A 121,811-nucleotide genomic window follows, 5' to 3' on the forward strand; every position below is an offset into this window, starting at 1 on the left:
TCAAAAACCTTTGGTGACCTTTGATGACGTCACATGACCTCACAGCTGCCCAACAGCAAAACAGACCTCAATGTAGTGAAGGTTGATCGTATATGAAGTCATTTTTGGTATATGGGGCCATTCCGACCCGTTTTAGTGGCAAAAAACAGGGAGTTGATTTTTCCCCCATTGACTTATAATGGGGAGGTCGCGAAATTGAGCTGACCTTAGGTCACCGATATCAAAATTCCGAGATATACAAATTGTAGCTACTAATGACCTTATAATATACTGCGACTTTCAAAGGCCTCCGACATCTACTGTAGCTCTGGCACGGTGACAAATTTGCAAAAAAGTGACTTGAGGTTGGGTCATTCAAAGTGACCTGGTGACCTGACCTTTAAAAGTAAGAGGTTCAAACTTGCACACCATGTGTAAAATTGATGAGGTTATAGTCATACCAAATTTCGCGGCGCTACGCGCCGCGGTTTTCCCGCTATTCGCGAAAAACCTCAGGGGGGGGCGGATATCCGCCCCCCGTCGGTGCGCGGGATAAGAGATATCGGCAAAACTTAAACCTATGGATTTTGGCCACTTTGCCCCACACTCTGGGGCAAAGCGGACACCAGCGACTTCTTAGCCTCGATATGAGAAATAGGATAGGTGCCTGAAGTAGGGGAGGGTGGGGCAAAGCGGCCACCCTAACGCTTATCACGATGCCAACCCTTCATTTTTAAACTTGGAAAGATTCTTTCTATACCAATGTGATCCCTATTAAGTTGCCTTTTATTTCAACTGCGTTTTATTTCCAAAGGCGTTCACATATGAAAGATATTGACAAAACTTTAAACCTATGCATATTGGCCACTTTGCCCCATACCCTGGGGCAAAGCGGCCACCGGCGTTTTCTCAAGTCCCGATATGAGAAACAAAATAGTTGCCTCGTGTACGACTAGGGTATTTGATGGTGACAAGGTTAAACGAGGATGGATGTTTACTTTATCATCTTCCATCTGTAGGTAAACAAAGAAAGGATTTTCGTGAAAAAAAGCATTTAATTGCATTATTTGGTAACTCATTTAGCTGAAAAGTGGCCAAGATGAATGCATGACGACACATTTGAATATAAATAATGCTTTTTATCCAGATGGAAGCAACTTATGGCCAATTGGGGGTGGCCACTTTGCCCCGGCCACTTTGCCCCGCGCATACCGTCCGAGACAAAAAATATTCCAGCTTAGCTATTAGTGGGGTAAAAAACATTAACATTGGTAGAATAGGTACATGTACGAAAGCCATGCAATGCATGGACAAGAACGCTTATAAAAATTCCAAACGGTTATGGAATAACATAACATTTAAAAATTGTAAACATAGTTGGTAACCTGGCAAAAAAATGCTTTTCCGTGTTTCACAGAACCATGGTGATGGCCTGAAACCCCGGTCTGACTCATTCGAACGACCGTGAAGAGAAGTATAATTGGAAACCATAAATTGGAACTGACGCCAGCTATGAAGGGCTGAAACGATGGGTAGACGCTTTGCCCCGGGTGGCCGCTTTGCCCCACTCTCCCCTACGACTAGTGACAATACTGCGCTCGAAATTAGATTTTGTCGAAAAAAGCCATTTTGCTGTTTTAGACGAACGTTTTCAGCGAGAGAAGCAGAAGACGGTGAATTGCCAAGAACCTGCTTTTTAATTCTGCATGTTATTTTTAATGCATATTTGCAACGCAAAGCCTTGGAACGCACAAGGCATCGTTTCAGGCAAGATAAAAACGTCTCCATTATGAATTTCAATATCATTATATGGATTTCAATAGAACCGTCCGGAGTCGGAGTCGGAGTCCATTTTTGAAGCTGGAGTCGGAGTCGGAGTCGGAGTCGCCCTAAAATCCATCGACTCCACAGCCCTGCTGCCCTGCATTTGATAGGGACAAGGTTCAAATGAGGATGGATGTTTGTTCTGTGATCTTCCCACCTATCAGTAAACAATGAGAAGATATTAATGGAAAAACATTCAATTGAATTTGTTAGTAACTCATGTAACCGAAAAGTGGCCGCGATAAACGCAATACGATACATTTTAATGCTCAAAACCTTTGGTGTTCAATTGGAAACAACTTGTGGAATTTGGAACTGTCCTTTGCCCCGTGCATACCTACCGTTGGAGGTAGAAATCTTTCAGCTCTGTAATTAGTGGGGCAAAAACGCATTAAAGTGGCAGAGAACGTGTACGATAACCCCTCAATGCAAGAATGAGAACGATTAGATAAGCCTGTAAACGTTGATGGAATTAATTATCACATTTAAAAAGCGTAAGATCATTGGGATAATAAAAATAACCTGAGAAAGATGCCTTTCTTCTGTCTGTCTGTCACGGAACAATGGTGACGGCAGGGTATCCCGGTGTGGCTCATTCGAACGACCGGGAAGAGAGCTATAATTGGCAACCATAAGCTGTAGGTGACATCAGTTGTGAAGGGTTAAAACGCGGGATGACCACTTTACCCCGGGTGGCAACTTTACCCCGGGTGGCCCCGGTCTCCCCTACAGATCTATGAGCCGCTTGGCATGGAAAGTTTTGCCATTACACCTTTAAGTTAATGCATGCGTTGTTGATTTGGTTAAATCTTATCTATAGAGGCAAGGTGAAAATAAAATGTAGCGACCAATGACCATTGCCAGCAAGCAACTCATGTGGTTCAACAAAATAACCGTTTTCATGATTCTGTTTCTTGTATCAGTTGCAGATTCATAATCATTCGTTTTCTACCAAGACTGTTGAAAATGCTGATCAGGGACAAGGCTTTACAGCTTCGAAGATCTCTTACGTGTTACATGCGCTATATAAATGCATGTGAGGTACACTATTTGGCAAAAGTTCGGGTTTGGCAGGTTCGGGTAGGCTTTAGCGACAGCAAGTGCATTAGAAACAAACCAGCACTGATTACCACGTAATCACACAACACTCACAATCAATGACCACACGGACGACCAGAAATCCTCACAGTCCCCTCAGTTCTCAAAAAAGTTTCTTCCAGTAGTCAGCGTCGGCCCTTCACCTATGTCGGCCGGCTGCCATCTAGATTTTCCCGCAGTCAAGTTCCCTGCGGCGTTAGTCTGTGCCGCAGCGCCTTCGCGTCGTGCGGCACAGTCTACCCAGCCAGTCAAGTCAAGAAGTCGGCTCGGCGGCGGGTGTGCGGCGGCGCAGTCTACCCAGCCAGTTACCACGGCCGGCGTCCGCGACAGGCGAACGCCGAGCTGTGTCTGGTCTGGTCCGCGTGGCCTGGTCTGGTCTGGTCTAGCCTGGTCTGCGTGGTCTGGTCAGCGTGGTCTGCTATGCTTTGAGAGCTTTCAGTTTATATGTGCCTGGGAATACCAATAGTGCCTTCAAAACTTTCAAACATAATTATTTTAAATACCTTGCAAAAGTTCCGTTAAATTAAATTGAAATATAGCAAGTCATAAAATAAGCATATAATGTTAAATGTCTCAACGAGCTGAGTCCCCATACCTTACATTTCATTTGCTCAAATTCTGGCCTGTGTCTGGCTGTGTCGCGGCCGGCGGCGGTGCGTCGCGTCGTTGCGGTCCGGCGGCGGTTTGCGGCGTCGCCGCCGACTGCACGGGGGTCGGTGAATGGGACGGCGGGTGGTCTCCGGTCGACGGCGCGCCCTCCCGGCCCGACCACTGTGCCGACAGCCGCCCCATGCGGGCGGGCACGGCGAGCGCACGGTGAATTTCACCGCTAAATTGGGAGCGGCGCGATCTCGACAGCCGTCGTATCACCATTATCTGAGAGGGGCTCAATGGAGTGACTCGCGACGGAGCCAGTCCGGGCGGCCTGATCCGCGCCAGCCAGCAGATGATGACGGGATAACTAGCAGCCAATGGTCCGCGATAGATGATCGAGCAGTCGAGAATAAATGATTGGCTGCGGTAAGCAATCTTCTTCTCTTTCTTGGCTCTAATTTTAGAGGAAAGGGCAAAACTCTTATCTCTCCACACAAAGGCAGCAGGCAAAGCTGCAACAATGCAGTCGGAGTCGTTGGACTGAACTGACATCGCCGGGTCCCATCAGCGGTCCGCATTGTCTGCCTAACGAACGGCGCCGGCGGCCGGCGCGCAGGGCGGCCGCCGTGAAGTGGCGCCGTCGGCAGCCGCCGCCGGGCCTGCCATCATCACATCAAAGACCCCCAGAGCGGCGCGACGTGCCACGCCGGCGAAAAAGTCGCGCCCGGCCGCCGGCGCCCGGTAATGAGGGCGGCCGCGCCGCCGTGCCGGCCCGGCCGCCCACAAAGGGTTGGCGGCGGCCCGATACGGCCATTACGGCACGGCGCGCCGCCGGCCGCGCTCGCGGATGACAGTTGGCGACGATTACGCGCCGATCAGCGCCGGCCGCGGCGACACCGCGCCGCTGATTGCCCGGCCGACGCGCGACATATGGCCCGCATTATGTCCTGCGGTCGATCTGGGCTGCGGTCACGTCACGTCGCGCCGCTCGGGCGCCGTTTTTGTCGACACTGCGATTGGTCCGGGTGCGTGGCCGATCCGGCGGGCTTGAGCGCCGTCCGTGCAGCAGCGCGGCGACTGGTGCCGCCCGGGCGCCCCGCCGCCGGCTGGTCGCATTGTCAGTCAGCCGAGCGGCCAGCGGCGGCGCTCAGCAGCCCGCCTCTGCTCCAGCGGCTAATAGCCAGATCGGAGCGCGGCCCGAGAGGCGGTTATTTGACATTTTGCGGCGAGGTGCGCCGGCCGCCCCGCCGCTCACGGCATTCATACGGTGCGCCAGACTGGAAGACTAGGCTGCCGCTGAAAGAAACCAGAAAAGGAGGAAAAAGAATAATAAGTGGATTTGAAGAGTCATCCAGTGCGCCGCCGGCATGGATTGGGACCAGCTGGTCGCACTAAGTGAACACTGGAGCGACGGCATTTCGGGTCGGGCCGACAACAAAGTGGCCTCGTTTTCCCATGGCGGCGCGCGGGCCGACGAGGCCCTGCTGGGCGGTACAAGGCCGCCGCGCCGCCGAGACGGCCGCCGGCGCGCGCGATTGTCGGCGGACGGGGGACACGGTCACCGACGCAATCCGCTTAGTTCACAGCGCCAGCCGAGCGGCTGTGTCGGCGCCGATCCTGCGCCATTGGCGGACTTTTCGATGTGTTCACAACGATCAGCTTTGGGGATAGATATATAAGGGGAACAGTGGATTACTAAGTGGGCTCACATGCTTTGTTGAAGAGCTTATTGCTGCCATGCTGTCAACATTTTGTTCAATAGCACAAAGAAACAGTCAAATGCAATGCTCAAAACCATACGTTGTCGAAAAGTGCATTTTTAAACCTACAATCAAAATAAAATTTCACCTTTTTTAGCACGTGGTTATAGAAGTGTTGAATATCAAGAAAAGTTTTTTCTTGCCCCTTCCTCTGCAATCTGCATATGATTGTCTTTCTTCGATCTATTGACATGTAGTGATAAATCAATGAATAGCATCAGTCATAACCCTATATCCTGCAATTGCAATGTGCAGTTCTTGCGCCTATGCTGCAATATCGCTTAAATTGTTCAGGCTGACCCTGGAAACGGTCCCATTGATTATACCGCCCAATTACATTTACAAAAGCACCTCTAGCTAACACGTGCACATCGGGCGCTGTTTCGGGACCAGCGTCCACCTGTAAACCGCAGCACAGCCGCGTCCGTCTCGGCCGACCGCCGCTGTCGTCGCCTGATGACTGGAATTACACAAGTGCTGCTCACCTGTGGTGTTCCCTCCCTTGCCCTCCTCAGGGAGGCCGGGTGGGGGGAGGGGGAAGGTACCGCGCTGAGCTCATTAACAGACGGGCACCCCGCGGCCGCAGTGCGCCCGGCCGCGGCCGCGGCGCCTCTTTGATCTATCCGAGGACGGGTGAACAGACCTCGGCAGGGGCGAGACGATGACCCGTCACCCCTGGCGCGCGATCTACTGAGATATCAGTGTCTCACGCTCTGGCTGGAAGTTAGAACATCTTTGTCTCTGTCTCTGCGCAAAGGGTAATAAAAGAGACTGCGTAACATTAAACGCATCAAATTCTCTTAGAAAGGTGAAATTCAAAGCGAAAACATGCTAAATAGTCGAGAGATCGCGTTGCTTATTCAACAAATCAGATATAAAATCCACCGTCCCCACTCCAAAAAGAAGATATTAAAGCTTTAACTATGCATGTAGCATCGATGAATATTGAATACCCATGCAAAATACAGATCTAGAGCAGAGCATACAGATAAAATGGATGTGAATGGCTTCACGCACATATCCAGCATTTAGGCATGTAAGGTAACGACTCATTCTATTCTATCGGTATTCGGATCAATTACCAAATTCCACCGTAGCTGGAAACAGGATACCTAATGCCATCCTATTGTGTAGGTAGGTGCACTGACTAGTGACTGTTCATTTTTAAACACAAGAGGAAACCGAACAAATATCGATGTCAACGTGGCCGTGACAAATATCAATCCATCGCGCTTTAAATCAAAAGAGACCAATGAACACATCTTCCGTGCAAGGTATAGTTTGTGTTACCGTCGGTTTCCGATGGTGCCGATAACCCGAAACCACCATTTATGTCGTAATTAAAGCACATAGGGGAGAGTGGGGTGGGTTGTATCAGTTTTTACTCCGAGACCCATAACCTCGTAACTATCCGTGATAAACTCATTATTTCCATACCATCCCCTTCCTTGATTCTTCTGCTTTTTTGTGCAAAGTAACTTTTCCGCTACCTCTACCAGTTTTTCTTCTACGGTCTCCCGAATAGAACAATGTTTTTGATACAACTTGCCCCATGGCTTGGGTGAGTTGTATCACATGGTGGGGTAATTTGTATCACTATTTCACGTTTCAGGGAGTGTGCTTGCTACTGGTTTTGAACATAACAACAACATTAAATGGGGTTAATACAATGTATAGGTATGCTCAAAGGCTTCACTTTATTAGACCAAACTTAGGTCAATGCAATCCGAACGATACATCAACAGACTAGACGCCAAAGTGGCCCGTTAAGAGCAAAGAAGCCAACACATTGTGCCGAAATGGAACGAGCATTGACTAGCTACCTACAAACGCGAGCCAGGGCTTAGCTTTCGCGATCAAAAGCAACATACCCATACATACATACATACATACATGTTACAACATACCCCACCCGGCTCTGATACAACATGTACCTAGCCGCCATCTTGGAAAAAACATCCTCGTGCTAAAAAACAGCGGACAGCTGGAGAAATCCGTTTTCACTCACGCAGCCTTAGAACCTACCCTCACCACCGCTACGGAGATCTTTCAAATTCGTGCACATCTAAATACCCAGAACACATATTTTCTTGCAACTTATTTTTTTAGAATGACATTAAAAAAACATAAAATCGGCTCTCACCTCGAGACGCGTCCACTCAGCCACAAGACAGAACAGGGAAAGATGGCGCCCGGAAAACCTCGTCGGCTGGTCGTGTCGCGAGCGCCATCCATTGGATAAGTTTGGCACAATTCGCCCTGATACAACTTGGACATGATACAACTCTCCCCGCTCTCCCCTAGGTACAAACCATGCTCATCAGTTCGGTACTGATTGATCTAAACCGCCTATATGAGTAATGCTCTACTAATAACTTGGCATCGGCGAGTTTTCGGTTTTGATGGCTGGTTTTATGTTATAGGTTGTACGTCTTCACACGGAGAAGACAGGTGATATTTCTTGCGAATGAAATGTGATATAGATATATAATGTAATATTTGACCTTGGTTCAAGGATCTTTGTCTATAGAGACCATTACGGGACCAAAATGTCTAATTCTCTGGCAAAGCATTTGATACCAATTGATACCTTATTTCACATCAACAGTAGCGTTCAATTATATCTATGACGTCAGGTGTCGGTGGGATCATTCATAGCAATCTGTTGGTGGCCCATAAATAGGCAAATGATCTAGATGTATACTATGTGTGATGAACGGTAGCGGCGAAACACCTTCAAATAAGGGGGGGGGGGGCACTGCCGACTTTTGGTCCCATTCTTTCCATGCAACGCCCATAGGGATAATGTTAAAATGCCAAAATCAAAGGGGGGCACGGTGCCCCGGTGCCCTCCCCGTTTCGCCGCCTATGGTGATGAAAAAACTCCCATTGTTAGGTGTTTATTGTGTTATATGTAGATAACATGAAGGTTTAATTGTAATATCTTAAAGACGTCTAAATAATTGTAAACACAACACTTCCTGAATAATTTTGACATGGCTGACTCACTTGACGTTATGCACCATACTTTACCTACATATTCACCACGTCTCTACCTGTCAGCCGTCCGCCGCTCCGCCCGCCTCCCCGGCCATCAGTGCTTACACTCGGTCATCAGCGCTTGTAATCGTGTGTCGCGTCACGCCGCTCCTCCCGCTGTGGGCCCAATTGTCCATGTTTGCAGCACTCAGCAGTCGGCAGCACGGCCGCTCGTCACTGTTCAAACAGTTTTGAGTCGGGCGCGGGCGGTCGACACCGGCTGTCGTCCCGCAGTCGCAGTTAGCGGCGACTGGGAGCCATTGTCCTCCCTGTCCAAACACGCTGATAGGCGCGGCTGACAGCCGAGTTCGCGCCCGCGCCTAATGACAGCACGCGCCGCCGTCACGGACCGAGTGCCACCCCTCCCCCTCCCACCGGTGGGTGTCGGCGGGTGTCACTATCGGTGCACATTTCCCCGTCACGGGGCCCAGCCCAGCACAGACAGACGGACAGACAGACGGCGGCGGGCTAACCGGCGTCTGTCTGGGGAGCAGAGATCGGCGGCCCGGCTGCGGCACCACGCCGCCGAGTGGCCGGTACACGGGTGACCCCTGCTCGAGCACCACATCAGCCGCGGCCGCCGTCGTTCCCGGCTCGCACCGGAGCGTCGGTCCAGCTTTGCAGCGCCGGTCCCACGGCTCGCCCCGGAGCGTCGGTTCATCTTCAGCGCCGGTCCCGGACCCCTGCTCGCCGCAGAGCGGTCCAGCTCTGGCCGCGCGCCTCGCGCCGGAAGCCGACCAGCACCGATTTGTTCCATTTATTCAGCGCACTCACAATGCGCCGATGATAATCTGAGCGTCCGCCCACGAAAACAAGCGGTGACAAATCCGGAAATGGGCTTATGATAGCCGGCCGCCGCTCAGTCTGTGGCCAAATAAGTGTGTAAGGACCAGCGGATGATCGGCCGACGCGCAGTCTGTCCGACCGGCGGATGATGACGTCACCCCCACGAAGCCCGTCAACGGGCGATGTCGTCCGGGGATCGCGACGGTGATGGACTAGGGCCGGCGCCAAGTGGCAGGCAGGCAGCCAGACAGACAGATTTACAAACGGACGATGTCCTTTCGCTCGGCGGAACTGCCCGGAACGTGAGGACCGATTACCGTCCGTCCGAGACGGTACAGTCCCGACCAGTACAGCGCAGCCATCCTCACGGGTAATGGCGCGGAAGCGGAGCAACAGGACACCGCTACTGGGACAGGGAGGCGCGTCCCTCGTCCGTCCGCCGGCCGGCTCTGAATACCGCGCTCTGTCAATGGCAGGAATGTGTCGTCCCGCACGAGACCGGCGCGCTCGTGGACCGTCCGGCGGAAATATGCCAATCGAGGAGATGTCCGCCGGCTGGCCGACGACCGATGAATCTTGTTAGATCGATCCTAGACGAACCAAGAATGTGGTGTTGTGTTTCGCCACAAGACGCTGGAATCGCTCAATTAGCACAATGGTCCAAGGCACCATTCAATCAAAAGAGCTCAAGCAAATACATCTGGATGGTGCCTGACGTTGTATTGATTAGGTACTTAGTGATCACTGATCAATTATTATCTCCAGTCTTCACCGGTACCTACTGTTCTTTAGACTTGAGCCTGACCTACTTCTTCAGCCATGGCCGATGTGTCCATTGCTTTGAAGACTCGGTCGCCCTCCGTATTTTTCTCATATATAAAACTTCTCTCATCTTATGTAGCTGCTCGGCACTTCTTCTTTTCTGTGACCAGTGCGAGGGCTGGATAACACCATTGATAAGAACGATTGCACCTTCTCTGGCTAATCCGATCGAGTCTGCTCGGGTTGGCTTTTACCGTTTCGGTCGGAGTGCCGTTGCACTGCCAACATCTCCCGAAAGCTATCCGACTGGAGCGACGTCAGCCACCCGACACCGCCGCAAATAACACCGATGTCGATCCGACGTGTTGTCCTTTTCAGACCTGGTTTTCCATTTCGCACCACAAATGCTTCAATTTGCCGCGAGTCAACAGAGTGCGACGCGCCAGAAAGCCGGGCAATTTGGCGTCCTACAATGGCGGCGCCCCCCGGGGCCAGCGCGCAGCGGACCCTAACGAGGCACGCCGCCGCCGCGCGCCTTTGACTGAGAGCTGCGTCGGATTAAGCGCGACGCGTCCACTTGAGCCGCGGCAGAAGAGCTGTGTAATTTCGCTGTTGACGCTCGCTCGGTGCGTCGAGCGCAGACGGCGGTGGCCGCCGTGCCGCTCCCCGCCGGCGAGGGGAGGGGAGGGAGGCGGGTCGGTGAGCAAACCGTGTCCGATGAGCGACATCGCACCGTGACAAACGTGTATTATCTCACCGTGACGAATGTGTATTTTCACACCCAGGACGGCGCGGCGGAGTGAATAGACAGGCTACACCAGCATAACGGGAGTCGCTGCCCGCTGGCGCTATTTGCTAGGCCCAATCCCCATGCTAGGATTCCCCAATCTCCAATGCTATTTGCTAGGATTGAGGAGGTCGTAGATTAGCATCACGGCGCGTAACAAATTGCTTTTACTGTAAAATATAACATTTATTCGAGGCTGAACAATGAACATGCCAATCACCGACAAGTTAATGTCGTGAGCACAGCGAGCACGGCATCTCATAACTTTGTCTTGTATAAGATGATAAACAAACACTACCAATGTCATCAGATGGTTGCAACTTGCAATCGGGCTTCCCTATCCTACATCCTTAAATCGATACTTTGTGAGGGCAACAGTTTTGAAATAATGTCTGACATTGCCGGAAGGTCATGCTGCGGGATTCTGGCAGTGCAGTTCACGTGCAGGGTTGCAGTGCCACTGTCACGGGGATGGGGGAGGCGGCGGCAGCACACTTTGGCCACGTGTCGCACCGACCATCGGCCGTCCAATGAAGTCGTCATCGGCGCGCCGCTCGCGACACGGGCCGACCATTAGCCCGATCGACACGACAGGTATCTGTGGGACGATCAGCGGCCGCCGCGGCCCGGCCGGTCCCGGAGGGCCCATGTCGAACCGCCCCGGCCACACGGCTCGCCGCCTCCGCCTGACCAGCCCAGCGGCGACGCCGCGCAGCGCCACTGCGTGACCCGCCGGCGTGACCTGGAGCAGGCCCTCCGGCCGTCCGCGTCGTGGGCCGTTCCTAAGGACAGCGGGGCGGCGGGGCTGCCGGCCGGCCCTGTCTGCCGTCCACCGCTGTCCGTCAGCGGCGGACCGCTGCCACCGACAGCCGCCGCACGATCAACAACAAATTAGTTCGTCATTAGAGCGGTCCGGCCGCAACTGGCCGGTGATCGGTGCCCGGCTAATGGGGCCCCGCGGAGCCGCCGCCACCACCTGTGTAGCGGGCTGTGAGCGTGGGGAGGCAAGGTGCCGGTGTTTTCGGCAGGTTTTTGCCAGCTCTCGTCGCTTAATTTCTCTATAGGGACCCCCTTCACTGAAGTGACCAGCCGTGTTTGTGTTAAACGGTCAGCTCATCAGAGAAAAGAGGTCCATACGAGTTGACTTTTGGAAAACTACTGGCAGAGCTAAAAAGGCGGCGTTCGGGGTCACATAAGGTTATCGTGACAGCAGTGTATTCGATCGAAATGACCTGCGATCCAGCACTGGTCGTGGCGGCGCGGTGGCGTGTCTCGCTGGATAGAGTCATTACTCATACTGTCCGCGATAAGTGGCCGAGCTGGAGCGGCGCGTCCGACCCCGCCGCGGCCGGTGACCGTGACTCGGTCACACCGTGCAGGGGTACCGGCAGCGGCCGGTGACCGTGACTCGGTCACACCGTGCAGGGTACTGGCAGCGGCCGGTGACGGTGACTCTATCACACCGTGGGGGTACCGGCAGCGGCCGGGGAGGACCGGCGAGCGCCTGGTCACGCCGACCGGTCACACCGTGGGGGTAGCGTCCGGGGAGGACCGGCGAGCGCCGCCAATGATACCGGATGGCGACAGGCGTCGAAAGGATGGCCAACTGCGTCTGCACTAATGCCGTGGTCCTTTAAGGAATTGGAGATGTAGAAGTAAGTTTTTTTTTACTACGACCTTAGTCTTAGAGGGTCGTGGTCATCACGTTTTTTTTGTCTCGGTTCAATCTCTTACTTACAAATTATTTTGTTAGCCGTTTAGTAGGTAGGTAATAGACCTACTTTGGTACACTTATAAAAAAAACTACCTTTAGCTAGGCTGGTAGTGACAGAAATCCACATAACATAACATGACGACTCCAATTTTATGGTTCCTGAAGGTCAATCCGTCTACCTGACAGCATTGCTAATATTAACATCTCATAGGTGATGATCCGAGGATAAAAGCTAGCTTTTTAACCGTGCCTAGTGCTCGGGTACCTGAATGTTTTCTGCAGTTCAAGGCATCGGCTTATCATAAATAAATATCATCGTATATACAATACGTGGATGACTTCTAAGAAACATATTGTAGGAATGATGAATAATGATGGAATACGCTTTGCCGTTTATGCGGTTAGAATTAAGAATGGTTAGATATCTGTTCAGTGCGCGTCTCCGGCTAGATCATTTCTCAGTTCTGCGGAAATGCATACATTGTCATTCAGCAGCTGGCGATATGAGAAGGCAATTGATATAATAGCACATAAATAAATGACCCTCAGATGTTTCCTTTTACTGGCCTTTAGCCAGCACCGTCTGTCTATGCTATTTTCATGGTGAGGCTATAGGACCGATTTCGTACAATTATACCTGAACAGCGAACAGTCTTTTTGATAGCAGATATTTAAGTATTCTAGTAGTGGTAGGTAAACGATCCACCCAAAAACGCAATTGCTTTCATTGTTATGACCGGGAAACAAAATAAAAGCAGCTACCAGGCCTAGGGTCACAAAGTGCCCACAAAAAGAGATCACATTGGATTAACAGGTAATTGCATTATACCGTTTTAATAGTTCTCCTTAAGCATTAATTGCCATCGGCACGATCACGATGAAAGGCTATATGCCGGCTAGATGCAATTCCGTTTTTTACAATGTAGTCTGTCTGATGACAGCCAGCCTGGACGTTTAGCCAAGCAGTCGCAATACAATTATTAAATGACAGCGCTCACAAAACACTGGCAACTGATGGATCGTCCGTATTACGGACGCGGCCCATTTTAATGAGCTGCGATCCCGCGGGGCCGGCTGGGGTCACCGTGTGGCGCCGGCGGCCACGGCGGACCGGTGTCGGGCCGGACCGGCCTGTCTGATCCTGGATCGACCTCACGGCGGACACCCGGCCAGCGCGGCGGGGCACGCGAGCGGCCATTTGGTGCGGGCCGCTGCCGCCGAACGGTGTCGCGTCTCGAACGGCCAATTACGGTATACCATACTGTCGATCTAGACACTTCGGTACTTCCGAGAACCTGTGGCGGATTGAACCAGAACACGTTCTGTCCCTTCCGGAGCCGGGACGGGCTCTGTACACTCTGCACCCTGCAGTGCTCTGCCGGAAAGGGCCCAGGACACTGGTGTCCTCCACTGAGCCACCATGCTCGGCAAAGGCTAGGTACTGACGTATCAGCCGGTCACTTAATGTTGTGTTGGTACCGCCACCCTCCCTGTATCAGTCTCAGTCCCGCTGTTCACCAACCACACCTGCACACAGCCGGGCCGTAATGCTCCCCGCTGTTGACCTAACCAGCACCCGACATTCGGCGCCCTCTCAAAGTAAACAGACTAGCCCGTCCACTAAAACTGAGCCGACACGCACGAGCCCGGCCCGCCCATTGAGTCCGGCTCGCGCCTAATGCGCCGGGCGGTCGTGGTGCGTGCCGTCACCACTTTGTCGGCGCTAGCGGGCTGCCTGTTGACCGAGGCCGCTGCCGACTGAGCACCACTTCATTAGACGCCGGCAGCCACTAATGACCGGCCCTAAATCAGCCGGCCACTGTCCACCATTGTGGCGCACTTGACGGTAATCACACGGCCGGCTGCCCTGTTTACTCGGCCGCAGTTAATAGCCGCAGCGCGTCCGAGCCGGGTGATTTAGCGCTAGATACGTCGGTGGCGGCAAACACGGCCACACGGCGACAAAAGCGCCACGCGCGCGCCACTGAATGCCGCGCCGCGCCATCGACCTGCAGTGGTGGCGCGGCGGAGACGGCGGCGCGCGACCTCCGGTAATCGCGCTAATGTCGGTCGGCGTCACCGCGCGGCGATTAGCGCGTACGGACGGCAACTGGACGGCGGCGCCGGCAAATACCGTAAATTGGCCGAGTCAGTCGGCCACAGCGGAGCGCGCCGGCTTCAATGGCTCCGGGGCGTCTGCAGTGACCCGCCCGCGGTCTGGGGCAGGGTGCGGCGCGGGACAGACAGCGGCGGCAGGTGCAGCGGGCGGCCCGGCCAGCCGTGTGACCTACGAGCACAGGACACGGCAGCCGGCGCCGCCCGCCGCCCCCGACAAACCCATGGGCCAGCGCATAATTTTCCCATAATTTGGGACGGCGATATGATAACGACCGAACATGGGCATTGACAGACGAGACATTATTCAAATGAAAGCAGAACGGCGCCCGGGGGCATCAAAACAGCTTGCGGTTTACCAATATAGCTGATTACTAGAAAATTGTTTCAAAAATGAGAACGTTGATGATAATATATGGCACGTAATACTACCTTGTACACCCACATCACGAAGCAAGGAAGTTTCCATTACCTACTAATGCGCCATGAGCGCGATCTATCTGATTACTTTTGCAGCATGCCCTTATATTCTTTCGCAATAGCGATGCTAATTGCCACCTTTGCACGCAACCACAAACACTTTAAATTAATTATTTAATCGTCAGCAGTTTATGAATCTTGCTAGCCTCGTAAAATCAACTCAAAGATGCATGAGATACGAAATTGACTTAGACGGAACTTTGCAGCAAAATCGTGTTCTCTCATTTAGGGCCTAAAGACATGCTTTGTCGTGATTCAAACCAAATTGAAATAAAATGCGGAACTCAATGCGAATAGGTGGCTACATATGTTGCAGTGATCTGGAATGATTGACCAATTAAATCTGAGGCATCCCACAACGTAGACAGTGCTTCACGTGCAAAGAAAGAAAATCATCGGATGTCGTGTAACCGATTTGCTATTTGTTGAACGTCCAGACGTTTAAAGGGACTATAATATCCCACCTTATAAAATGTTGTTTAAACTAGTTAAATTGTGCCCGACTTTATAGATTGGATGACCAGGAACACGGTTCTGGCATTTATTTTTCATTAAACATCTTAGGCTTCCCATATTCCAAACACAAACTTTCAAATATGTGACGTCACAGCCCAAAATTACCTCCTTCCCCAGGCCACATTACTGTCATAAAGCTGATTCTTTTTACTCTGTAGGCACCACAACAAAGTTCAGACAAAGTTTTAAGCGATTTTTCAACGAACAAACCCATTTAAATCAGAATGACTAAACGAGGTGACGTCACACTAACGGTCGCCCCATGTTGAAGATAGGGCCTTGTACAAGGCCCATTTTCAAATGAAGGGAACGAATTTCTTCAACACCAAGAGGCCGCGGGGGTTGCAACCTAGATAGATAGTGGTTTCTGAACCTCGCCGCAAACTTGGCTATCTCAACTCAAACCCCATGTTAAAGGTGGGATAGTCCCTTTAATGCCGGGTTCACACCGGATTCCGGACCGGCAAAATTCCGTCTGCCGGGCCGGAAAAATGGCCAATTCCGTGCCGGAAAATTGAAAACTGGTGTGAACCGGCAAATCTGGCAACTTCTTTTGACCAGTCCGGCAGGCCGGAGAGCCAGATTTTCCGGTCCGGCAAAAAGTTGAAATCATCTCAACTTTTGCCTTGCCGGATAGCCACCGTTTGTGATATGAAATTAAGGCACGAGGGAAATAATGCTATGTTTCAGCGCTACAGGACCAATTTAACCAACGGCGCCCTAATAGTCTCGCGATTTTTCACGAGAATATAAAATTCAAGCGTAAATTTGACGGCGTTTCATTTTTATTTCAAAATATTTGCATCTCAAACGGAGTGATAGCTACATTTCTGTTTTTGCATTTCACATGACTCATGGCCTTTTCAAATTATAAATTAATTTCATTGGTTGGAAAATATCCATGACTTTATAATAAAAAAGATAAATATTATAAGGAAGCGGTGAAAAGGGCGAATTTGTGGAACAACATTGCGGACGCGCTGGTTGTAGAAGGAGCGGAGCCAGTATCTGCATCTATATAGGGCCTTGGTATCTGCAGAAGAGATTATCAAGCGCTGGAGCCGGCCGCAGGACAGGTAGCACAATGTACGTATACTTCCGTCGTCTACGAAGTGGAGCCAGCCGAGCAGATTCTGAAATCTACATTCTACAAGACGCGCTGACAACACTTCTCTGCCCTCGATGCCCTCCTACACAAGCACATAGCAGCTCGGGAGGGTGGAGGCAGTTTTGCCATTCAGTCGCAAGTAGAAGATTCAGGAAACACGATGTTACTGAATGCCAAGGATATTATCCCGCGCCCTGCTGGGGGTGGGGGTGGGGGGGATATTTGAACCCTCCCTGTGGTTTTTCGCGAACATCTCAAAAACGGCGGCTGTTTTTGGCACACCTTATCATGCATCTTTTCTGCACAAGTTTCAACGTCTTCCATATGCTACATCGAGCGACCGACCTCTTTGAAACTCTCAGCGATTGATAAGGGCAACAATATGTACACAATTTAAATAAATAACTATCTCGGAATTTTGATATCGGTGACCTAAGGTCAGGTCAATTTTGTGACCCCCCCCCCATTATAAGTCAATGGGAGAAAATTGATGCCAAGTTATGCGTTGGCTTGTTGTAAATCGTCGACATTCGACCTGAAAATCGGTGAAATTCGGCTTTCCATTACCTCTGGTGACCTGACCTTTGATTTGACCAAAAAAAGTGACCGAATTTATTTCCTCATTAATTTTGACACTCTTTCGAACGCCGCCTTCCCCGTATCGCTACGTGGCCCAGGAGCCGAGTTAAAAGGGGGGATGTTAAACACCCCCACCAGCAAGGCGTGGAAATTTAGGACCCCCAGCGGGGCGCGGGTTATGGCAGTAGAGTTCAGTGACAGTCAGATGACCGATTTTGAGACCCAGCCATCTACATCAGCAAGCGTAATATCAAGCTCGCCGTCTCTAATGCGCCCTGCCCATGGCTCTCAATTCCTCTTTGTTCGCAAGTGTTTTTAAACCAACAACAGCCAAAGCGCGATTGAAATTTATTAGTGTCTTTTTGTCGATACCCAGCCCGCATGCTGTAAATGTTAAATTGTATTAATCTTGCTAATATACCTACCAGTGAAGTATGGATGATTTTCGGTTGGGTGGAACTGCATCAGGGACTTGTAAAGCCGTCACAAAAGTATGTTCGCAAGTAGGTAGAACAAACTGTTTAAACGTCGAGCTGATAGGCGAGACGTTTAAAAACATTTCTAACTACGATCGGTTAAATAATTCTATCCCGTACCGCCGATATGTTTCAGGTGCTTAAACGTAAAAAATACATTTTGTATAAAAAATACGACATAATTCAGACTAGACAAAATGTCTACTAGACGTTAAACAGTTTGTTAATCTTCTAGACGTTTAACAAATCAGTTAAATATCTGACAATTTTCTCTCTCATCACGTGAAGCAATCGTAAACACTGTCTTCGGTGCAGGATAATATATCTTAAACCGCGAGTTTCTATCTACGAACGGTTTAATAATTTTATCCCGTACCGCCGACATGTTTCGGGCGCTTAATGGTAAAAAATACATTTATATAAAATATACGACATCACTCACGACTATATGAAATGTCTACTAGACGTTTAACAGTTTGTTAATTGTCTAGACGTTTAACAAAGCAGTTAAACCACATCTGATAATTTTCTTTCTTTGCACGTGAAGCAATTGTAAACACTGTCTACGGTGCGGGATAATTAATATTTATATTGCCCGTCCGTCGGCCAGGACGCCAGTTATAATCACCTAAGCAGCATAGCGGCTCCACATAGCAGATGCCCAGCACACTAATGAACAAGTAACAACCTTCAATTAACTTAGCATCACCCTACGCCTGATACATGGGCTGCAAAGCCCGTTTCCCGGTTCACATTCGCTCCACAATCCACGTAGAAGGGGGCCCCTTCTGTGTGGATTGTGGAGCGAGTGCAGAGACGGTTGAGACGGTTTGTAATCCTTTAGCGAAAAGGGCTAATACATATTGCACGTTTAAATAGCCGGGTCTGCCTTCTGGTTTGATTGCTGAATTACTGAAGGTCCATCGGTCTATGTAGACGGTCAGACCATTTAAGGGCCGGTGGATATTACTCTAGTAAATACTGCCAGAAAATAGGAAATGTTCCACAATCCTAAAAATGAATATTCAATAAGCATCGAGGTACTGAAAACAATAAAATTCGTTGGACATTTGTACTTGTAGCTATATCATACACTCTAAGACACGGATACGAACAAATGTTTCCCCTTCCCGGGATGAGGGGACGATGTATCCTCAAGCATTACCTTGCCCCATAACTGGCCCATTGAAACACTAAAAATTGGTTTAAATCTCGCTCATTTATTTTAACTTGTACTAATACTGTCAGTAAATACAAACAGTAGGCATATACGACCAACAAGAACAATCCGAGTTCACAGTCTTCGCACTACATCGCATGCATCTTCGTAATATAACTGTGTCGTAGTCTGAACAATTTAAATCGTAAGGCACATCCAGTGATAGCGACACCAACGATGCGGATGAAAACATCAGCCATATTGTCTGTCATCACAACGCACAACAATTTGATCATTTCAAATGTTTCGCAATTCAACTGAATGCTATGAAAATAGATTACCAGTAAAACGCCTTTTGGGCGAAGAACGAGCGAGCGAGATAGTGAGCCCTGCACGTGCGGAAGGGCGAGAGGGTGCTTCCAACGGGCTTGCGCAAAGCACTCTTCTAACTGGTCGCTAGCGGTGTGCCAAATTTGAACGCAATCGGCCCAGCCGTTCCTGAGATCTGGAAGCGGCATTCTGCACGTGCGCACGTGCAAACGGGGTCCAAAATGACTTTTGCTTGGCACCCTACTAACTGGTCCCCAACCGTGTACCAAATTTGAGCGCAGTCGGCCCAGCCGTTCTCGAGATCTGGAAACGCCCCTTGCACGTGCGCACGTGCAGTAGCACCCTAACCGCAACACATGGGAATGCATTGCCTGGTGGGTGCCTATCTGTATGCCAAGTTTCAGCGAAATCGCCCCAGTAATTACCGAGTTACTGAAATGGGAACAAATTTGGCCCCTCTTATTGTTGTATTTTGCACGTGCAGTGGGGGTGACCCACATGCATCGAGAGTATCCTATTTTGGGTAGAAGGGATGCTGCTACCCTATAAAGATTACCGCAAGTCAATCGCCCAAGCGGCTGCTGAGATATGAGCCTCTCAAAATCACTACTTTTGCAAAACAGCTTGAACACCCTTGACTTTTCACGTGGCACGTGCCACGACGGTCACTGAGATGCATCAAAAGTAGTCAATTACGGGGTAGAAGGGATAGGGCTACCCAACAAAAAAGACCGCAGGCCAATCGGTCCAGCGGTTGCTGAGATATAAGCCTCTCAAAAGCGTTACAGGCCGGGCCGGGCCGGGCCGGGCCGGGCCGGGCCGGGCCGGGCCGCCCATACTGAGATTTTTCCGTTATATTGAAAAGACTCACTTCGCTCGCTGCGCTCGCTCGCTCGTAATCAACGTCGTTAACAAGGCATATCTATCTGAACAACAATAAGCACGCTCACTCTGAGTATTTTGATCTTACGGTAATAAGCTGAGATACAGAACGTACGAACTATTATCACCCGTTATAAGCGGAAGCTAGGCAAACCGTCAAACGGCAGAACGTCGGCAGCCGACCGTCTTCGGCCGCATACCGGCGTTCCAAACAGCCAACACTCCGAGCAGACACGAAAGCACTGATAACTTCACAGCAGTTAGGCGAACCACGAATACTATGATGGCATCGGCCCCAACTGGGGACCTGGCCACAGAAGGACCGTGCTGAGCATTACACTCTCCTGAACAGCACCTTCCTCTCTGCGCGGCGGACTGGCACCGAGCCCTGACTCACCGGCCGTTCCCACGGCCACAATACGCCGGCTCGCTCACGCTGTAGCACGACGTGGGCCAGAGCTCAGGACGGGTTTCTCAGTCGTCACCGTCCGAGTCGGGATCCCCGAAGGTCTCCTCGTCGGGGCGCTGCTGGCGGCGGCGCAGCGCCAGCGCGGCCGCCTGCGCAGCCATGTCGGCCGGGAAGCCCTGGCGAGGCGGCAGGCCGAGCGCCGCCGCCCGGTACCGGGCAGAGCCGGCCGGCGGAGGGGCGGCGGCGACCTCCGCACTCGCCGCCGGAGAGCCAGCGCCGCTGGGATCCGACGCCGAGGCGTCCGAGTCGGCCCGGAGCGGCGAGAAGCCCTCGGAGCCGGCCGAGTCGCCCGTCTGGTTGGCCGGGGCGCCGGGCTCCCCGCGCGGAGTGCTGGCCATGGAGCCGGGCCGAGAGGGCGGCCGGCGGGACGGCGGCCGGGCGCGCCGCTGCACGGGCAGCAGGTGCGTCAGGTCACCGGCAGGCGGCAGCACCAGCGCCGTGCCCGGCTCGGCCTCACCGTCCGAGTCGCTGAACCTGTACAGGTCACGGCGGTCCACGCGGTACCCGTCGGGAACGTCCGGTGGCGGCGCGCGACTTCCGACCTTTCCCGGCCGCTGCCACGGCTCCACCGCGTCCCCTTCTTCCTCCGAGCCGCTGAAGTCGTACAGGTCGGTCGGGTCCACTTTATACGGGTCCCCCTCTGGTGCCGTCGCGGAGGGCTGTCCTGTAGCTGGTGGAGGCGGGGGTGGGGGCACCGGCTCGCCCTTTGCCAGTGCCTCGCGGACGCGCCACTCCTGCCGTTTGCCGGTGAGCGCCACGTTCAGTTCGCTGAGCAGCTCGCGGGCCCTGTCACGTTCCAGCCGGCGCCTCAGCCGCTCCTCGCGGGACAGCAGCACGTCCTCGCTGTCCGCACCCTCCCGCGGGCCGCCCTCCACCACGGCCTCAAAGAACTGATCCACCAGCTCAGGCTCGGGCAGGTCACTGAGCAGCGGCACCGGTGCGGCGGCGGGCGCCGGGACGGTCGGCGGGGCGTCGGCCGGCGCCGGCTGCTCGGAATCCCCGACCTCCAGTCGGCTCAGCTGCAACAGCGTCTGTTCACAGAACAGCTGGCCCGAGTCCAATCGGCGCTGGATCTCCGTCAGCTCGCGGCGCAGTCTGGCGTACAGCTCGGCTCGCGGCTCAGCACTCTGCTCGTCGTCGTCCTGCGCCTCGGAGAGTGCCTCCTCGAGGGCGCGGGCCCGCAGCGCCACCACCTGAGCCTGCAGACAGATGCTGTGGACGCCCACGTAGAGCCGCTGGGGGCCGGCGGCCGGCCGGGCGGCGGACGGCGCCGGCTCCGGCTCGGCGGCCCACAGCGCCGCGTGCGCGCGGTATGCGGCGCTCAGGCGGCGCTGCAGCTCGGCCAGGCAGGCGGTCAGCTCGTCCAGCAGCGTCAGTGGCACCGGCGCCGGCCGGTCGGCGTCCGGCGGCAGCAGCTCGCCGCTCAGACCCAGGCAGCAGCGGCGCACAAACTCAGACTGACTCTCGGCGAGCAGCTGGTGCAGGCTCTGTCCAGGAGTACAGCAGCAGCATCAGCACAGTCTGCAGCACTACCACCGCTAAACATCATACGCTAGATCGCTGTTGCCAGTAAAAACAACGAAAACATTTACCGTGTGAGTGCGCCCAAATACCACTTGAAATAAATGCCTATCCCGTACCTTGACATCTTTGACGGTGAAGCTCGTCTCGTCGAAGCCTGCCAGGGCCGACTGGTCACAGGCGATGTAGTGCCGGTCCGGGTCGACTCCGTCCAGCAGCGGCTGCTGCAGGCGCAGGCGGCGGGTAGCCCGGCCGTAGGCGGCGCAGGCGGCGTGCAGGCACGCGCCGGCCGCCTGCACCAGGTCGCCGTACTGCGCCGCGAACGCCGCCTCTGCGCCGGCGTCGCCGCTGGACCTGTGGCGTCCGAGGGGGTGAGAATGCCGCCGGCTGCCGGGGCGCGGCATTCAAATGGTAACCGGCCGGCTGCGGCGGCCGCCGGCCCTGTGTAATCCGCCGCGCCGAACATGGCCGCGCACAAAGCGGGCGCGCCGCGGCCGTGGCGCCGGCGGCACTTGAGCGTCAGTCCGGGGCGACTCACAATGCCGGGAGGCCGGGCGCTGTTCAAACAGGGCGGGTACCGCACGGCCGCGGCGGACAGACGGAGCCGCCGCAGTCGATACAGCAGCGGCACTAATGAGCGCCCCGGAGACCGGCGGTGACTGTCCCATACACCACACCACCCGTGCGGGGTACTGATGACAGCTCCTGCAGTGCGCTCACACTGTGAGCATCATGTCTCCCATAGCCGCCCTGTCCACACCGCTCCCATTCAAGGCCCAAAGGTTTCACCGACAGCCGACCGATCAAGGCTGAGGTCTGGCCGACGACTCCGACAGCGAAGAAAGCCATGGCCTTGCGGCTCGCCCGATTGAGACGCCTGGGCCGATGGCGGTGATAGGATAGAGCGCGAGCCGTCAGACACATTACGGGGCGCGGTAAAATGAGCCGCTCCCAGCCACCGATGCGCCTTTTATGCGCCATTCCAGGGCAGTCAGTCGGAAAATGTTCATGGAGTCGAATGGAGCACGCAAGATAGAAATAATGTTCTATATAGTCGTGGGACGATGATCAGTAACAAAAGGACAGAAAACGCGCATATTGAGAAAAAATCAATCAAATAATAGATAACGGTGGCCTAAGTTACAACATTATGTTAATAAAACTATAAAACAGGTAACAGGGCCAAAGACAACGTAAAAAATCTAGAAATGGAAACGTGCAGACCAAGCTGCGTTGGCATACGGAGAAAGAAACTTCCCTGCCGGACAGGTAGGTAACATTAACATAGACGTCAGTTTTGTCGACTTGCTTACTTAATCAAATCACCAACATTATAATGTAGATTGCGAGCAGTTGTGACCAAAATGTCACTGCCATTGAAGTAGTTCTACATTATACTTAGGAAAAAAGAGGAGAAAGAGCGATAATTGCACTGCTGTTCAAACGCCGTTGTGAAGGAAGGAAGCCGACATAACGGGACTGCCAACGGAACCCGGACGGCGGACTAACACCAATATATCTCGCCGGGGCGATGAGCGACCGACTGCCGACTGCCGAGGCCGCTCCTCCCCTGCTCCACCACCTCGGCTCCCATCTGACGGCAGCCGGCGTCCCGCGGCGCCCGCGGCGGCCCAGCCTGCGCCGCCAGCGGCCGCACCACTCAGCCGACACCGGCCCGGCCCAGTGCATCCTTTACGGGCCCCGACCGCCGCCAAAAGCCGAACAATGCCGGCGGCCCGTCGCCGGCGGCGGCAGCGTGCCGCCACAATGGCGCTGCACTGATCAATGATGAGCTCCGAGCCGGTCGGCCGGCCGGCCCGGATCGCCGCCCGGCAGCCACACTGCCGCCGCCGAGCGCATCGACGGACGGCCGTCGACAGGTACACACGCGGTAAAAGGTCGATAGAAGCCGCCCGAACGGGGCAACCGCCGACAAATGAGAGCGATCGCCAGTGACGGACGGCCGTCACACACGGCGCTGTCAATTACCGATACCGGGTGCACGGGTGACGCATATCTGTCGGCGCCGGCGGCCGGCGTACCGTCAGGGTCGCCGGGCGACGCGGAAGGTCAGCGCCGTGAGTCACCGACCTGCCGCAGCCCGCAACCCTACCTCGTACCCTGGCCGCCAAACTCCGGGAGCGCAACTACCAGCACCAGTGCCGAACCGCCGCGACAAATGCGTGCGGGACTCGGGACAGCGCCGGGCGGCGACGGGTGCCATGTCGGCGCCGGCGGGCGGCTATCGCAGCTCCGAGCCACCGACCACACACAGACAGACACAAAGAAGTCGGCTCGGACCCGTGACAGTCAGGCGAGAGTGGGTTCTCCGACCATGTCACGTCGTCATGGTCACGAACCGCCATAGCGGCCGTATTGTTATTTTGATTCTGCTTGAAAATAGGGGGAATATTTTGATTCTTTTGATAAATAGGTACAATTGCATCTAATTTTCGACCGCTGTAAGATTCATTTTATCGAGAAATGATCCTATATGTAAACTACCCAATATTTTTCTTCTTTTGGTTCACATGTCACTTGACGACGGCATTACGGAAGTATCACATCAGCCGCTTACTTCAAAACAAAAGGTAATAATAGCCGGCATCTTCACCATATTTTCTTTGGGTTGCAATTTTAATTGTTCATCACGAATGAGCAACGTGGGCGTAACAGAAATATGAAGCTACGTTGTTGAGCAAATTCGAGCGATCCAGTAGGGTCCAAAACCCAGAGCCGAATCCTTCCATTATAGTCCCTCGACATTTAACTGTTTGATACATTAACCCGCGCCCTGCTCACATTGCCCCAAACAGACGGTAAATAACTTTTGAAAATACCAATTTCCAATTTTGATGTTTTCTGGACCAAAATTATGCGATGAATCCGATGGTGTGGTCCCCGAAATCTGAAAAATTTCCATTTTGGAGATAGCACCTATTTTTTGAAAAATAAATATTCGTCAGGCTTAATAGTCAAATAAATTGGAAATATAATGAGTTAATTTTTGTAACAACACTAGAATCTGTCGAGCATGAATTAGAGATATATTTTAGCTGAGATGATACTATATCTGCGCATACATGTACATGAACTAGTACATTAACCCTCGTCGGCCGAGAAGGGGTGGGGCGGGTGCCGCCTAATAGGGCTTTTCGCGATAGCTTAAAACTCGCTTAGGGTAGACAGCTGAAACTTGGCATACCTAATCTTTTATTCAAGCTGGATCTTTTGACCTCAACTGCGTTTTCAGGTCAGGTCAGGTCACTGACCTATGACGTCATAAATGAGCCTTTGCGAGGCCCTCAGATGTTGCAACTTTGCAACGCCCTCAGTGCCAGAGGAACTTTCACAGGAAGATAAAACTTACAGGACGTAGTATCCTTCAGAGGTCTTACAACTTGTATATCTCGGATTTAACCTAAATGTCACATGAGGTCAGGTCGGTCATGTGACCTCACCACTATAAGTCAATGGGGGAACTATGAAAACTGTTATTTTGGCGCCGGAAATGATCTAAAACTATCCCAAGCACATGAAATCGTGGTTTCATGATCGGACCTTACAAAGAGTACATGAAACCACGATTTCATGTGCTTGGGACAGTTTTAGATCATTTCCGGCGCCAAAATAACAGTTTTCATAGTTCCCCCATTGACTCATAATGGTGAGGTCACGTGACCGACCTGACCTCATGTGACATTTAGGTTAAATCCGAGATATACAAGTTGTGAGACCTCTGAAGGATACTACGTCCTGTAAGTTTCATCTTCCTGTGAAAGTTCCTCTGGCACTGAGGGCGTTGCAAAGTTGCAACATCTGAGGACCTCGCAGAGGCTCATTTATGACGTCATAGGTCAGTGACCTGACCTGACCTGAAAACGCAGTTGAGGTCAAAAGATCCAGCTTGAATAAAAGATTAGGTATGCCAAGTTTCAGCTGTCTACCCCAAGCGAGTTTTAAGCTATCGCGAAAAGCCCTATTAGGCGGCACCCGCCCCACCCCTTCTCGGCCGGCGAGGGTTAACCCGCGCCCCGTAGGGGGGGGGCCGAAACGGCCCCCCCCTGTCCTTTTCGGTCGATATCTCCTAAACGGCTGGAGATATCGCCACCAAACTTTCAGGACCCCTCCGGGCATCAATTTTACACATTGTGACCAAAAATTTTTCCAGAGGCTATGATAGGTTGGCCACAAATGACGTCAGAGTGACGTCATGTTCTGTCATTTTCGACCGAAAAAAGACCTTCGCGAGAAGACCTGTCAGGACTACAGCTTTGAAGATACAGAAAAATGATCAAGACATAAAAGGTGTAGAATTGACAGGGCTACAAAACTGCTATCTCGAATTTTTGAAATTTTTGAGTTTTGACCCCCAAAAATCAAAAAAGCATTTTTTTGGATATATTCGCCAAAAAATCCAAAAAGTTTTTTGAGTTTCGAAAAAACCGGAATATATGTGATAGTGCCTACCGTCTTCTATCTACATACCAAATTTCAGATCGATACCTCGTTTTTTGGCCAAGTTATAGCGAAAAAAACTGTTCAAAAATGATGACGTCAAATTTTCAAACTCAATTTTTGGCAATTCTAGAACTCGTAGAGCAAAACGAAGACCACCATTAGACTCCCCGTGACGAGCTGCATCGAATCGATACCCATTTTATGCAAAAATATCAACTTTGAAATTTGACCTAATTTGACCTGACCTTGACCTGACCTTCACAAAAACGTGACCTAGGCTGGCCCCAAAGGCTGCCTAACCCACATAATCGCATTTGTCATGTAAAATGGACCATAAAACATGTATCACACGACACATTCATATTGTGACCCCCGGTGACCTGACCTCGCTGTGACCTGACCTGGTATCAGTGACCTCAGATAGCAAAGTATGTGTTTGACGAACAATGTACCATCGATGGTTTTCAATAAATTACCAATTTACTCGCTTTCACAGCACATTTCTTGAATTGCCTGTGAACGGTGAAAATCTGACCTTTGACCTGACCTGTGACGTCATCGGTTTGACCTAGGTCAATGAAATTTGGTCACAGGGTAGTTCCCGGGTGGGGCTATCGAACGCCGTTTGAATTTTGAAAATCGGCCGGTAACTTTCCGAGATCTTAGGGGGGGGGGCCGATACGGCCCCCCCCCCTACGGGTGGTAGGGTCCGCCGGTAGCCCTACGGGGCGCGGGTTAATGTACTAGTTCATGTACATGTATGCGCAGATATAGTATCATCTCAGCTAAAATATATCTCTAATTCATGTTCGACACATTCCAGTGTTGTTACAAAAATTAACTCATTATATTTCCAATTTATTTGACTATTAAGCCTGACGAATATTTATTTTTCAAAAAATAGGTGCTATCTCCAAAATGGAAATTTTTCATATTTCGGGGACCACACCATCGGATTCCTCGCAAAATTTTGGTCCAGAAAACACTAAAATTGGAAATTGGTATTTTCAAAAGTTATTTACCGTCTGTTGGGGCAATGTGTGCTGGGGGGGGGGGGGGGTGTTTGAACACCCCCCCCCCTTGTGGTTTTTCGCGAATATCTCAAAAACGGCGCGCCGTTTTTGGTACACCTTATCATACATCAATTCTACACATGTTGTGAAAATTTCAGACCAAGGTCATTCAAGGTCAGGTCACCAGGTCACTTGAAGTGACCTCACCTCATAAAAAGTTTCAATGTCTTTCATAGCTACACCGAGTGACCGATCGCTTTGAAACTTTCAGCGATTACTAAGAGCAACAGCATGTACAAAATGTATATCTCAGAATTTTGATATCGATGACCTAAGGTCAGGTCAATTTTGCGACCCCCCCCCCCCCCAATCCCCATTATAAGTCAATGGGAGAAAATTGAAATGCGCCTCTTTTGGAAGAAAGACATTATAAACACTCCCAAACACTGCATTACAAGTGGTTTAGACACACTGAACATGAAAATGGTGTCCGTGACCCCTGTTTATGCCCTGAGGTCATCTTAGGTCACGAATGGTATCTAACAGTTTTTCGCAAATAACTTTTGATAGTGGCATGCTAGAGCGATGAAAACGCCTTAGATGTGTTCAGCTCGACGATACGGATCGACTGATATGCAACATGACCCTTTCCGGTCAGGTCATGACCTTGACCTGAGGTCAAATTTTCAAGTTGACCTTTCAAGGTCAAGTTATAGTTCATTCGATGCGTCTTGACGAGAGGAACACGATGCCGGTAAAAGTAAGCTCGTACAAGGCTTGGGTCAAAAGTTATTGCAGAAAAACTGTTTCCGAAAAAATCGGCTATTTTTGCAGTTTTTGCCCCCTGCAGGCAAAACCGTTGACGTTAGGTCAAATCTGAGGAAATTACTCAGAAAGGGCGTTAATAGGGCTATCGAATGCGCTTTTCCGCGGCGCCGTAGCTCTATTGGTTCCCGAGTTATGCGTTGGCTTCTTGGAATTTGTCGACATTCGACCTGGAAATCGGCGAAATTTTGCCTTCAATGACCTCTGGTGACCTGACCTTTGACCTGACCAAAAAATTGACCGAAGTGATTTCCTCATTATTTTTAACGCTCTTTCGAACGCCGCCTTCCGCGTATCGCTACGTGGCCCAGGAGCCGAGTTAGAAGGGGGGGGGGTGTTCAAACACCCCCCCCCCCAGCAGGGCGTGGAAATCCAGGACCCCCAGCCGGGCGCGGGTTAAGGACATTGATGCGCTATTAGAAGCTAAGCATGTGAAGTGTGACTTATGAAGGGATCCTGTCGTTACAATTTCGATATACCTATTCATACTGTAATACTGTGAATGAGGCCCACGACGACTTCCGCCTACAGAGACGCTAATAAGGTAAATGAAAAGTGCGGCCCGAGCCGAACCTTACAGGATAGCAACATCAATTTCGGTTTGATATAGCGCTCATACAGCAAATTAAGAATTTCATTCCGATTAAAAAAAAAAAACCGGAATCGATGCAGATACTCGTGTGGAGTGTAGTCATGGCAGGTCAGGAATCTTACATTAAAACTGGATCAGAACCACTGTTAGCGACACACTATGACATACGTTAAACTATAAGGCTCAGCAGTATACCTAATATCAACGGCATGCGTCAAACCTGCCTCAGCACAGAGCCAGTTGATATGCCAAGCACCACCTCCGCCAACCCCCAACAGCGCGTTTCGAATTGGCACCGCCAGCAGCAGTCATCCCAATGACATACGGACAGCCAAACGCTGCTGACGGCTCCCATGACATTCTTGATGACAGGTAGGTTCGTGGTACGGTCCGTTAATGCAAAGCCGCAAGTGACAACCGACAGGCCTGCATAGTGTATACTGTATAGGTGAGCCCTTTTCTATAAAACCGAACCGTTGTAAATATGTCGAAGCATTGTGAATTGAGACCATTTATTGACAATGGCCTCAGATCAGACCATACCAGTAGCTTGTTCTATTCTTTTATCAGTACTTTTTATTCTACCGTAAAGTGGGGCTATTTGAGACAGTGGGGCTATTTGAGACAGTTTTTGAAATCGCTATAAAATGAAGAGCCTTTGATTTTTATGTGATATTTTTGCTCAGGAAGGTTTGGAATCGAGCAGTAAATCGCCTTAGCAAAGATTAAGCATAAATTTCAAACGGTTTTTATATTTTATAACAATTTTAAATACTGTCTCAAATAGCCCCACTGTCTCAAATAGCCCCACCTTACGGTACTTATTTTTGAAATGTGGAAAACCCAGAGCACATTTAAAGGACGCGTCGCGGTTGGTTTCTATTGTGAAGTGATGAAAACAATATTCAATAGTGATGAAAAGTACTTGTGCCTCTCGTATCACCAGGTCTGATAAAGCGCACCGGCGTCGGCAACCACAAGACGCTAGCGGACGCTCCTCAATTTACCTACTTCCCAACGTGGCTAAGACACTCTAGCGCCAGGGATTCGCTAAATATGCAGTCTTGAGTCTGCACGAGGTACCATGCAGTCTAAATTTTAGTTGCACAATACACAGCCCTAGTCGATACCACCCATTCGGCAGTACTGAGGCAATCAGAAAACATCCGACGGGGAAACCGTGATCCCCTGTGACAATGATGTCGCATCAGAAGTGGCTCTGCCAGTGAAATAGAAGATAAGCAGACTATGTTTGACTGAAGGGCTGTGCGGAAAATACGGTCTGAAAAAGCTGGCGATGTTAGCGCACCAGCAGGTGAAGTGCGCAGATTCATGGGCGGTTCGGAGTGCCATTTGCAGGAGAGTCCCTACTTCTTTTCAGTTTAGGTATTTCCCGAGTTGGTGGTTTGTATTGTCTACGGGAGATGCCTAATGATGGGAGTTGTCAAAAAACGAATAAATTCTGTAACAGCCGACGACAGACGAGCAGCCGCTCAGCGTGCCCTTCGATAGAAAATGCCGGAGTCTGGATAGCATAAGTCATCATTCCATAATAAAAAAGCACGAAATGTCTTGGCCACCTGGCAGAGAGTCATCATCCATCTGCCACTCCCACCAGCTGCCGCGCGGCAGTGCGGGTACTCACAGTGTCACGCCGCGCGCCATCAGGTGCGACTCCTGCAGCAGCCGGCAGCAGCGCAGGCCGGCCCGTTTCAGCTCGCCGGCCGCGCGACAGAACTCGTCGACTCGGCGCTGGCCGTCCGCCACCCGGAGCCGGGCGACCGCAGCGCCACCTACACAGAGCAGCAGCGCCGCCGCCAGGGGGAGCCACCAGGCCGGCAGCCAGACGTCGACCGCCAGAACGGCCAGGAAGACAGACAGCAGAAACGAGCTGGAACAGCGAGAAACGCCACTGATAAACAAGTACTACATCCTTAAACATCCATTGAATATGGACAAAGGATTCGATATACTCATGCTCATGATACAACATCATGGCATATTACGTTTAGCATAAAATTTACCGCCTATTTTCAGCTGTTTGGCAGGCTACACATATAGGTTGGTTTCCAACTTTCCACCCCATCCCGCGCTGCTGCCTGACTCCTTACTCTGTCATGGTGGCGGTGCCCGGCTGGCGGCTCTGGTCGGAGCACAGGTCGGCGGCCATGGCTCGGTCCCGATCGGCCATCAGACCGCTGTCCAGCAGGGCGGAGAGTGCGGCGGGCACCAGCCGCGGGCCGGGCCGCACACCGAGCCAGTCGGCCACGGCGGTCAGCTGCTCCCTCACACCGGCCACCTGCCGACACACCGCACAGTACCGACAGCACACCTTAGGCTGGGATACAATTACTGGCGGTAACACCCAAGCGAAATTTTTCAAACTCTGGATTTACAAGAGGTGGGACACATCACTTGTGTTACGTTCTGATCCTAAGGGTGCCTTCGATCTGAGATAGATTTATCATCTCTAAATGGAAGCTGGATTGCTCGTTATTTCATTGAATTAGCATAGAGACATACGTTAAATATTTGGAAGTAGTCTAGATAGGCCTCCAATTCAAAAGACAAGCTGCCCGAATTTCTGCTGTTTGTGCAAACAGCTCAGAGACTGGGTGACTTACCTTCTGTTGTGTCTGCACAGACACCTCGGTTGATTGAATGACAGCCTGCTGCAGGCAGGAGGCTGACTCAAAGTCACTGAACCCACTGGATACAAGATGCTCATACAGAGCCGTGTTCTGAAACATGCCATGGGAGGCACCATTGAATTCGTCAATCAGATGTTTGGGTTTGATGCCTATTGTCTTCAGCTCAATGCCTAGCTTAGACATTGGGGCACCAGGAATTTGAACTGCACAAAACATTAGCAACCTTCATTTTTTTCTTCTTTGTCCTAGCTCACTCTTTTCCCCTAGCTCACTCTTTTCCCTTTTAGTCTCTTTCTGGATTAAAACTGCATCATCATAGGTGTAGATTTCGTGACTGAGCTGGGGGTGCCCGAGCTCAGTAAATTGCCACCGCCCTAGTGGTGACCTTGACTCCCGCCGTCTGTTGCGGCTCCAAAGCAAAGCAGGAGTGGAATTGGGAGAGCTCGGGCACCCACAACTTTACATAAATCAGTGCCCAATGCGTAGCATTATGATGACCATTTGCAGTTGGAGTTTACTTTCATTGCAACCTGAACTGCAAGGCATTAGCTCTCAACTCTCAAGTGAGACTGCTAAACAAAAGTTAAAAATACCTTGACCTACCTTCAAATATCTGGTTAGTTGTCATAAACTGTCATACTAAAACTTACACTGAAAACCACCTCATCATCTTCTAGTTCATCCATGGCCCCTGATTCTGCTCGTTTGGTCTGCAAGAAAAGAAAAGACCAATGTTGACGTGATCATATGATCAACATGAAAAATGTCACTTGATGATGTTGTTGAAGAGCTAGGGTGTGCAGCAGCTTGGCTCAAGCGTCCAACAAGATGAGTAGTCACGTATGGGAACATATACAAAACCCAATTAAACCAAATGTGGCAAATTAAGCCTTAACTATGGCCTTGCCTAAACCTATTACCATTGCACAACAAGTATATGTAGAACCATTACACTATACTACCCAAGGGCCAAGGCTATATTGATATAGATACTGAATCAAAATAAATACTACCACAGTGTATATAAATATAGATAATTTCTTACCTTCAATGCCTTCAATCTTTTGAATGTCACTTATGCGCAGTATATGAAGAAAACAACATTCCTTTCATTTTTTGTTCGCAAATTTAAATGCTGCTAGCACGAACAAGAGCTCAAGGAAGGAAACGTTATTCATTGGCTTAAAATGCAGTTGCCATGGAAATTCTGAAGAGCGCTAGCAGAGCGGCCCGATGTGAATAAGCTTTTGTGAAGATATCAATCTCATCTGATAGATCATATCAATCAGATATGATCTACGTTGCTACGTGCGATACACGCGAGAGCGAGAGACGAGAGAGAAAGGTAATGTATTTGCTTTTACTAGGTATTTTATTTGATACAGCCCAAATACAGGCTATGGATGCCGCGGTTGTACTTATGTTTTTGTTGATGCGTTGTAGAGCATTTATCACCGTCGACCACACAATATCCTGATTCCTGTATTGGTATTGGTGTTACAGGGAGTATGCGATTTCAGTTAGTTTGCAACGACCCTAGGGTGGTTGTAACCTCCCTGAACGATCAGTTTGTTTGCAACGACCCTAGGGACGTTACAAAATAACTGCTCGTTCCGGGACGTTGTAACGAAACTAGGGTCGTTGCAATCTCCCTAGTTAGTATGCAACGAACCTAGGGTTGTTACAAAATAACTAGGGAGTTTAAGAATTCATCGAGTCTCGTTTCACAGGAGGGCCGTCAACAATCTTAACCAATGAAAATCTTGTTCAATCTAATCTAGTTCAGTTTAAAAGAAAAGGAGAACAAAATTTGAACATTCAGCTCAGGAGTATTTCACGACGGCCGTCTAGTGCACATTTTAGGCAGATTAGGTGCACATTTGGTGCAGTTTTGTGCAAATTAGATGGACATTTGCCAGGAAGCCCTTCGTAAAAACGGCCATTATCCGCTCCTTTCCAGACTTTTTGTGATTATAAACGTTCAAACATGTGAAATGATGGTGGTCCCATGCATTATGGTGGGTGTCAAGGTCACGTGAAGGTCAGGTCAATGTCATTGACCTTTGATGACCTTAGCTAACTTTTTCTGGGTTCATATATTTTTAGGCTAGTTTTTGGAGCTGATTTTGAATTTAGCACCCATTTGAACATTAACGAAGTAATTTTGGCGCCTTCGTACCATGTCACGAAGCTGCCAGTGATGGTTGACACCTACTATGGACAGCTAGCAAGACGCCTACTGGTTGACCTGACTTGACCTGACCCAACCTGGCCTAAAAATATCTAGACATCATCGGTGATCAAAGCTAATATGAAATTCGTGATCAGCGCCCCGAAAAAAGAAACTCGTAACAACCTAACTCTCCAAAGTTTTAACAGGCCCCGATTTTCCCGACTTTTGAGTCACTGACCTGACCTGGAAGGTCAACCCATAACCTATCCCCGCTCTGGGCGTTTGCGGCTAGCAAAACACCAATAAGGGCGAGAGTTAACACCGCAGGACCTGTTGGTTTTCTACATACGCGCCGGCCGAGGGGAGGGTTGGTACGACCCTCTCGTCGTTTTTAACCCCTGATGGAGTTAGAGCGTCGCGGAAAAAACGAGCGTGTGTGCCGTTAGGAGACACAGCAACAAGTACCCGAGTTTAAGGTCTCAGGTCAACCGGTGACCTCTGAGGTCAGGTCAGGTGACCCAAGACACGGGTTCGGTTTTTGATTAATAACTTCTTAAAAAACAGTCGCTGAGCGCGATTTTAGCATCAACGTGCTCGCCTTGCTTACGCACATCGAATGGTATGCTTTTTGTTCGGGTGAGGTCAACTTGAGGCGTTGACCTCGGGTCAAGGTCAGGTCAAAGACCCCTAGGTCGCGAAATTGGTCAAAGGAGGTCATGTTGCATATTATTCGATTCGGCAGGTCTTCCTGTGTCCATCGGTGGCTTAACCGTCTCGCTAGCTCAGTTTGATCGGGAGTTATTGACGAAAAGCTCGTATGACCCTAGTGACGTCATAAATGACGTCATGGAACGTCAACAATGCAAAATTGAAGCATCTTACCTTGCAAGGAGTGCATTAAATCACGATCCGTGTGCTTGAGATAGTTTGAGATCGTTCCCGGTGCCAGAATAGCAGTTTTCATTTTTCTCAATGGACTTTTAGTGGTGAGGTCACGTGACCGACCTGACCTCATGTGATCTTTAGGAAAAATCCTAGAGGTACAAGTTGTGAGACTTCTAGAAGATGCACGTACTGTAAGCTTCATCACCCTGTAAAAACTCCTCATGGGACTGAGGGCGTTGCGAAGTTGCGGATCTGAGGACCGTCCACTTATGACGTCATAGGTCAGTAACCTGACCTGACCTGAAAATCTGGTTGATATCACGAGATCCGGCTTGAATCAAAGGTCAGGTATGCGTAGTTTCAGCTCTCTGTTGCTGGCGTGTTCGGAGCTATCGCGAAAAAAAAACTTGGGGGGGGGGGCGAGGATAAAGCCAGGCTGGGTTGGGTAAGTTTGGGTCAAGTACTCGTAGTAGGCGTCCCACCCGCACCACCTGTTTATAGCAGTTGTACCTAAACCACCAGCGACAGCTTTGTAGCAAGTTGCATTGGCGTTACAACTACACCTACGTACTTCTCAAATGTCTCAACGAATGCTGGATTCAAAATAAGCTAAAAAAAACCCTTAAAATCGTAAAATTTGAAACAGTCACCCGAAGTCACCAAACGTCAATGACCTTGACCTGGCCGACAACTGACAATTCAACTTGAAACACATCATGATGCATGGGACAACCATCAGTTCACATGTTGGCACGTTTATATGTAATCACAATAGAAGTCTGGAAACGCAATTTTATGTGCGCTAACATAAATGGCAAATCATTTCGGTCTGCCATGGTCTCAGAAATCAGATCAAAGATCAAAGGCCATTGGTTTCAGGATCATGAACTCGTAGATAAGTTCGAGGACACTCAAAGTTTCGTCACGATCGGCCGCTTCTAGCGCGAGATAATCGCGAAATAAAACGAGGGGTTTTATCCGACCCACACCCCTAAAAGTGTGAGGGATAACCCGCACACGGATAGCGACGGATATCCATCACACCTACCCCAGTAACTATATTTTCTACATGTAAGCATATGCTGGCGATATAATGCAGCCAAAATTATCACAGTCACGTGCTTTGTCCCGGGCACCACATATTATACTCCTTGGCTGAATGTTCAAATTTTGTCCTCCTTTTCTTTTAAACTGAACTATGTAGATTGAACAAGATTTTCATTGGTCAAGATTGTTGACGGCCCTCCTGTGAAACGAAACTCGATGAATTCTTAAACTCCCTAGTTATTTTGTAACAACCCTAGGTTCGTTGCATACTAACTAGGGAGGTTGCAACGACCCTAGTTTCGTTACAACGTCCCGGAACGAGCAGTTATTTTGTAACGTCCCTAGGGTCGTTGCAAACAAACTGATCGTTCAGGGAGGTTACAACCACCCTAGGGTCGTTGCAAACTAACTGAAATCGCATACTCCCTGTAACATTGGTATCGATTACAATTTTCAAATTACTCCTACTAGTCCTACTGGTAACTGAACTGATGAGAGTGGTAGGTAAGCTTTAAATTTGGCTTTAATCATAATTGGATACTATAGGCAGATAATTATATTCCTTACTTTATATTGTCAAAAAATGTGTTTTAAACCCAGGCCGCAAAGCATTGCATTCTTGACAGATCAAGATCAAGATCTGGTTGGTGTGGACTGTGTAGGCCTTCAGCCAGTGTGTGGTGCGGTTTGGATTGCAATTGCGGATTTATCTGAGTGTTAGGGACTAGGGTACAGCTTCCAACAGTCATCATGTTCCCATGCAGACCTGCTGTGCTTTTGCATAATTGTCAAAACAATATGTATAACAGACACAATGGGCCCAGATAGTGCCATTTATTGCATTTTTTTTCATTGAAAAGTGTAGCTATTTTATCTAATGGGTAAAAATTTGATTCTTTCTTGGTCTGGCCTAGTGCTAATTTAGATTTTCAGTCTGGTTTGTGTAGGCTGGTGGTGGTGCAGATATTTTGCCTAGGCTGTTGCAGGCTGCATACTGTATTGGTATTGCCATGGCTTGTATGTATGTATTTACGATCATGGGCGATCCACACATGGCGTGGCGATTACTGCCCACCTGCTTGTACCTACTCTGGCTTGAAACTATAGAGAATCCAGGTATTTTGATCATTGATTATAGCATAGGCAGGCAGAGGCGCCAATGCTCAAACTCAGCAATGACTTTCAATTACTTATCTCATCTAGCCTTTTCTGACATGTAGACTGTAGTTACATATAGTTAGTGTCAGCAACTCCAGGTGACAGGTGTAGCAGTGTGGAAATAAAGTCCTGTTATTGGTCCATTTATGTAACTACCACTCCAGTTTATCATTCCCGTGATCTGTGATCTCATCTTTTGCATTGTGTAGGTCCTATGCACGCACAACACCTATTTTGACCGTTGCCTCCTTCCGTACTGCAGCTGACTGCCATCTGGCGACCAGCCGGTGAACTACTGTGAAGGTCACTGGTGCCGGTGCGTCCAGCCAGAGACGGTCGGAGCGTCACGGCTGGTGGACGGACGGGCGCGCCCACCTCTGAGCTCGCCCTCGGACGTCCGTGCTGGCCGCTGACCAGTCAGCGCAGTGGCGTGACGAGTCGCGCGGGGACAGTGAACGAGCGGTCCCTGTCATTGTGAGACGAGAGCGAGACAGTGTGAAACGGAGAGTGAGACAGTGAGATGGGCGACGAGCTGCTGCTGCGCTCGCACTGTCCGGGCGGCGCCGGCTGCTTCTGCGCGGGCGCTGAGCACGTGTACGTGCGCGAGAGGACCGTGACGCCGCCTCGCACCGGCCTACGCAGGTGAGTGTCCCTACCAGACTACTGGAGCGTAGGGCTGCGCTCCCTCGACCGACTGATTGATTGCGTTGCGTGAGAGCCCGGAAATAACCTGACTCGACGGAGACTGCGCGACTATTTACTAGCACTGACGAACACGACTTGCCGAGGGTTGTGCCCAACGAGTCAGCTTCTGGTCAATTGATATGCAAAATGAAAATTACGGACCCGTATAAGACCCCAGTCATTGTATACACTACAGCAATGCATCGGAGAGCATTGACGAAAGACGTTATGAGCGAAAAAAATGCTGTGGTATCGCGATTTCAATGCAGTGTCCCATTTATGCTCGCTTTATATGTCAACTATCTCCGTTGGGCCACAATGGGATTGCACTTTTTTCGTTTAGAGGGCTAGTTGCAGTGGCAGCTGCAGTGGCAGCTGCAGTGGGCTCAGCAGATTCCATTGCGATCATGCGGAGCGAGTCGTCCTCGTCCTCCAATGTTCGTCTCCCGGGTGGTGTTTCACGGGTGATAGCAGCACGCTGCTATTCTATTTCGCGAGCTGACGTCACACTTGTGGTAGTGTTGGAGGCTGGAGCAATGGGCTTGTTGACGTCTCCATGGAAACCCAGTTTGACACGTGTAATAGCATCGTGCTGCTATCATTGGTGCCTTGCCCAGTAGGTATTATATACCTACTGGGGGGCGTTCCAGCGCACCGGAGGCCGATTCGAGGCCTCATGGCTCATAGGACCTGCTATTACCGGCCCATGCTCCGATCAAGGTCGACTCGAGGCTGGCGTTCTGCCTGCCGGCGCCGCCCGATTCAAACATAACGACTGACGCGGGCGTGGTGACGTCACGGCCACCTGACTAGGAATGTATGTTGTATGCATGGGTTCGACGGTGATGACCCCACTCCCTAGGGATGGGCGTGGCACCAGGTGTTAACTTATTTATACGAGAGTTTCATCGTGAAGTTATTTGTGAAGTTCTATGACGAGATATTTCATTTCTCCATCGCATTTTGATATTGTCCTCCGATGATCACTGGTTATTGGTTACTCAGTTCAGATTATTGGCACTCGACCTATTCCCGAAAAGCACTTGACTCTCGAGTGGCTGTCTGAAGTGCAGACCGATACCCTCCCGCTCTGATCAATGAGCTATGTCCGGCCCTATCGGGGCGCGGCTAGGCAACCCACTCGAGCTGGGTGTGTGCTCCTGTGACCTGACGGCACACTGATAAACAGAGTCCACGGCAGAGCGCGTCATTCGGCCGCCACCGTCAGTGGCAGTCGCACTGCTGTGACCAATCGACTGGCTCGGTGTGTGAAGCGACAGACAGCCCTCGAAGAGCCAGGTGATTCTCAGGTAGGCAGCACAGGAGCGTCCCACGTGTTAGGCGGTGTGGACGAAAGAATGGCCAGTGAACAAGTCCCAGATGAACGGCTCCCGTATGGCAGTATGCCAGCTTGACAAATGCGTAGGGAAGATATTATCTAATCTTCATTCACCTTTGTCGTTACTCCTTTGTTTTACATGATACATAATAATCGTTCATGGATGTGCTGCTTCAGCATTAAGAACACTCACTCTGTCTGTTGGTAGTTACAGTATTGATGGAACTCGTTATTAGTTCTACCATATTGAGTGACTCATGTGTTACCAACAGCGCGCGGCTGGATGTTTTCGCTCCGAGCGGCGATGGTCGCTGGTGGCCAGGTCATTACACGCGGTCGCTCGGTGTGACGACCCAAACAAACAGGCACGCTGTCGGCACCGCTCGGCTCCCACCGGCCGCCGCCGGCGCCGCGGACCGCTAGACGCACTGACCCTCTACCGGCAGCGGGCAGGCTGCGTGTGATGGCGGTCCAGTGGTCCAATACTGGTCCTTTCCGATCGTCCAGCAGATGGTCCGACGGTCCACTGGTCTAAGAGCGACCAGAAGGTGCAGTCCTGGCAGACAGACCCTCTGCGGTAGTGGCGTCGGCGACTGTCCGCCGGCCCTGTCCTAACTCGTCTAGCCACCTGGCGACATCTGTTTGCCTGTCGCCGGGGCCGGCGGAGTCCGGGCCGGCGGAGTCCGGACCAGCTGCTGTGGTCTGTGAGATCTGTCCGGATCTGGAATGATGGCTTCTCTGTTCCCCACGGCGGCCGTAACCTCGTTGGATCCAGCGCTGCCGGTCCACCAGGGATGTGTGTGACCGGAGTCCGGTCGGCAGTCACCGGTGACGGACAGCAGACCGTGACAGAGTATACCACTCAGTTACGCCTGAATTATCCGCACGCCCTTGAATCGGCCGTGGTGGGATACAGGTTCAGATGTTCATTGCTCACTGTTCAGTTATTGTTGCATTCTTAGAGCGCTGGCAGCCAGTGTGACAGCGCAGGTCGAGTCTGGTCACGTAAGACGTATTGGAATACGCGTCAGTGACCTCTGACCGTGGTGTGCTGAGATGTGGACAATGGACATTGCTCGCTCTGTCGTCCTCGGTCGATACGTTCTGTCCCTAGCCTGTGGTCTACTATTCAGCCCGAGCCGTCTACCAAATTCCCGCGCTGGGCACTGCGACGGTGACTGGCGGCTGGTCTTACACAACAGAGCCAACGGAAACCACGAAACAATGACTCACTGAGCGATTCAAACGGCCAGCTGGTGTGTTAACAGATAAGACCAAACGACGTCAAATCGCTGTATTGGATTTGGCAGTGATAAAAATAAGATCTAGTTGTTCGGTGTACTTTGGAGTGCGAGGACTCCCAAGTGTCGGAGTGGCCCTTGTGCGTTATCGGCCTGTTTCGTCACAGGCATCCGCCGCCCCGCCCAGCCCCCGGCCCCGCTACACTGCGGTGTCCTGATATTGTGGTTTTATTGCGGGGTAATTCACCGGCTAACGTCGCCTGGTGCCCTGTCGTTGCCTTTGGACTTTGCCAGGCTACCGAGTACCGCCGCGCATGCGGCGAATTCAACTTGCCCCGAATCCGTCGCTTGGTCAATGACTACTTCGCACGAAACGATGCGAGTTACGAGCTGTTTGAACCACATAGCTATGTTAGATCGATCCTTTGCTTCCTTAGCTGAGCGAGCAGGCTACTGAGGTGGGTCCGGGGGCACGTGCCACTCAGCGCCGCCGGGGTGGCACTCTGACGCCGTACGCTCGGGTCAGGCGTGCCCGGTCACCCCTTTGTGCAGGCGTCGTCACCTGGACGGGTCGCCGTCCGATACATTCGTCCGATGTATTATGTATCGGCCGCGAGCGTGTCGTGGCTATCGACTATGCGACGGCGGGGTGAGCGCCCCGACCCGGCCCGGCACGACTCACGAGCACGAGGCGGGGCGGGGAGGGGAGGGAGGAGGGGGCTCGGTCCGACTGGGTCCGTCAGCGTCAGTGCCAGGGGTGATGTCACGGGCAGCCGGTGTGGGCGGACCGGCCGGTCCCGTCCCGTGAGGTGAAACACGTGGTTTAGGAACGGCGTCATTGGCGAACACTGTCCACCATTGTCATAGTGAAACGTCATTGGGCTGCTCTCTGATGCAAACATTTAGCAATGCACTGCTGGTAAGAATTGGCAAATTTAGGAAGTGTGGGCGCTAAATTTCCCCAGACAGTTCACAGATATTTCCTCCTCACCAAAGCTTGCTCTCGGGCCCCGTATAGCGGCCGTTCAGTTGTATGCAACGCCGCATTCCCTGCCGACTATGTTGCACTGGCATTCGCGACGTGGGCGAACCAGCATGGCCGCAGCATTGCTGACGTCACCGTGCAACGAGCACCGATGACGTCACAGCGGCCTGTGGCAGTGTTGTTTCGTGTGCAGCGCGATACATTGTGAGTCTGACCACTGTTTTTGGTCGAGTTGTTCCGTGTCCGGTGTAGTGTAATACGGGGTAAACCAGACGCCTGCCTCCGGATGTAAGAACATATGGAGGTGAATCCCATGTCAGAGTCGATAGAGAGAAATGTGGATTTTTTTTCCCTCACGTTTATTGATCGGAACACCCATCCATCAGCACACATCAACCCAGCAGCACGGTAGCAGCTCACACTCGAGCATGCTACACACATTCTAAACATCACCAGGCACTCTCCCATAGCAGACATCTGTCACCCCCGTGATCCGTCAATAAATTTAGCGTCCGGCGCACCGCTCGCTGCCTGTCGCCAGTGTGTTTACTACCTATTCACGAGCCAGGCGGCGCCACGACGCCCCACGACGGCGGCCCCCGGCCCGGCGGACCGGCAGAGGACGGCGAGGGCGGCAACGTGGAGACCTTGGAAACGGTCTCGTGAGATAAATCGCGCGACAACCGCCAACGCCGTACAGCGGCCGACGCGCTCGCTAGCTTGATTGAAGGAAGGAGAATATCAGGGTTTGGGATACTATGAGGGGGTGCCAATGTGTATTGTGTTATAAGAGTATAGGTGGCGGTAATATGTTCATGTGGCTGTGCAGTAGAGAAATGTGGATGAATGGGGTGTTCTAGAGACGGACTAAGAGTATCATTGGGTCAGGCAACAGGGGTGCGAAGGTCCACTCCCTACCGTCGATTCGACGGTCCGAGAGATTGGGGCGAATGCTGAGAGCCAGGCAGACAGGGCGGGTTGAGAGAGTGGTAGACAGCGATAGATAGCGGAATCTGAAGGGACAGGGTGTGTCGTTTGAGTGGAAGGATGTGTCGGACTGGTGAAGTGAAGTGGATAGATGGGGTGACTCGGCAGTGTGGAGTAGAGTGGAGGGGGGGGGGGGGGCGGTGACAGGTGAAGTGTTGAACAGTTGGCAGCTGTCTGTCGGCAATAGTGCTGACAAGAGGCCATATTTGCCGGCTTTTAACCGCTTCACCCGTATCTAGTTAGTCTTGTGACTCCGCGTGAGATATAGCTGATTAGATGCTGCTGATTTCTGCCGCTGTTGGATATGCGGGGCACCCTCGGGCCTCGGCTGCGGATTCTCGCTGGTTCCGTCAGTAATGATGACTCACATATTGTTACCATCCAGTGCACTGTTCAGCAGCTCGCTGCTCTCACGCTGCGACCTATGACTTATGAGTGTTTCCATTGTTTACAGTCGGCAGTATTTCACGGATGACGAGGCTGCTATGGCTGCCTGCGTTGAAAGGCCGGCCTTGTGCCTGCGCCAGCAGTGTGAGTCATTAACCTTGACCGTGCCATTACTGAGCGCGTACTGGAGCGGCGCATTGCCTGGCACCGGCGGCGGTTTACGGCGGGCAGGTACTGCGGCTTCACACCGCGCAGTCGAGCCGTCACGGTCTGAAGGGGAGCCAGGTCACGACGCAGTACGCTAACGCGGCTCGGTACGCTCTCCGCCCCTAGCGCACTGCACGTGCTAATGGAAGGTAGTAATTGGCATTACTCTGCTACCTACTGGCCGTATATGTAGAGTCCCCCGCCTGCCGTGGACGGGCGCCGTCGCCCGGTGTTTGCAGCACGAGTCGCGCTGTTGGAGTTAGCGCTCCGTTGCGTGCGGTCGGCCGTGGGGTTACGGTGGCTGCTGGTTTATGCGGCCCGGTGCCATGAGCTGGCCGGCGCGCGGCGCTCAGTGGGCCGCGGCTCATGCGCCGCGGATTGCAGGGAGTGCCCGTCGGCGGGACCGGCTGACGACGCGGCGTCTTTCCTGGCCAGGAGGCCGGCCGCGCGGCGTCCGCCCCCGCCCCCGCCCCCGCCCCCGCCCAGGAGGCCGGACGCGGTCTCCGGCAGCCGGCGTGGCCTTGGCGGCGCGGGCCGGGCTGCCGTCTGCTCTGCAGCTCCCTCCCTCCCTCCCTCTCCGCCTGCTTACCCTCCCGGTCGGCCGGACGCTGGTACGGCCGCCCGCGTGGCGCCGCGGCGCCGGTGTTCCGTCTATGACAGCTGACAGGGTGGGAATGAAGGGTTCCACGAGCTACAAACCCCGAACCAAAATCGAGTGAGCGTCACGAGCTGAGAGGATGCTGAGCATAGGCCGTCATCGGACGTCACCGCGTGTGGGACGGGGACCTTGTCCTCCCCACTGCTCTCCTCGAGTCTCGATTGACGCGATGTTTACACCGTGCAAACACCGTGATTTTCAGAAGCTCATCTGCGCGGCTCACTGCCACTTCGGCTGTGTCGTTGCATGATGACGCATCGCTGAACGGCCGCGGAATACCTCACACCACTGGTAGCAGTCGTGACTGTGACTGTCAGCGGACGCGGAGGTGGTTCAGATCCGATACGGGGGGGGGGGGGCTGTCTAGTGTCTATCCGATTGGGCCCAGATGTCGGCCGTTACCGGCGCTGGGCCGCTGCCAGTATCCCTCCAACTCACCGGTCTGTCCGTAGAGCGCCCCTCTGGCCGAGTGCCACGTTTCGTCAGACTCCCGTGACTGGCTCCCCTGTGCCGTCGGGCTGATGTCACGTGGTTCGCTGACCGCGCCCCTCCCCTCCCTCGCAGGGGAGCGGGCACCCCTGCCTGCGCGGCGCGCCGCTCGTAAGGCTGCTTGTTTCCGTGGCCAGGGTGACGAGTGGGCTGCTCGCCCCGGTCCGGTCCGGCTCCAGTCGATGACGGCAGCCAGCGCGGTCGGTCCGCTGCCTGCCGTCTATACCGCCGTCCTGCCGTGTGTCTGTGGTGTAGTGGTTGAACCAGATACCAGCGACTGTGAGCCGAGGGACGTGGGATCCTCCCCGCTCGTATAACCAACCAGGGGTAAGTGTGTGATGCCTGCCGTGCTGTATTACCTGGCACCCGGCTGATCCTGTTAGCCGCCGCGGTTTCGGGCCATCGATCGGTCTTTGTTAGGTCCGGCGACCGGCTTTGTCCGTCCGCCAGCTACGCTGACGGCCGGTGAAGCCAGGCGGTCTGTTTCAGTGTCAGTGTCGCCTCCGTCACCTTGTGTCAGTCTGGAGGTATGTACGCGACACAGGTGCTGTAATAGGCGCTACGAGCCCCTGTCAGCCGGCTGACGCCCCCAAACAAACAGCGAGGCTGCGGGCCCGGTGTGGGTGCCAGAGTACGCAGCCGAGACGTTTTTGTCTGTGTTCTTATGCGGCCTTTTCACGTAATGGACTTCCCGGCTCTCTGCTGGTCTTGGACTGGGAATAGGGTCAGTTTTTACTGGGCATTGGCAATTGATTTGCCACTAAAATGGCTTGGCTTGTATTCCGCTTCCGTGAAATGAGGTTAGTGCGCTGACAACGAAAATTAGATAATTAGGTTATTAATTGGACAATATTTTACAGCTGTTGTGATGTTAGTGACAGTCGGCGGTCACCATGTCCCCTTACTGAGCTGCTTACCCTGAAACCGAGCTGCCCAGTACGAACACCCGTCACAGTCGAGGTACCCTGAACCCTAGCGCTGCCCTTGGGTATTCCGACACTGAGTCACTGACCCGAGTGCTGAGCACTGCGTACCCGAGGTGCTCACCTCGACAGTGTACCCTGGCCAAGGATTCACCCGTCCCCGAGAGGCAGCCAAATGAGACACCGAGCTCACCTTGAGCTGGAATACTGATAATCCCCGTTACTGACCAGTGACCATCGACGACCGACGACCGACGGCGGATCCCGACGGCTGACAATTTTCTAATGATAATCACCTTCCCCTCCTCTTCGCTGCTGGCTTCTTGGCATATGCGTGTGGCTTCGCTGCGCTAACCTTCACCAGTGTAGTATTGGTCTCGTCTAACGTCTTGTAGTATCGCCTCGTCTAACGTCTTGTAGTATCGCCTCGTCTAACGTCCTGTATGTAGTATCGCCTCGTCTAACGTCTTTTCTCTCGGTCGGTGTGTTTCAGCTCCAGGTCGCGGCGCTCAGCTAACAGAGCGCGCGCTGTAGAGACGGTCACAATCAGTAAAACCAATACTCAGTCAGCTACTATATCGACAACGTCCACGGTATGAAGCACGCCATCAGGCTATTAGAATTTATAGATTCATGTAAAATGGGGGGAGAGGGGGTGCTTTTGCATTTGCTTTCACTATTTTTAAATATAGTCATTCGTCCGATAGCATCCACCGTCGTGGTGTTACTCTTGCCTTTACCAACCATGATATAGACTATGCTCAGCTCTTGTATATCAAATTAATCTCAAGTGGGAATGGAACACTTTTATCAAGTTTCTGACTTCTGAGTATCAGTCATCGATGCAGTTTTCTCGGTGAATTACCATTGTTCGTTGTCTCGCACAGACAGTGTCACTTTGCGCTTTGCTCTTCTGTCGGACAATAGATGCTTGTTCCCAAGTTCCCAAGACTTATCAGCACTCGATGGGAATGCCGTCTTTTCTGGGATAATCTTGTATTGGGCTTTGACGGGGTTTTGCTTTGTAAATTATTTCATAAAAGTGTTAACATTATTACAATTATTTCGTTTAATTTTTAGTTGATGAATTCCGTGTTGATCGTGAATCAAGACTGTCTTTTTTGTTTCGCGTTAAGATACTTATTTATTTAAACTCTTACGAAAATTGCACTGCATTCAACGCAAAATGCATATTTTATCCCAGAATAGTCACTCATTCTTCTGTACTGTAGCTGTATTCTTACTGTAGCGCTACATCGCTGGTAGAAGTAAATTTCTCTCGCTTTCAATGCTGCTCTCTTGTATTTAGTCCTGCTCTGTATTACTATTTGGGTAGCTACTGCCGGGTCGGTCGCTGCCTCAGGACGCGCACTGCTGTCTCCTGAGTCCTGACCGGCCGCTCGCGTGACTGGCGCGTCCACAGGCGTCCGTGGAGATCACATCGATGGTGACGCGGCGCTCGACGCGGGCGGGGTCGGCCCAGCCGGCCGCCCCCGCCGCCGCCGCCGCCGCCCCCGCCGCCGCGGAGCGCCGCTCGGGCCGGCTGCGCTCCGACTCGACGGCCAGCTCGGAGCGGCGCGCCAGCGCCGAGTACCTGGCCTACAGCAGCGACGACGAGTTCGAGGAGTTCATGTACGGCGCCAGGGCACGGAGAGCACGCCGCCGCGACTGGGGGACTGGGGTCGGGATGACCGTGACGTGGGCGGGGCCGGTGCCTGCCGTCTGTGCCTGCCACCAGCGAAATAATTTCTTGCTGCGTTGATGCGAGAGTGCTACTGCGATTGTGCTGCAGGGTGTTGTTTTTTTTTTTATCCGGGGTAATTCATGTCTTAACCCGCGCCCCGTTGGGCTCTGCCGAGCAACGCGCCCCGTTGGGGGGGGGGGGGGGCATTTTGGCCCCCCCTAAGATCTCGAGAACCACGCAACGTAGCGACAAGCGGCAAACGGTGTTGGATAGCCCTATCAGGGAACTACCTTGTGACCCAATTTTATTGACCTAGGTCAAACCGATGACGTCACAGGTCAGGTCAAAGGTCCAATTTTCACCGTTTACAGGCATTTCAAGAAATGCGTTGTACAATCGAGTAAAATGCATTTCATTGAAAATCATCGATGGGGAAATGTTCTTCAAACACATATTTTGCTAGTTGAGGTCACTGATACCAGGTCAGGTCACAGAGGTCAGGTCACTGGGGGGTCACAATATGAAAGTGTCGTGTGATACATGTTTTATGGTCCATTTTACATGACAAATGCGATTATGTGGGTCAGGCAGCCTTTGGGGCCAGCTTAGGTCACGTTTTGGTCAAGGTCAGGTCAAGGTCAGGTCAAGGTCAGATCAAGGTCAGGTCAAAGTAGGTCAAATTTCAAAGTTGATATTTTTGCATAAAATGGGTATCGAATCGATGCAGCTCGTCACGGGGAGTTCAATGGTGGTCTTTGTTTTGCCGTACGAGGTCTAGAATCGCTAAAAATTGAGTTCAAAAATTTGACGTCATCATTTTTGAACAGTTTTTTCGCTATAACTTGGCCAAAAAGCGAGATATCGATCTGAAATTTGGTATGTATATAAACAGCGCAGGGACTATGACATATATTCCGTTTTTTTCGAAATTCGGAAAATTTTGGATTTTTTTTAGTTAAAAAAAAATCAATTTTTTGAATTTTTTTTGGGTCAAAAACCCAAAATTTTGAAAATTCGAGATAGCAGTTTTGTAGCGCCGCTTTTTGTCTACTAGACCATATAAAAAACTTTGAAATTGCTTGATAACTGTAGATTTGGTGAGCGTTTCAAGATTGCATGTTTTTTGCTCATTTTTGCTCGAACATGACCTCAGTTTGACCTCAATAACTCCTGACCTAAGGTGACCTAAGACTTGAAATTTGGTGTGAAGGTGTCAAATTGATGCCCGGGAAGGTACTGAAAATTTGGCGGCGCTGCGCGCCGCCGTTTTCTTGCTATTCAGGAAAAACCACAGGGGGGGGGGGGCAAAATGGCCCCCCCCCCAACGGGGCGAGGGTTAATCTCGTTTTACGTCATTTCATGTTCAGGGCATGTTTAAATTATCAAATAACTACTTATGACATACCAAATGAGCAATCAGACTTATCTTCTGACGGCTCATTGAAGGAAATGGCGACAAAACGTTGTGACGGTCTGTTCCCATCCTCGCCTGACGGTGTGCGGCTGCCGTGTTGCAGAAGTCAGCCGAAGACAGACTATACGTACGCCCGCAGTATGAGCTACAACACCATCAGCCCGCAGCACGTGACGCCGCCCAACATGTCGCGTCGGTGTCTGCACTCGTCGGGAGCGGCGGGCACGGGGGTTGGCGCCGGAAGGCGGGACGGTCAGTGGGGGACGGGCAGGGGGGGGGGAGTGGAGACCGGGAGAAGGGAGGAGGGACAGCTCGGGGAGTATAAGGGGAGGGAAACAGGATGGGGAGTGAGAGGGAAGGGAAGGAGGAAGAAAGAGATGCGGTGGGGTAGGCGAGACACACGCACTGTTGTATGGACCTTCGCTTGTTCATCTGATCGACTACCACTGAGCTCGGCAGTACGATGCCAAAAGAGTCGTTTGACCGGTCTCCAATAGTGTTTCTTTGTGCCACCTGTGTTGCTGACCGACTGGCCGCGTCGCTCCGTCCACAGATCGACTGGACCTGGAGCTGTCGAGGGATGCGCACGACTTCTCCTTCAGTCGGGAGCTGGCCTCCCGAGTCACCTCCTCGAGAACCACCACCACCGCCACCTCCGCCAAAGGTCGGTACCTGCAGACACGGGGATAGGCTCCAGACTGGAGCTTGGCCGGGCGGGAGAGCGATGACCACAGAATCGTTATTGTGGACATGCTGGCGTTTGGAGTTTGAGTTGCTAGGATCACTTACCAAAATGTGAACAGTCTTAGCAAGGGATGATGCAATCAATTACGCGGAATATACTGGTTTAATCTAACCGAATCGTAATGCTTGCGATGTCATTTGATTTTTGTGAACAAAAATGGAAATGGCGCTATAATCAAGTTGCTGAATTGGTTGATGCCACTGTGTAATTCCAGACCGATTGACCGGCACTAAGGCCCCCACCTCCTCCTCTCCTTCCCACCCGGTCGCCGTGGCTACCGTCCTGCTGAGCTCCTCCGGCGCGCGCGGGGACGCCAGTCCTCGCACCGCCCCGTCCTCGGCTTCCTCGCGGTCCAGCGTGCTCCTTCGACGGAATGCTGGTGCGTGTGCTGCTGGATCCTCGCGATCTTACAGTGTTTGCCAGTATCGGGACTGTGTGCGGTAGTCAGGAGGATCGTGTTACATTTACCGGGGCTCGTTGTGCTGTAAACAAGATGTAATCGTACACCGTCAGTGCGACTATGATCGCTGTAATGTGATCGTACGTTATTGGCGTAGGACGGTAAGGGACAATGACTTTGGCGTTAGCTTAAGGCTTCGGTTGTTGACCTTGTTCGTGCTTCGTCAGGTCAGTGTAGGACCACGGGTCTGCAACTGCCGGACTTTGACCTGATCTACTTAAGATTTCTATCAACGTTTGACTGGACCAGTGTCTAGTCGGGTCTGAGGCTGTATAACACGGACTTCCTTCAGCGGTTGGTCGGATCTGACACTGCTCACTCTCTGACCACAGGATCTCTATACCGCATCTCCGGCGGCCTGGACGTCGACTCCGGTGATGAGGACTGCGTGGAGAACAACAACGTCTCAAAGTCGTCCTCTCACGAGAGCTACAAACTCACACGGGAAACAAAGACAAACCGTGAGTTATCAGTGCAGTCTTCATATTTACTTTGTGCTTATTTGGAAAGGATGATTGATGCCAGAGAGACTTTTTCACGAATCGGATGAATATTTTATTGAATGCGTGTCAAAGTGAGTCAAACTTCAACGAACTAAATCAATTCACATGCCTTTTCACCCAAATGGTACTTAAGTGCCAGCTCTCCCTGCCTCGGTGTCTGACGATGCCCTTTTCTTGGCAGGTCGGACGGTCACCTCGGTGCTGCTCGCCCTGCTCTACCCCTTCACCTACCTGTGGATGGTGGTCAGCGACACCGGCCGGCGGCTGGTGTGGCGGCAGCGTGCCGCCGACACCGCCCCCGCCCCCGCGCCAGCCGCGCCCCAGCCCGGCACGGTCGAGTACCGCCGTCTGATGCGGGGGCTGCCACAGCTGGGCGCGGCCGGCGGCGGCGGCGGCGGCGGCGCTCAGCGGCACTGGTCCCGCAGCACCGGCCCGCAGACGGCGGCCGCCCGGCCTGAGACTATCACCGGCCGGGCGACCCGGTCCGTCACCACAGCGGTGAGCCGCACCGTCACCACGGTGGTGACGTCTGTGCTGGTGACGGTGACCACGGTGGTGTCGCTGCTCTGGTGGCCGGTGCGTCAGGCGGCCGGCGCCGTCTCCTCTGCCGGCCGCCGCTCGGCCGCCTGGGTCCGCTCGGCCGGCGAGGCTGCCGATGTACCGCGCCGCTCTGCCCAGCTGCTGCACTGTCTCAGTCCGCGCACCTGGGCGCGCGCCGTCGGCGCCGGGGCCGGCCGCGCGGCCGCCGCCGTCGGCTCGCTCAGCCCGGGCCGACTGCGGCGCTCGGCGGCAGCGGCAGACAGTGCGGATGGCGGCGCCATACACCGTGGCTTCGCTCCAGTCTCCTGGGTCCGCTCGGCGCTTATGACCATCCTGACCAGCGTGCAGTGGGCCGCCACCGCCGCCGCTCAGACCGTCACCGGAGCCGCCTTAGGAGCGGCCGGCGCCGTCGGCAGCGCCGCCAGCGGTACCGTCAGCGTCCTCAGCAGCGCCGCCAGGGGCGCGGCTGGTGCCTTCGGTGGTGCTGCCAGGGGCACGGCCGGTGCCTTCGGTGGTGCTGCCAGGGGTACCGCCGGTGCCGCCAAGGGCCTGGTCGGCTCGCTGGCTGCGGCCGGCGGCGGTGCGTGGCGCTCTGTCTGGCCGTGGGCGGAGACGGAGACAGCGTCTGGTCGACACGGCGCCGTCCTGTCGCCAGAGGAGGCTGGCCAGCGGCGGCGGCGGCTGTGCCTGTGCCTGCTGCCGCTGCTGCTGCTGCTGCTGGCCCTGCTCCTGCCTCTGCTGTGTGAGTACATGGTGCGATTCCGGGCTGTTTGAATTGAATGTTTTATGACCGCGTATCTGACTTAACTAGTTGGGTTCCAATGTAAACATCATGCCGGTGTACAAGAATGCGTCGCTTGTTTGTGCTGATCGGGCTTCTATATCAGCTGTGCAGGAGGTCTGTGTATGTTTACTGACCTGGGCTTCTGTAAGTCTGTACTCTTGTCTAAGTCTGTCTTTTGTAGCTTGTCTGTACTGACCTCTCTCTGTGCCAGCGCGGGGGTCTGTACTGTGAGTAAGACCCGGTAGCGGTCCCACAGTCTGTTCAGAAGTCTGTACTGACCAGTCTGTTTTCTCAGGGGGTCTGTACTGTGTGGAGGACCCGGTGGCGGTCCCACGGGGAGTCTGTACTGACCAGTCTGTTTTCTCAGGGGGTCTGTACTGTGAGTAGGACCCGGTACCGGTCGCACAGTCTGTTCAGAAGTCTGTACTGACCAGCCTGTTTTCTCAGGGGGTCTGTACTGCGAGGAGGACCCGGTGGCGACCGTGGCAGTGGACAGTCAGGAGTCGGCGACACTCAGCCAACTGAAGGCCGCCCCCGCCACAGCCTGGACCGCCCTCAGAAACACGGCAGCGTTCGTCGGAACCAGCACAGTCGATACGGCCAGCGTGAGTAACCGGACGGACCTGACGGGCAGATCATAACGGTATCCGGACGGGACAGAGAGCGTGCAACAACACCTACACCGCAATCGTAGCTGGGAAAAACACAGCAGACCTGCAATCGCGCGTGATTAGTGCTGATGAAGCAGGTCAACGCTTATTCGCGGTCATTTTTTTTTTTTAGATGTCCGTGGGATGTTATTTTCAGCGGCCGAGGTAGATCCAAATTTTGCATTCCGCTGTACTTGTGTGATCAACTTCTTCAGTCGTACATTGAGGTCAAGGTCTGTCACACAGCATCCTGTTGATTTGTTGGCGGCTTGGTCTGGCCAAAAACTTCCACGAAAGCTAGAACATTCTGGTATTTTATTTCTCTCCTTTGCCGCACATATTCCTCGCGAATTCTGCTCAGCCGTCTGCGGGCGGCAGCGGCAGCTGGCGGCAGGTGAGCTCGATCTTGTCGTCGCGGCCGTCGATCCAGCGGACCCCGGTCATCACCTCGCCGACCGCCGAGTGGCAGCTGATCAGCTGCGGCAGCGGCTTGTTGGCAGTCAGTGTGACGGTGCGCGGCGGACCGAGCGGCTGGGCGGCGGCCAGAGCCGTCACCACCAGCGGCGCGCCCAGACACCCCTCCTCGATGGAGATGCTGCGGACCACCGCCTGTTCGTCCACAAACTCGTACGTCTTTGTGTCCTTGGCCTGGTTGGTGAGGTTGCGCTCGCCGCTGGCGTTGGCCTGCAGTTGGACGGGCAGGCAGACGAGCTGCAGCAGCGGTGCGGTCGGCGAGCCCTGTTCGGGTTTCTTGGTGACGAGGCCGACGGCCAGGGCGCCGGGTGGACACTGGGCCGTGCCGTTCAGCGGGTCGCAGGGCACGGTCACGGCGCTGGGCGGCGGCGGCGCGGCCACACACTGCTCGCCCTCAGCCAGCAGCGGCGGCGCGCACCCGCAGACGGCCGACAGGCAGACGGCGCCGGGCGCCAGCCGGTCGCAGTCGGCGTCCGCAGCGCAGTGGTCCGTCAGCCGGGCGGCCTGGGTGCGCAGCAGCAGCACACAGTCGGCCGGCGGCCACTCCCAGGTGGACGTGTTGCCGCGCCGGCCGTACAGTCGGCAGACGGCCGGCGGGCCGGGACAGTGGCCGGCGCTCAGACAGGCCGGCCGCGCCGCGCAGGCCTGCTGGCACCGACAGCGGTCCAGCGCGGCCGGCGGCGCCACCAGCTCCGAGTCGCCCAGCGCGGCCGGCTCGGCGAGCAGCTCGAACGTCACCGGTAGCAGGGGGCCCTCCGCGTCCAACCCGGCGACCAGCGGTACTGCCGCCAGCAGCAGGAGCAGCGAGCAGGCGGTGCCGCACAGACCCATGGCTCCGCCGCGGGCGGCTCGTCGTCTCCCACCTACACAAACTGGAGAGAGTCACAAACTTTATACCGGACCGGCGGGCCTGTCGTCCGTGGTGACTGGCCACCATCACTGGATTCGTACCCGTCCAGTCGTGGCTAACAACTGTTTGGCGGAAGATGGTGCCCGTTTGTGGTGCTGATGAGTATCATTGGTGCTAGTCGCAAACACTCTAATGGTGTTTGCCAGCCGGAAGTGGGCTGCGTGTTCTAGTTGAGTAGATTGGTCACACTTTTTGCGATGCTCAGCTAACTCAAACAACGGGATGTTGTAATCAACAAGACTATTATGATCAGCGGTCCGGAAGGAATCTCATTCGCTGATGGTCGTAACGGAACGACATGTTTTCCGACATTCCCGCCAATTTGATGTCTGTCAGATACTGCTGTTGGCGTGTCGCACTCCGGTGCTGCTCTTATTTATGCAGCTCCGACCCAACCAGCCAGTTTCTTGTGTTAGTCCTGTGCTTAGTCCTTTATTTCATTTCACTGATGCATTCTTCAATGTTATATTTCAAATGCGACACGCACAGGGTGCCTGTTTTATTATTGTTAACACGTAGGAGGGCTCAATAGGCTGATTGTTATTTGCCCGGGTTGTGGAATGGGGTGCTTCTTGTTCTTGTAACAAACAATCCTGCTTCGGCCCTTGCTGGACGTCCGGGTGACGCTACAATCTTGTTAGCATATTGGGCCATACGCTGTCAGGCAGGAGTATGCTCGACTCGGAGCTCATTCTATCCGTGTTTACCCCCTTGCAGAGCGTGTACTCGGAGCTCATTCTAACCGTGTTTATCCTCTTGCAGAGCGTGTACGGCTACCTGGCTATGCTTGGGAGCTCCGCCCTGCTGGCGGTACCGGCCGCGGAGCCAGAGCAGGCCACCCCATCTGCTGCGCCCGTGGTACCCGCTGTGCCAGTGGTGCCCTCGGTCCCGGCCGCTGCTCCGGTCCCGCCGCCCCCTACTGAGTCACTAACGGCGGTCTACGCCCGGCTAGAGGAGCTGCAGACCAAGCTGGCCGCGCTGCAGACGGACTTCCAGGTCAGTCAGTGTTAGCGGCTAGGTGGCTGTGAGGTTAGTGCTATATTTGTATGTGCCGCCTGTGCCCCCTGAAATCTCGATGGGTGTATAACGTCCAGTCTTTCTCCCGGCAGTCGTGTCGGGCGGCTTCTGAGGCGGCCACCCAGCCGGCGGCGGTGCGGGCCGCGCTCGGACTCGGCTCCGGCCACCTGCTGACTGCCGAGCAGCTGGCGGCCGCCGAGCAGCGCCAGGCCGAGCAGCTGTCGGCGCAGCTGTCGGCCGTGCGGCAGCAGCTGGAGCAGAGCGGCGCGGAGCGGCAGGCGGCGCAGCGAGCCGAGCTGGAGGCGCGGCTGGCGCAGCTCGAGCTGACGGCCGGCCAGCTGCGGCAGCTGCAGGACGGCTCGGAGCGGACGGAGCAGCGCGCCGCCGGCCTGACAGACGAGCTGGCGCGGCTGCAGCACGACTTCAGCGACCTGCACCGCACCCTGCTGGCCGTCCAGGTACGTAGCTGTGGCGGCTCGGCCCGCCGCGGCCCGAGCTGTAGTGCAGTCCGACCCGGCGTGGCCCGAGCTGTAGTGCAGTCCGACCCGGCGTGGCCCGAGCTGTAGTGCAGTCCGAACCGGCGTGGCCCGAGCTGTAGTGCAGTACGACCCGGCGCGGCCCGAGCTTTAGCCGCAGTCCGACCCGCCGCCGGAGTGGCAGTGCAGTCTGACCCGCCGCAGCTGAGAAAGGGATGTACCCCGAGCCACCGCGGCTGGAACGGCGTTGGGGCGTTCTTGTCCACTGTCCTGTTTAGGAAATTAGCTGTACTTTGTCACTAGCTCCCGATTTGTATTCTGTGCGCCTCCCAATATTCTTCACCATAACGTCCCACCTGTGTCCGCCCTTTGCAGGAGAGCCTGAAACAGGTTCGTTCCTGCTGCAACCGGACCGATCCCGACTGGAGCACACTGCTCAGCCAGCGACTGCGCAGTCTGGAGAGCGACCTGGAGGGGCGACTGCAGGGCTTCGCCGCCACCATCAAAGAAGGTAAGTACTCCTCGCTCTTATCCAGGTGATAGTACGTTAATCATGTAGGCTGGTTTCTATGTCTGCTTGTCTGTATCACCGACACCATAACTACGTACAGTCATCAGCAAACTGCGTGGTCGGTATTCTTTTTTTCGACAAAACCAGTAATAACTCAAAGACTATGTTGTCAGTCGGTCGGAACTCACTGAAAATAGAGACGCCTTGCTCTACTGCTTCGATTGGGTATAGCACTAAACAAAGTATATGCCTTGTGTGGCAACAAAATGCAAAAGTTTGTTTTGGGGGCAAATATAAACTTTTGGGTTTTGTTGCCAAACTGGATGGAAAATGAATGCGATGGTAATGCCAATCTAAGGTGCGGAGTCTCGCACATCTTGCTGTTATGATTTCCGAGCGACCGATAGCATAGTATCCGCGTTATTCTCGGTTTTGTCGAAGAAAGAATACCTACCACGCAGTTTGCAGAGGGCTGTACCTCCACATACTTTACGCGACTCTATTCCACTGTTCTCCGGACAGCGTCATCTTCACTCGCCGTGTGAATGACGCTCGTCGTTCCCCGGCAGATCTAGCCTCGGAGTCTGTCTCCGCCGCTGCCGCCGCCGCCGCCGCCGCCGCGGGCTCAGGCGGCGTCAGCAAAGAGGACGTGGTGCTGATCGCGCGCGAGGCGCTGGCCCAGTACGACGCCGACAAGACGGGCAAGTTCGACTACGCCCTGGAGTCGGCCGGCGGCAGCGTCATCAGCACAAAGTGCACCGAGTCGTACAACGTCAAATCAGCTCGCATCTCTGTGCTGGGCATCCCTCTGTGGTATCCGTCCAATAACCCGCGCACCATTATACAGGTGAGTTATCCCGCTAGGTGAGAATGTGTGCGGGTTTTGTGTGAATTGGTGCGGGTTATGCAAGCCACAAAGGGGCCTAAAAGCCCGCCGATGGGGATCACTGGGGAAGGAACAGAGAACTCTCGCCAGAATTCATTCAGAATTATGTCACCTTTCCATCTTATTTCAATTAGAATTATGTGTCTTATAAAGAGTATTTGTCCTGTTGGGCTTAGTATTCAGCTGCGGTTTGCGCCTGCTGTTGGCCGTTTCTACCCTCCCACCATGCTGCCCTAAGCGCTATCACTGACCTGACACCTCCCTCCGCTCTGTCCGCAGCCGTCCGTCAGCCCCGGCGAGTGTTTCGCCTTCCGCGGCCAGGGCTACTTTGTTATCTCTCTGTCGCGGCGCATTGAGCCCACCGAGTTCATCATGGAGCACATCCCGCGCAACCTGACGCCCACGGCGGCCATCGACTCGGCGCCGCGTAACTTCACCGTCCTGGTGAGTCATGACTACAGCCTGCCCTCTGGAGCTGGCGGGCCTGCGACTCTAATATGGAGTGGGCTAAGTGCTAGGGGAGTGGTTTAGCAGGAAACTGCCTATCGAGTTATTGGCTGATAAGCTAATTTATTTCGAACATTTTTCGTGTTTATTTTGCTTTTTCGTTGTATTGATTTCAATTTCCAGTCCCAAGATAAGGCAAAGTAAGATGTTCTCCGCTCATAATGTGAATAGCTTCTGACATGGCGAGGATGTGCAGAGGGCAGCCACCGCCTGCTGCCAGCTGGCTGCTGTGCTGTCTGACTGCCGAGTAGGCTCTGAGCACACTCCCCCACCCGCCGCACAGGGTCTGCGGGACGGCTCGGACCAGGAGGGCGTCCTGCTCGGCCGCTACCTGTACAGAGAGTCGGGGCCGCCGCTGCAGGCGTTCCCGGCGCGGCCGGCCGGCGCCACCTTCTCCGTGGTGGAGCTGCGCGTGCACGACAACTGGGGCCACCGCGACTATACGTGTCTGTACCGGTTCCGCGTGCACGGCCGGCCGGCGGACACGGACGCGGACGGCGGCCGGTAGTGGCGGCGCCGCCCCGGGAGCCAGTCAGTACAAACCAGCGCCGCCGCCGCCGCCGCCGGCCTGGACCGGGGGACCGGGGAGGGAGTCTCGAGACGACACGACCGTCCAGCCGACCGTCGACCGCCGCGGGACGCGCCCAGAGCGGGCTGCTTGTGAGGCGCACCGGGGGCTCAGCGCCCGCGCCGCCGGCTTCTAGAATCTATTGCCAAAGTCTGCTGCACGTGCCGGAGAGGAAGTAAGCTGTTTTATTTTGTGCAGTGCGAGAGCGTTGTCATTTTGTACACATTCATCCAGCGTTCTGCGGAGGCACTGAGCATCTGAGCCACTGTGTGCTGTAGATGTGTGAGCGTGAGAGTGAGAACCATTGATCATGCACTGCGATTCACCCACCATACGGTTAGGGTACAAAGAACGTCGTGCTAAGACATCGCCCTGGGCAAGCATAAATCGGTCGCTTCAGCTTTTTGGGACCAGTGCGTGAAATAAAATCGTGCTTTTAGAATAGCTTTTGCATGACGGAATGTTTGAAAGGCCACGGATAATATGTTTTGGGACTTTGTCCACGAAAGCGCCATCCGCACAACACTGATAGGATGCCAAGACTGCTGGTAGGAGACTTCAGGCGTTATATGAAGCATAACTGATGAACCCCATTAAAACGTTATTCAATTGCCTTTGAAAATGTGTCAGTCTGCAAAAGTTACATAGTAGCAAACTCTAGTACCATCCGTCGTATATTGCATTCTCGTCATTCACCGTACAAAACAGGTCAGTCGGCGTCCTCCGAAAACATTGCACCCCGGCTCGGATACGGGCTCTGTCGGAAGCGGCCGCTCAGTGACGCCCTCTGTGTACGGCAGCTCGGAAAGCCCACGCCGCGGACCGGTGGCGGACCCCTCTGTATCATCTGCTGACCACTGCCGAGCGTCAGGCCACCAGACCTGGGAGTCAGAGTCGCCCATTGGGAGTCCCGGCCGAGACGGACGGTCTGACAGATACACAGGACACTCGGGCACAGGTTACACTGTCAGCCATAGCTGCCGCCACGGCCCCAGCTGCGCCCCTACCGCCTACCAGCTCCGGAAGGCACGGTATACAAATACCGCCCCAACTTAGATCTGTAACAGTCGTAAAATATCGCACCTTAAACGGACGTGGAGGGTGGATCGACCCACTGCGGCATCCCCCGCTTAAACATACACCCTATCTTATGTATATGAATCTCTTGCTCTAAAATAGCATCACAATGTAATGGCTAATCGGGCCTGTCAAGCTCTGGCCGGCGCGAGTCTCCACTGTGCAGGACCTCCGTCCAGCGGAGTCGCACAGGGCGGATAAAACCGCCGTCACACACCCACCGCGGGTGACCACGCGAGGGCGCCACACTCGCTCTCACGTGAACAGATCTCAAAGGTACAGTATAAGGCGACACGTTTTCTCCGTCACGACGTTAGATACCGCCCCTACAGCGATACAGGTCAGTCACAGATACTCAGATACCGAGCTGTTACTTCAGATAAGCCCACGCCCGTCTGCCCACTACGAAGCCGGTTATTTCGCGCCGGGACCTGCCGGCCGCGTGCTGTTTGTCTCTCTCACTCGGCGGGCCGACTGCGCCGGAGGACGTCCCCGCTGCCCGCGGGCGTCCGACGACGGCGGCCGTCACACGGCACAATCACAGTCCGATCAGCCACCGGCCGGCGCAGTTGTGCTCACTGGATGCCGCGGCCACAGACCACAGTCACACACCGGCCCCGCCCGGCCTGACCGACCGTCACACGGACCGACCGCGCTCAGTGGCCGCTCGCCTCCTGGTTCAGGTAGTGCAGCACGTAGTGTAACACCAAGTCGTAACAGTACTTGTACTCGGTCTGAAAAATGGACAGAAACGCGCCTGAGTCGCACAACCTTGACTTATACTGATGCTTAACGTCGAGAATGACTAGCGGATATGCATCCAAATACTGAGTACCACAACATACCACTGAAAAGAGCCTGAAGATGCCCTCGCTGTCAACGCCTATCAACACGAGCGCACACCAGCAGCAGCGTTCGCACCCAATCGGCACAGCGACAGCATCAATGACAATAATGAAACGCACCGGGAGCATAGGAACCACAGAAAGCAAGCTGCATTTAAACTGATAGCTTGGATGCATTTGCTTTGTTCTGGAGAATGCTGACATAAGTATTTTACAATAGCCCTGGTTGGCCCACCCCGGCGGCACTGACCATGTTTGAGATGAGCTGCGGCCGGTGGCGGCGGACCGTCTTGACCGCCTGGAACACGTCCACCTCGCCGTGCTGGATCACCTGCTCGATGCACGCGTTGGCCGCGCAGTACACGCCCGCACGGCACTGGCCGTCACTGCAGGGAGGGAGGAGTGCGGGTCAGTGGGACAGAGGGAGGATATGCCACTGAGCACTGGGCGGTACACGCCCGCACGGCACTGGCCGTCACTGCGGGAGGGAGGGTTGCGGGTCAGTGGGACAGTGGGAAATGTAAACGGGCAGTGCAGCCCGCCCAATGGGCACTGGCCGTCACTGCGGGAGGAGGGGTGCGGGTCAGTGGGACAGAGGTCAGAGGGAAATGTGACTGAGCACTGAGCAGTATACACCCGCTCAACAGGTCGACCTCGGGAGCTGCTATGGCTGTCCGACCCTGAAACGATGATCGCTGTCTATGACTGAAAGTCGCCCCCGCTCTGTGCCCGGGACAATGTGCGCTCCTTCGGCTCAAACCCAGCACCATCGGTTCATCTGGCACGTTTGTGACTCCACCCTAGTCAAATCAGCAAGCTCTCCAAGGCCCGCCTTTATCATTAATCACCACATCACCAAGGCACGCGGGAGAGGCCAGCGATCATTCGTCTTTTCTATCCCCGGGACCCTCCCGGCCCTTCATCAATCATTTTCTCACGTGCTCCGGGCCTGACGGCCAACAGAAGATGAGTTTGAGACGGAGGACCTCCACTGGAGTAAACTTTTCATGGCGCGGTTGCTATTCGACTCGGTGTCATATCCCTGCACCCGTCCCCAGGGACAGCAGAGCCACGGGCGGCGCACCAACTGATGACCGCCTCAGCCCGATGTCATCCATCATTCCGTCTGAACCTCAAACATTCCGTGGATCGTCTTTTCGGCACAGTGCAACATAAGCCAACAACCCGGCGGCGTGTCCACCAGTGCTGTCACCTATCGGCAGGACACTGCGCGGACACGGTACCGGACGGACGCCCCGAGCCCCGGCGGACCGGGCTATCCACAGCACTCACGGCGACACAACGACGACGGGCCCGTAGCCGGAGCGCTGCCGCCACCGCTCCACCATGTTCATGAGCTCGACGAGCGCGTTGGTGGAGGTGGGCACCTTGTAGCCGGCCGGCCAGCAGGTCAGCTGGAACAGCTGGCACGTCTTCACCTCAGCCTTGACACCGGCCATCAGCTCCGTCAGCGAGACGATCTGGGGGAACGGACGGAGGGGCGGCGTCACATACGGTGCCACAAACGGCGTGATGGGAGATGGACTTGCGAAGTAGCGTGAATCCATCGAGCTGGGCTAATGTAATTCGGCCTAGTAACAAAGGTAGGTGTCATAGGTGTCAGTTAGCCGGTCAAGAGAAACACTAGGAACGAGCAATATCAACCAAATTCGTATCATACATCTATATCATATATCTATATCAAATATACATGCATATAATATACCTATATCATATCAAATCTATGCATATCATATCTACAACATATCATATAATCACCAACAGCTACATCAAAATAAGCTTGCATCGTCAGTAGAACATCATGTACATCAGCAAGCATGTAAGCACAGTATTTTGATTAAGTAACTATGCAGGGCAGTTTCCACTGACACCGTTTGTCGGACTCCCCCCCCCCCCCCCCTCTCCTGCCCCAGAGGGAGAGGCGGGGCCCGCTGCCATCCCTCCCTCCCCTCCCCATCCTCGCCTCACCTGTGATCCCTGCTGCGGATCCACGTTGGTGGAGATGGTCTTACGGTAGGGCGCGATCTCCTATAGCGACGGTCGGGAGGTGAGTACACACGGCGGAGCCCACCGCAGCGCCGGCTCATGCGGAGAACGACTGACACACGACACACAGACGGCTGGAGGCTCATGGCGCTCCAGTGCGAGCACAGCAAATAAAGGAGAGCAAAAATGGAATAAAATAAAAACACGCGCATTAACAACTCAAAATAAACAAATAATAAAACTAATGGTAACACCAAACGTATTAAGAATGCAACAAACACATCGGAGCCATGCAGTTTTATGAGTGGGTGGACGTCTACCTTTTTGTTGATTTTGAAGATCCAGGACTTGATGTTCTGGTAGTGCTGGTGCGATATGTGCTCCACTGTGAACACAGCGCCGTACTTTTTGGAGCGCGTGCTCTCCGGCCAGAAGTGGGGGAAGCTCTGTAACGCGGCGGGACAGGGTGAGTTCCCAGCCGGGGCGGCAGGGTGGCGGTGGTGGCCAGGATATCTCAAACACCGGGACCTCAAAAAATCTCAAACAACACAGTTACACTGGTGAACCAAGGAAGAGTGACCAGATTCTGTGTGAGTCTGACCGGCTCTGAGCTCTGATAGTGATCGCAGTGGACCTGGGACATCCACCGTCCGTACTGATACAGAACAGACTGGCGCCGCACTGCGGTACGGGCGGCCAGTGACGTACACAGGGAGGGGCGCGGTGCGGTATGTCAGCATTATCCGAACATACACTCATTGATAACATGGCACACAATAAACGATCGACGAGAGCAATGACTGCTATTACAGGGTATCCAGCCAACACGATTCTACGGTGAATATCGCGTTAACACACGTGTAAATGCGTCCTCTAATAGTGAATGAGTGCTACACAAACTATGTACAGGCGCGTAAAAAGAACTCAGCAGCCGGGGTGATCACTGACGACTGGTTGGAGCGGCGTAGTCAAATGAATACAAGGGCATGCGGCGATGGTGACAAGTGCTGCGTGCAAAGGCAAAAGCTGCCTCATGTAGCACTTTTTGCCTTTGCACGGCAGAGTGGAGGGTATCGCCGCCATAGCGATCCAGGCAACAGTGTGGGTTTGAAGTCGGTGACACTAGAGAAATTGCGCGATTAACGATCGAAGAGAACCCATATAACGAAATGGCCTTGCTCGAATGAGCAGCAGTACCGAAGCAAAATCAGAAATTGCATATTTCACATTAGCTCAAATTGCAACGATGTTACATGAATGCATTGTACATCGACTGGCGGCATCACATTTTTTTCAATCTGTCAATAACTTGCAAAATATGTCGTCTAGTGAATATTCTTCAGAAAACTGAATTCATCTCAGCCGGTTTCAGATGCTCATCAACTAACGACTAAATTGGCTGTGAAACGGCCATAGGTAGTTCAATGATAAACTAGGATGTTTGAGATCTGAATAAGCCATCACCAAAGGTAAGATGACGAATTCAACACACTCAGTTGTTGATCACTATAGTATGTAGGTGCCAGCGGGCGCTGGCGGCGGTCGACACGCACGGGCACCACCAGCAGGTATCAGTGGCACGGAGTGACGACACCGGCGGCCGGCGGGCCAACGCGGGGGCGGCCGGGTCCTCGACCGGGGGTACCGCCAACACAAATTGAAACCCGCTCCGACGGGAGGCAGGTCCCCCGCCCGCCGACCATTCAGCGGCACAACAGTCGGCACTCGCAGCTAATACTTCGTACAAGCAGTCAGAACGTGTGCAGTTTCATCATTGAAGCGTGACCTGCACTGAATACTGCAGCGATAACAACGCAAAACAGATAAACATGGGCGTCTTTACGTATATAATATACTATAATACACACTATACAATATATTTTGTAATTTACAAGACACGTCAGAGACAGCGTATTCACAACTCAAGCACAGGAGTCTTCATGTGCGTGAATTGTCAACACGCTGCATCAAGCACAAAATGGCGACTATCACAGTGAATGAAAGCAACAGGCACAAAAATAACAAATGCAAAAACTAAGTTGGCAGCGCAGCGTTGTTATGGCAACCAGCCGGTGGTGGGAGCGACGCAGCCAGGTGCCGGTGGGGACGCCTCTGACGCGCCGCCGACCGGGCGCGGAGGCACGTATGGACAGCGGGAGTGGTCACCAGACACGTGCCAAACTGACATTACAAAAGGCTAGTCACCAGAGGCCAATCACATACAGTTGATTATAAACTGCTGTCGAGAAAACCCGCGATCAGTTGGCGAACAAACATGACGGCTGTCAGGTGACGACCTTTAAATCAGTTTGGCACACGTCTGATCTGGCGGCGACGGGGTAAAACTGGTGGCGTTAAGTAGGCCTCCGGCGGCCTGCGGTGACTAATACAGGGTGACGTGGATCACACAGCACAAAAACTGCTGCTGCTGCGGCGGGGCTGCGGCGGCGGCTGCGAGACCCGACTGACCGGCGACGTCTCCGGATTACAGAGCACCACGACGGCGCTGCAGTCGTGGTCGTACACCATCGACCACAGGTCGGGCACCGTGTGCGCCAGCGGCCACTCGGTGACGATGTACTCGCGCGGGTGGGTGCAGCCCTGTAACGGCGGCGCCACCCGTCACACACACACGCACACACACAGACGCGCGCCGGTCGGGCGGCGCCGGCCGGCCGGCCACTCACCGAACTGTCGCCAGGACTGGTGAGCACCACGATCGAGTTGCAGTCGTGGTCGTACACCAGGCTCCAGAAGTCGCTCTGGGTCGAGCGCAGCGGCCACTCGGTGACGATGTACTCGCGCGCTCGGTTGTACTCCTGGAGGGGCACGGGACGGCGCCGGGCGGGGCGGGGGCGGGGGCGGGGGCGGACGGACACTGACCGGTCAGCAGGGCGGTCTCACTGGCCTCTGAGTCCTCCACAGATCACACTGGGCACGGCGTGAAGCGCCGCGGGAGCAACACAGTTGAGCGGCGCACCCAGTTAGATGATTAGAGGGAAATGGTCGACAACGGACAACGGTTTGTGGATAGACGGCGGCACGTTATACGTGGTGCTATCTAAACGTAAAGCAGTGAGTGCTACGTCCATGGTGACAACTGAGGTCCAAAACGCAATTAGTCACACGGGCAAGGTGATAAATGGCAATGCACAGGTTTAAACCAACCGGCAGTGAGGGCAGCAAATAAGAAGCGTGATATGCATTATGCACCAACTTCATTGGTGGAGTTCAGCTGTGATGCCATTGAAAGAGTCAATACGAGACCGAAACAGACGAGAACATCCAATGCCATTACGGCCACTTTAAACACGCGATGATTTTAAGGTTTGAAAAGTTAGGTCAGACGTCAAAAAGCCACACAAACAATGCTATATTGCTCGGGGGCAGCGGGCGCGGCTATTTGAGTCGCGTGTGGCGTCATATCAGCGGCGGCATGTCATTCAGCGGACGGCACGCCGCGGTGGCGCCGACAGAAATACTCGGCCGGACGCGCTGCCAACTATTTAGCGGGTCGCGGAAAGCCAGCTCCGGCCGGTGGTCCGTGGTCCGGTCCGGGGGGGGGGGGTCCCGGGCTGCCCCCGAGGGACGCCGGCCGCGGCCGCAGCCCCGGCCGTGAAACCGAGCCTGACAAATTAACGGGCGCGCCGCATTCCGGGCGTGGGCCGCGCATACCGGCGTGAGGCGTCCCGAGACGGAGCTGTCCCGACTGCGGTGGACGCCCCGCCCTACCCGGAGAGGGCGCCATCACTCCGACCTCTGACGGGCCAGTCCCCCCCCCCCAGGATCCCGAGAGGGCACCCATCACGAGCCGGTCCTCCGTAACCAGAAAGGACACCCATCACTGATCCCTGACGGGGCAGCCCTCCGCTCTGTATCTAGAGATGGCCTATCGCTCTGAGAACGCTGAAGGGACAGACTCATCCAAACCTCAAGGGACACCCATTATTGATCTCAGAAGCGGCAGTCCCTTCAACCCCAGAACCCTTCCTATTTCCAGCATTGGCACCCAAGTCTCGAAACATTTCACTAGGGTACTCTGCTGGCAACTCCGATCACCCCGCTAACCGACAAGTCTGCCCTGGTGTTTGGTTGTCAGCTTTCTTTATCTGAATGCCATGTTAAGTCCCATTGCCTCACGAGTCGTGAGGCAAGTGGTTACAAATACCGTCCACGGAACCAGTCTGCCACTTGGTGCAACGGCGGGGTTTTACAGTTACGCCAGAATCCCGTGAAGAGCTTCTGACACCAGCAGATCATCCCATTTCCCTTCCCCTTCCCAGAACTCGCGTCACGTCAGCGGTGGGTGTCGGGACACTGCCTACAGTACACCCCGCCGAGCGCCGGCAGCTGGCCGGCGGCCGAGGACTTACGTCGACAAACACGGCGTTGATGTAGTCGGTGGCGCTGGTGCCTTGGAATGAGGTCAGGTACGGCCTGAAGTTGTCGGCTGCAACACGGGGCCGGGCGAGGGCGGGTCAGTCGGGGTCCGACGCCGCCGTCCAGCGGGCTTGGCACCCGACACAAAGCTCGGTCACACCCGGCCGGCGGCATCCAGAGGCCGCGCGCCGCCCGGCCGGCAGACCGTCACCCCAGGCGGCACAGCGGGCCGGGGCGTGGTCTCACAGCTAGCAGGGGCCGGGGCGGAACTTCACAGCCAACAGGGTCGCGACCTTACAGTCAAAAGAGATATGGGCGTGGCCTCACCGATGAAAGCGATAGGGGCGTGGCCTCACAGATAACAGGGACAGGGGCCGGAGCGCCAATAAGGACCGGGCAGGACCGGAGCGCCGCGACTTTGTCACCACGCTCATGTGGTACAGAGTCGCTTACATGCAAGTGTAACAAAGAAGGGCGTGGCACCACACCAGACGCACATATCCTACAACACATCGTGGATCACAGAAAAGGGCTTAACCCTATTCCTGGCGGGGGGGGGGGGCCTCAGGAGCCCCCCCCTGAGGTTTTTTGGTTATTTCTCCCAAACGCGTTGAGCTAGGAAGCTCAAATTTTCTGACTTTTCCTAAAAGGCTTCTACGCAACATGTCTGAAAATTTTGAGTTGATCTGACCTCAGGTCAGGTCACCAGAGGCGGTTTGGTGACCCTACCTCAGAAAAGTTTGCAATCACGCCAGAGCTAGAGTTTTTGACCGATCAATTTCTTCTCTTCAGGGCTTAGTTAGGGTACCAGTATGTGCAATTTGTATATCTCGGAATTTTGATATCGGTGACCTAAGGTCAGGTCAATTTCGCGACCTCCCCATTATAAGTCAATGGGGGAAAAATCAACTCCCTGCTTTTACCACTAAAACGGGTCGGAATGGCCCCATATACCATACATGACTTCATATACGATCAACCTTCACTACCTTGAGGTCTGTTTTGCTGTTGGGCAGCTGTGAGGTCATGTGACGTCATCAAAGGTCACCAAAGGTTTTTGGCCAATAACTCCGTACAGGAACAAGATACAGACGCGTGGATGGTCTCATTGTGTTCAGCTCGTCAAGACGCATCGAATGATATACATGATGACCTCGAGGTCACGTGACCTGAGGTCAACCTTTGACCTTGACCTTTCGAGGTCAACATATATATCATTCGATGCGGATTGACGAGAGGATCACGATGATGCCCTTAGTTTGTTCCTATCTTGACTAATTCGAAAGTTATTCGAGAAAAACTCTCTCCATATCTAGCGCCGCCATTTTGACTTTTTCGACCCCTGTGACGTCATCTTTGACCTGACCTGAAAATGACCTTAGTAAAAATTGTAGATCTTGGCCGTGCGTATCCGATGCCGTTTACCGCTTGTCGCTATCTTGCTTCGTTCTCGAGATCTCAGGGGGGGGCCGAATCGGCCCCCCCCCGCCAGTTTCTTGTCCCGGCGGAGCCCGCCAGGAATAGGGTTAATGAGTACAAATACAGTATCATAACCGTAATATATTCCTAATCCGACTCGCAGCAATATGCTTACATAATTTACTGGACCGATTTCAGTTGGACCTTTGCCAAGCTCAGAGAAACAATATCCACTCGGACGCGGCCCGGGCGGTATGTGAGACGGGTGACAGTCTCGGACGGACGCTCGTCGGCGTCCCCTCCCCGTCCGCGTCAGGTCGTCTGGGCGGTCCGGCCGGGACCGCGCCGTCGGCACTGGGTCTCTGTGTCAGGGCCGCCGCTCCGTCTGCGCCGGCCGCCCGCTGACAGCCCGGGGCAGGGGCGGGGGCGGGGGCGGGGGCGGGATGGCACTCACGCGGCACGATCATGACGTCCCGGTTCTTGTGGCGGTTGTCGGCGCGGTGGCCGCCGGCGCAGTCGCCGATGGTGAACTTGGGCACCTGGCGGCAGATCTGGTTGAACTCGCGCTGGTAGTCGTTGAGCTTGTCGGGGCCCTTGACGGCCTTCTCTTTCAGTCGCTGTGACAGCTCCGAGACGGGGAACGACGAGTAGCCGCAGGTGACAAACTCCTCCAGCGTGTCGTACACAAACTTGTACTGGTCCTGAAACACGGAGGGACACGAACTTTTACTGGTCCTGCGGCATAGAGGAACACGACATTGTACTGGTCCCGCGGCGCAGAGGAACACGAACTGGTCCTGGGGCATAGAGGGACACGGACTTTTACTGGGCCTGAGGCACGAACTTGTATTGTATTGTACCCCGGGACACTGAAGAAAACGAATTTGGAAGCTGGTCCGAAGTGAACGCATAACAGACACAAACTTGAAGTTGACAAGTGTCATATGGGTTATCAAAGCTTCGATTACGATGACATAACTGACACGCACACTCTTTAATTGTTTTAAGAAACACATCTGTGTTTATTCTGGTACACCAGCACTCTCGACACCCAGAAAAAGACACTGTACCGTAACCTAGCCTAGCCTGAACGAATATCCCGTCCGCTCATCCGGGCTCCCAACTCTCTCCTGCCCGGTTCCGACAGTCCGGTAGACACGGTGCCTCCACCGCCGGCCAACCTCGGCCAGCGTCGCCGCCCGACCCGCCGCCCACTCACGATGGTCTCGATGAGCCCGCGGCGCGACTGGCGCATCTTCTTCAGGTAGCCGTAGACGTCGAACACGCCGTCCTCCTCTGCCAGCTCGATGTTGGCGTCGATGGCCAGGAAGACGCCCGACCGGCCGGCGCCGTCACTGGCGGCAGAGACGGGCCACGCACGGTCACCGACTTCACACACACACCGTCAGATCAGTGAACATGGGTGTGAAACGAGATTACCAGCTGCACACACCAATCAACAGTTTCTAACAAGCCATGGCTGCCAGATGTTGCGTAACTTCACCTATTAACCGGAATGGAAACTGCACCTTTGGCCTACTTCGTGGTCAAACAGAGGCGCCGACACAGCCGCCAGTGACAGTGAGGAGCGGTATGAGATGTGAACCGTGCAATCGACGCGCCGCTTCCCGTCATCCGTGAAAGCATCAGACTCAGAGCCGACAGCTCACGTGACCGAGAGCTGAGTAAAATCACTGTTATTGACGCCGGCAGCTTTCGCCATCTCTCATGTGTCTGCTGAACGCAGTTTGGGACCGCCGAACATGGCGATCTCACCTGATACTTGTTCAACAAGGTGGCAATGTACGATTATCACTCGTCTGGATCAATTTTACAAAAGCCGGTTGCCGACTGATCTGATGTGACATATGTAGGCGAGCACTGAGGAAGCCGAACACAAAGGATCGCCTGAAGGTAAATATGGGATCACAAGCAATGTTAGTGTAGTAAGTATCAGACTTAGTGTCAGACCACGTTGTCAGATACTAGCTGAGATAGCGATGCGTTGTACAAATGTACAGTGTTTGAAATTAAGCCAGGCATTAACCCGCAATTACGACAGCGATTGTCCCCCCCCCCCTGAAACAAACGATGCTGTTGTAATATGCCTAGCTGGTGATCACACGCTCCTACGTGCAAGTCCTCTGTATGCCTCTGGATGTCATACGTCCATTCTACGGATGATGCAGCTTCCAGTTCCTCATGAGCCAACGATTGCCCACCACGCATGTTTCATTTTGACCTCCCACTAAAAAATACTTATTAGTTAGTGATTTTGGTCGATTTCGAACAATGCTCGATATTTTTTGTGCTGATTCCATAGCAAACAGAAGCCAAACCATGGCTCAGTGGGACAGCCGTTTATGATCGTTACCCTCTAACCGATCTGAGACATGGAACCGCTTGGAAGTATTTTACCACCCAGCACATTCCGGCACGTCCAAGGATCATACGGTGGATGACTGGATTATCCATCCAGCTTGTGGCGATAGGATTATAATAACAGACACGGCGAACTTTCACATGAACCGCTTAGCCCACTTACTGAGCACAGCGAAAGTAGGCGCACACCCCGCGCGCGCTCCCTTATTCAGAGTACAAAGCAGCCGCTCGGCGGTTCACTGGCTTTACTTCGCCAAGCTGCTTCGCTAGCGCTAAGCCAGTCATCCGGGTCAACCATGTTTTCCGCAACTTATTTCGGCAGCCAGCATGGTTTCAGGTGGCTAGTTTTTAGCTCAAAACTCCTTGCGACGTCTAACAAGCCAACGTACGCACTAGCTCAAATACCTAACGTAATAACGCGCTGGAACCCGGCTAAGATCGCCACTCGCCAGTACTTGGGTAAATGGTCATTAAATCTTCAAGACGGTATGCGACTTAAGTAGCTATTGCTAGCAGCTCGGTAACCTGTCTTATCTTCATGATAACCTTATTATAATTTTTAAAACAGACATCAACGCCTAGTTATTTGACTTATCGGACCTATGATATAGATAGGGTAGACCGGGGCAAGTCGCCCCGCCGAGGTAAAACGCCTCACCGATGTTTCTCGGAACTGGCAAGGTTCTGGGGAAACATTCTCTCTTCTTTAAAACGTGCACTATATGATCATTATATGAGCAGACTGGAAAGATATTGTGATAACTCTTTAGGGAGATATAGCCAAAAATTTGTTTTTGGAGTGATTTTTATGTTTTGTAGTCAGATTATGCATCATGGCGTTCTTTTATGGTTCACATCAGGTTAACGACTTTTATGTATTTTGAACAACTATTGTCTAACGCTTATAATGCTGGGTTGGTCCGTTTTAAATGATGCCTTGCTGGAGTGCAAGGCGTTGTTCTCTGACCAAAATACGTGATGGGGTAAAACGCCCCAGTAGGTCGCGGGGCAAAAAGCCCCATGGGGCGTTTTACCTCATGTGTTGTTCCGACTACCCACTTCCTAATGTTCGGTTGCTGGCGAACAGTAAGTTTCTATGCAATTTTATGTACCTTTCTTAGCAAATTAATGACAAAGGAAGTATTTTGTTAACATTTGCATTGCAATAATTTATTATTTGGCCTTATGAGGCAGGTGAAAAACCTGTACATACAATAGTGTCATAGCTGAACACCTGACAGGATGGAAGGTGCTAACTTGATGTATGTTGATGTATGTTATTTACATCTGTTATTGCATTACGAATGTACGTTTGATGTATGCTGTTTGTTTACATCGCTGTGTTACATGTAAGTGTTTTGTATTGACGTCCTACCGTGTATTATTGTGGTATCAAATATCACCCAATAACCATCGCTGGAACCGGTGAGACCGAGCGGCAACAAGCTTTGCTTAGCTGCGGGGTCTCACTTGGCTCCAGCAAAAGCAAACTGCTAAAATGACCAGATAATGTATGCATATATTATTTTGCATATTACTCAGAAAATTGTATAAATGTTAAAATTCTCTGCATGGCTGGGTCTCCCATGATCACTTTAACCTTTTTTATTGGGGATTGTAGTGGGGGGTCAGTCAATGACTTATGAGCACATTGACTACTTTCTATCTTATGATTATACCATGCCTACATCCTCGCTCCCTTCTTGTCTTCTTTTTATTTCTTTTCCATTTCTTAGCTGGGAGTGCCGCGACATTGCTTTTTTTTTGTTTTTCTCTGGTGTTAACGTAAGGGTACTGTGTGTCGCTGGGTTCGAGGGTGGGGGCACTCCTGGTCACCTATTAATGGGTGGCGGCGTAGAAAAAAAAAACTTCAGTGCCGTGCCTCCCAAGGTCTAACGGGCCTCTCATATAAGATTTAGTCAACTAGCATGTTCAATCTTTAATCTAGAGTATGGGGCGTCTTGCCCCAGGCCGTGGGGCGTTTTGCCCTGGGGTTGGGGCAAAATGCCCCATTTGCAGTTGCTTCACAAATCACTTCCTAGCTGGGAGTCCGATCATAAGTGAATGAATTTGAGGGGTGGAATTTAAAGTAAAATGTCCAAAGAACGCATTGAGCACAAATTTGGCCTTCCAGGTGATGTGGGACAAAAGTTATGTAGCAAAATAAATTATCTGGGGCGTCTTGCCCCAGGCTACCCTACCTAAATAAATAAGTATGCCTATTATAATAAATAAATGGCAAAACCACGCGCAGGGATAATCGTCGGTTAATGCCCACCGGACATGCAACATAAGCTGGTTGTGTAACGAGGGGAAATCTTGGTTTAAGCATACGGTTTCAAGAGGTCTCCCAAGAATAAGAGGCCCCTCTTGACCACCGTTGTCAAACGCAAGCGATTTGCTGAAATCCAAGAAGCTTTAAAGCCTCACCCGGGATGCTTTTGAACCTGTGGAGATTTCGCCGACGCAATGGGATCCACTCTGGAAATTTTGAGATCTTTTGACATCTTATCCTCAGTTTCTTGTGTTTCATCAAGCATAAAATGAATAAGCCTGGGTGACACATTTACGCAATGCATGTTTTCCTGGAGACAGGCGGATGAATGACTTTGCCAACTCAAGACTTTATCAACTAAACTCGGTTCGCGGGAGCCTTATGGTCTGAGTGTGAGCAGTGAAAGAGTGACACAGACACATCGTATCAATCTGAGACTAAAAGTCGGAAATATGGAGCACTTAAAAAGCTTGAAACTGTATTTCAACCACGCATTACCGAGACCGCCTACGCACTACACCAATCCCCGAGTCAGCAAGACACACTCTTATTGAACACCAGTACCTCCCTACATAATAGGAAACAAAGGAACGATTTCAACTGAAATAATGTCGGCACTACCACACCAAAATATTCGGACCGAAGATATGAATATTTGGTGGCAATCTTCGGTTCGAACATTTTGGTGTCTTCAGTCAGCTCGATGCTAGCACCCCAGTCGCCAGTCCATTTCCTTTTTCACTATTCGCATGGCTCAGATCTTGTGCGACACCCCGTCCGTAGCGAGCTCTCGCGGCACTCTTGTGAGTACGGGGCCGAGGTGTGAGGCAGGGACAGAGGATTCCCAGGGCGGATTGTCGGACCGGCCGGCCGGGAACGGGCTCCGAGCCGGTCCGACTGGCGCGGCCAGCCAGCCGCTCGGCGGGCTCTCGGGCCGCCCCGGCAGGTCACACTGGGTGCCTGCAGCCTATATATGACGCCGCACACAGTGGCCGGCAGCACTGCCACTGGGACCGGGTCACCGGCTCGCCCTCCGCCATGGCGCGCCTGCATCTACTCGCCCTGCTTCTGGTGAGTGTCCGACCGCTCCGAGCTGCAACACTCAGCGGTGAACCGACCAACGAGCTGACATTTTATACGCAACTTCAGATGTGGTTTTCGCCTCGACTTCGCGACAAAGTTTACGTTTATGTTGAGCAAGTAAATAAAGGTTAAAGCAAACACATTAAACGAACCAGACTTTCCATACCAAATATTTCCTTTCGAAATACATCAGCTGTGCATGTGGGTTTCTGTGATCAGTGAACAAACGAAAGTAGTTTTGCGGAGGCTCTTATCATGCCCGTGTCCCGAGCTGGGTAGCACACTCCGTTCTCCCCAGCTGTGGTGAGTGTATCGCTGTTCCCGACGCGGCGTGTTACTCGTTTCCGTGGTCTGTCCCAGGTGTCGGCGGCAGCGGCGGCCGACAAGGACTCATCGTCCGACAGCGCCGAGGGAGAGAACCGACAGCCGCGGCTCCGACTGCTAAAGGACGCGATCAGCGGCTTCGGGGGACGCGGGGTGACCATCCGACTGCACCCAAAGCCAGCACCCTGCCATGTGAGTAGCGACAGGGATCAACATAAGCTGCGTGAGGAGCGACAGGATCTAACGTGGGCCACAGAATAGCGACATGGTCTAACCTAGGCTCCATGAGTAACGACACGCCACCCCGGGCTGAGCCCATTTAAACTCTCGCAGGCCGTTACATAGGGAAAAGACAGCTAATCGGTGCCTGGTGTGAGAAATTATGAATCCTAGCTGAACTTTACTTGAATCGCTTCACCTACGTTTTGTCACATAAACGCAGCCTGAAAAGGTTAAAAGGCACTAGATACCAGCAAACAGACCCCTAAACCGTGTAGCCTGCCTGCACCCGCCGCGGCGCTAAGCGGTGACGCCGTGTGTTTGCCGACAGGGTGCCGGCTGTGTGGCCCTCCCGCCGCCGCCGGCGACCGAGTGTGACAGCTACCGGCCGTGCGCGGGCGGCGGACGGTGCGTGGCCGGTCGGTGCGTGGCCTGCCTCGCCGACAGCGACTGTCCCCACTCGTTCAGCTGTTTGCAGCATCAGTGCCGGCCGGGGTACTCGGCCGGTCTGTGTCTGAGCAGCGCTCAGTGCGGCGGCGACCACCACTGCGTCAGCGGCCAGTGCCGGCCGCTGCTGGACGCCGGCGAGCCGTGCCACTCGGGCGGCAGCTGCGGCTCGGGCAGCTGCGTGCGCGGCTACTGCGCCCAGTGCTCGCAGTACCGGCCGTGCGCCGGCGGCGAGCTCTGCCTGCACGGCCAGTGCAAGGCGCCGGCCGAGAACGGCGGCGAGTGCTGGGTCAGCCTGCACTGCAAGTCGCGCGTCTGCTGGCACGGCACGTGCGCCGAGTGCGCGCACAGCGAGGACTGCGGCAGCGGCAGCTACTGCCGCGCCGGTGTCTGCACCAGCAAGCTGGCCATCCAGAAGCCGTGCGACGAGCACAGCCAGTGCTGGTCGGGCCTGTGCGGACCGCGCGGCGTGTGCGCCGACTGTCTGAGCAACGACCAGTGCAGCGAGGACCAGTACTGCTACGAGCACAGCTGCCGCAGCCGGCAGCCGCACGGCATGGCGTGCCGCCGAGACCGCGACTGCCACACGGGCAAGTGCGGCGACAAGGGCCGCTGCGTGGTCTGCCTGACGCGCGCCGACTGCGCGGCCGGCGAGTACTGCTCGCCGTCCGGCTCCTGCGACCCGCTGCGCCAGCTGCACGAAAAGTGCGAGAACAACGACCACTGCCTGAGCAGGGCGTGCGGCAAGCTCGGCTACTGCGTCGAGTGCCGCACCAACCAGCAGTGCCGCAGTGGCGAGCGCTGCAGCTGGGGCGTCTGCCGGCCGCGCTACAAGTTCGGCGAGTCCTGCAGTCAAAACTCCGACTGCGACACAGATCTCTGCCGCGACAAGACGTGCGTCGAATGTGACCGGGACAGGGACTGCGGCGGCAACCGGTACTGCACCAACGCCGGCCGCTGTCAGGAGAAGCGCGCAGCCGGCGGCAAGTGCACGAGGGACAGCCAGTGCACCACCGGCCAGTGCGACACACGGACGGGCGACTGCGTCCAGTGCAAGGCCGACAGGCACTGCCGCGGACCGCCCAACAACGCAAACTTCTGCATCGAAAACACGTGTATGCAGGGAATCCCGAACGGTGTGTGCTGCGCTACCAACTCTGACTGCCAGTCCGGCAGATGTTCGAGGAGAATTCGCCAGCGGAACACGAACGAGTGCCTCGCCATGGGACGCAGGGGTGTCTGCAGATAGGAGGCCACTGCCGGCGCCGGATGAACTCGCAGCAATTTGTCAATATTTTACGAGCGAGTGAGCAGTCCTCAGACAAGCAGGCTGGACAGTGGCCATCCTTCATGCTAGGAGCAACTTCATAGTCACCACCAAGCATATCAAGCGGACGATAAATGGGACGGTTTGCGGCCATTGGCTGTTTCCGCAAAACGAAGTCTGACGCTATCAATTAGCTAAAACAAACATTAAAATTGAAATCCTCAACTTACGTGGATATTTTGTGCATTTTTGAAGTACGGCTCGTTGAAACATCGAGCGAAACAAATGTCACACTTTCCCGGTTGCCTGTCACTTGTACCGTGCCATGTTCTCGATGTAATTTTGTTACGGGCCTCGAGCCACTGTTAATTGTGTAAGGATACATATGACACATTGTGTTTGTTTGTCACCAATACAAGCACGTGCTAGCGAAGTCGGTAAGTCTGTCCACTGTTCAAAAGGAGCAGGCTGCCGGGTGTCGGAGGTCGCTAGTCGCTGGACCACCCGATACGCCGGCAGGTCCGGTCACCAGGGGTCACAGGTCATCAGTCGGCGGCCCGCCCGACCCACCTGCAGTGCACCACGATCGGTCCGTCCAGGTCCGGCGACCGGTGGCGCAGACAGATGCGGATGCGCCGGCGGAACTCCAGGATGGCGTTGGAGAAGGGGCACGAGTGACAGGGCCACTCGGTGTAGTGGAACTGCAGCACAGTCCGCTCCTGCCGACACAACTGCAGGTCAGACGGAGGACACGCGGCGCCCGCCCAGTCGTAGTAATTACCCGGCCGATACGCCGGCACGATATCGCCAGGGAAATTACGGCTATCGCCCGGCACGCCCGAGCGGCACAGCACCGCGCCAAGGAGTGTGTATCGCCACACGGCACGTGAGCCTACACAACAGTCTGGGGCGCAATAGTTCTACACGAACGGCACACCTGATGGCGATACCTACCTACTGGTATTCCCTAGGCCGTGCCTGTGCGCAGTGTGTCTTAATCACAGGCTCCAAACTATAAACTGACGCCTGCACCTTTCAACAGTCCTCAGGAAACTCGGCGCACAGACCGGCACCCACCTCGCCGTCTTTCTTGAGCTTGATGGTGCGGATGACAAAGTTGGCGAGCTGCTCTTCCTTGAGCAGTGTGACGCTGATGTCGCCGAATTCCTCCTCCCGGTCGACCAGCACGGGCCAGTACTGGACACACATCACCTGTCCAGACAGAGGTCAGAGTTATCACACCAGCCAGTACTGGACACACATCACCTGTCCGGACAGAGGTCAGAGTTATCACACCGGCCAGTACTGGACACACATCACCTGTCCGGACACAGGTCAGAGTTATCACACCAGCCAGTACTGGACACACATCACCTGTCCAGACAGAGGTCAGAGTTATCACACCGGCCAGTACTGGACACACATCACCTGTCCGGACACAGGTCAGAGTTATCACACCAGCCAGTACTGGACACACATCACCTGTCCGGACAGAGGTCAAGAGTTATCACACCGGCCAGTACTGGACACACATCACCTGTCCGGACACAGGTCAGAGTTATCACACCAGCCAGTACTGGACACACATCACCTGTCCGGACACAGGTCAGAGTTATCACACCGGCCAGTACTGGACACACATCACCTGTCCGGACAGAGGTCAGAGTTATCACACCGGCCAGTACTGGACACACATCACCTGTCCGGACAGAGGTCAGAGTTATCACACCGGCCAGTACTGGACACACATCACCTGTCCGGACAGAGGTCAGAGTTATCACACCGGCCAGTACTGGACACACATCACCTGTCCGGACACAGGTCAGAATTATCACACCAGCCAGTACTGGACACACATCACATGTCCGGACACAGGTCAGAGTTATCACACCGGCCAGTACTGGACACACATCACCTGTCCAGACAGAGGTCAGAGTTATCACACCGGCCAGTACTGGACACACATCACCTGTCCGGACAGAGGTCAGAGTTATCACACTGGCCAGTACTGGACACACATCACCTGTCCGGACACAGGTCAGAGTTATCACACCAGCCAGTACTGGACACACATCACCTGTCCGGACAGAGGTCAGAGTTATCACACCGGCCAGTACTGGACACACATCACCTGTCCGGACAGAGGTCAGAGTTATCACACCGGCCAGTACTGGACACACATCACCTGTCCGGACACAGGTCAGAGTTATCACACCGGCCAGTACTGGACACACATCACCTGTCCGGACAGAGGTCAGAGTTATCACACCGGCCAGTACTGGACACACATCACCTGTCCGGACACAGGTCAGAATTATCACACCAGCCAGTACTGGACACACATCACCTGTCCGGACACAGGTCAGAGTTATCACACCGGCCAGTACTGGACACACATCACCTGTCCGGACAGAGGTCAGAGTTATCACACCGGCCAGTACTGGACACACATCACCTGTCCGGACACAGGTCAGAGTTATCACACCAGCCAGTACTGGACACACATCACCTGTCCGGACACAGGTCAGAGTTATCACACCGGCCAGTACTGGACACACATCACCTGTCCAGACAGAGGTCAGAGTTATCACACCGGCCAGTACTGGACACACATCACCTGTCCGGACAGAGGTCAGAGTTATCACACTGGCCAGTACTGGACACACATCACCTGTCCGGACACAGGTCAGAGTTATCACACCAGCCAGTACTGGACACACATCACCTGTCCGGACACAGGTCAGAATTATCACACCAGCCAGTACTGGACACACATCACCTGTCCGGACACAGGTCAGAGTTATCACACCGGCCAGTACTGGACACACATCACCTGTCCAGACAGAGGTCAGAGTTATCACACCGGCCAGTACTGGACACACATCACCTGTACGGACACAGGTCAGAGTTATCACACCGGCCAGTACTGGATACACATCACCTGTACGGATACAGGTCAAGACTATCGTGGCCAGTACTGGACAGACATCACTTGTCCGAGCACATATCAATTATCAGAGTAACCACCGGCCAGTACTGGGCACACATCACCTGTCCGGACACAGGAGTTATCAGGTCACGCCACCGCAATCATGGCATTTTTTCATTTTCCTCAAGAAAACATTTTCACCCATCCCTTGACTACCTAGACCGTCTGTCGCCGGTCCTATCGTACAGCTATGCAGGCGCAGCCACATGCGTGATGAGGCCCGACCCTTCCCCACGCGACAACTCGATCACGGCCGGCCGCTCAGACCCGTCCATACAGCACCAATGGATGAGGGTGATTGTGCCGGCACAGTGCACCAGCACAGGTGTAGGGACGGTCGTGGGTCAGTAGGTACAGATGTATGGACACTGGACGGTCGCATGCCCAACCATAGGGCACCACCAGCACCCCATTGTACCAGTGAGGAACGAGCCTCATTACTGTCTGTTACATAACTAAGTCCTCACGCAAGTCTCCAGCTCTACCATTAGCCATAAGCCAACATTCCACTGACCAAAGCCAGGATAAACGGGAGACATCCGATTCCAAAGCCGGACCAAATCCCCACAGTCAGGATTGGAAATGCGTCCCGGGCTGACTCCAGCAGAGAAGCGTCGTTCCACTGCCAGCATTAGAAAGTTCCTTGATGTCGCATTAGCATCACTCCGGCGCTTCGTGGCCGGTCACCGTATGTCGCAGCCTACCCCTCACAGCGCTTATAACGAGCGCTGCCGTTCAGCATAAATACACTGGCGACCAGGGCGGTGTTTCACGGGCTGCTGCTACCACGCTGCTATCAAATTGCGCGAGCTGACGTCACACTTGTGGTAGTGTTGGAGCAATGGGCCTGTTGATGTCTCCATGGAAACCCAATTTGACAAGTCGTAAAATCGGCGTGCTGCTATCACCGGTGAAACAGGGCCCAAGGCGCGATACACTATAGAAAGTGACTACTGGCTTGCTGGCGTCACACATGTCTGTAAACGCTTGACATCACTGTTATGGTACAGCAAAACAGCCAAGCTATTGCACGCGCTTTGCCGGAAGTTCACAAATCGATTCCGACGTTTAAACAACTGCTGGGTTCAGTTGGTTATGATCGCACGGTATTTTTACGCTTGGTGGCATTATTGCAGCAAGTTCCCCTCCGCATTTTAGTTCATGCCCGTTCATACAAGAACTGTATAAAGATACCTGCCAATAGGCGTATTATAGCTGCTTATAACCCGACTTGCGATACTATTCCAGCGGAAGTTATAACGTTGAATCATAAGACAGCGTGAAGACTGCCAAGAGGGATGACGTCAGCCGACAGATACTCCGTATGGGACTCTCCAAAAACAGATTCATTCGAAAGAGCCATTTGAACACCGATCAGACCAACAGATAGATGAGTCTGCTGGGAGTCCGAGGGAGTCGTCTGACATATGACAAACGAGCAGAAAGTCACAGTTCACACACCAAGATCAGAGAACCATAGGGTATCAACGTGCTCGCGTTCGCTAACGACTTCCTTCCGACTCGATTGATGTCGCCCTCTCGGCGGCAGAAGTGCCGAGTCGGCGCCAGAGACCGGCAGTCGGGCCTCCCCGCTCTGGCAGGTCACGCAGTACCCGACCCGCAGAGCATCCGGCCACGGCGCCAGGCCGGCCAACTTTCGGCATACATCAGCGCCCCGAAGTTGGTCCGTAAGCCGTGCCGCGGCCCATTAGCTGGCCACTGCGCGGCGTCGGGAGTCGGGAGTCGGGCGGCGTCGGGAGTCAGGCGGTCGGGAGTCGGGAGTCAGGCGGTCGGGAGTCGGGCGGCGTCGGAGCGGGACGGACGACCCAGTGCAGTCTCAGAGAAGACTCAGTCCCGTCCAATCGCCAGTCCGGCGCCCATCGAGTGGCTTCCCAGTTCCATCTCAGAGCCGCTGGCGCCCGAGCCAGCGCGGTCAGTCCGGCCGGCCGCCGCGCCGTCCATCCGTCCGTCGCCAGTGGACACGTGACTGACGCGGGGGAGCCTGGCCGTCTGTCGTCAGCGGACACGTGACGAGTGCGGGGGCGAACGGCACGTGATTGTGGCCTTAATCAGCCGCGCTGGCCATGAGACGGGGAGGGACGGGGGCGGGACGGACGCCAGGCCACTCGGCCAGCCGGCGGACACCGAGCATTTCTGCACGGAAACCCGCACTGCAGTGCCGCCAGGATTACGTGCTTCAGCCGTCTGAAATAAATCCTGAAATTTGGACCAATTAGGGGTCTCAGTTGACAAGTGTTGTCCTTTTCAGCCCGACATCCTCTGGTCGATGTTTCCTCATTAGTTGAACGTCGCATCTGTCGGATCGATGGGATCGATTTGTGGTGTAATCACAGCCCGATACTGCGGCGTTCACCAGCGATTGGCGTGACCGGGGACGGCCCAGCTGCGGCGCTGTTTGGGCACAACCAGCGCCGTGACCGAGACGTGTCTGCACTGTGGCAGTGACCAAACCGTGCCAGCTGCAGCGCTGTCTGGGCACAGCCAGCGCCGTGGCTGGGACATGCCAGCGCCGTAGCTGGCTACGCCCCAGCGCTGAGCGCTGAGCAGTCGCTGTGTCTGTCCACGTACCAGCACGGTGGCCGGTACCTGGACACAGCTGGTGGTGAGCACCCCAGCCGAGCCGAGCAACCGGCACCAACAGCTACCACAATCTCAGTGAGATCGACCGCCAGAGTTACCTACAAGATCAATGACGCTTACCGTCTGTCCCCGATCAATGGCTCTCGGAGGGTTGCTGCTGGCGCTGCCTTCACCGTGAGTTGACGGCATCAATGCACCTCCCCCTATACCGCCATTTACAACAGCGCCAAGGAGCAACGACCATAGTTTGACGACATATCTCAGAATCAACACCTCACGGAATGTTCAGGTAAACCCCAGCTACAAACTCTGAAAGACTGTGCAGTTGACGCAGCGGACTGGTTATACGGTCCACATAACATTCAGCCAGCACAGCTGTGATGGCCAAAACACAGCCAAAATACGCCAATAAGTACTCTCAAAGGATAGTCTGAACGACCAAAATCCGAAAGAAGACCCGATATGAAACATTCGAGCACGCAATATCCTTTTAACGATGAGGTCACAGGCTACGCAACATTGCATTTTCCTACGAACATCCTGGTAATAATCTGATAACAGGAAAACATTCATCCTCGGTATCGGTTTTGAACAAATACGAGTCACATCGGTATCGAAAAACAAGCAACATTTGTAATTTGTCGATGAGCACCAACATTTGTCGGTAGGTAAGCAACTTTTGTTGAAATACAAACGTGCCTAAGACGTAAAGTAAGTGTTGACGACTGATGAGAGGAATAATCAAATGCCCCTTACCGGAAGGGGCATCACCCCTAGAACTACAGCGACCAGGCAGCGCTTGCGCCAAGACTCCAGCACTAATCGGTGCTGGCTAATGGCAATTATCCTACGTGTCTCTAGTCTATCAGACTTGCACCCGGCAGTCGGGAAGGCACTGCGCCTAGACACGCCAGCGGCCGGTGCATTCCTCACCACAAGCGGTGCGGACGGCGTGCAGGGTGCGTGAAATTACGATGTTTTGGGGGTTTTCAAGTGCCTGGACTGCAGAGTGCAGAGGTAGTTGGCGCCCATAGTGCGAGAATCTAAACGTCAGCGACAAGACGGGGAGGAGAGACAAGAGAGTTGACGTGGACTACGAAAAGCCAACAATACCCGTAGCGAGCACCAGATTACGTATTTACCTTGAGCAAGGTTTTTTTAAAACTTTTTTATTGCACGAAATTAACAGGACAGAAACAATAATCAACATGGTGAACAGAAGCACGGCAACGAAATACATGCGGTTGCATATCACTCAGCCTATCGCCCAAACCCTGTCCCACACAGGCTTCTTAACCCTATTCCTGGCGGGCTCCGCCGGGACAAGAAACTGGCGGGGGGGGGGCCGATTCGGCCCCCCCCCCCTGAGATCTCTAGAACGAAGCAAGATAGCGACAAGCGGTAAACGGCATCGGATACGCACGGCCAAGATCTACAATTTTTACTAAGGTCATTTTCAGGTCAGGTCAAAGATGACGTCACAGGGGTCGAAAAAGTCAAAATGGCGGCACTAGATATGGAGAGAGTTTTTCTCGAATAACTTTCGAATTAGTCAAGATAGGAACAAACTAAGGGCATCATCGTGATCCTCTCGTCAATCCGCATCGAATGATATATATATGTTGACCTCGAAAGGTCAAGGTCAAAGGTTGACCTCAGGTCACGTGACCTCGAGGTCATCATGTATATCATTCGATGCGTCTTGACGAGCTGAGCACAATGAGACCATCCACGCGTCTGTATCTTGTTCCTGTACGGAGTTATTGGCCAAAAACCTTTGGGGACCTTTGATGACGTCACATGACCTCACAGCTGCCCAACAGCAAAACAGACCTCAAGGTAGTGAAGGTTGATCGTATATGAAGTCATGTATGGTATATGGGGCCATTCCGACCCGTTTTAGTGGTAAAAACAGGGAGTTGATTTTTCCCCCATTGACTTATAATGGGGAGGTCGCGAAATTGACCTGACCTTAGGTCACCGATATCAAAATTCCGAGATATACAAATTGCACATACTGGTACCCTAACTAAACCCTGAAGAGAAGAAATTGATCGGTCAAAAACTCTAGCTCTGGCGTGATTGCAAACTTTTCTGAGGTAGCGTCACCAAACCGCCTCTGGTGACCTGACCTGAGGTCAGATCAACTCAAAATTTTCAGACATGTTGCGTATAAGCCTTTTAGGAAAAGTCAGAAAATTTGAGCTTCCTAGCTCAACGCGTTTGGGAGATATAACCAAAAAACCTCAGGGGGGGGCTCCTGAGGCCCCCCCCCCCCCGCCAGGAATAGGGTTAAACTGCAGGCGGCTGCTAGACAGGCGGAGCCCATCCGACGCCCGGCGGCGGCAGAGGAACGCGAGATAGAGCCACAAGGGCGGGCCACGCTCCGGCGACACCAGGCGCCAGCCGCCACTCCACCGAAAACCAACCCCGAAGCCACGCCAGGGTTCTCCCGGAACCGAGCTCTTCGGAGTGTGGTAAAGGATCCAGTCGAGAAGGAATCTGAGAGCAAGGATGCTGGGGCGGGGCCATTGAAACAAACATCGCAGGGCGCTTTGTGGTGTGGCCCGCCTGGCCGAGCCGGGGCGGCGTTCTCTCATGGAAACGCCCCGGCCCCGGGGAGATCTGGGGGATACCTCCCCAGCCGGGGAGATCTGTTGGTTACCTCCCCGGCGCTCCAGGCGGGCCGTCAGCCACCGCCCGCGCCGCCCGTCGAAAAAGTATCGCGGGCGACGCCCCCTATCCACCGGCCGGGCCTGCGAGCCGTCGACTTTTTGGGCCGGCGCCCCGCACGCCCGGCCGGCCGACCGGCCCAATTTAATAGGGCCGGTCCCAGGTTGGCCCGGATGGGTCATGGGAGCGGTGGCTGATTGTTTATCTTGCGTATAACGCACTCTACCTCCCGTCATCATCCACACACGCACGTCTCAAACTACAGGCGGGCTGCGCGACGGCAGGGCCCACCCAATTCCCAGTGGCGGCAGAGGGGGCATTCCACGTCAAATCAAACACCGAAATCCGTCATCCCCTTCGATTTTTCTGAAAATTTTTAGGCAGACTGGGCATGGTTCAAAACTGAGTTACGGGTAATATTTTCGAAATTTGATAACGTATCGCCGAGATATAGGTCATCGAATATAGCCAAAAATGCCACACATCATTTTTTTTTAAATGCTTATAACTCTAAATCCTTTTCTGGTATCAAAATGATATTAACAGGGTCTTGTAGGCAATTGATAAGGCTTTGATTTTTAATTATAAAATTAAATTGAAGTGACCTTGAAATGCATTTGACCTGACCTTGAATTAAAACAGAAAAATTTAAATAGCAAAAAACACGCCACCTTCGATTTAAGTAATTTTTACATATTATGTCCGTCATAATGTTCCTAACCATCTGTGAAAAAATTGGAGTGGGCCATTCATAACTTTCGCGGCAAACGCCGTTTTCATGCATCAACATCACGCAACCGCGCGTGACCTTGAAAGACAGAGTCAAGACATGCTTGCTTGTGTACACTTTCTGAAATGAATGATTGCTGATTAGTGATATCCTAAACTCTGCGAGAATGGAAATGCATAGTCATCGTAGTCAAGCATTCACGTTCCATTGTAAAAGTGTCTCAGGCAAACGGTATTTTGCGGTGAATTTTGAGCCGTGTGAAAATGCATCATGAAATAAATTCAACGAAAACATCATCACGCAACGATATCTTCACGCCTTTTGATCTTCACTATACGAAAGAACATACATTTTTGAGTATGTATGGGGAATTTCTAGTTAATCCGATAATTAAATATGGCAGTTAGAGTCCTGCTAAGAGTAACATGTCGCCGGCTGAGGCGGGATCGGCCGACGCGGGAAACGCAGCAGTCACAATTTTGTGTTTACACGTTCATATTTCAATTGTTTACCAACCTATTTTCAAAATTCTTTCACCATAAGATTGCCTGTACATTTCTTAGTCTTCTCACAAAATTTGACGCGAATCGAACGTAATCAGCGGCAGGGTTGTATACGACTCAATCAATAGCAATCAATTCAATCACGACAAATTTGGGAAACCAATCAAATCAATCAAGTCAGAGCAGTTTTCGGGAATTGATTCAATCGACTCAAACGCGACAATGAAAGGAATCAATCAACTCAATCAAACGACTCAAACCAAGATATACATTAGGTTTTTTGCCCCCCCCCAACTTGGAAAAGTGTCCATAGCAGTCTGGTGTACCTACCTACCTACCTACCTACCTACCTACAGAAGAAACATAAAAATATTGTCATTTAAAATTATAAATTGCCATGCCATTCAAAGTTTCTATGTAATAAGGAAGGATACCTAGTGATGGACAGGTGGATCATGATATTGAGGTTCAATGGGTAGAATTGGAGCAGAAGTTTCATTTAATGGGTGCAAAATAACCCAGTAGTTGACTTCAACAAACGCCCCTTAACCCAAATCACCACCTTTCACCTAAAAGCTGTCAATTTAATTTTGGCCATATTCCAGCTAAGTCATCAGGCCATCTACCTCATGTAAAGCCCCCGTCTGTCTCTTATGTGAGTTATGCGGAGCTCTTCTGAATTGAACCCTGAACATAATGAACCTAGCTAGGTTTCATGCCACACTGACACCATATGAAAGTGTTGAAAATGTGCCACAAATTTGACAACTTCATTAGGTATGCTTTATGAAGACAGCAGGAAAGCAGGTAGGTACCTACTTACTTGCCTAGATGTGTCACTGGCTACCAACAGTACCAACGAAGGTAGATAGGTTATATGTGAAGAATTCAAAACATTTTATTGCAATACAATTTGAAACTGTTAGGACTGGGGATAGGGATGAGCATTAAATATATATTTAAAAGGAAATGGAAAGGACAGGGACTCTGGAACCACAGGATAAGTTAAAGACAAAGGAAGTAGGTACAAGGAAAATTAAAACGCGAAAACGGCACGGTGCGACTGCGAAAAAAACAAAGAAAACGTTTTGCCGATAAGTATGCTAAGCTTTTATAAATCCTTATTCTACGTCTTTTGATTTTTTGGTAAGATGACGTCATTGGTTATCATGTAGTATGGTAGATCATCATAAAATAAATCGGTTGTACAACACCAATTTCGTTTTAATTATGATTTCATTTGAAATAAAACCACTTAATAATATTCGGTAAAATATTTTAAGGAAAATGAAATATATTAAATATGTTATGCTTAGGCTCTCAGGAGAAAAGGATCAACAAACGTTCTGCTGCAAATTAAACAATGCAGCAAATTAGCTATTAATTTACGTAAACGTAATTAGCGAGACGAAAACGACGCTTTTGTTTCAGTTATTTTTGTAGGGGTTTCAGATATTTATAGAGTTCAGTGCAAGGCCATATATGTTCAGTGGGTTGTTTCTGAGGAGATGTGGAGATGTGAATTATTAATTAATCACACTTTATTAGTATATAGGGCCTTGCACTTTATCATCTGGCTTAAAAAAAAAAATCCTGCTGAGTGCAGAAAGGTAGGTAGGTGCATCGCCAGGTATTATCTCATCCATGGCCAGGTTCTATCACAGGATTGGAGCAGTTATTGCAGTTGAAAGTCAAAGTTGGCTGTTCATGTTTAGGCCCTGTTCTTTATTTGGCCATCTACCCCATATTGCAGTTGTGATGACAAGCAGTTTTCAGTGTAGTTTTGTGATCTTTGATGTCATCAATTGGTGTCATTATTTTTGGTCAACTAAAACTTATTTAAACTTTCAATTCAATCGATTCAATCATACGAGTCACTCTAATTTTCGGGAATCAAATCAGTCAACCAGTCGCTAAAGTCAAACGAGTCAGTCAACCAGTCATCTCGAAAAGTCAATCGACTCAATCCAATCAACTCAAAATACGCGTTGAATCAAATCAATCAATTCAATCGACTTGATTGGTATACAACCCTGAATTCAGCGGTAAGGAGCGCGATGTAAAGACGGAACCGTTCCGTTCCGTCCCGGCACAGTCTACAATTCAGGCGGCGCGTAGCGGTCGGCGCCGGCTGCCGAGTCGCCGCGTCGCCGCGGCGACAGGATGTTCACTTTACACCGCTATTACTAGAACAGTTGTGAACCGATTTTCTTATTACTTGCACGATGAGATGTGCAATTCAATTCTGGACAGGTAGCCATAAGTAATTTCGCATCAATATTATGAGATATTGGCGAAAAACAGGAGGGGTGGGGCGAAATTCACTCTTCCCCCTCCACTGCGCGTGCTAACATACGTTTGCATATGTGCCATTTTCTTCAAAACTTATGAATGGCCCACTCTAATTTTTTCACAGATTGTTAAGAATATGGTAGGCAATAAAATATATGAAAATGAGCCAAATCGAAGGTGGCGTGTTTTTTGCTATTTCAATTTTTGTGCTTAATAACAGAGTTAAGCAAATTTCAAGGTCATATATTTAAGTCGATGCAATTCTAAACAAATGCTTAAGAAATTACCTAAACAGTAAGGTTTATTTCATTCAAATCAAACAAGTACAACCAAAGTTATGGTCGTTCAAAAATATAAAGATGCAACATTTTGTAAAAATTTGATGCCCTATATTTAGAAGACCTGTGGTCAGAATGTGCAAAAAACATCAATGTAATGTCCAGGGCGACACAGGAACTCGCTCACAAATTTATAATGAAATCGCTGATGGTAAGGTGCAAAACAGCCGATTTTTGTTCGATTTGACGTGGAATGCCCCAGAGGCTAACACGGGCCGCGTACCGACGACACCGACAGAATTGCTAGTGTTATTAGTTGTATCTAGGGCGGATACAAAGTCAAGTCATTTATTAACGAAATTCTTAAATGTATCATTTTTTCTTGCTATATATTGCTCCGTTTCAAAGTCCTGTTTGAGTATGTTTTTGAAATGATCAATAGAGGGTCGGACATTTCTTCGTCTTGCATCATATATTACGTATTTTGCAATTGTTACAATGTGATTTATGAGTGTGCTGTTTTCTTTCCCAAAAATTTTGACTCCAGGGCTAAGCGGTCCTATTTCACTTTCTTTCAGATATTCCGCTATGTCGTTCCATAGTCTAGCGACTACATTGCATGTCAAAAATAAGTGTGCTAGCGTTTCTGGCTCATTTTGGCAAAAAGAGCAGTTATCATTTTCTTCAATCCCTATTATTTTTAGGAAAGTGTTGGTTGTCAAAATCCGCATCACTAGCTTATACTGAAAAGATACGTATCGGCTTGGAACCACACTATTTTTTATATTAAAAACGGAAAAACAGTCAAATGTTTCTATATCTCTATTCCATTTGTTTTCTATTCTAGCTATATCATCGAAATTTCCTCTTTTTTGTTTATTTTGATTTTTAGCAAACAAGTTTGTAAATGTAGCATTACTTAAAAGACATTTCAATCGTGCTGGAAGTACCGGCTGTTGATAAGATTCTTTAAGCCGGTTACTTTTAATGTTCATTGGCAAGCTTAATACTAGGCTTTCATATTCAAATTGCATACAGTTTACATGAAATTTTTCCTTAAACCTCCGCCAAGTCATTACTTTTCCATTCTCAAGGAGGTCTCCTATAAACTTTATTCCATTTTTTCCCAGTTAGCGTATCGTATTACTTTAAATTTAGTCATGTCCGAGTTGAAAATGTTTTCATTACAAACATCCTCATCTTCCACGGTGAAAGACTTAGAGAAGGAAATCCAGGTAGAGACTACGTCTTTCCAGAAAGGATTATGGATTTCCGGAAGTAGCTTTCTGAGTGCAGCTGTACCGAAGTTCCAAATGCAATCCGTTCTAATTTTCTTTGGTATTAGAAGGCACCACGTTGTGTTTTTCCCCTCAATGGTCCTTTGTATCCACTTCATTTTTAATGATTTGACATATGAATCAATGTCAATCATTGCTAACCCATTGTCAGTTAACTTCTGACACAATCTTATCCTCTTTATAGGGTTTCTTTTGGAACCCCATATATAACCAAACAATATTTTTGATAGTTCTCTTACCGTTTTTTCACTAGGATTAGGTAGTGCTGATAGAACATGCGTTATCTGTGGTAGTATCAAACTTTTGGCAACGATTATTTTCCCAGTTAGACTGATATGTCTATTTTGCCACATTCTTATCACTCGTAATATTGCCTCCTGTTTCATCAGCAAGTTTTTCTCTACTATGTTGAAACATTTCGGTTCAAATATAATTCCCAGAAGCTTTATTTCATGCACCCAATTTATCACAATGTCTGGACATATAACATCTACTCGTGAAGTTTCACTTCCAATCCACATCGCATTGGATTTTGAAACATTTGGTTTTAGACCTGAGAATTTGGCAAACCAGCCTAGTTCAGCAAAGACTGCCCTCAAGCTTAGCTCAGTACCGTCCAGAAAAAATACCTTGAGCAAGGTTAATGAATATTGTTAACTTATGGGTTAATTATGATCACATTCTCAAACGACCAATCAAACACAGGAGCCCAGAATAGAGCAATAAATAGAAAACAATTTTGAGAGCCCCAACTCACTGGAAGCTGGCAACGCAACCTTCTTTTGAGACATGAAATCGTTCTTGGGTTTAGACAACTCAAACATGAGCTTCAATTGATCAATGCCTATGCCAAGATACCAATATAGAGACTCTATATTGGTATAATTCCAACATCCCCACAATACTATTTCCTCGCGTCCAAAACTGCCACACGACCTTTCGCGTTCCAGCTCTATAATGCACGCAGTCTGAGCAGCGTCCAACGGCATCCGGTCTCGATACAAAGAGTTGGCGGACGCCCAGAAGCTCCGAACTACAAGGCAGCGGCCGCGCCGCTCAGCGAATATCCGGTCCAGGCGAACGTAAAACAGAGCCGTGCCACATAAAATAGTCCAAACCGCTGGAGTTGAAGCACAACATTGCTTTTCGCGTCAAACATCGCAAAATCCAACGACTCCACAGAATTCGTCGCCATTTATGGGCGTTGTGCACATAGCGGCGCTTATTTACAAATGCAGCTACATTTAGCCAGCGTTCTCTGCTCAATGGAAACCCAGTCCCGCTTAACTGGCCGAAATGTTACATTGCCTGTTTCCGGCGAACTGGAACGGGAATGCCTCCAGTGCTCCTAAAGTCGATTAGGATTATTCCACAGGGAAAGAGATAGGCCCAGCGGCCTGGCAACAACCAGCATTACACCAGTGGTGATCATCGCGCTGGTCAAGGAAGTTGTCGCTGACACCGCTGCTCGGCACACCCAGCATCTTCGGGGACACACGTTGTGCGCCTATTATTTGCCAATGCCATCAATAAAACAATCTTTTTGGCAGACCTTCCTCAGAAACTGCTTTAATAATCAGCAGAGTGGCGGATGGAACCAGTCAGTCACGGATCAGGAGCGGACAGCCCCGGCGCATTGGTCAGCAGTCAGCACCACCCTTCCTCCGCCGGACCGGTCCACTCTCAGCGACCAGGTCACCCCGGCGGACAGCCGCCGGCCGGCCCCGCCTGCCGGCGCCCCAGGCCAAGTGGAGCTAACTCAAAGGTCAGCCAACTTGTGCCAGGTAAACATGACTCTCGACGGCCGGTCGAGATTCTAGCTGAAATAGCATTCCTCCCAGGCAATGCCCGCAGCCGACACGGCTGTTTGCATGTAGCTGCAACCACAAATCACTGACAGGAAACGAAAGTGCCGCAGTTTTAGCACGCCTTTCGCTTCTGTGCCTGTTACTCAAGTTAGTAAGGTCTTAAGGAAATAAACAATTAGCGGAAAGAGGCGTTCGTACAATTGCGACTTTTAACAAATCAATAAATAACTGTTGTAAGTTTGCGCGACGCTTTTTACGCATATCCACATGCCGCAATCCACAGGCCGCAACGAACTGTGTCTGGAGCTGACACACACATAATAGAAGGTTCAAACAGATACGTGAGCGCTTCGAAATAACATGAGCTACAGCAGGCTAAATAACATCAGCTACAGCAGGCTAAATCATATAATAACGTAATAACATTTTCAGCGCAACTGCATTTGCTTCAACGTGTCTACCATACCTCCACGGGTAGGTATTGGGTTCAGCACAGGTGACATTAAATGCCAGACGAATTATGCCAGAACGAGCACAAATTACCGAACGCCGAGCGGCCGTGGGCGGCGGCGAACAGCGGCGGGTCTGTCCCACGCCATTCCGCCATAGCCACAGCACACACGCCAGCCGGGCACGCGATCCGCGGAGCGGCTGGCGGTTCGGCACAGCGCTGGGCGCCGTCAAACACCCGTTTCCGCCCAATGTCGGCGGCTGACACGTCACGGAGCCGAGTGGCGTGACGTCAGCGGCGCGCGCGTGCCGCCGCCCAAACACGGCCCGTGACGCAGTCCTGGACACCACGGCGGTCACCGGCGACCCACGGTCATGTGACGGGGTGGAGGGAGGAGTTCACGGTCTGTGACGCAGTCCTGGACACAAGGCCGACCACTGGTGACCCGCGGTCATGTGACGAGGAGGGGCTCTGGCCCCACTGACCGCCGCGCCACATTCCACCCGGAGATAAAAGGTCGCGTCCAGCGAGATGACGGGCGCGGCTCGGGAGCGGACCCAAACAAGGCCGCCCCGCCGGCGCACCAGCCGCAGCGAGCCAGCGCGGCGGCCGCCTGGTAACCAAACGCTAACAATGACTTCAAAGCGGAGCACTAACAAGATGATGCACTCTGACGGCGCTGACGCACTCACCTTAATGAAGTCGAACGTTTTGGTGAGCATGACGATGCAGGGCGACCGCTCCTTCCACATCATCCGCCAAAAGTCGTTGAGGGTGCGTTCGTTGGGGCCCTGCGTCACGATGTAGGCGTTCGGCTTGAGGAGACTCTGCGATAACAGATGGAGAGGGGGAAGTCAGTGGGAGGTCCAGTCCATCTGTGTAGACCAATATTTCACTGGCCTCAGGTAGGTACAGTTCAATCACAAAAAATGACAAGGAATTCATACCACATGAACGCAAATGATAATGCTCATTGCACATGGCTTTTCACGATACTATGCAACAGAACATGGGAGAATGAGCAGCTGCCGCATTTACATTGACAAACAATAGCTCGGCCAAGATCGTGTGAAAATTCGTGTAAGTTGGAAACAGCACCCGTGTAAGCTACATGTCATAGAGCATACCTATCAAAGAAGTCCTTTAATCTCTCTTTTCCTAAACAAAGCGAGCTACGAAACCGCCTTCTCCATCCGGCGCCGGCCCAGACTTCCATTTATTCAGAGTGAGTCATAAGTGTGAGTGTGGGTGTAGCATAATTGCGGCCGCAGGCGGACTATTTTAGCAGAGTAAGGCGCTACCAATCCACAGGCGCCGATCAATGGTCGACTAGTATCGGCGTTTCGGCAGGACAGCGCGCGGCGGTAACGGCGTGCCTGATACCGGATCGGCGAAACGCCGCGGTACTCAGACCCCACCCACTACCACCTAACGGTGATGGTAGGCCGCGGCCCGACCGACCGCGCCCCGGTCACGAAATAAACCTGCTGTACAAAAACAGTGCCTTGTTCCGCGACTTTTCTTTCGTGAAAATCATGAGTGGAACGAGACATCGCTGTCGCATGTGGGCCCCCATTGTTACGCAAATGTGTCAGATTGCATAATAAAAAAAAAAAAAACACTCTCTATGCAGAGCCAGCGAATGCTTTATCTTTTTGCTGCCGGAATTCGGCTGAAATGTCCAGCCATGCATTCTTCCGAGGATCATTTAACGGAACACAGTGCCACTATGAGGCCTCTCCAGCTCTGTGGCGTGGGTGATCAGCGGGGCCTGTCCTGTCCGTCTCCACCGGTCCCCGTGATCGGATCTCACGCTCGGCAGTCGGACGGCCCGCCGAGGGATGTCCGGCCGGCGCCGCGGGGCTGCCACTCGGCCCGCCGGAGTCGGGCGGACGTGTGCCAGCAAACGGAGCAGAACGGAGCCCAAAAGGCGACCATCAGCATACACTTCCCTTGGGCATCTAGGTCAGCCGCCCAGCCGAGCCAAATGCCCTCAGCTACATGAAAATGGCGCAGATGAACATATACTCCGAAGTCCGAACGTGTTTGTTCACGCCGCTTTTCCATGACGTCACGAGCTGCTCAGCTATTCACGCTGCCTACAAAGACGACATTCACTGTGCCGCCACTCCATCACAGGCGGCTGTAGTGGTGCCATCCGCGGTCTTAGGGACGGTACACATTCAGTACCGGGTCGGAGGCGCTCGTACGACCGGCTCCGTCCCGCCATGCAATCAACTCGGCCCCACCATACAGTCCGCTCGATCACTCTGTCCCATCCTACGGCTGGTTCCGACCTCTTGACCCGAGGCATGTGTGTATGTGTGTTATATGCGTGTATGTGTTACTGGCATGGCCAATACAGGCCATCCAATAGTATAGTCAATCAATTGTCACACATTTCCATTCAAGGTAGCCGAAAAAGTCGGCCACGACCCATGGCCACCGCTACACATCAAACAGCCACGCTACACACATCAGGCATCACGCCAGTGATGCCGTTAACTCACGTCCACGTATGACGCGTTGATGTAGTCGGACTCTGCCTCGTCCACGGGATCGGGATCCGCGGGCAGCATGTCCAACACCACCCGGTTGTAGTCGTCTGAGGGGCGCAACAACACGGCGTCAGGCTCGGGAAGGAACGCTTGATGGCAGGACTAAATACTTAGAATTAACGCCTGAATGGAGGGAATACATCAATGAGCTGGGCATGCCATCAGTAGGAAGGTAATTCTACCCAGAAATCCATCCATTAATGATGCACGAGCTAATCCGTGCAAAAACGGTAACGTGGGTCACCACGAAACTCGTTCATGCAAGATAAAAAATGGCAAACATATGCATCGATACAACAGGAATAGTCCGTATGAGCCGCCGTGACTGACTATTTCGCCACACCTGTCGGAGTCGCCGTGTCCCTGACCCAGTGGTGCGCTCCCCGGGGACCGGCTGGGACCGACCAACCTCGGCGGCAGCGGGTACCCGGCGGTACCCGCCGACCCCACGGCCCGCGCTACTCACAGGGGACGATCTTGTGGTTCTGGTTCTTGGGCTCATTGCACGGTTTGGTGCCGTGGCGGCACGGGTGCGCCTCGATCCGGCCGGCGTGCTGCGAAACGGGAACGGTACCGTCAGCCACATACCCTTCGCGTAATGGGGCTTTAGGGCGCCGACTACAAAGGTCAATTTGCGCCCATGTCAGTCACATACCGCGCACAGTGATACAGTAGGCACACCACACAACACGGTGCTGACACGAGCACAAATGAGTGTCAAACGACACGACACGAGAACCGACACACGTCAATCACATACACTCAGCCATCAACACACGTCTTGAGCTTGTTTTGTGGACAGAAGACGTACCGGTTTCAATTAATATAAATTATTACTACCATGAATCATAATTATGCCGGGTAATTTACAAGTAGCCCTCATCATGTGTGTAGACTGCAATGTCTGGGAACAGGAGCGATCAGCTACTTTGGAAGCGCAGCACTTCTCAGCGCATTGCACTTTCAATATTGGGTCCAGGGATATCGCACGGGATACATCCAGCATCAGCTCCGTATCATACTTATCTCTAAGCACACGAGCAAGGCAAAGTGCCTTTGGCTATGATGGCCTATCCCATGCAATCTGTCTGAGATGCTGGATATTCTGATGGCAGTGATAAAGCTCGAAGACCCAGCCAGAAGAAGCGGCTGATCATGTAAATAAACATGAAAGCTCTCCGCTCAGACTGAGACATTTAGAAGCATCCTAGGATTATTTGTTGGTCTTGTATGAACTGTCCAACTAAGTCCCCAACTTCGTGCAGCGTTCGACTGATTTGTTACATTGATGAGGGAGTTTCAACAAACCATTTTCAATTTAGCATGTCATCACTAATGTTATCATCTAGCTCAATGCCTACTAATGGATTCCATCGAAGGTTCGAATAAGGCAGAATTTGCCGTTGATGTACATAATGTAAGATCGGGGCGGGACATTACCGGCTGGGGAGACTCCAACCGGCCACAGAAATGAGTTTGTCGCGGCCCCTCGGATCCCCACACAGTAACCTATCACGCAACACTACCACAGACGCTGGCAATCGGCCGGCGTGCTTGCATAATCTAGCAGCCAAGATAGAGTGCTCACTTGGGAGGCACACGAAAGCACCCACGTCGGCACGCTAAATGTTCTCTGGAAAGATAATTACCTTAAGCATTTTAAAACGGCGATAAAAGTGGCCACGAGCCATGCACATGGCGTCCGAAACAAACAACGCAGACAAAATGTGAGCCATTTAAAGTAAAAATGGAACCTTATTCTATATCACCCTGAGGAGGTCTTAAAACATAAAAGAGACGTTTGATCGAGCTAATTAAAAACAGTAGGCACCGCACAATATGGTAGCGCGCGCAGCTGACATTTACTTCATGGGAACTAGAATCATATGACGGCAGTTACTCCCAAGTCAGCGAGCTCCTTGTCTGAGCTCAGACAAGCATTGAACTGGATAGATATCTGACGAACACTCGGGCCCTGCACAGACAATGGCCGACAGCCGTCTCAGCAGAGACTCGCGACTGCCGGCGGCAGGTAATCTCGACTGTCCCGGCGCGAGCGGCTCGGCCGCGGCGGCACCCGCCGGGCACCGGTCTCCAGCTCCGAGCCACAGCTCCACCCAGCCGAGCTGTCGGCCGCTCACTTAGTGACAGAGACAGAGCACCCTCGCCGCCCCCCTGACAGCCGGTCCGTCCCAGCGGCCGGGCGCGGGCGGCTGTAGAAACAACACCGCACCGCCGCCGGGGGCCGGCGTCTGAGCGGGCGCGGTGACGCACCGGAGCGGTCCCCGCGGACCGGGAGCGGGCGTCCGTCGGCCGGCGCCGCGCCCGATAGCCACTATCGCAGGCAATGAGCGGCGCCGGCCGGCTCTGACTGGCGCGCACCGCTGCCAGATAGTGGTGCCGAACGACCGGCCCCGGCGGCGAGTTACCTAAGTGTGGAACTACAAGTCGATTCTAGGGCTCTGATTGGTGACTTTGGTCGGGGGATGACGCTTATAGCATGACGTCACTCGCGTACTTGGCCGGACCAACGGCGCAGCGCAGGCGCGCCGAGCCAACCCAGAGGCTCTCAAACTCAATTGTACAGATCCTGCGCATTGAATGGCGAAACTTCGGCGAGTTCGCTTGAGTTTGGAAGCCCCTGCCAGAGGACTGGAGACGGCCGGATTATTTGCTGGACAGTGGGCAGCGCAGATGGCGATTGACGGTGCCAAAAAGATGATAGGGGAAAAGGAGTTGAGACTTTAGCAGTGAATTATAAGCCTGTTGCATAGCTGAGTGGTAAATTGTAAAATACTTAGGGTTTGAAGAGATGCAGTGTAGATTAGCCGACTCAGGGACATTCTGCCGAGTTATGTAAGGCGGAAGGGTCGCAACTCGCAAGTCGTTTGTTTCCATGATTGCCTGATTAAAATGTAAAGCGTATCTAATGTTTAGTTGATAATACAGCGAGGTTGGGCATCTGCTCAATCCATTTCTTCTCTGCAATAGTGCATTCGCCACTGTAATTCATTGTAAGAGGCACTGGGCTGCGCCGCCTGTTAATTATTACGAAACCACCAGTGAATTCATTTGCTGTCGTCACAGTCACTCACAACAATACGAATCGTTCAGTCGTGCGATGGGGGTCCGCCAAATTTAATTGTGCTGCAGAATGCAGACTGGACCGCCGAGAATATAACACTTCCGTCTCCCTGGGCGAGCGGCGCATTGGAGCCGAAGGAAACTGCTTCAGTTTTTTTGTGGGGAGGATACCCATGTTTGAAAATTATGTTATGGAATGGTGTGATAAGGAAAAGGACGGTTTCTTGAATTGAGGGCTGTGGAGAAGAGGCAGATTTTCTCATTTGCTACCCAATGCAACGCGAAAAGACGCAAATGTTGCACATTGGGCTTATAAGTCTAATAAAAGATAAGGGACTTCGTGAATCATGCCTAATTGACCGCGACCAAGTTATTTGCCAATGCAGGTAGGCACTAGGTAGGTAGATACTCATTTGTGAACAGAACGTTCCACCACCCCTCGCCAGAAATTCAATCAGCAGTTGCTTATTAAAACGTTTGAGTGCACCTGACAAGTGACAACCTTTAAAAATGACGTCCTCCCTTTCAATGGTTCGTGCGAAGACACAAAGCCAGAATCAGCCAAGCAATATCGGAATCCATTGCGCAGTGTGTCGGATGTGCCCCCAGTTTTCAATCCACATAGCATAGTACACTGCTAAATGCAGGTACCTACGCTCACCTACACATTAGGTATTCGAAGGACTTAATAGCTCATACACATGGAAGAAACACATGAAATGTGATTTATAGCTGCAGCAGAAGTTTGGCATCCGATGCCTCTTCGCCAAGTTAAGACCATGCCAATCTCGGCCAGTCTGCCGCTGCGCCGGCACTGGCCGTGGTGTGACGTCATCCGGCCGGCTCGGCGCTGGGTAGTTCCACACTTAGGTAACTCGCGCCCCGGCGCCGGGCTGGGTCCTCCGGCGCGGCGGTGACTGCCTGTCGGAGCGCCGCAGCAGACGACGGGGAGAGAACAGAGCGAAGAGAATCACCGTTCGCCACTGACTGGGATAGATACAGAGCAGGCCAGACGTCACTGACCGAGGCCGAGCGACGCAGAGGTGACGCTGAGTGGAACAGGATCAATGCGGCAAAGAAAGCGACGAAAGACGGACTGACGGGGAAAGACAGCCAAGAGAGAGCAGCCGGTGCACCGTGGGGACTTAGGCCATCCTAGCACGCATTAAGTGGCAAGTTAAAGTATTTCGATTTCCACTTTTTTGTTATTCATTCCACGTAGAATTGTCCAGCGCATCCGAATCACATCTTAAATCGTCTGTAAAATGATTGTTTATGCCTCAAAAAACCTCTCAAAGTGTAGCTTCGTCCTGACCAGCGTCGTGCTACCTGCATACAGCGAAAAAGCACACTACAATAAAACGCCCTCTCACTCGTTTCCCTGAACAGCAGGTTATAGTTGCGACATGTTTTCATTATCTTTGACTTATAAGGAAGATGATGGTATGCACGAAAATTTCCAAAATTCATCCAAATGTATAATTTTTGACCGCAAAAGCTTAAGATGTTAAAATGCTTCTTGGTTCAGAGAGTTGACAAGCGAACTATTGCCTTACAAAGTTTGATACGCGGTGTTACGCGTGGAAATGTATATCAAAATGTTCTCCAATAATTTCTGCATCGGGGGCAGCTCTCACTTTTTGCCGAAATTTGCCTAAACCAGTCACTATGAGACGTCAAAGCAGACGGTGCCGCGTGGTTTCTTACGCCGCGCCGGGCCGCGCCGCGGCGGGTTACCCGACCGCAGCACACCGCCTGGGGGTTTCCGGTCAGTATAGGAGTTGGGGAGGGAGGAAAGGGGTGATACCATGTTGACATTATTTTTCTTTCGCCAAATGTTCTTTTTGAACAAAACAACAACACCCTTGCAACGCTGCGTCCATTTTATTGGCTATCGCCGCCAATGTTCACCTTATTGAACTTCAGAACAGAGCTTTGATATAGGTAAATCGAAAAATGCTGTAACTTTGTAAAGTGAGGTTGGAGGTTTTTGGGGTGCTAATCACGAATTTCAAGCTAGTTTTGATCAAGGATGATGTTTTCATGCTAGGCCGGGTCAGGTCAGGCCCGACCAATAGGTGTCTTGCCGGCTATCCATAGAAGGTAGGCGTCGATTACCTTTGACGGCTTCGTATAGCATGTTCCGTTAGGCACCAAAACTACTTAAATCTTCAAATGGGTGTTAAGTTCGAAATAAGCTCCAAGCACTTATCTAGAAAAATCGTATAACTTGAAAAAGTCAACTAAGGTCATCTAAGGTAAATGACCTTGATTTGACCTTAACGTGACCTTAAAATGCAAAGAACAAACAGCATTTCATGCCTTGGAGAGTTAACAACCACAGCAAGACTGAAAACGCGCCGATAATGTGCGCTGATAAGCGCCAAATCGATACCAGCCTGACATGGTCTGGTGAAACAGGTCACAGGTCAAATTTTTTTTTAAGGTCAAGGTCATGAAATTTTAAGTGTGTGAGTAACATTGATCGAATCGAATGTATAGAAAGTTTCGTCGTGATCCGCCACGTTTTGCTTGAGTTAGTATGCGAAAAGTCGAGGACAGAAGTCTGTGCGACCCCCTCCCCCTTTAAGTGCAAGGACTAACAAAGTGCAAAGGTTAAGCCCGAAATGCCTTTTGGTGATTGGGCTAGACATGAACAAATATCTACTTCTAAAACGATTGTAGTTTCGTTCTACTTTTTAACGCTTCCACGCCCACGATGCATTGCTAGCCGAAAACGCTTCAGTGCTAAGTCCGTGGGAGGGGGCGGGGGAGGGATGGGGTCAAGCAGGAGAGCCAACCATGTTGTCAGGGATCATACACCCTAAGCCTAACCATTTGAAGGTGAAATAAAATTAGTTAAGGTAGCGGAGGATGCGATATAAATAAATTCGTGCTAGGATCGATAAAAACCCCACAGTGCGGTGGTGGCGCCACAAAAACAAACGGGGCCCGTGGCGGCGCACCGCACGACGCCAGCCGTTCCGCGGCGGGGTCCCCCGGGACCAGGTGGCAACAGTTCCAAATCGGATCGACACGTGCAGACAGCGAGAGAGAGAGAGAGAGGGAGAGAGAGAGAGAGAGAGAGAGAGAGAGAGAGAGAGAGAGAGAGAGAGAGAGAGAGAGAGAGAGAGAGAGAGAGAGACGCGGTACCGATCGAACTAGGTAACAGACAGGGACAGACACAACAACCATTGGAACACATTCAACATACTCCACTGTGACACCAGGAAGGAGAAATAAGACTGGTCTGGCTAGGTGTGTCGGTGGTAGATACGTTTACCACCCAGTTGGGTACAACGCGGCTTGACAGCTCTGTGAGAGCACACGGGTTAACGACAATGTGGGATACAAATCGCTCCCGTCTCCTCTTGCTCCAGTGATAAGACACTGAAGGCTATATTTGGGCGGTATCGGAACCAATCGCTCAGCCGAATGTACTCGGCGGGAAAGGTTACAGTTCATCCAGTCCATTTCAGCAAGGGTTGGCGTCAGACCAGCATTCCACGAGGCAAGTTTAAATGCATATCCTTGTGGTTCCGCATGATGTATGACTTGAGAAATAATTTTCGAAATGTAAGGGAACTGCTGAGAATCGTGAGCAATTTCAGCTGGAAGATGAAACGTAGTGGTGATAAATAAGTTCACAATGCATGTGAATGGCAAAGTTCCATGCAAATTGCATCACTGACACATCTGACTTACAAGCGGGAGCCAAAGTTTAATAACTCGCTAGGCTTCATTCCCAGTGGAAGATAGAACTCGAAGCGCTGCTGTCTGAGCGTGAAATGTGGGCCGTGTGTCCGGCCGCGAGCGAGGGCTGAGGGAGGACCGCCACCGGCGGCCGGCCATCCGTCTCTGACCGGGGGAAGATAGCGGCCACCCGGGATTGCGGCGACAAAGCAGCCGATACACAAACCCCATTCATTTCCCACAGAGCCGGGCACGACGGCAGATCGATAGAAACAACCAGCTATAAGCGCTTCCTGTCTAAAGAAAACTCGGACAATGAACAACGTTCAAAGCACTAGCGGATCAAAACAGGCGGTCTTGGACGCTGCATAACCCCTAAAAAGTTTCTCCAATTTCCAAAAGCTCGGATTTCGATACCGTACGCACTGCTGAGCAGTTTAAAACAAACTTTTCCTTATCAAAGTTGTTTTGTTTTCTTTTTATTATAAAAAGAACGCAGAACTGTCGATTTCGGGCACTGTGGGGTGGGGTGGGGTGGGGTGGGGTGGGGGGGGGGGGGGCATTTGCCCTAAATCCCCCTGGATCCAGCAGTGGTCCAAAGAAAGGCCAACCACAATGCGATCAGCCTGTAAAGCACTACCATCAGTGATGATAATATTGTAAATGTAAGTGCACTTCTTTGCAGCTTTGCGCATGAAACTCAACGGCAGATTGCAAAAAGACAACATCAGCGAACATAAATTTCCGGCCTGGCCGACTGAAATCAACTAACATGATTAAAACAGCTGCCATTACCATCAAAGGCGATAGCTCTCAGCATTGTGGTTTAACTCGCTAATTTCTATACTTCCAGCTATTTTCCAGAGCCAGCCGCAAAAAATAGATAAACAGAAGGAAACGTACTGTATGCAAATGTACCATTACTGGGGTAATGCAATTTTCAATTACCTGCAAATTGGTTATCATGCAACAGCTCGATAAAAGTAACTGATTTTCCCCAAAACAAACAGGTCCCGCCTGTCCGATTGGAAAAAAAGTTGTAACGATCAGGAATACCTTACGTAACAATGACCGAAGTATTACACAGATACATATCTACAGAGTGGATGTTAACATGTAGGTAACGACTAGGTCTTCCTAGGCATTACATGTACGTAAACATTGTATTGTTTTTTTTTTTAAGTTCAGCAAGAGTGGGATTGAATACTCGGAGATAACATTGTGAGAACTTTCCAGAGAACAACTTCTGGCACCCGAGCTATGCAGCTTGCAACTCAGCACGTGTCGGCTGACTCACGGCGGCAGCAGCTGCCCAGGGCCGACGCCAAGCCAATATTCCCGCCGGTAGATGGCGTTGCCCAGCAGCGCCTGGATACATGCTGTGCCGCATGGCACGATGACAAACTTCGCGGTCAACTCAATGGAATGGAATGGGGCCGAGCTCCACTGTTGTCTGTTAGCGGTGGAGAGACTTGCCAACACATGCTCATTGCTCACGATAGAATTCAGCGGTTCAAGAACAACCAGTTACTGGATGTTGCACGATACCATGAATGAGATAATACGACACCTACTGAGTGATTAGAACCATGGTGCCGTATCCTGTGCTGTTTTAATTGTTCTCTTCCTTAAGCAGTGGTGGAGAAGCAAGCAGCATCGACTTAAAGTCAGTCAAGAAATCAGCGACGATGACACTATGCAGAAATTCATTGATGATAATTGTAACTAACAAACAATTCATTTGTGTCACGGTAAAAACCTACTTCGGCAAAACTCCTAACACCATAAGAGCACACATTCGAAACAAACCATAGATCACCACACCTTAAACATAATATGGACTGAAGCGCTGGAGGCACTGGCATTTAGCTTTCCAAACACTCATCATTATTCAGCTGTCACACCACTTTACCCCTGCAGCGACATTGACTGATGTCGAACGGTGCTGGTCAATCACCGTCAGTGCCTGTAACCAGTTCGACTCTCGCCAAAACCACCCGAGTCCGGCGCCACTGCGGCCCGCCACGGCTCAGGGTCAGCCGGGCGCCGCTCGTGGCGGGCCCATATCCGCCGCCGACGCCACCGCGGCGTCAATTGATGACACCCGCTCTGACGCGGCGTCATCCATCTGGGCGGCGGCGTCATCGCCAACCGGCCGCCGGGCTGTCCAGCCGTCTGTTTGTTTATTATCTGACCAGGCTCACCGATCAGCGGCTCGGCTGACGGACGGGACGGCCGGCTGCGGCGCCAGGTGCGGCCGTCGACACGCGGCGTCGCGCTCACCGCCGGACATGATGGCCAGCCGTCAGCGGCGCCGCCGGCCGAGCCACCGCCGGCGACACGTCGCGCCGCCGCGGCTGGCATCGGCCGACCGCGCTGCTGCCAACTCAAATGCCGCCGGAATCCGCGCGGCGGCGACGGCACCGTATCCAGCGGCCGTTCCGCGCAAACACCAGCTCGGTTCGGCGACCTGAGCGGGCGCGGTGGCACGCCGGCGCCGCCCGATCGTCCGCGCCACCCTCCCTCCTTCACGGAGACTGACTGACACGAAATCGGCACCCAGTGGTGACTGAACTCCAGTCTCCAGACCCCCGGACGGTCCCCGGAGTACCGCCGCCGTCCGGCAGTGGCCGGGTCGTCCCTCCCTCAGGGCCGGAGCGGCCTCGGCTCGGTCGCCGCGGGGACGGTCGGAGCGCTCGGCCGGCCAATGTGGGGCACTGGGCCACCGGCGCGGCCCGGCCGACGGCGCTCCTGACCCAGATCGGGCGGAGCAGCGCCGGCCGCGCCAGCTCCCCTCCGCCGGACATGCCGCACAAAAGACGGCCCACCGCCCGCGAAGGCCAGTGCAGCGGGGACTGAGAGCGGACACCGCGCCGTCGGGGCCGCAGCCAGCGCGGCGGGAACAGAAGGGGTAACGACGCAGAGCAGCAACGCCATTCCGGCATCCTGCGTCATCACTTGTGGATAAAAAGGCCAGACTACTGAATGACCCAGCAATTAGAAGCGACGTTGACGATAGAATCACGCTGTGGACACACAATACTCGCATATCCGTGATTACCTCACGCAGGAGGCGAACTCCTGGAAAGCTACCGCGGCCGGCAAACACCGTACGTCCATGAAGCTACTAATGATCCGCACAAACGCAGCGTGTCCGTGTCCCCGGCAACGGCTAACGAGCGGCCGTGAGCGGCGCGCCCGGAGCCAGCCCGTATCCGCGTCGTCTCACACGGATCCCGATCAATAAGGTAAACAGCGGTGTCGCCGTCAGCCGGCGGATGGCGGTAACGGCACGCCAGCGACCGACCGCCTGTCCGTCAGCCGGGCCGCCGACCAGCCAATGACGAGCAAACAACGACCAACTTTTGGACAGCTTAAATGGATGGCCTGCATCGGAATCGCCATTCGATGGAAAATACACATGAATCGCAGCACGCCCACACATTTTCGGTTCGGCACGAGACTTGAGAGTTCGACTCGAGGCCACCCAATCTGGAGCGGGTCGGGCAAATACTGAAAACACAAACCAGTAAGCTGTCACTCAAGTGATATGCTAACTGGGAACTCACCTGAAATTCGACTTTGAACAGGATGGGATATTTCCTGTGCTGCTCGCAATACTTGATAAAGTTGGCCTTCTCCACCGGCTTTTTGGGAATGGCTCGGATCGCTTTGTCTTCTTCGGCTGTCCGGGAGAACGAAAAACGTCAGTGACTGTTACATGTTACAAGGTTCTGAGTCACATCCTTGAGACAACAACGTCAGGCTAGTATTGGCTTTAAGTTACTCCACACGATAATCGAAGAGCGATACCATGATTTTCTGACAGATAAACCTAGCACTAGGAAAGAAAACACTACAAACCTGGTGCACTACAAGCAGTAAAGCCCTTCGGGATGCGAGGATGAGCGATATGCTTACAGCTTCTGATTAACGTTTAACATGATATACGTTACATCGATGAGCTACCCGATGTTATGCATTTCATTGGATTATGCAATCGGCGCATCACATAAAAGTAGGCATTTACGTCGCGCCAGCGTGGTCATGGTGGTTTTGCTTCAGCAAATCATTAGCCAGATTATGCCTAACAATTAGGTAGTTCAACATGCTAGGTAGCCCACATTTGAATACAAAGGAAAATCGTTTGACGCGGAAATACGATGAGACACAGAGGACCGTAACGATGAATCAATAGGCAGTTGTTCAGCACAACCACAAAGACCGGGTTTCGACTTTCGTAGCAGACATACATAGAAATGTCAATATAACATGTTTGTATCATGCAAAAAAAAAACAGCAACATCAACCTTGACTCCAGAATCTTGGACCCAAGTATCCTCGGTGATAATTGAGGGAACTTGTGGAAAGCAATCAATGAAGGTATGTGTGTTTTATTTCTCGGTTACATTTATTCCGAAAGGCTCCGTGATGTAATCGCGCGAAATACACGCTGCTTACATTCCAGTGCATAGTCAAAGCATTCACCGTTTTCCTCACCGTCATTTTCCACAACTGTTGCATCACATTTGCGCAGTGGACCATTACATAGATCATCTATCAATTCTTGGCGCTAAACAATGCTGTATTATTAGTGCGTTTCACCAACACAACGATTTTATGCGGGTAGAACATATGGAAGGTTGTAAACGCGAGCGCACATCACAATTCTGATCTTCATTGCAATTTTGCCATCACTGAGTGGTGGCATTTTCCATAGAACCCTGCGTTCGGTTTCAGACGCTGGGTCGGAAGGCGTATCAATCCACCGAAATGATTAACTAGTCTTCTGGAAATCTGAAGGGACCCGCAGACTTTATATGGGAGTAACTCATGTTTTGACAATCCCAAATATGACAGGGAGTAGCCAGCCCTGGATCGCTTCGGTGCCACAAACGATCTTTATTCTTTGTTGTTGCATATCATTAATGCAGCATACAGCACTTCTAACGGAACTTTACCAGCACCGCTGTGCGCCATTCTGTGGCCATCTCACACAGCCACGTCATGGCACAGGCACTTAGGAAGAACGGCACCAGCCTTTCTGTTTTGGGATGACGCCAAAACGGTGCTACCCGGAACCCGGCACCTCTCACAGCAGCTGACTACCAACTACAGAGCCCGGACATACGAGTGGGTAGGTGTGTGCCGGTGTGTGCTGCCGCGGTCCATCATACGCCCTGCAGACGTAACATTGGGTCGCGTTTCGCGACAAACGACGAGCCCAGGGCTCAGGGTACAGTGGGCGCCGCGTGTCATCGCACGGCCTCGTGGGCCGACCCCGGATATTTACCGCCTGTCAGCGTGGCTAGGTTCAGCCATTATCGTTTAGAAACATGACTGAGCCTTGCAGCGTCTGTGTCCATGGAGTCTAGCTAAGTCAACAGCATTCACACTTCACAAATAGGGCTCGGCACACAGCCGGTATACGTCCATTCACGGGCACTACACCAGTCGTCATCAATAGCCGATGACGAATTACGCAGTTTCAATGGTCCTAAGTCATTGGGAACGCTGTAAGACACTTGGGAATGCCACACCGTTAGGAAATTGCTGACTGGAGGCCTGGAGGGGGCGGGTGTTCTTTATTTCATTGCTTTTCACACATCGCAAGCAGTCAGAACTTGACTCAAGACATTTCTCACGTTTGAAAAATAAAAAGTAGCTTCTGAAAATAAACGGTGAGTAAATTGAACGCAAGCACTGTCGTGTGATCGTTTTTACCCGACAGTCTGATGGCGTCACCTCACTGTCGACACCGACCCGCACGGTCCCTGCCGACTGCCGGGGACGACCACTCGTCTGACGGCTCACCTATGGGGATCAGGCCGCTGTTGAGCATGCTCAGCTGGATTTTGCCCGGTATCGAGGTGAGCGAACTGCCCGCAGAGCCGAAGTAGCGGTGCCGCCGCTTGGGTTTGGTCTCCCCATAGCGTTGGGCCGAGCGGGCGCGCCGGCCGCGCTGTCTCTGGCCGTCACTGCCGGACGCGTCCGAAGCGGAGCTGCGCGCGTCCAGACGGTCCACACTGTGACCGCGCACCTCGACCATGGCTGGCTACACTCGATCCGCACCGCACCGCGCCACACTGCCGAGCCGAGCGCGGCCACCGACTGACCCGCCGTCGACCGACGGCTCGGAGTCGGCGGCGACCGACGGCGACGGCGCGGGCGCGTGCCGACGCACCGCCCTCGTCATCAGAGGTCGGGGACGACTGGCACGCAGACCACCGGCTCATCATCGGGCGGTAATGGACGCTCGGCACGCCGCCGCGGTGCCAGGTCACATCGCCCCTGGAGCCAGGGATCAGAAGGTCAGCCGCCCGTACAGAGCTGGGACTGGCTAGCCTGTAGACGGAGCTTCGCCGATCAACTCAGCACAAGTGGCACAGATAGGACATCCCCGGGGGTCGGCGAGCCGGACAGCTGCCTCAGCCACCACTGGAAATGCGGAAGGGGCGTGCCAGTTCCCACAAATGTCCGTGCAGTCTCCACACTGGCCTCGGAAAAGTGAGAGACTGCACGGGACCTTGGGAACGAGGTGCAGTGTTTCGAGGTGAGTGCACGCGCCACGAACCGCCAGGTCTGGAGGCACTCAACATCGCGTGGCACACGGGCATCCGTCCAGAAAAACGGCCTCGCACGGCCAACGTACACAACTGGATAGCTGCCGGCATTTGCGGCATGAAAGCCGCTCCAAGTGCCAATATGCTGACGAAAGGGATCCTCACCCATACCTACTTCTGAGTTACTGCTCGAAGTGAAAACATCGGTTAAATGTCAAGATAGAACTACACCAATCCGCCGAGGGATGCTCGCCAAACGGACAGCTTTTGTATGTGTCCACGATCATTAATTTCTACCCCCGTGAAAAATGTGAAACGTTAAAACCGGGTCGCGTATCCATGAAACATCGATCACAATACGAGGAAATGATTTAACCACATACACATTCCAACATTTGCATGCTAATATTAAAACGTACTATTTCTCAGAAACTTCATGAGCGAGCAGCCAACCCGTGATTTGGTCGAAGCATCGGTAAACTATAGCATCAATGCTGGCATTTGATGCACCGTTTCGCAAATAACTATTTTTGACTGAACTGTCGGAGTGCTCAGACTCATATGACGTGAAATGAGCGTATATTTTTACATGACAATCATTAAACCAGCAACTTTTAGCAACAATTGCTACCCAGCATCAATAACAACAACGTGCTAACTAACAACAATTTAGCTACTTGAGTCGATGGATAGTATGATTAGCGATGACCCAGAGAGCAAATGAGCAAAAAAAAAAAACTAACAAATAACACAGTCATACCGATAGCCGGAGAAACCGTATCTTTCCGCACTCCTCCCCCTCCCTCCAATAGGAGATCTCGGCTGAAATTATACTCAGATACAACGAGAATTAAACAAAAATTATGTTTCAACTTGCAATACCCACGCACCACGCAGTACTGTCTGCAGAATCCTGCACAAGAGCTGCTCCTAGTGCAGTCGCTCCTTGAGCGCACCGATCGGCGTTAGACCGATGAACCGCCAGGCCCCGCGGAACGAACGACAGACGGCCCCGCGCCGTCCGGCCTGACGAGGTAGACTGTGCCGCCGAACGCCGGAGTCCTGCGGTGCAGCCTATCTACCCGCCAGACGCGCGACGGGGCGGGAGAAGGCGGCGCGGTAGCTCCGAGTCCGCATAAGCCGATGGCGATGCGCCACCTCTTATCAATGATGACGACGAGTTGAGGTTGTAGGGCGCCCGGACTGCGACGGTCATCGGCGCGCCACCTCTACCGCAATTGATCACAAATATCTATATCGCCATCAAATTCACCATAAGCAAAGTTGCTGGACCCTACACAAGCAGTTGCGATGTCATCGAATACCAGCCTCAACTTAACATTTCAATAGATATACCCTTCATACTCTTGAAGATTTCATGCTCTTAAATAGCTGCTCTTCGTTTGCATAGGTACAAATGTCAAATGCAAGTAGAGGTTTTGAGATCGACCTTCGCCGAAACCATTACAGCGCCATCAGTCATAAAAGCAACGGATGCTAATTAGTAGGACTTAGCCGGACGATTAGGTTCAGGACCACGTTCGAATTCCAGTGAAGCGGCAAACGACGGCGAAGTAAATCTGACAAGACTGGCCATGCTCCTGGCTGTCAAACTCCTCTTAGAATAACGCGGGAGGAGGGGAAATCGCAATCTTATAATGCTGCTTCGTTAAATCAAATACAGCATGGTGCAAAGCGCTGTACACTGCTTCCCAATAACCAGCTAAAGTTACCGCTAAAGCCATCTACAGAGGACAACAGCTTCAATTCCAGGTGTAGCCAAAGCCATGCCTTTCTCTTCCCGCCCGCAAATCTCCGAAGAAACTTTGCCTGGAATTGTACGAGTTGGCGCGTTGTATTGCAGTTTCCCGGCGGTCCGTTCCCCCGACACCGGCGCCGCCCTATGTTTTCTGTCGGGCTCGAGGGCAAGCGGGCGGGAGGGCGATGGGCTTCCGGTCGACGGTAGCGGCCAAGCCAAACCGGCCGCTCCGGCGCGGTGTGCCCAGAGCCGAACACAGACCGTTTCCGACCGCCAAACACAGCCGACCGGCGGCGCTGACACACCGGCCGACATCCCGGGGACGGCGCGCTCACACAGAGCGACTGTACACCGGCGGCACGCTCCACCAGCGCCGCCCAGACGGCTACATTCCACCGGTCCATGGCTCGGAGCATGTGCCAACACCGAACTTAAACAACGGCCGACACCGGCGCGGCGTGTATATGCGACCGGTCACAAAAACGGCCGCGGCGCGCCGGGCGGCCCGGATTCCGCTGGTTGGCGCGCCGGTTCTGCGAACAGCAGCAGTCACCGGAGTGGGCGCCCGGCCGGCCGGCCCGGTATGCCGTCCGGATGTGCAGCGGCGCCGACTGTGTGCGTCACTGGCGCGCGCCGGCGCGGGCCGGCCGACGCCAGCGGCGACCCACGCGCGCACGGCGTGACCGTCCAGGCGTGCCCGCCGGCCGGCCCACCGCGCCGTGACAGAACAGGGAGAGGCGATATTTCACTGGTGCATTATCGACCTGACGGTGCATATTACCTACCACAGGTGGTTAGTCCGGCAGTGAAGTGGTTGCTACAATATGTGGGCCAAGTTGCAAGGTAATAACTCCCAATTTCCTATTCACGTTCATGATTATTCAATGTAGTTGACATATGAGTCATGCGCACGAAATAGAGGGAAGCAGCAACCGCTACGGCTAAAAAATATATTGTCCCATCTTTGGTAGTCCACACGTTACACATACCATCCAGTAATCAAAACGATGAGATGAATCACAAACGTTCGCAGATACCTACATGCCTAATGGTTGGTGGAAGGTCACAAATTTAGTACTGTAGTTACTTCATTCCAGCGCCAATAGCCAATGTCCCTCTCAGCTGGCTAGAGACGCCATGTAACGCTGCTTATTTGCGCTTAATAATTGCTTCTTTGCGTTGCATGCGCTTGCTAAGCTAAGCAACAATTAGTTGCCGTCTTAAAGTTGGGCATTATCAGCCAATGCAGCATGAACCTGGACGGATCCCATCAAGGTGCCTACGATAAGCTACGAAAATGTCCGTTCCTTCAATTGATACAAATAGGCACCACGCGTAATGCAAATCATTAGAAACGCATATACCCTGATGCATATCGATCCTTCCGAATGTCAGGCTAGAAAATTTATTAAAAAAACGATTTTCAATACAAAGAACAAATTTGAATAGCAGAGGATTTTGAGGATTTATTGCCCAATATTCAGAAGCTATGCAAGGACATTCAGGGAAAACATTGCATTGCATTCTTTGGTAAGTCATGTAACCGAAAAGCGGCAGAGCGATACATTTAAATGTCAATAGCGTTTGTTGTTCCAGTGGAAGCACAAGCAGCTTCTGGTCAATTGGGAGGTGTCAACTCTGCCCCGTTCACTTTGGCCGCGCAAATCGTCCGAGACAAATTTTCCAGCTCAGTTATTATTGGTGAGGAAGTACATTAAAATTAGTAAGAAAACAAGTATGATGATCGCACAATACACGATTGGAACGCTTAAATGAAATTCCGAGCGATTATGGAATAAAGTTACATTTAAAAAGCGTAAAACATAGCCTAACCTGGGAAGAAACACATTTCCGTGTGTCACGAAACAATGGCGACGGGCCGGAAACCCTGGTAAGCCTTATTCGAACGGCCGGGAAGAAAACCATAATTGGTAACCAGTAACTGGAGTTGATGCCAGTTGTTAAGAAGAGCTAAAACACGGGGTGGCCACTTTGCCCCGGGTGGCCGCTTTGCCCCGGTCTCCCCTACGTTGCAGTCATGAGCCGGCCCGTGTGGCGATTCTGCAGAACCACAGGTACATCAACCGGCCGCTAGGGGCGCCAGTTCCGACCATCGCAGGCACATTGCACACTCACACAAGGCTATAGAACTCCAGGTAAGGACACCAGCCGTTTGACCTTGAACGCCGCCGGCCGGCCGATGACGTCATTGGAGGCAAGCCGGCTCGGCGGACACATAAGGCGAATGCATAACGGAGGGGCGTTGGAACGCTGCGGGAGCGGGGGAGATATTTTAATGTGGTTGCATACCACCATTGTTATGTTGATTGATCTATAGACTGCATTCTTTTAAACCTCGATGCATCCTAGGCCCATGGATGGTGCGCACATTGTAGAAAGATCACCCCCTCCGAACACATGTTGTACTCGTGCAGGCGTACGGCATAACCATCAGAGGTAATGCCTGAACGTAGGAAAGCATAATTAGTGTGTCATATTGTTTAGGAATATAAAATCATAATGGAGATTATTGAGGATATGATCTCTACATTACGGGAATTCACTAATTACTACGACCCATAGGGGCACCGCCGGAGCTGTTGTTTTACCATCGGTCCCAGGCAACTCCAGGGAGCTGCAGTACCCGGCGGCCAAAGCGGCCACCTCGTCGACTTGCAGGTCCTGTGGGATTCTGTGATGCTTCAGTGCTTCACCCACAGAAGCACGGGTATAGTAGTAGGATGTGGGGTTAGGTGTCTGTCCAGTGTCCACCTCTTCCTTGTAGGTACAACGTAATACAGCGCCTGGTCCACACCCCGAGCTTAACTAAAAACGTCTTCAAACCCCACCAGAAACCGATGGTAAGGTGAATTTAAATCCAATAACTCATCTCTGTCTGCCCGCCTAAATATACTACACATGGTACGGCACCCGGCCCTGACGCAGCTTTGAGCCGATCGTGACATTTTCGGCTTTCCCGGCCCAAGCTCGATTAGAAACGTTCTCCTTCCCCAGCCGATTGCTGATGTCAATTAAAATTCAATACCTCATCTCTGTCTGCCCGCCCATAACCCATTCATTGCACACCGTTCAGCGCCCGGTCCCGCCAGAAGTATCCTAGCGCGCTGAGCAGTTGCCTCCAGCCGCGTCATCCCGAGGCCCCGCGCGGCTCATAACTGAATACATTGCGCGAATAGCCGTGTCGCCCCCCTGCACTCACAGTTCCAAGGACTTGGGCGAGGCAGATGCGACAGGGGAAGTGTTATAAACATGTGCTCCCTTGGGAGCCGTTATGAAGTACCGGTGCCCGGCAGAGGTGATAGGCTGTCTGCAGCGGCTGGGACGCGTCAAATCCACCAGCGCTGCGGCACGGCTGTGGGTTCCCCGTGGAGACTGGAGAGTGACTGAACAGAAATAAACTCAGTGAAGCTCCGACAGGAGACGTGTTACTATCACCGTCAGATACGTAATGGTACTATTACCGTCAAGCTTAGTATCTTGTTTTTATCAGGACCACCCAATCATTATTGTTGATCGCACTTCCCCGCTCCGAGAAGACGCTAATCCCGTCTCAAGACAACAGGCGAGACCTTTCATTAGGGGCAAGGCCAAGGCCCTTCGGACTGACCGTTTGAGAGCAGCTGCGAAGCCACACCCAGACGGACGGGTCAGGGCTGGGGGCTACAGCCGAGATCCAGTCACGGCAAAGTTTCCCCCGCATCCTCTCGGCTCTCAGGAACGGCAACCGGCAATTGATACCGTCGTATCTCATGCGTGATTTAGGTATACTTCGATGCAATACAAAATTCATTATAATAATATTTGAGATTCAGAAGCGGCACTGATTGACCCATTTATATTTCTGGAATCAAAAGGTCCAGCTTTATTTGCTATCAAGCGCCCAGCTCAGACCTCCAGAGCAAAGCGTATTGCTGGTAAAAAGATAACGAAACAGGTTGCTGCGCTGGTCTATTCCAAGGACTACCAACATCTTTGTTGATGGTATCATCTGCCTTACCTTCCGGCAGTTACACGCGACATTTCGTTTAGCACATGCACACCGTTATATAAGCCCTGCCCATGGGAAAACTGCTTTTACAGCTGCCCGCACCGCATCGCGTCGGTGTGTCATTCTGGCCTTTGCTCCTCGAGCCACCTGACGCACGCGCGGGTCGCCGGCCCGCCTGGCGTCGACACTGACACGGCCTCATCAGGGGCGACTGTTTGGAGCGTGTCCTCTCCGGTCCTAACAGAGGCGGGCGGCGTCTCTGCGTCCGCCGGTCGTTAACCGGGCGCCGGCAGCAGGCCGACACACGCTGCCGGTTCGGCGCCTGCCGACCAGACACATCACCCGGCGACAGGCCGGCCGGCAGCAGCGGCACGACCGTCCCGCGCACCCGGGCACCGGGGCACGGCGCGAGGCCGTCACGGCACGGCGGAAAGCTCACAGACATTTAACTGGGAGGGACCGAAGTCAAAGGAAAATTTCAAACGCCCGGGATTTCCTGCCTCCAGGTTATCTCCGCCCTATATTGCAGGCACATAAACAATAATCGGGTTGAAAGGTGCCGCCACCTATGAATGAAAATGTCCTGGTCCGGCGAGAAGCGAAGTATTGCCTTTATAGAAGTGACTACAAAGAATAAGCGGAGTCTGCCCTTCCGGATGCACAACTAATACAGCCACCGCGTACTCGTAGATACCAACTTTGTCCCATTATCGGCTGGCTGGACCACGCCGTCCGATCTCTATCAGGGGAGCGTGTCCGCGAGCGGCGCCGCGGCGGCGACTGAGGTCGCCCGGCGGGGATTACCGCCGAGGGCACAGCCACGGCCAATCAAGGTGACATGTGTCACCGCCGCCGCCAGCGGATCACTGCTAACAAATCCCCGGTCGGCCGGCCGCGCAGTGTGGGAGAGCCGCCAGCGGCCGCGCTGGCCGGCGCGGCGGAACAGGGTGCGTGGCGCGGCCGTACAGGTAAGGTGGCAAAGCGGAATAGGATGGGTGGCGAAGCGGAGTAGAGTAGGTGGCTCAGGGGAGGGAGAAACCCCGTGCAGGGCCCAGCAGCTGGGGCGTTCCACGACAGATCGACCAAGCCATAACACCCTACCTCTCAGATTTTGATGAAATTGCGTCTATGGGGTTATCCGTACCGTAGATTCATAATCTCTTATTTTTAGCGTTATACTACGAAGGGTTTACGAGTTATAACCAGAAGCATTTTTCAAAATGCCCAGAGTAACCCTCTTTTAAACTCGTATTATCAAAAAATATAGCCAGTAACCTACATTAATATGCATATCATTGGAATCCTCATTGACAGTAGAAAATTATCCAACCAAAATATTTTGAAAATTTTCAAAATCGCAAGATTTTTTTAAATAATGAATTTTTGATTTCCGATTTTCAAAAGGTGGCCATTTAATTTTTGACAAAAATATCATGCCAAAAGATGCCTCTGGATATGGAAATTTAATGTCCAAAAAATAAGAGACATGTTTTGCCTTTAACTTTTTATATAATTTTTTGTTTACGACAATGTTTGTAGTAAAAGGGAACATTTGGTGATGCCTTCCAGAGCCAATCATTCTCCTACCCACATATCCTCGAACTGTTTCATGAAAATTAGAAATAAAAGCCTGGCACTCACACTCACAGACCAGGCATGCGATTATTGAATGATGTTTGCTTCACCTTCGCTGTAGTTTCGAACATTGTTCAGGCAAAAAAAAAGAGCTGAACACTGATATCGGCCGCCTCGCATGTAATTCTGATATGCTTCTAAGCAGCTTGCACTGGTAAAACGTTACACTGGCGGATCCAGGGGGTAGGGCCATGCTCCCCCCAAAGCCCGTTTACCCCCCCCCCCCCCCGCAAAAACCCGAGTTTTAACATTGCGCCTATGGCGGTGCATGGAAAGGAAGGGGCCATTTCGGCCATTTGCCCCCCCCCCCAAAAAAAAAAACGTCCGGCTCGATCTGCCAATGAAACGTTAGGAATTATCAAAATTGCTAATCGGACATTGTGGCCGGACATACCTACACAACTTCCGTTCATAAGAGCCGAGGCTGTGTTAGAGTTAAATGAGGAGAAGGCTCTAGCTAGTAATCGCATGAAGTTCGCTCTGTCCTTGTAATAACGGACTTTCAGTAATTTTGATGAATAAATTTGCCACAAAAAAATTATATGAGTACCAAAATGCGGCATTTGAAGGTAATTGATTGCAATTGCCAGGGGCGTGACCAGGTCAGAGTGGGCGGGGGTGACAAAATTACAAATACTTGAAAACTCGCCGATATTGAATTCTGTTTTCTTGAAACTGGAAGCATCTCTAACGTTTTGAAATTAATGCATTTCGAGGTAGCTAGTGGCTTGGGATGCTCCATGTTTCGCTAACATTCACTTTCATAGTATTTTTATTCCCACCCGGCCGAAGGGGAGGGTTTGATGTGCAGCCCCAACGGTTTTCTCGATATTGTTTGCAGTGGTGTAAGGCTGGAGAGCTGAAAGTTGACATTCCGAATCTGTTGACACCAACAGAACAGGCTCAGGTCAGCTTACTGACATATGACGTCACAAATAAACCTCGGAATAATGCAAAAAGTTGCAGCTTTGCACTGTACTCTCAGTGTAAGGGAACCTTTTGCAGGGGATGACACAAGTAACGGCAGTAACGGCTCTTGAGATTTCACAACATCAATTCCCCTAACTTTCCTAAATTTTCACCCGAAGTCAAGCTGGTCACGTGACTTCACTAATATAAGTCAATGGGAAATATTGAAACATTTGAACTGTTATTTGGATGCCGAAAATGATCCAAGCCCATCTCAAACGCCTGTAATCGTGATTTCATACACTTTTGCGATGAGCGATTCTTAGGTTTTGCATTGAGGACCTTGCAATGCGCCGTATATGCCGTTACATTGTACGGTCGTGTGAGGTCATCGGTTTTCTTTTTGTCAATGACTGAATGGAATTTATCTAACGAGTCGAATAAGCCACCAGTGAACTCAGGGAACCCTGCTGAACTGAATCATATACTTACAATAGCCGTTTTCACGACGGTTATCTGACACACATTAACTGATATTTGATGGGATTTGGTCAAATTTGGTTCATAGTTGATTCTTAATTGTTTTTAGCTTAGGTTGCGCTAGTTGCTTATTGACCTTATTTATCAAATTATCAGTCGTTACTTTTTACTCAAGCATAAGAATAAAATTACGTTATGAAAATAGCGGTAGTAAAAGATTTGGCTAGATTCGTCAGATATCCGTCGTGAAAACGGCTGAAATGGCGTCATTTGAACAGCTTCTTGACCTCAGCGGTTTTGATGTGGCCTCGACCTGAGGAAAACATCTTAAGCTGACCTCTTCCAAACCAAGTTTTATCATTCCGGCAACCGGTAACCTCTGAGGTCAGGTCAAATGCATTGAGGCAGGGATCCAATTTTCGGTCAATAAATCCCTTAAATGGTCGCAGAACCGTCATTTCGGTATCTGGCAAAATATTTTAGGTCCCGAAACTGGTCAATTGAGATAATACCGACCTACGGCAAAAGTATCTGTCGATTCGACAGCTCATTCTCAGTACATTGATGTCCCTCCCCTCAATGTCGTCATTTTGTTTGGAATCTATTAACGAAAAACTCTCGACTCAATCAGCGTTAGTGGCGTCACAAATGACGTTGCGTCATTATGACGTCATGCAAGGCCCACCAGCAAAACTAAAGCATCGGACCTTGCAAAGAATGCGTGAATTACATACGTTCTCTCCGTAAACTATTGTTTGGCGTTTCGCAATAGTAACATTTTTAAGCATTAGATAGGCTCACTTACGTGACGTCATAGTTCAGTAAAGTGACCTTATATGAAAGTTCATTTGATGTCACAAAATAAATCAACTAGATAACTTGTAATAACTTTCCGGCTTCAGCACTCTATCGCCAATGCGTCCCCAGCAGTGGCGAGAAAACCGTCAAAGGTGATTAGCATTCGCTCCCTCGGCCACAGGGGTTAAACCTCGCTCTCTTGAAAACAATACGCCATTATGACGTTTTTGGATCTTTGGGTCCTAACTTAGCTTTCGTAGGTGTCTTAAGCATCTTTAAAAAGAATTAACAGCGTCGCAATGAGCTCTTGATCACATTTCACCGTACTCCGTTTAGACTGGTTGACAGTTATTGTTATTTTTTTCACTGTACGACGAAATACAATGTTGTATAGCGACCTTTAGGGGAAAAACATGTTTTTAATATTTTCATCATTGAAAGTCAATGCGTTGACAAGACTTTTGCTGCAAAAATAAATTGTAAAAAAAGATGGCCACGTTCTCAAAATTTGATTTTTATAAATCAATTTTATGGTAAAAAATTAAAAGAGCAAAATTTTCAAAAATAATTGATATCACCAAAATCTTTGGTTAATTCTTATTGTGATGATATGCAGTTTTATATGAATCTAATCAGTATTTAGCTAAATATTTGCGGATGAAACTTAGAGTTTTTATGGTAGCCATTAAGTTGCCTGGGGCAATATCTCCCAAAGTATTGGACGAATGAGATTGAAAATGTCACAACACGAATCGCCGGACAAGATAACCCCATAGACGAAATTTCATCAAAATATGAGAGGTAGGGTGTTATTTCGCGATTTTTTTGGTCGATCTGTCGTGGAACGCCCCAGCTAACGAGGAGGTCACACCCCGAGTCCCAAACAGACCAGGCCGGAACAATATAAGCATCGAACTATATAACTTTACATGGGCATACCATTTACCGTAACTAATAATAAAAAGAGAACGCTGAAAATAGCAACAATAATCGGGGTAGGATTAGAAACGTTTAATGAAAAACCGGGCGGATCCAAAACAGGATTACTTTGGTCCTGGAAAACCCAGCGACCAGCGACCACTTTCATTGGTAAGCTGTAGGTTTCATTAGATTGCTGAGAGCTTATGAGGCTATAGTCCAAGGATGGCGGCATCCGAGCTCATTAACTCCATCGCAGGGAGAGGGGGATGAACAGAGAACACTCGTCCGCCTTCATACGTCAGCTCATAAATATTTTTTTTTAATCATCGCTATTTGATCAGGCATCCGGATACGACAACTGACAAGTAAGGATATGTCAGCATAATAACTTCATGCCACTAGCATAGCATCAACCTGAGCGGGACATCGTCGCACGGTAAGCTCGGTGTGGGAAAGGTAGTTGGGGATCAGAGCAAACGGAAGAACATTGTACAAATGAAGATCCCACTTACATTGCTGCACTGAATACACAACAGTGCGACACTGCGACACGGTGGATTCGAAGAGCGAGCGGCGAGGATACTGGCTCTATGTACGATACTGCCACGACCAGCCGCTTGGTCAAGAAGAGCATTTATCATACAACTTAGCCTAAAATAGCGTTATGAAGAAACTCAATTCAGGGGGCGATATCAGCCAATCATAGACACAGCAGACTGAAGGAGAAGCAAGCAATGAACATTTCTGACGAGAAATCCAGATACGATGTTATACATATAGCCGCGAAAAGCCCAGATATCATGCAAAGTACAATCAACCATCTAGTTTAAAGTCGTCCGCAGGCCGTCACCGGGCCGCAGCCGGCCGGCGGCACTGGCCGCCGTGCGCTGCGTCCGTCCGTACCTGGGCAGGGCCGGCAGCTCCAGCAGGCGCGGCAGCAGCCGGCCGGCGGCGGCTCGGAGCTCATCGGGCCGGCGCCGGCCGCGCGCGCCCCCACACTGGCACGGCCGGCCGGCCGGCGCCGCGCGGAGCGCCTCTCCACCCACCGCCATCGACCCTGCGCCCCATGTCTCACTCGCACCGGCAGGCGCCGAGTGATAGCCCCCCGGACCCCAATCGATAAGGGGGCGCCGAGACGGACACGGCCGTCACCATCAGTCACTCGGGTCACCGCGCCACCCGCCGGCACGCCCGTCAGCAGGTCACGGGCTCCGCCCCGGGTCGGCCGAACTGGTGACCCGGCGCCGCCCGGCGGCACCTGACCGACACACCTGCCGCCGGCCGACCGTTCCCGTCGGCCGACCTTTCCGCACAGATGCTAACGACGCCGGTGCATTGTGGGTGCGGCGGCGGCGAGCGAGACTGTCATTAGGTGACGCTCACAGCCGGCGACACGTCCCGCTGTCACGGTACCAAGGATAAGATGTAGATTAGAATGTCACGCGGACGGAACATCTGGCTCCACCGTCAAGCAGTAGCTGCATCATAATGTCGCTTCATGTGAATGTTTAGAGATTCCGAGATCCAAGAGCAAAAGACAGCCCATGAGTTATGACCTATGGATAGTCGAAATGACAACGCACCTTTGCCATGCAGGCCAGTTGAAAAAAAAAAACGATAAAAACGTATCATCCTGGACGAACAGGAAATCCAGTTTCATGGTAACAAATGGATACACCGTTGACCGTATTTCAGGTTTTCGTGTCAATTCAACGGGCAAATACTGGCTACATCCATCCTTATCCCGAGCCGGATAGGTCGCAAGCCACACTGATGTCAGTCTCCAAACGACGCACACTGGTCGGAAACGCTCCAGCGAGAGGCCAGCGGCCTTTCCGCAAAAGTTTTTTGCTTGTTATTCCACAACCAGTGAAGCAAACTTCATAAAACTTTGCATACCTTCTCTGTCATATGTAAGCTATCATCTGGATGTCAAGCACTAAATATATGACGTGAATCTGTTAAGTTATGACGTCATAATTGAGTATAATACAGGATCTATCATCTAGCACTACTTTAAGTCAACAAGGGAAATTGGGAGCTGCTATTCGGGCACCGGGCATGGTTTCATGCACTCCTTGCAAGGTCCAGTGCTTCACTTTAGCATTGTTGACTTTGCGTGACGTCATTTATGACGTCACTAAGGCCATATAAGTTTTTCGTCAATAACTCCTGATCAGATGGAGCTAGAGAGTCGGAAAAGCCACCATTGGACTCAGGAAGACCTGCCGAATCGAATGATATGCAATATGACCTCCTTCAACCATTTTCGTGACCTGAGGGGCTCCGACCTGACCTTTGACCCGAGGTCAACACCTTAAGTTGACTTCACCCGAACACCAAGTATAGCATTCAACGCGCCTGAGCTAGACAAACACGATGATGCCAAAATCGCGGCAGTGCGACCATTTTTGGCAAAGTAATTAACCTAAAACCGAGCCCATGCCTTGTGGCACTTACCTGACCTAAGAGGCCACTGGCTGACCTAAGACCTTAAAATCGGGTAGTACCTAATTGTTGCGTCTTATAACGGCACACAAGCTCGTTTTTTTTTCCGCGAGGCTCTAGCTCAGTTAGAAGCGAAACGGCGAGGGAGTTGTATGTACCAACCCTCCCCGGTCAATATAGAAAACCAATCGGTCCGGCCAGGGTTAAATACCGGAATTGTGATAAAAAGACGGCCCAAGGTAACCCGACGTCAGTGACAGGTGGGGCATTCCACGATAGATCGTACCACTTTTTTCCAATTTGACACCATCATCTCTCGGAATTTGAAGAGAATTGGTCTCAGGGGTAATCAGGGGCTCTGAATCCACCTGTAACAATTTCAGGCTTATCAGATAAGTATTTTTTGAGTTATGGTGTATAACATTTTTTGGATCTTGCTTTGCAGCGCTAAGTTTGGCGGGCTGTAACTCTAAGACGGATTATTGAAATGCCAAATGTTATATAACATTGAACTGGCAATGAAACAGAGATTAATATGCATTTTTAAAATTTCAAAAAATACGCTATTTTTGATATATGACATCGAGTTTTCTTACATTTGTTTTTTTTTTTTTTGGACTTTGGGACCAAATTTTTTTGATTTAATATTTCTTAAAAAAAAAAAAATCGGCTCATTGTTAAGAAATATGCAAAAAATTAGGAAGGTGTTCTTTCTATAAATGTATTTATTTTACGTCACGATAACGGTTTCCAACAGTGATTTCGGGAGGGGAGCTTACAAATGGCGTGGTAAAGCTGCCTAATGACATCACGGGTTACTGAAATTTCAATTGAAGTCTGAGTCATCTGAAAAAAGTGAAAAGAGGGTTCATCCAACCCTCTTTCTTATAAGCGCGAGGGTGAAAAAGGCTGTTTGGTTCTGACATTGTTTTGGACGCCAATGACCATAGCTGTCCGAGATGAAAGTTACAGGACGCATACATGGTGTCCTCCAGAGGTCTCACAACCTGTATATCTGGGAATTTTTTAAGGTTACATGAGGTCAGGTCGGTCACGTGACATCACTGTTATAAATCAATGGGGAAATATAAAAACTGTTATTTTGGCGCCGAGAATGATCTAAAACTATCTCACGTACATGGTATCGTGATTTCATGCACTCCTTGCAAAGTCCAATGCTTCACTTTTGCATTGTTAACCTTGCGTGACGTCATTTATGACGTCATTAGGGTCGTACTAGTTTTTCGTCAATAACTCCCGATCAAATGCAGCTAGAGAGTCGGGATAGCCACCAATGGACTCGGGAAGACCTTCCGAATCGAATGATATGCCATATGATACCCTTTGCCCAGCTTCGTGACCTGAGGGGCTCTGACCTGACCTTGACCCGAGGTCAACTACTTAAGTTGACCTCACCCTAGCAAAAAGTATACCATTCGATGCACCTGAGCTAGGCGAACACAATGATGCCAAAATCGCGGCTCTGCGGCCATTTTTTGCGAAGTTATTTACTAAAAACCGAACCCGTAACTTCAGTCACTTGACCTGACCTCAGACGCTACCGGTTAACCTGAGACCTTAAAATCGGGTACCAATCGCTGCGACTTGTAACGGCACACACGCTCGTTTTTTTTTTCCGCGAGGCTCTAGCTCTATTAGAAGCGAAACTGCGTGCTGGGGTCGTATCAACCCCTCCGAAACCCATTTTGTTTGCGGGAAAATGAGGAACTTATAGAAAGAACACCTTTCTAACTTTTTTGCAAGTCGATTTGCAATGACATGAAGTTAATTTTGAAAAAATAAAAATGTGAAAAATTTTGGTCCCAAAAGTCATTAGAGGCAAATGAAAAAATATTAAGGTTTTTTCTCAACAATGAAATTTTTTCTTTCGAATTTTTAAAAAGTAATATTAATTTTTGATTCATCGCAAGCTTAGTGATGTTTACTTTTTGTTGGTTGCTTAACCCGTTCTTGAGTTATAGGCCATCAAACTCACCGTTACAAACCGAAGTTAAAAAAAAATGTAATGCAATATAACTCAAAAAGTTTTGATCTGAGAAGTCTGATATTTTGCCAGGGGTCTTTGGGGCCTATGATTACCCCTAGGACCGATTTTCATTAAAATCTGAGAGATGAGGGTGACGGGCCTGGTACGATCTATCGTGGAATGCCCCAGGTGTCCTATATTTGCAGCGTGTTATATTCACGAAGGTTTCAATTTCCTTTTTCTTCAGCCGAGTGATGGTTGTCAATAGCAATGCTCTCTAAATGCAAGCCGTAATCGCCACGCAATATGTGGAAGGCTTTTAATGTCAATGCATACATAAATGCATACATAAATCGCGCTTTTCACAAAATTCATAAACTCAAGTGCATCTGTTTTTAATGACCAGTCAACTACGCATGGATGCGTGCAGGCCACACAGGTCAGCGTAAGCCGGGCGCGGCGGCCGAGCCAAAACTGGGGCGGGGCGGGCGGTAGTTGGGTAGGAAGAGCGGCTCCTGCAAATTTTGCGCAAATATGCGCAGTTAGCTTTTATGTTGCCCTGGTGTAAATTTAAATCCTACTTCATCTCACAAAAAAATCAGAGTGGAACTAGATGGGACTACCTGTTGTTTCCTTACCTAAACTTTGCAGTTATACCTATTCTAGAATCAATGTAGGAGAGCCTTCATAAAAAAGCTACAGTAAATCTTAGTTAGGGAAAAAGTATACCAAAAATTTTGCACTGACCAGTCGGCAACTTCATAACGAACATTTTGATGCATAATATGTTGGATTTCAATTTGATGT

The 121,811-nt window shown here is 52.0% G+C and overlaps 3 protein-coding genes across 6 annotated transcripts; 1 reads left to right on the top strand and 2 right to left on the bottom strand.

Annotated features, from left to right (window-relative positions):
- Window positions 1-18,817: 18,817 nt before the first annotated feature.
- LOC122378659 lies at window positions 18,818-32,639 on the bottom strand. The gene is made up of 7 exons (XM_043359956.1): window positions 32,566-32,639; window positions 32,171-32,230; window positions 31,494-31,610; window positions 30,981-31,168; window positions 30,515-30,760; window positions 22,098-22,332; window positions 18,818-21,944 (listed from the first exon to the last, which is right to left on the bottom strand). Exons 2-7 carry the CDS (start codon window positions 32,204-32,206, stop codon window positions 20,463-20,465), a joined length of 2,304 nt encoding a protein of 767 aa, XP_043215891.1. The 5' UTR covers window positions 32,207-32,230; window positions 32,566-32,639; the 3' UTR covers window positions 18,818-20,462.
- Window positions 32,640-32,739: 100 nt separating this feature from the next.
- Window positions 32,740-57,251, top strand: LOC122378658. Its single transcript, XM_043359955.1, has 13 exons — window positions 32,740-32,865; window positions 37,046-37,425; window positions 47,885-48,033; window positions 48,335-48,445; window positions 49,319-49,447; window positions 49,671-50,771; window positions 51,261-51,418; window positions 53,610-53,843; window positions 53,957-54,322; window positions 54,716-54,851; window positions 55,421-55,698; window positions 56,017-56,181; window positions 56,528-57,251. The coding sequence occupies exons 2-13, from the start codon at window positions 37,304-37,306 to the stop codon at window positions 56,750-56,752; spliced, it is 3,174 nt and encodes a 1,057-aa protein (XP_043215890.1). The 5' UTR covers window positions 32,740-32,865; window positions 37,046-37,303; the 3' UTR covers window positions 56,753-57,251.
- Window positions 57,252-57,473: 222 nt separating this feature from the next.
- LOC122378660 (receptor-type tyrosine-protein phosphatase S-like) lies at window positions 57,474-106,074 on the bottom strand. Of its 4 annotated transcripts, none has more exons than XM_043359958.1 (16): window positions 105,310-106,058; window positions 103,065-103,180; window positions 93,185-93,272; window positions 92,671-92,765; window positions 90,853-90,987; window positions 75,615-75,749; window positions 75,108-75,256; window positions 67,760-67,895; window positions 66,995-67,241; window positions 65,115-65,191; window positions 63,429-63,560; window positions 61,062-61,187; window positions 60,724-60,783; window positions 60,028-60,215; window positions 58,985-59,120; window positions 57,474-58,623 (listed from the first exon to the last, which is right to left on the bottom strand). In XM_043359958.1, the coding sequence occupies exons 1-16, from the start codon at window positions 105,542-105,544 to the stop codon at window positions 58,546-58,548; spliced, it is 2,133 nt and encodes a 710-aa protein (XP_043215893.1). In that variant the 5' UTR covers window positions 105,545-106,058; the 3' UTR covers window positions 57,474-58,545. The 4 variants fall into 4 exon arrangements, with proteins under 4 accessions (XP_043215893.1, XP_043215892.1, XP_043215895.1 ...); XM_043359957.1 differs by lacking the exon at window positions 63,429-63,560 and adding an exon at window positions 63,211-63,342 and having other exon boundaries at window positions 105,310-105,603; XM_043359960.1 differs by lacking the exons at window positions 60,724-60,783; window positions 63,429-63,560 and adding an exon at window positions 63,211-63,342 and having other exon boundaries at window positions 105,310-106,074.
- Between the last annotated feature and the right edge of the window lie 15,737 nt (window positions 106,075-121,811).

The sequence above is a fragment of the Amphibalanus amphitrite genome, unplaced genomic scaffold (assembly GCF_019059575.1).
Source record: "Amphibalanus amphitrite isolate SeventyFive unplaced genomic scaffold, NRLGWU_Aamphi_draft 000063F_arrow, whole genome shotgun sequence".
NCBI lineage: Eukaryota > Metazoa > Arthropoda > Thecostraca > Balanomorpha > Balanidae > Amphibalanus > Amphibalanus amphitrite.

Coding starts and splice junctions, on each gene's coding strand:
- LOC122378660 (XM_043359958.1), bottom strand. CDS start 105,544: ATGGTCGAGGTGCGCGGTCACAGTGTGGACCGTCTGGACGCGCGCAGC. Junction 61,188..63,428: donor CCAGTCCTGGCGACAGTTCG/GTGAGTGGCCGG, acceptor GCCGCGTTACAG/AGCTTCCCCCACTTCTGGCC. Junction 59,121..60,027: donor CCCGTCGTCGTTGTGTCGCC/GTGAGTGCTGTG, acceptor CCCTCCCTGCAG/TGACGGCCAGTGCCGTGCGG.
- LOC122378658 (XM_043359955.1), top strand. CDS start 37,304: ATGGGCGACGAGCTGCTGCTGCGCTCGCACTGTCCGGGCGGCGCCGGC. Junction 37,426..47,884: donor CCTCGCACCGGCCTACGCAG/GTGAGTGTCCCT, acceptor GCCGTGTTGCAG/AAGTCAGCCGAAGACAGACT. Junction 48,034..48,334: donor TGGCGCCGGAAGGCGGGACG/GTCAGTGGGGGA, acceptor CTCCGTCCACAG/ATCGACTGGACCTGGAGCTG.
- LOC122378659 (XM_043359956.1), bottom strand. CDS start 32,206: ATGGATGAACTAGAAGATGATGAGGTGGTTTTCAGT. Junction 31,611..32,170: donor ATGATGAGGTGGTTTTCAGT/GTAAGTTTTAGT, acceptor GGCATGTTTCAG/AACACGGCTCTGTATGAGCA. Junction 30,761..30,980: donor GGCACCGCCACCATGACAGA/GTAAGGAGTCAG, acceptor TCGCTGTTCCAG/CTCGTTTCTGCTGTCTGTCT.